This window comes from Capricornis sumatraensis, chromosome 4, assembly GCF_032405125.1.
Source record: "Capricornis sumatraensis isolate serow.1 chromosome 4, serow.2, whole genome shotgun sequence".
NCBI lineage: Eukaryota > Metazoa > Chordata > Mammalia > Artiodactyla > Bovidae > Capricornis > Capricornis sumatraensis.
In genome coordinates, this window is record NC_091072.1 from 12,142,629 (window position 1) to 12,284,384 (window position 141,756).

At 47.7% G+C, this 141,756-nt stretch overlaps 5 protein-coding genes across 7 annotated transcripts in view; 3 read left to right on the top strand and 2 right to left on the bottom strand.

Moving 5' to 3' along the window:
• Positions 1-1,953: 1,953 nt before the first annotated feature.
• Positions 1,954-9,452, top strand: STAR (steroidogenic acute regulatory protein). Of its 2 annotated transcripts, XM_068972140.1 has the most exons (7): positions 1,954-2,126; positions 3,376-3,489; positions 3,758-3,885; positions 5,714-5,872; positions 5,988-6,172; positions 6,898-6,991; positions 7,713-9,452. In XM_068972140.1, exons 1-7 carry the CDS (start codon positions 2,063-2,065, stop codon positions 7,824-7,826), a joined length of 858 nt encoding a protein of 285 aa, XP_068828241.1. In that variant the 5' UTR covers positions 1,954-2,062; the 3' UTR covers positions 7,827-9,452. The 2 variants fall into 2 exon arrangements, with proteins under 2 accessions (XP_068828241.1, XP_068828240.1); XM_068972139.1 differs by lacking the exon at positions 7,713-9,452 and having other exon boundaries at positions 6,898-7,683.
• ASH2L (ASH2 like, histone lysine methyltransferase complex subunit) lies at positions 9,190-39,384 on the bottom strand. Its single transcript, XM_068972138.1, has 16 exons — positions 39,194-39,384; positions 38,491-38,557; positions 37,620-37,765; positions 32,676-32,764; positions 32,318-32,412; positions 28,365-28,460; positions 27,569-27,664; positions 26,816-26,891; positions 24,558-24,651; positions 23,634-23,851; positions 15,276-15,443; positions 14,789-14,982; positions 13,865-13,957; positions 12,528-12,626; positions 11,649-11,708; positions 9,190-11,547 (listed from the first exon to the last, which is right to left on the bottom strand). Exons 1-16 carry the CDS (start codon positions 39,382-39,384, stop codon positions 11,440-11,442), a joined length of 1,890 nt encoding a protein of 629 aa, XP_068828239.1. The 3' UTR covers positions 9,190-11,439.
• Positions 39,385-55,528: 16,144 nt separating this feature from the next.
• Positions 55,529-79,743, bottom strand: EIF4EBP1 (eukaryotic translation initiation factor 4E binding protein 1). Of its 2 annotated transcripts, none has more exons than XM_068970994.1 (3): positions 79,580-79,743; positions 58,513-58,692; positions 55,529-55,980 (listed from the first exon to the last, which is right to left on the bottom strand). In XM_068970994.1, the coding sequence occupies exons 1-3, from the start codon at positions 79,722-79,724 to the stop codon at positions 55,949-55,951; spliced, it is 357 nt and encodes a 118-aa protein (XP_068827095.1). In that variant the 5' UTR covers positions 79,725-79,743; the 3' UTR covers positions 55,529-55,948. The 2 variants fall into 2 exon arrangements, with proteins under 2 accessions (XP_068827095.1, XP_068827094.1); XM_068970993.1 differs by lacking the exon at positions 55,529-55,980 and adding an exon at positions 56,031-57,113.
• A 36,205-nt stretch (positions 79,744-115,948) lies between these two features.
• ADRB3 (adrenoceptor beta 3) lies at positions 115,949-117,891 on the top strand. Its single transcript, XM_068971211.1, has 2 exons — positions 115,949-117,144; positions 117,870-117,891. The coding sequence occupies exons 1-2, from the start codon at positions 115,949-115,951 to the stop codon at positions 117,889-117,891; spliced, it is 1,218 nt and encodes a 405-aa protein (XP_068827312.1).
• A 21,169-nt stretch (positions 117,892-139,060) lies between these two features.
• Positions 139,061-141,756, top strand: part of GOT1L1 (glutamic-oxaloacetic transaminase 1 like 1) — a 5,369-nt gene continuing 2,673 nt past the window's right edge. The window contains exons 1-4 of the mRNA XM_068970521.1: positions 139,061-139,175; positions 140,342-140,523; positions 141,387-141,498; position 141,756. The exon at position 141,756 is cut by the window's right edge and continues 109 nt beyond it. Of these exons, the coding sequence (XP_068826622.1) occupies positions 139,061-139,175; positions 140,342-140,523; positions 141,387-141,498; position 141,756 (410 nt within the window). The remainder of the gene's footprint in view (positions 139,176-140,341; positions 140,524-141,386; positions 141,499-141,755) is intronic.

Genomic DNA, 141,756 nt, shown 5'->3' on the forward strand with positions numbered 1-141,756 from the left:
AAACAAAAACACTAACTCAAAAAATAACATGTGCCTGCATGTTCCTAAGCAGCATTATGTACGACAGCTAAGATATGGAAGCAACTTAAATGCCTATCAACAAATGAATGAAGAAAGATGTGGACTGCTACTCAACCATAAAAAAGAATAAACTTTCACAACCACATGGATGGACCTGGAAGTATTAAGCTAAGTGAAATAATTTAGACAGACAAAGACAAAGATTTATATGTAGAATCTAAATAATAAGATAAATGAATGAATAATAAAAAAAAAAGGAAGAGTTCCGTTTTGACGATTTTCAGGGTGACATTTCCTTCAGTTCCCAATTAAATAAGTACCTAAAAGAGTAAGTTCCTTATGTATTTTACATGAATCTGGCTGGAGTGTTAGAGGTTGGCTTTCTGACACCCTTTGTTTAGCCTAACTGAGAAAAGACATTAGGCCAACCTCATTCACTCCAGACCATTCTTTCAACAGCTGGATATAGTGTCTTTCAACTAAACAGATCCCAGGGTCTTTCTGGGAGGCAGAGTTTGGGGGGAGGAACTCTCCCAGTATCTCTCAACTGGGGACCAGATACCCGTTACACACCACCAGATAAAACTCAGCAGTATCAACCAAAAACCAGAAGATCTAAGAACCAGGAGAAACTTACCCCAGTTTTTCTGGACTGGCTGAGGACAGGCATGTACTTTCAAGGCTCCAGATCCTCACCGAGTTCAGGCCAAGGAGAGAAGCCATCTCTGTGCTCCTTCACGGTCACCAAAGCTTTTGACTGAAAAACCAAAAAAAGCACAACCGGAGACCTGGGAGTTTCCGCTTTATTTGGGGGCTTCCTGAAGACTTGACCCTGGGATACGGCCTCTTAGAAATCGCTGAGGAACCGCTCTGAAGTGGCTGAGGGCCTGGGGAGGTCGGGGTATGTGGGATTTAGGTGAGAGGGGTACCGACACTCAAGCGCACAATTTGGTAGAAGTTTGCTCCTAGTCACCAGCAATGGGTTTCTCTGTTCATGATTTTAGTATGAGAAGATGTAAGAACCCAAACTCGTAAAAAATTTCTCTTGATAATGTTATAATATTGAGGCTTCCCTGGTGGTCCAGGGGCTAAGACTGTGCTCCCAATGAAGGGGGCAGGGGTTCGATCCCTGGATGGTGAACTGATTCCACATGACGCGTGGTGCAGCCAAAAAAAATGATAATATTGTTAACTCTCTAAGGACTCATTTCGCCTGTTTTTTGCACAGTGCAGCCAAAAAACAAAACATGATAATATTGATAATTATCAAAGGACTATTTTTCCCTGTTTCTCAGAACACAAATTGCCTCATCCTTATCTTATTCCTAATTTCTTTTCATGACTGCTATAGGTCAGTGACCACAGGGGCAATGACTTGATTCATGTAGAACTGGGGTGGGATTGCCTCTGCCAGCTCCCCGCAGACGCCCTGAGCACTCTACCAGGGCAGAGTTTCTCAAAGCCTAGAGTACAGTTCATAGAATACGTTCATGGCAATCACTTTGGAATTGTTTCTTAAAATGCGGCTTTCACAGCCTCAATTCTGGACCTGCTAAACCTGGAGTTTCTGAGAAGGGGGTCAGCTGCAGAGCCGCACTCTAAACAGCAGGCTGCTGGCCAACCAATGTCACATGTGCGCACTTTTTTTCTAAATTGCCTTGACCACTGCTTCTGCCTTTTCTCTCCCCTCTCTCCACCCCGGGGTCAGGACCAACCTCCCTTCCCCTTTCTGTGCCCTCCCTCTCCACCCCAGCTCCCCGCAAATGGCCAAAGGCTCCTAGTGAGGCAATCTCTCTATCCTTGGTGCCTTCCTCTCCATGCTGAGTGATTGCTTTTTTATCTCCCGATGATGAAACACAGCCTTCAGCTGGAGGTATTTAAGGCGCAGAAACACACCATCTGGCTGCAGCTGCAGGGCCCGAGGCCACAACCCTGACAGGCTGAGGAAGCACAGGAGCAGCCATCCTCCGGGACCAGAGGCCACGGCAGGCGCCCTCAGCATCCCCGCCGGACTCCACACCTGCCCCTACTGCCAGGAAAGATGCTCCTCGCGACGTTTAAGCTGTGTGCTGGGAGCTCCTATAGACACGTGCGCAGCATGAAGGGTGAGTTCCTGGGACCCCATCTGGGCGGCCAGGGGCTCAGCAGTGTCTAGTGGGGAAAGGGCACACCTCGGGGGCAGGCCTCTCAGGATCTGGCCCCAGCTGTGCCTCTCATTGAGGCAGCCTGGGCAAGCCTCTCACCTTCTGCACCTCAACGGCCCCGCAATACTCCTTCACTGAAGAATTGAGCTGGACACGAAGATGCCTTCCAGGCTCAGTCATCCCTGGCATCCCCTGCAGGGCTCCAAGCCATCTTGGCTTCTACCTGACTTTGCCTTCCTCTAGGGTGGGTACCAGGAGAAGGCAATGGCACCCCACTCCAGTACTCTTGCCTGGGAAATCCCGTGGACAGAGGAGCCTCGTAGGCGGCAGTCCATGAGGTCGCTAAGAGTTGGACATGACTGAGCGACGTCACTTTCACTTTTCACTTTCATGCATTGGAGAAGGAAATGGCAACCCACTCCAGTGTTCTTGCCTGGAGAATCCCAGGGATGGGGGAGCCTGGTGGGCTGCCGTCTCTGGGGTCGCACAGAGTCGGACATGACTGATGCGACTTAGCAGCAGCAGCAGCAGCAGAATGGGTACCAAGGGTGCCAGGGAAATCCTGGCTTACAGTGGCGGGGGGGAGCCCAGACTCCAGGTCCCCATGTTGGCAAACCTGAGAGCGGATGGGTGGGGGAGAGAGAGAAGAAAAATAAAGAGGAGTAGGACGAGAGCACAGGGGGCCTCTTTATCAGCATCATACAGTCGGGAGGTGGAAATCAGTGCCTGCAGGACCCAGGGTCATTTGAGTCAATCCCCTCAAGGGACCACAGAGCAATCTAAATGAGTCCAATTAGATTTTTTTCCAATTACACTTTCCAATTACACTGGGCTCCACTGGCTACTGTTTAGATAGAAGCTGCCCTTGGAAGACCTGCACCGGCATGGGACCGTTCTCCCTAAATCAGCAAGTCCCCTGCAGGCACACGGAGCAGTTATTCTCAGACCTCAGGGGACAGGGTGTCTGTAACAGTGGAATGTTTTGGTTGGGCAACTTCAGCCAGCCTGGGTATGGCCCCCACCTTCAGGTGGGGCCAGTGAGACAGAAGGCAGTTTTCTGGGCCCTGGAGTCATCCCTCTGGGAATCCTTCCTGATCAAATCACTTTCCCTCCAGGCCAGCTTCCTCCTCTGTGATGAGAGGAAGGGTGGAAGGGTCCATCTCTAAGAGGCTTTCCTGCTCCTAAGCAATGATTTCCCTGTTTCTGGCAGGGCTGCGGCAGCAGGCTGTGCTGGCCATCGGCCAGGAGCTGAACCGGAGGGCCCTAGGGGGCCCAGCTCCAGCTGCGTGGATTAACCAGGTTCGGCGTCGCGGCTCTCTCTTAGGTAAGAGCTGAGGTTTCTGGGCATCTGCCAGTGGCAGGGGGCTCCCGGGTGCAAGCATTGCGTGTGTGTCTGTGGTCCCCCAGACCCCATCCCCCCCCCCACCGTCCTCACTCCCTCTATGGGAATGGCATTGTTCACAGCCAGACCTCTGTGTCTAACTCAACCTGACAGCTGGGACCCTGTGACTTTGGTCTGGGCTCTTAGGGGATGCAAAGGGTGAAACTGGCGGGAGGCTAGAAGTTCAGTGTCTCCTTGGCTTTGCATCCAGGTTCTCAGCTGGAAGACTCTCTCTACAGCGACCAAGAGCTTGCCTATATCCAGCAGGGAGAGGAGGCCATGCAGAGGGCCCTGGGCATCCTCAAAGACCAGGAGGGCTGGAAGAAGGAGAGCCGGCAGGTAAGGGGGCCACGGAGGAACCCACAGCTCCTCGCTGTTACCGTGCCATTCTCAAGGCCAGCTGCAGTCTCTGTTCCTCTCAGAAGTCCAGCCTCGAGCAGCAGTCACTGGGCAGCAAGCAGTTTTGTGTTTTTTTCCTTTTTAATTTCGCTGCCCTTGGTCTTCATTGCTGGGAGCAGCTCCTCGTTTTCTCTAGTTGCAATGAGCAGGGGTTGTTCTCTAGTTGCGGTATAAGGGCTTCCCACTGCCGTGGCGTCTCTCACTGCAGAGCACAGACTCTAGGGCGAGCGAGCTTCAGTAGTTGCAGCTACTGGGCTGTAGAGCAGCAGGCTCAATAGTTTTGGTGCATGGGCTTGGTTGCCCCCTAGCATGTGGGATTTTCCCAAACCAGGGATCGAACCCATGTCTCCTGCACTTCCTTTACCAGGGAAGCCCCAGTAAGCAGTGTGAATTCTTGTTTCCCAAGAATATACCCCCAGATACTCCCGTCCCCAATCAAAGATGTTCTAGAGATTTGCGTTTGAGAAAAGCTGTCACCGTGTTCTTAGCTCCCCTCCAGGATGCACTGTACACCCATTCAGACCATGAAGTGGGGACTCTAGGGTCAGGAGAGGCCTCATCCCCTGGTCAGAAGTGCCAGGACTGAAGCACCCTAAGCCCACCTCCTGGTTGACCTTGCATGTGTGACCTGGGTTCACCTGTGACAGGGCTGGTCTGGAATACAGGGGGCCAAGGCCCTCTGGGGAGAAGGCAATGGCACCCCACTCCAGTACTCTTACCTGGTAAATCCCATGGATGGAGGAGCCTGGTAGTCTGCAGTCCATGGGGTCACTAAGAGTCAGACATGACTGAGCGACTTCACTTTGACTTTCACTTTCATGCACTGGAGAAGGAAATGGCAACCCACTCCAGTGTTCTTGCCTGTAGAATCCCAGGGACAGGGGAGCCTGGTGGGCTGTCATCTATGGGGTTGCACAGAGTCGGACACGACTGAAGTGACTTAGCATCAGCAGCAGCAGCAGTAAGGCCCTCTGGTGTGCCCCGCTCCCGAGCACTGCCCTTTCACTGGGAACAAGGTGCAGGTCAAAGGCCGATGGCTCTACCAAGAATTGGCTCTATTTCTGCAGCCAGTTCACAAGCCGCCCACTGGCCAAAGTTCAGGCGAGGTCTTTCCTTCTCCAGGTTCTTTAATAGACTACGAGTTTGGGAGTCAGGAAATCTGGGACCTGGGCCCAGCATTGCTCTTGCTAAGGGTCCTGGGGCATCTCGCCGACCTTCTCTGGCCATGCATCCTTCTGGTGTAAAATGAGGGGAAAAAAAAAACCTGTGTGAAATTAGCTGGTTGCAGACCACTTTCTTCACTCCCAAATGAATCTCTCTCTCAGGATCTTTGAGCTTCTGAAGTCAAGTAACGGCCTTCTCAGGTGGACCTACCCACCCCTGTCAACATTTACCCCTAGATGTGGGGAGACTCTGCAGTGAAACGTTCATTTTTTCCAAGTTAATCTCAATCAAAAACCCAACGCAGGTTTGTTGAAAATTTTACAAAATAATTCTGATTTTTATCTGGATAAATAAATACATGTCAGTGTTTAAGAAAATACATTGATCCTCAAGGAAAAAGGGCCCAGGGGACAGGCAGATTACCTCTCCAGTCCTCAGCACATGTACCAGGCTGGTGGCAGGAAACAGGACCTCCTCTGCCTTTATCAAAGACGGTTCCAGGCTTCCTTGGGTTCAGCCTAGAGTTCCCCTGGCTGTCTGTGTCCTACGCTGGGAATATTTTTCCTCTAACATTTCCCTGGGTCTCCTCTCTCCTCACCGACAGGCCAATGGGGACGAGGTGCTGAGTAAAGTGATCCCTGACGTGGGCAAGGTGTTCCGGTTGGAGGTGGTGGTGGACCAGCCCATGGAGAGGCTTTATGAAGAGCTTGTGGAGCGCATGGAGGCCATGGGCGAGTGGAACCCCAGTGTCAAGGAGATCAAGGTGGGGAGAGCTGGTTGGAAGGGCAGCTGCAGCAGTCGGAAGGGGGCGGCGGCGAGCTGGGAGTTGCGCCTCTCCCCCTACCTGGCTGAGTCCCTGGTTCCCTGTGGCCTGGTAGGTCCTGCAGAAGATTGGAAAAGACACGATCATCACTCACGAGTTGGCTGCAGAGGCGGCAGGAAACCTCGTGGGTCCCCGAGACTTCGTAAGCGTGCGCTGTACCAAGCGCCGGGGCTCCATGTGCATGCTGGCTGGCACGGCCACACTCTATGAGGAGATGCCCCAGCAGAAGGGTGTCATCAGGTAATACTGGCAGCAGCCCCCAAAGCTCCCATTAATTTATTTGGCTGGGCTGGGTCTTAGTTGCAGCACATGGGATCTAATTCCCTGACCAGGGATCGAACCCAGGCCCCCTGGACTGAGAACATAGAGTCTTAGCCACTGGACCGCCAGGGAAGCCCCAAAGCTCCCTTTTCTAACACAGCCTGGGGACACGTGCCTGCCAAGTGTGTGATGAATCCCCGGCTTCAAGGATCCAACCCTTGGTTCCTACCCTCCATCTTATTTTCCATAGCAGGGGAGGAAGGCAGAGATGGGCCACACTTCTATAGCCAGGTCGCCCTGACCCTCCCAGCAAGTTTAAGAACCTTAGTAATTTTCTAAAACTAGAGGTAGGGCTGAGGTTTAGCTGGTATGCTCATGTCCGACTGTAATGTTGATGAAAACAGAGTCCGTACCACTTAGAACACAGTTGCTATCGGAGTTTCCTGGGGCCCCCAGCACCACCCTGGACCCTTTCCCGGCCTCCCCGTTATCCCAACTGAGAGGCTCTGCAGGCCTCCAGCCTCCAACTGGCATTTGTTCTGACGAGCTGGTGACCCTGTCAACTGTTAAATCTCACCCTTGGCAAATAGCACTTCTCCGATGAGACTTAAAAAGATGAGGTCCATGAGGAATGTGGGTAATATAACTAGCCAGCATTCAAGAACTTGGGCTTGTCCTCTTGACCTGATGTCTTCACCTGGCAGAGCTGAGCATGGCCCCACCTGCATGGTGCTCCGCCCCCTGGCTGGAAGTCCCTCAAGGACCAAACTCACCTGGCTGCTCAGCATTGACCTCAAGGTAAGGGGCACAGGAGGAGGCCAAGGGGATGGTGAGAAAAGTAGGCTCTTACCCCTCCCACCAGCTTCCCTGGTGGCTCAGATGTTACAGAATCCACCTGCAATGTGGGAGACCTGGATTCAGTCCCTGGGTGGGGAAGATCCCCTGGAGAAGGGAATGTCAACCCACTCCAGTATTCTTGCCTGGAGAATCCCATGGACAGAGGAGTCTGGTGGGCTCCAGTCCATGAGTCTGCAAAGAGTAGGACACCACTGTGCAACTAACACAGCCCTCCCATAACAGCCCACAATATGAAGAACCCTCCTCCATTCTGAGAGAAGTGGACCGCTGCAGTGGGAACAAACGAGTGATGGCCTGCTATTCCATCATCTCAGAAGCCTGCCAGGGCTTCCTCTTACTTTTCATATCCAATTTCAACTCGGTAGTTATTTTCCAAAGAAGGAAACTTAGGCCCCCAAAGGTTATGGTAGCTAGCTCAGGGTCACACTGTAGGGAAGACAGGGCTGAAACCTGTCTGGACAATCCCGTGCTTCTGACTTGGTCCTGACAGCAGGGCAGTAATCCAGTCTCTCAGCCCCTGACCCCGAACAACCAGGAGGGTGTGCCTCCCAACTGGGCTGCAGGACCGAGTCCAGGCACCGCATCAGGTGTGTGACAGGGATTGGTGGTGTCTAGGAAGGGATGCCAGTCACAAGACGGCCAAATTCTTCTTTGACTCTAGGGATGGCTGCCGAAGACCATCATCAATCAGGTCCTCTCGCAGACCCAAGTGGATTTTGCCAATCACCTGCGCAAGCGCCTGGAGTCCTGCCCGGCTCTTGAAGCCAGGTGTTGAAGGCCAGCCTGCGGCTCCACCGGCTCCCAGCTGAATGGGTTTGAGGGCTCACGAGGAGGTCCCTTGCTGGAAGCCTCCAAGTCTGTTAAAGATCTCAGCTGAGGATGGTGGGACAGGGTGGTGGTGCATTTTCATCAAGATACTACAGCTCAGCTACTACAGTAGCATTTTAGTACCAAGAGAATGGGGACAACGCTCTTCGAACTTCACTCACTGATTTGTGAAACTTTTTTCTTGGGTCCTGACAGCGTCTAGCTAAAAATATCTTGAAAATGCTACCAGTTAAGGAATGCAGGGTGCAGAGGGTGCAAACACAAGGATCAGGTTGTCAAGCTTGAGAAGGTCAAGAGGTCTGCGGGCAATGTGTGCAGACAGTGGTCTTACACAGGGCCTCCCGCAACCCTCTGCTCCTCTACCAAGTGGGTGGGTAGCTGTACCAAAGAGGAAGCAACTCCCACAGCAGATGGCTTCTAGAATGGAAAAAATACAGAACTATCAGATTGATTCCCGCACTTCTTCCATGACAGGAGTCAGAATAAAGAATTGTAACTAACATAAAAACTTTGTTAGTCTGTACCCAATTTAAAATTCTACTCTTTAAAAATCCATGATAGTAAATGGCAAGCTCATACTAAAGGAGCTGTGGATAAAGATTTTAATTAAACTAAATCTCTTCATTCAAAGGAAAAACTCCAGGGGACTTAAGTCTTTCAATTATGTAGGATCTGTTACCAGAATCTTTCATAAAAATTTAATTTGGACAATACACACAAGACTAAATCAGTTCTTAAAAGAACTCTATAGCTGATAGCTGATTAATGGGCATTGGAAGATGATTTTGACTGAAGATTTTTATTTACCTAAGGACAGAATCAAAAGCGAATGACTGAATGGTATCACTGAGAAAATCAAAAAGCAAATTTTACTACTTTCCCATTAGTTGCTTGTTTAGATCTGAAACAGCAACTGAATCTTTAGTCTGGAGTCTATTCTGTCCTCTTAGCTTGACTCGGGGCTGCAATTTCTCTGCTTCAACGTCTTACTATCTTGGAGGAGACGGCTAGAAGAAGGTGTGATAGCATGAGAGCAAAATCCCTTTCCAAGGTCTGAGAATTGCACTAAACATCTAAGCTGAGATGGGGTTATCTGGCTAAAATACACATACAGGATGAAAACCCAACCATTACCACTTGTAGTGTTTCCATTCCAGTGATAACAGCATTGATGATTTATTCCATGTGGAATGTCATGCTAGCTAATTAAACAAATTACCAGTAACAGAAATGCTGGTATTTATTGAGGCATTGAGACTGTACAACTGATACAGGTATTTATTAATATTTATTCTGTTTCTTAGTAGTCTATTTTTGGCATAGATGAAATTATGTTTCTCCAGCCTGGAAGCTTCAGAGAAGGAATAACAGTGAAGTATTTCAAGAACAGAATTCTCCACTCCCAGCTAAGAGAAAGGGTTGCTTGTTGAAAGGTGTGTACAGCAACACATGCTCTGGTTTCGAGAGAACAGACTGACAGTGAAGAAATGGGCTTTCAACACACACCATGTTTGCCTTTTTCAAACTATGCTACTGTGTCTTTAAGGGGCCTGGGGAGATCTTTTCTCACTTGTTTTTCATTGGAATAAAATGAGTTGTCAGTGACGACCTGCTTACAGAGACCGTTTTATACAGAACAGTATGAAAAGTGGGTATTCCTGGAGCCCTTCAAATGAACCCTGTCACACATGCACACAATACGATGCATAAACAGGTAAAGCCATTATTTCCATAACCTCCAATTTATGAAAGTGCAATGTACAAAACCCTGACTTCATCATTTAAATAGAAGAGAGGTGCACAACTTCTTTTCATGTCATTTAAGTGGTCACTTACATTACAAAAAATGTACCCCCAGCTTCCTCTAAACACCACCACCCTCATTTACTCAGAGTTCTTCACCCTCCGTTGCTCCAGAAGCTTTAAAACCACTTCTGCTCTGTAAGACCCACCATCAATGAACAGAACTCAGCCTGATTCTGTTGGGTTTCCTGTTAGGAGGTAGAATGACAAAAACAAAGAACCTCAGTGATTCATTAAGAGACAAATAATCAAAGCTTCTGCGTTGATACAAATAGTCGCTTGAAATTTGGTTAATTTCTTAAACAGCCATAATATATGGTGATCCTTGGCAACGTATTACTGGCCTTTTGGTGAACCACCCTACCTACTAACCTAGGTAGGAAGTTACATGCAGGGGAGTCTGCAGCAATCCTGGGAGGACTGCCCTGCCACTGATTAAAAGAGAGAGGGGGCGTCCCTGGCGCTCCAGTGGTCAGGACTCCGCGCTGCCACTGCAGGGGCACAGGTCCAATCCCTGGTCGGGGAAGTTCTGCAAGCTGTGGTGTGGCCCCCAACAAAAACGACGGGGGGTGGGTGCAGTGAAGATAAGGAAACACACGCGGGCCCCAGGGGAAAGGCTCATCCTTACATTTCAATTTTTAGTCTTCTGAAAACTCCCCCCTCCCCCCCGCTCTCTTTTAAACATTTACTTGGCTGTGCCAGGTCTTCACTGCGGCACATAGGATCTTAAGGCAGACAGAATCTTATAGTTGGGGTAGGTGAGCTCTAGTTCCCTAACCAGGGATCGAACCTGGGCCCCCTGCCTTGGGAGCTTGGAGTCGTGGCCACCAGGCCACCAGAGGAGTCCTTGAAACCTGCCCTTTAATCATCAGCTATTACAAAGGAAGGGAAGCAAGGCAAGAAGACAATCCACACAGATCAACAGCCAAGTTCAAAGGGAAGAGCTGGAGGGAGACCATGCACCCTGTGAAGTTCCGTCTGCTTTCGAGGGTCTGGTTTCACAGGGCAGACTGGGCTGAGCTGGCGGGGCGGAGACAGAAACCTGCCTCTTCGCCAATGCTGGCTCCTTAAGGCGCCCACTTTTCCAACAGTCAGCACGTGGACCCCAACCTGAAAGGGAAGCAAAGTGCTACACACATTTGAAGACAAGTTTTATTTGGGAAGAGCTTCTCACTGTTAAAGCTGCAAGCAAGTGCCTTTCACAATGACAGTCCTACGGACCTAGTAGTTTCAGAGATCCCAGTGTTCAAAAGTTCATCTCAAAATTAAAAGCACACCCACACCAAAAGGAAAGCATTTTTAGACTGCTTTGGAATGTAGTCGTGGATTCCAGCTCTTCTCAGAAATGGGCCCACTGCTTCCTGGGAACCAGGTGGGAGGCAGGCAATGCCCACAGAAGGAAATGTCTCTAAATAAGTTAGCTACTGGACGAGACGACCCCTGTCCTCTGAAAACACAGGAAGCAGCACGTCTCAGCTGGTGGGTGGAGTGTGTGGTACAGCCCTTTGCACGGGGCGCTTCTGGGATCCCAGGGCGGCAGCTGTTGCAGTCTGGTGTGCACAGGGAAAGCCATCCTGGAAGGGCGAGTAATGAAGGGCAGGGATCTCTCCCAGTCCCACTCGACCTTCAACTTACTACAGCAGAGGCCCTGTTCTGTGGGATCTTCGGGAAAACTTGCAACAGTTAGAAAACAAAAACAACACCCCCCTCATACAATTCCCCAGAAAGTCTGTGTCTGCAAAGAGAAAAGGACTTGGTCAGGGCTCCCACGGGGGGCTCCGCCTCCCATCCACTTCCGTCTCCACGTGATACAAGACATCGGCCAGAGTGTGCTCCACCACGGCGCCCCAGCCCATGTCACTCATCTGCGGGGGAACAAGGGACAGACAGTGAGGTGAGACGAGAGCAGCGGTGGCAGGAAGTAACAGAGACGAGGATGCTCGCAGGCGGGTTCAGTGGTACTCACAGGGCGGTACGTGAGATCCTTTGGAGGGTACTTGAAGCATGGTCCAAAGTTTATGGAGACCTGGGACAAATTCAATCCAGGCAGACATGAAGAAAGAGAAGAAACTAGTGAAAACCTCAGCATGACAAGGGAGGCTTTTAAATGTAGCTGTGATATTCAGGGTACAACTGGAACAAAGGGTGAAGTGAGTGAGTGAGTGAAGTTGCTCAGTCATGTCCGACTCTTTGCGACCCCATGGACTGTAGCCTACCAGGCTCCTCTGTCCATGGGATTCTCCAGGCAATAGTACTGGAGTGGATTGCCATTCCTTTCTCCAGTATACATTAATAATTGCTCGAAGTGGTCAAGGCATCAAGAATTAGGTAAATAGACTTTGCTGACTTCTGTTTATAACCTAAAGATTCCCTTATATGACTTCAGCAGTGGTTACCGACAGGTAAAAGGACATGGAAACTTCCAGGCATTGCCTTTACAAAATTTTTTCAAACTGGCTCTAATGACAGTCTCCTTCATGCTGGATCATATTAAAAAAAAATCAATATAAGCAATAGGTACTAATGATGGTAGGTTATCATGACACATAACAGCAAATTGATTTATGCATGTACACACCTTATATCCTTTACACTGAACAACACAGACCATGCAGCAACGTCCAGAGGAAAGGTGTGGAGCACAGTAGCCAAGTGATCTTTATCTATCCAAGCAAACACTTCCTAAAGCGCCCAACTGTTTCTGGAACAAACAGGAGGGATACGCTGCCTGCTCACTCCTAGGCCTTTCACATGTCCTTCTAGAACCCAACTCATGGCTCTCTGACCACAAAGGCTCACCCATCTCTCTCGAGCTGTGTTCGCAGGATGAACAGAGGGTACGTACCGTGCAGCTCTTGTACAGGGAGATGGCTGGAAAGTAAACCCCTTCAAAAATGTCTTTGTAAGCCACACCTTGATTGACACCATTTTTATAAAAAATTATCTGAAACAAAAACCATGGTTTTACTTCAGAATTTCAAAAAAGAACACACTAAAATGAACTCTGCTGGAGGGCACTTTACTAGTGGTTTGCAGGCAACACGTCTAAGGAATTCAAGGAGTAGCATAGCTCATCTAACAGCAATAGCTGACACTTACTATGCAGTATCTTAGGTTTTCTCACTGCCTATCTACACACATTGTTGTAGCAAGTGCTCACACTTATCTGTTTCTGAATTCCTATGCTACTTACACCAAATAGTTCCACTTTCTGTTACTCATTATATTTATAAAAAGTAGCTGGTCTTCCACTGGCCCTTTGGAGTGACACCCTTTTAAGCTTATTTATTTGTCCCCTTTCCTTGCCTCAGGTCCTCCCTTCTGCACTTGCGAGATCTTCTGTCAAGGTCCTGGAATTCTCCTTTCTTTGTCCGTTCTTTCTTGAAACTATCCTGAATTTTCTCTCTTAACCACCTGAGAGGGACTTCAGACAAAGCTGCTTTTTCTGAAGTACCTTTCTCTCTCTCTTCTTCCCAGGAACAGCTATGTTCCACCTGGCTGTATTTTCTGGCTCAATTAACTGCGTGCCTTCACTACTTTCCCCTAAAACAACCAGAATCCTAAGTGTATTCTCCCACACTTGCTTCTATTGCTGTTAATCACAGGTGGCTTCACAGCATTTTTATGAAGGAATGTCCCCAGCTCAGGACTTTTCTTCCACCCCTTCCCCTTCTATTTATGGTCCTTGTGGTTGGTCCAGATCCACCAGCCCTTCTTTGATCGTGCTGTAACTTGGGAAAAACATATTCCCAACAACCCTGGAGAAGGGACGTGGGGAAAGTTCTGGAAGACACTGAACAAGCCATCAGAGCTCCTGTTGCCCCGGGTCACATACCGAGGCCAGCATGTCCTACTCCAGGGTCCGCCCCTCTGCCCTTGCTCCCTGCTTTGATAAAGGACCACTATCTCTGGCTTGCTTCCTTGACTGCCTGCAGATGTTCCTTATTCAGCTGCTGTTTTATATCCTTTTCTCCGAGAACCTAGGTCAGCCTTCTCGCAGCAGCAGGCACCCCAGGAAGAACCAAACACAGCAGGCAGGAGAGAGTGTCGGCCCTGCTGTTGTGGTAGCAGCAGCAATCACTCCACTGCGCCGTGGGCCTCAGTTCCCTCACTTTCATAACAAGGGGCTTGGGCCCAGGGAACAAACTCTTCTACTTCTGACATTTAATGACCACGACTCACCTCACTGTGAGGAGTCTGCTTTAGGCTCTTCTCTGCTTTATCCACAAAGTCTTTTTCTTCAAAATACAAATAACTCTTGAACTTTATTAAAGCCTTGGAAACCGAGAGAGAGAAAAGGAACAGTGAAGCAGCAGCTACAGCATGAAAAAAAAAAGGGGGCCAGATTCACATAAATAGCATGAGTCTTTGTGTTTTGAACAAAATTTACTATCTCTGCAGAGTCAGCTTTGTTATACTTTGAAACATGTGCATCTTAAGAATTACCAGATGGCACACACTTTTTAAACATCTTCATAAAAAGCCCTTACTAAGACTCCTCTGTCCAAGGGATTCTCCAGGCAAGAATACTGGAGTGGGTAGCCTTTCCCTTCTCCAGGGGATCTTCCCAACCCATGAATCGAACCCAGGTCTCCCACATTGCAGGTGGATTCTTTACCAGCTGAACCACAAGTGAAGCTCCCTGAAGTACTTGGCAGAGGTTACTTGGTGGGGGTTAAAAAAACATGGATTAATGGGTGACCAGGCTGGCAGAGGAATGAACAGATAACACGGTTTTTATATATTTATTTGGCTGCATCAGTTCTTAGTTGTGGCACATGGGATCTTTGTGGCAGAGCACGGGCTGGGTTGCTCTGCAGCATGTGGGATCCCAGTTCCCCAACCAGGGATCAAACCCCGTAACCCGTACTTCAAAGTGGATTCTTACCCATGGGACCACCAGGGAAAGTCCTTGGATAATACAGGATAACGGCAGAATCTACGCATTGGGTATTTGGACGCCTTTTAAATTCTTTGAAATGTGTTATGTCTTAAAATTTCAAAAATGAAATATTGGGAAAGATAAGCATCAAGAGAACATGCAGCTGCAGGTATTGGCTGCCACTGGTCTTCAAACCCAGGAATCTCTCAGGAGGACAGACTCACCTTATCTTTGTAGGTATCGGGCAGTGACTTGGCTGTCTCTGTATCTTCGGGAAGATTGATATAAAACCCCAGGACGTCTCCCTGTCCGTAGCCAGAAGAGTAGTGTTTGCCAATGGACTGGTGGAATTTGGTTCCCTTTTTGCTCCGCCAAGAATAACTAAATTTATCATAACCTAAGGGAGCCTGAAGGTTACCTGTTCCAATAAAAACATACACAGCAAGTCAGGACTGCAAGTCAACTCTGGCCTGCTAAAAGAAAAGATTCTACTCCTTTTTAATTTTTTTTTACCAATTTTGTCAAACTGCTAACAAACTATTTCTCACAAGCAGTGAATTATAAAAATATTCCTAGGAACTTCAACCTACCTAAACCCTCAGGAATTGAACATTATGCCCACAATCCAATAAGCCCCAAAGTCATGAAGACCAGCCAGACGGTGGACACCTCTCCACCTGTCGCTGTGTCCATATCACAGCCCCGGCTTACCTAACGGCTGGGACCAGCCCAGTCTGGCGGCAGTGTCTGGTGGCATCTCATCCACTGTGATTTCAAAGTACCAGGCACCTTTCCGAACCCCATGAGAAGCCCGAACCATAGAGTAGCCCTTCTCGCCGACCACAGTCAGCCGGTCATCGGAGATCTTTAACTGGGGAGCTACAGTGATAGAGATGGAAAGAAAGCCGGCAACTTACTCGAAATACCTGGAGAAAATAGCCGCAAAAACACAAAGTCTCTTACCCTCCAGTCAAGCAAAACTAAAAATCACAAATATCAAGTCAGGAATTTGAAATATTCGTTTAGGAATTAAAAACTTCAAGATACAGATGAAGGCACAGAAAGAAAGAAAAAGGAAAAAAGCTGTCAAGCAGCCACTTGTTATTATATATGATTATTTAAGATGGCAGGTGAAAGTGATTATACTGTCTATTCCCTAAAATACAACTGTGTTTAGATCCTGATGTGTGACTAAATCATCAGGATTTAGAAGACATTTTATTTGAAACAATTTCAAGCTTTCAAAAATAGTAGAATCCTCCCATGTCCTGCACTCAGCTCCCTCAAGTGTGAACACCATCTATGACCACATTACAAGGACCATACTGACAGGACGCAGTATGCGCGATCATTTCTGTGATACTCTTGTCGAGAATGCAGAACTTGGATCACGAGGAACCAGATGAAACTAAACTGAGGGATACTCTGTAGAACAACTGGTCTCTTCATTTTCAGAAGTGTCAAAGTCTAGGAGAGGTGAAGAAACTGTTCCAGGCTGAAGCAGAATTAAGAATCACAACAACTCAATGCAGCAAATTGTTTTCTACTGGATGCTTTTGCTATGATGGACACACTAGATCATCTGGAGAAACCTGCCCAGAGTCTGAGGATCGGATGGCAGCGATCAGATGCTAGCTTTCTGCCTTTGGTGGCTGTGTACTGGTTCTGTAGGAATGTAAGTTTAAAAAATAACTATTAGCTCTTTGATATTCTTGCTGTCAAGGGATGGAGTCTAATTTCTCTCCCCTTGAGTGTGGAATGAATTTAGTGGCGATTTCCAAATAAAATGAAGTTGGAGTTGACTGTCCGACTTTAAGATGGGTCAAACGCATTATGGATCCCTGATCACCTGCTCTGGGAGAAGTTAGCTTCCAGTGAAAGGGAAAGTCGATCAGTTGTGTCCAACTCTTTGTGACCCCACAGACGATACCGTCCATGGAATTCTCCATAGCTTCCAAGGATGAGGACAAATTAGTACTCTATGGAAAGGACCACAAGTGAGGATCTGAGGGCGTCCCGTCAAAGCTGGGTGTTTGAGCCGTCTTGGAAAGAGACTTGTCAGCCCCAGCTAGGAGCCTGATGACAACCTCCTGAGTTTCCCTGAGCCAGGCCACACAGCTAAGCTGCTCCCAGATTCCTGAACCTCAGAAACTGTGGGCTGATGGACACTGGTAGTTTTAGACTGCTAGGTTTTATGGTGATTCACTGTGCAGCACTAGATAACACAAAGAGAACGTCCTGTCTGTAAGAAACACAAAATAAACTTCTCAGTGGTTGAAAGGACATCATGGCAACTTACTCTCATGCAGTTTAGGAAAACAAAAAAAACAAGTTTCCTACAGTTCTTACAACTTTCTTAAGAAATAAATCCGAGGGGACTTGCTTGGTAGTCCAGGGGTTGGGAATCTGCCTTGCGATGCAGGGGATGCAGGTGCCATCCCTGGTCAGGGAACTAAGATCCCACTCGCCACGAAGCAACTAAGCCCACGGGCGCTGCAGTGAGGACCCAGCACACCACAGCTAAGACCTGACACAGCCAAATAAATACATAGATAATTTTTTTTAAAAAGTAATAATTTGGCTCTCCTGGTGGCTCAGATCATAAAGAATCTGCTTGCAATGCAAAAGATCCAGGTTTGACCCCTGGGTCGGGAAGATCCCCTGGAGAAGGCAATGGCAACCCACTCCAGTATTCTTGCCTGGAGAATTCCATGGAGAGAGAAGCCTGGTGGGCTACAGTCCATGGGGTTGCAAGAGTTGGACACGACTGAGTGACTAACACTTTTACTTTCTTTAAAAAATAATAAACAAATCTGAGATAACTTCAAAATAAAGTTTAAAAGATACTATACAGATGGTTAAGTTTTAAAAGGCTCAGTACAAGCAGCAGGAGCCACTACTCTCCTATGCACTAAGTTCTAACAAGTCACTGCTAAGGGCCAATGGTCTCCCCTCTTCTCCCCTCCAGAATTACAGCTAAGAGTGAAACAAGACAAGGATCACTGCTTAAACCCGGACGTCACTTATCTGGCCCTTCCCTACTCTCAAAGTATGCTTGTCATTCAGTTCAGTTCAGTTCAGTCGCTCAGTCGTGTCCGACTCTTTGCGACCCCATGAATCGCAGCACGCCAGGCCTCCCTGTCCATCACCATCTCCCAGAGTTCACTCAGACTCATGTCCATCGAGTCCGTGATGCCATCCAGCCATCTCATCCTGTCATCCCCTTCTCCTACTGCCCCCAATCCCTCCCAGCATCAGAGTCTTTTCCAATGAGTCAACTCTTTGCATGAGGTGGCCAAAGTACTGGAGTTTCAGCTTTAGCATCATTCCCTCCAAAGAAATCCCAGGGTTGATCTCCTTCAGAATGGACTGGTTGGATCTCCTTGCAGTTCAAGGGACTCTCAAGAGTCTTCTCCAACACCACAGTTCAAAAGCATCAATTCTTCGGCGCTCAGCCTTCTTCACAGTCCAACTCTCACATCCATACATGACTACTGGAAAAACCATAGCCTTGACTAGATGGAACTTAGTCGGCAAAGTAATGTCTCTGCTTTTGAATATGCTATCTAGATTGGTCTTAACTTTTCTTCCAAGGAGTAAGCGTCTTTTAATTTCATGGCTGCAGTCACCATCTGCGGTGATTTTGGAGCCCAAAAAAATAAAGTCTGACACTATTTCCCCATCTATTTCCCATGAAGTGATGGGACTGGATGCCATGATCTTCGTTTTCTGAATGTTGAGCTTTAAGCCAACTTTTTCACTCTCCTCTTTCACTTTCATCAAGAGCCTTTTTAGCTCCTCTTCACTTTCTGCCATACGGGTGGTGTCATCTGCGTATCTGAGGTTATTGATATTTCTCCCGGCCATCTTGATTCCAGCTTGTGTTTCTTCCAGTCCAGCGTTTCTTATGATGTACTCTGCATAGAAGTTAAATAAGCAGTGTGACAATATACAGCCCTGACATACACCTTTTCCTATTTGGAACCAGTCTGTTGTTCCATATTCAGTTCTAACTGTTGCTTCCTGACCTGCATACAGATTTCTCAGGAGGCAGGTTAGGTGGTCTGGTATCCCCATTTCTTTCAGAATTTTCCACAGTTTATCGTGATCCAGGAGTCAATCCTACAACGGTTCATTACACCAAGGGATTATGTCCAAGTGATTTCACTACGTCTCCTTCACTTTTGATTGACAACCATCAGTATAAGAGTTACAGCTTTTAGCATCAATTCAAGAAATAATGGGAGAAGGCAATGGCAACCCACTCCAGTACTCTTGCCTGGAAAATCCCATGGACAGAGGAGCCTGGTAGGCTACAGTCCACGGGGTCGCTAGGAGTCGGACACGACTGAGCAACTTCACTTTCACTTTTCACTTTCATGCATTGGAGAAGGAAATGGCAACCCACTCCAGTACTCTTGCCTGGAGAATCCCAGGGACGGGGAAGTCTGGTGGGCTGCCGTCTCTGGAGTCGCACAGAGTCAGACATGACTGAAGCGACTTAGCAGCAGCAGCAAAAAATAATGAAGAGGACTTCCCTGATGGTCCATGGGTTAAGAATCTGCCTGCAAATGCCAAGGACAGGGATTCGATCCCTGGTCCAGGCGGATCCCACATGCTCGGAGCAGCTAAGCCTGTGCACCACAACTACCGAAGCCTGCGTGCTCGGCAGCCCAGGCTTCAGGACGAGAGGCCACTGTAATGAGGAGCCTTCGCACAACAACAAAGACCCAGCACGGCCAACAAATAAATAAATTTTGAAAAAATTAGAAAATTTAAAAAGAAAGAAAGAAAGAATGAATGGCTTCCTAACGAAATAACTATACGGATGTGTTCAGATTTAATTAAAAGAAACAACTGAAAGAGGCATATTTTAAACAACCATGGAAATGTGAACTGAGTATGGAATAATTAAGAAATTATTATTCACCTTCATTAGGTAACATAATGTCATAGTGGTTATGTTTTTAAAAAATCCTTGTTGGAGATAAATACTGAGATATTTATGGGTGAAATAATATGCTATCTGGAATTTGCATTAATACTCCAGAAACACAGCAAAAAAAAATTCATGAAGTGCACCTGTCTAAAAGTAGTTTCTTTAAACTCACTTTCACATTCTAAAGGATAAGAATGCTATTCTAGTAAGTGAATAAATTATGCCATTAAAAGAACTATTATACGTTAAAAAAGTTTCACATTTCAAAAAAGCCATATACAAAGTCAAAAGACAACTGACAAATAGGGAGAAAATGTTTATAACATATACCACAGACAAAGGGCTAGCTAACATCCCTAACATGTGAAGGGACAAAATATCAAACTCCCAACAGAAACAGGGGAAATAAAACAACACAACCCTAATTCACAAGGTAACCACTCAAACAAGCAAATAATGTTCAAAGAAACACAAAATCCTGAGACTCCACTTCTCACCTCTCAGATGGGCCAAAATTAATACCCAGGAAACCTTCTGTTTGTGAGGTTACATGGAAACAAACATTCTCTACATTGCTGGTGGAAATGCAAACGAGCAAGACCTTTTGAAGGGAAACTTGGCAATATTTTACAAAACCACATATATATGTATTTTGGTTCAGCAATTCCACTTCTAGAATTCTACCTTGGAAAATACACCACCAATAATACACACACACACACACACCCCCCAAAGCTATCCACTGCTTTTCTGTCAATCCAAAATCCTAGCAACAACCTAAGTGCCCATATTCAGAGTGGCTGAATACACCATGTACATCCACGTAATGGCATATCATAAAGCTTAAAAAAAAAAAAAAGTGGACGAGCTCTTTGAAATAGTCTGGAGTAACTGCATGAAGCAAAATGCAAGACTCCCTACAGTATGCTGCCTTTCATGTACAAAAAAACAAGGAGCAAAGGAAATACATGTGTGTGCTCACCTGAGCAGAAAAAACAGCCAGGATGAACTAGAAACTTAAGAGCCTGGCTAAGTGCAGAGGGTGGGTGGGAAAGCAGTGGGGGAAAAGGAAGAAATGAGAACGGGGAGCAGGGCTGAGGAGGGAGTGACACTGAGCAAACCTCAGTGAACAGCAGTAACTCTCAGAGCCCCAGTAGTGTTACATGTACCCTGCACACACACCCCCCCCCAACATGTAAGAGAACCCCACATGGCATACCAACACTAACGAATAAGCCTACCTGTATCACAAACGAAAGTCGTGACCACGATGAAGGAGGCGGGGAAGAAAAGAACTAATCTAAGTTAACGCTATCCACGTGGGATACTGCAAGGCCAAGACCAAAAGAGCTGTCCATACACACTGTAATCTCGTTAGTGAATGCTTCCTACAGTGGTCTGTAATTCTCAAACCACCTTGTGTGCACATTCGACATGAATAAGTAGGAAAATGTGCTGTAGATAATTAGAGTCAGGTTTCTCACTGCTCCACAAAGAAGTTACACACACAGAAAGGTGGGAGGCTGGAACGACTCTATGGTGGTTGTTTAATCTCTCAGTCATGTCTGACTCTGCGACCCCAGAGACTGCAGCACACCAGGCTTCCCTGTCCTTCACTATCTCCAGGAGTTTGCTCAGACTCATGTCCATTGAGTCGATGATGCCATCCAACCATCTGGTCTTCTGTCATTCCTTTCTCCTCAATTTTTCCCAGCATCAGGATCTTTTCCAATGAGTTAGCTCTTCACATCACATGGCTAAAGTACTGGAGCTTCAGCTTTAGCATGAGTGCTTCCAATGAATACTCAGGACTGATTTCCTTTAGGATTGACTGGTTTTGATCTCCTTGCAGTCCAAGGAACTCGCAAAGTCTCCTCCAGTACCACAGTTCAAAAGCATCAATTCTTCAGTGCTCAGCTTTCTTTATAGTCTAACGCTCAGATCCATACATGACTACTAGAAAAACCATAGTTTTGACTATACGGAGCTTTGTCAGCAAAGGGATGCCTCTGATTTTTAATACACTGTTTAGGTTTGTCACAGCTTTCCTTCCAAAGAGCAAGCGTCTTTTAATTTTATGGCTGCAGACCCTACAGTGTTTGATTAAAATCCAAAGTGGCAGAGTAAACTCGGTACAGGCATGTATGTGTGTGTTGGTTAAGACGCAGACACGTATTTTCCACCTGGGTCCACTGAGGGAGCCCGGAATACCACCCAGTAATGGCGAGCATACTGAACGCTCACATCTTCACTTCTGAGGCTGCTTCCCCAAGCAAAGGAATCTGAGCTCCCTGGAGAAGAAGCTGATACTTGGCCTGCAGCATGGAAAATGTGACATGAACCAGAACCAACTTGTGACGCCAGTAAGTAAGGGAAAATAAATGATGGGGGCTTATCAACAGGACACAAGAGATTCCATTGGCAACAATGTTAAATGGACCCGGAGGGCATTTTGCTCAGCGAAATAAGTCAGAGAAAGACAAGTATTCTGTTATCACTTATATGTGGAATCTAAAACACCTAATGAATGTGTGAAACAAGAAAAAGATTCACAGATAGAACATACTAGTGGTTTCAAGAGGTGCATGCAGGAAGCGGGGACGGGCAAGATACAGGCAGAGGACCAACGGGCACAAATCACCATGTGTAACCCAACAGGCTATGAGAATATACTGCACAGCATCAGGCAACATGGCCATTGCTTTGTAATAACTGTGAGCATCATCTATAAGAATACTGAAACACTATGTTATAAACCTGAAACTAATATTCTAAGTCAATTACACTTCCAAAAAAAACACAAAACCCCCACAGGAACCAACCTAAAGAAGCTTCTAATGACCAAAGCTGGAATAATTTGAATGACAAAATAAAATATAGCCTACAAAATAAATAAATATGTGTTAAGTCCACACTGATACAAATAACCAATTAAATAATTAAATAGAGAAAGGAAGAAATAGCAAACAGTTAGGCAAACACCACATTAACAACAAGATCCACAAATGGATGCTAAAATTAGTGGGCAAAACTTTAGAGAAACAGGGTATTTGTATAACCCCGAAGGATCTTTCCCTAAGATATCTATTAACTACCAAGGGAAAGAGAGTAGAGAGAGCCAGCAGAAACCACCTTAACCAAATGACTGTGTCCACACAACCGATAACAAGACACACTGACCTCACGAGCCTACAGAGAGGATGTAGTGGGAAGGATCTGTGTGTGCACTGTTCTTACACGAGTGTACAACCACAGTCTAATCACGAAAAAAGAGTCAGACAGACCCTCAGTGAGGAACACTCAAAAAGCAGTTGGTTAACACTGCAAGGGACTATGAAGAAATCATTAAACGCAATGCAGATCCTAGAAAGAGGCATTAGCAGAACACTGGTGAAATTTATAAAGTCTTTAGCTTCATTCATAGTATTTACTAATGTTAATCTCCTGGGTTTGTTGTTTTTCTGGCTGCACTGAGCAGCCAAGGATGGAAGCTTCGCCCCCTGCAGTGGAAACTCAGATTCGTAACCACTGGACCTCCAAGGAAGTCCCATCTCCTGGTTTTGATAACTGTACTGTGGCTGTGTGAGATCTCACCATTAGGAGAACTTTGATGACAGATATATGAAAGTTCTAGTACTTTGTGTCCTGCAGCCTGGTGGTTCAGACAGTAAAGAATCTGTCTGCAACGCGGGAGAAGCAGGTTCAATCCCTGGGTCAGGGAGACCCCCTGGAGAAGGAAACGGCAACCTGCTCCAGTATTCCTGACTGGAAAATTCCATTGACAGAGGAGCCTGGCAGGCTATATGGTCCATGGGGTCACAAAAAGTTGGACACGACTGAGCGACGAACACTTTCACTTTCAATATGGAAATTCTATTATTTTTGCAACTTTACTGTAAGTTAAATTTAGTTCAAAATAGAAAATTTTAAAAAACATATTCTGTATATAAATGGCTAGAGCTTATAAGGACAGACAAAGAAGGAAATGACTTCTTGCATTCTGGCTGAGTCTAGTTAGAGATGGGGTGAGGATTAGATTGGCATGTCTGTCTAATTCTAGACAGGACAGAGCTGACGATAGTAGTTCTGAGCAACACAGGGCCCAGCACAAACATTAACAGCTTACCCACCTCGATCATGGAGGGCTAACAAAACCCGTTCATATAAGCAGGCTCTGTAGAGGTCTCCCGGAATCGGTTTTCCTGCCCAGCAGTCGAGTTCGAGCTTCTCAGGGTCAGGGGCGTGGGGATCGGGCTCAGCTAGAATATAGCGATAGCCATCTTTGTTAAACGGGTGTTCCAAGGGGTAGCCGTGAGGGGGAAGACGCTGAGCAGAAAACAAAGGGTCACTGCAGAAAGGAAAAAATAAAATCAAGAAACTACAACCCCCTCCTCTGGCTCACGTGCCTTCAATTCTGTTAGACAGGCCTCTGCTGTATTCGGTTTCAACTGGAACACCGGCAACTTCAAATGTTTTTCCTTATTCAAATAGATCATTCTGCCCTCTGCAGGCAAGATGGGGAAATGAAAACTACTTTATCTTGGTATGCAACTAAGCCAGGGGAGACAGGGCGCAGAGGAACAAGGGCGGTTTCCTTCAGCATGTTTATTACTGTGACTAATGAACAGAAACTCAGAGATATGAACACCCACTACCTGTTTCCAGTCTGAATAAGAAATGACCTGGATTTCGTCACCCCAGTACTGAACAAAGTGAAGGGAAGAGCTATCAGGGGACAGGCAGAAAGTTTACTGTAAAAGAGCTGACATTCAATATTGGTTTCTTTCACTGCCTCTGGTCCATCTATCCCTTCTCAAGATGCCTTAGCGGAACTTCACACCCAGGTCAATCATCACAGGGTGCTTCCCTGGGGTTGTTTCGTTTAGAAACAAGTTCCCCAAACAGGGCGCCTAGTCTGGGGCTATTTGACCCCTCAAACTGTTTAAGATTTGAGAACAAGGGGCAGGCTTGTGCCTGCAGACAGCTGATCTCTTGCCTCGCTGAGGGGCTCTGCAGCCCTCTGACGTGGTAAGGGGCGGGCAGGGGGTGTTCACCTCCGGGCCTTCTTGGTGGTCCCCGCGGTGCTGCCGTCCTGCTGTTTGCGCTTGGCTCCTCTGCCTTTCCCACTGCTTCCTGCTGCAATGCCGCCTTTGAAGAGAAGGCAGATCACCTTCAGTGAGCTGTGACAGGGGACAGCTCCCCAGGGACGAACACTCCCAGCGTGCATTTGTGTGACACCACAGGATTTCCTGCCCGGAAGCATATGGGACTTCACCCTGGTTCGCCTGAGTCTGCTGGGTGGCTCCCAGCCCAGAACGCTGCGTTCTGGCAGCAGCTCCAGTGAACCCAGCACTAATGACTCCTGGGTTACAGCTGTGCCCCTCGCTTCCTAAATGAACTGCAGCTCCGGGAACATTTTCCAAGGATGAGACACAAATGCATTTTCACTCACTCAGACGGCAGACACCCACAGCTAGAAGTAACTGCGTGGGTAGTTTTTTCCCACTCAAATCAATACAAACATCCATAAGGAGAACATCCTCACTGAAGGGATGCTCGCTTGCATGAACTACACACAGCATAGTCCATAAACATGAGAGAGGCACAGGATCTGCTAAAGCGCTGAACTTGAACTTCCAGCAAAACAGAAGTACATCAAACATGGAAACAAAAACCAGAAATACTAAAAAGGTGTTTCTCTTCAGTGCTTCTAGGCATCTGGTGTGGTTGTTCATGACACAAGCAGGAAAGGCAGCTTTAAATTTAGTCAGCAATCTTTACAATTATTAAAATTGTGCCAACGCATCAAATTTAGGTTTGACGAATCTGGCTTGTGGAATTAAGAGAAAATACAGATAGAGAATTTGTAAATAAAAAAAGAAACGAGCTACATACTAAAAGCCACAAGGAATACTACCTTGGGCACTTCTGAAATAGGTGCTTTGAAATTTTTGTCCAGTTGTCATTCCTCTCAATTAGTTTATTTGTCCAACTCCCAGGAAACATCCCTGAACTGTAGGAAAACACCTTTATGTAACAACTGCATGAAGTACTATATCTTAATTTGGGGCAAGCTTGGAAATTATCAGCAGTTCTGCTGCAATAAAAAGAGGATCAAGACTTTGAAGGCAGGTCATATTCTGCACAGACAGGACCAGATTTATGCTGAACTTCCTTTTATGAACATATCTGGTGTCGTCCTGTCCTCATAAAAGGCTTAATGTTGAACTGTTAAAATATCAACATCTCTATAGTTTGTTACCTTATTCAAAAAAACTGTTAAGGTTTTATTGGCACTGCATTTCAATTATTTTGAGACAAGTTTTAGATCCACGTTGAAAAAATCAAGCAACACTAAAGAGGACTGCTGGCCATGTCAGGCAGAATATGACAACGTACAAGCTTCCAATTACTAACATTAAACCGGAACTACTGTTTCATATCAAGTGCTACTGCCACCAACTCCACAAGGCTTTACAATCTTAACTCAGTTTCAGCTTCTATCACAACTCAGCAAAAAGCATTTTCCAAACCACAAAATACTTAAGTCTGAGAGGCTGAAAGAAGACAGAGGAGGAATTCACCTCCCAAAGAGGCTCCACCTGTAAGAACAGAAGTGGCACCGTGTATTTGTCAAATTTTAACAGAAGGGAGAAAAATAATGTAAAGAGATGAACAGCACACTTAGTTATATTAGTAACAGTGGAAATGGTTACATATTTAAGACCCTATCACTCCAGAAGAGAAGGTAGGGACACCATATGTCAGATGAAGAGCTGGCTACCTCCCCATTATATCTGCTTTCAATTTGTTGCCATTAGTAGCAAAGGGCTGTCCTGCTCTTAGACGGGTTAGACAGAAAAACATGCTACAGTGGGTGGTCAACACAGAAATGGTGTCATGTGCATATGCTGAAGATTTAGGGCAAGAAAAATTAGAAGATGGGTAGGAAGTTAAAAAACAGTAGAATTAAGGAAAATTTGAGTGCAAAGCACGTGAACCTAAATTAAGTGTTAGTTATGAAGATACAGATGGGGAGTCGAATATAAACTCAGTAAATCTGACCTTAAAATTGTACCTCGTTTTATGTTAAATGTTTCACTTAAGACCAAACTGTGGTGTAATGTAACAAAAATTTCTCCTCTACTATCATTGCTCAAATCCACAGTTAGCCCCTAAAAATTGAGATTTGGACTTTAAAGCATCTTAGTAAATATCTAGTCAAGAATCAGTCCAGAGACTGCCCAATTCTAGGCACATGTGGATTGAATAGCGTACAGACATTTCACCCATGAGATATTTAAACACTTACCATTTAGATTCCCGCTGGTAGACACGGCACTACTCTGCTTTTGGTTGTCATAAGCAGGACCGATGTTACTAAGATCCTAGAGGGAAAATATTCAATTATAGAGGGTGGCTACCTAATCAAACCAGCCTGGCAATGCTCAAAAAAAAAAAAAAAAGGAGAAAAAACAGAAGAAATTCTAATAGAATGGCAACCTAGACTCTGAAGCCTGCAGAGGTCCCAAACTTAGATGCTTCAGGGATCAGCAAGTCACATGTGTGAGGCAGCCAAGGATGAGGATGGAAGTGCTTTCAGAATCAGGCTGAGCCAGGCTGGGGGTGGTGGAGGGGGAATGGGGAGGGGTGGTAGAAGACCAAGGGCAGACCTCCCTATGGGAATCCAGGCCCAATGTGGCCAGAGCTCCACGTTTTACAAGAAAAGACAGAAATCTGAATCTCTGAAATCTGAGGTGGAAAGAAAATCAGAAATGACTTGGAATGGCGTATTTGTGTTACAAGAGAGGAAACGGAAGTTTAAAAAGATAAAAATGGTATGTGTCAAGTCATAACATTTTAAGGAAGAGCTGCAACTAACACACTGGTCTCCCAGTTTAAGGTGAATGCTCTTTCTTTCACATGGAATAAGAACCATTTATTTGGAGCCCACCGGGTCATGGGCATTTGTAAGTGGTAAATACACAAATGTAAACACAGCCTGATTCTCTCTGTCCCCATGGCTTAAAAATCAAACGGGGGCCTGTGAAGCCGATTAACGTACCTGATCCAGAAGGCCAAACTTGGGGTAATCTTCTTCTGGGTCCTTACTCCCTGGATCAGGGTGTTCCTTTACTAAGAACACATCTCTTTCTTTACTCTAAAAGGAAATGGTATTTTAGTGTTACTGGAAATTTTATACTTAAACTGAATGGATGCTTAACCCCTAACTCCCAAATCGTAGGTGTAATCTCCAAATCTCAACACAAACAGCCTGCCCCCTGAAAAAAAATAAAAAACACACACCAGTACTGTTTTTCTTTGATTAGAAAACTAATGCATGACCACCAAAAAATACAAACAGTAGAGAAAGTTGACAAAATGAGAGCCACCATCCTTCACAACCCTCACTCATCCCCACACCTCACAGAGATACATAGTGGTAACAGCTTGTGCTGATGTCTCCCCAGGTGCTCTAAGTCTAATGACAATAATGTTCAGAACAGAGTTTGTTTCTTTTAATCAAAGAAAACAACTGTCTCCAATTTAGGCATAACACTATACTTGCCAAAGTACAACGGACAAAGGATTCAGTAGTGTACATAAAACTACCATATCTTCACTTAAGTCTATGTGCAACTTACTGATTTTGTGTGAAAACTATTAAAATTTACAATTACTAAGATTTAATACTGTTCTCATTTTCTTAGTCATCACATTACTTCAGTGAGACCACAATAAAAAAAAAAAAACCAACAAAACCCATTTACTTATATACATATATATAATTTCTTGTATAAATTCTTACAAGGAACACTGGTTTTCTAAACATTGAGTCTAGTCAATTTTAGTTGACTTACCATAGTTTTCACAATGTTATTTGGCCAGGTCATTTTCCCAGGTCTTTGTCTGGTCGTCATGCATTCCCAGTATTTATCAATAAACGGTATGATATCCTGATTTTTAAAACAAAATATATTAAAGCCTTTATAGCTGCTTTCGAAATTATGCTCACACACACAAAAAAACACTGCTACATTTTCAAAGATCTCATCAGAATCAAAAGACAAACACATGTTTTTCATCTTTTAATAACTTATAACGTGAACTACATGTAGGTTGCGGGGTTTTCAAACAAGCATATACAACTCTTAGCCACACAGGGCTTATGAGCTGGTTAAGGGAAAAGACGTGCCCTTGTCTCCTGGTATCCTCTCCCCCGAGCTCCTGCTCCTCCGCGCTGGGGACACCTCTACCTGGACATCCTGCACGCACCTCAGACTCCTTGTGACTAGGACTGACCTCGAACCGCACCTCATGAATCTGCTCTGCAGGTTTCTATTCTTGCTCTTCGCACTCAGGATCACCCAGAATCACAGGGTTCACACACGGAGTCACCCTCATCCTTCTCACACAACCTGCACATCTCAGCAGTCACCAACTGAACTTTAAAATTCCAGAAAATGTTCACCAATCAGGCCTCCTTCCTGCTCCAACTGTGGTCCTCGCCAGCCTCTGCTTACACGACTAACACAGTGTCTGAACTTCATCCTCTGTCACCAACGTCCTCCCACCCTGGGCCACCTGCCCCAGCCTACCACTAATGTCCTTCACCAGAGTCAGTTCCGTGAACATGGAACCTTTACTGAAAGGAGCCAGGCTGAATTAGGGGAAGTATAAGGGAAGACTGGAACGTCTTCTTGTTCGAGAAGGTAAGGAAGAGTTCAGACTTATAGGGACATATCAAAAAGTGTCTGAAGTCAGCCAGGATGGGGCTACGCTGGTCAGATCTGAGCATCAGAAATCCAGAAATCCCATGATGGACTATAAAAATCAGTGAGTCTTAAAACTAAAGACAAACAACAGCAACAACAATGACCGGGGGGAGGGCTCTTCTTTACAAAAGAACTATAACCGATAAATATATTCTGTTGTACAAGGACCACTCTATTAACTGACTGAGGTTAGGATAATCAATGGTTACAATTACCACTGCTTGAAAGGGTTGTAAGAACAAGATATTCACATGAACTCCACGTATTACCCATGAATTACTTAACGATTACAAAGAAAAAGGGTCTCTTTACAGTAGAGAAATCAAGTGGTCACATTTAGGATCACTAATAATAAAACAAGGCAATGTCTTATGCCTCCTAATGGAATACACAGAAAAACACATACTACCTACGTAATATTCTTGCCAAAAATGTTTAAGCTGAACCTAGTCATAAGGAAATAAGTTGATAAATCCAAATTGAGGAACATCATGGCAAACAACTGTCTAGGCTCTTCAAAATTTCAAATGTCATAGCAAACCAAAAAGTAAAAAGGAATTGCTCTAGAGATAAAAGGGACATTACAACCAAATTCAATGTGTGATCCTTGATCAGGTCCTGGCTGGAAGAAAAAATTATGAGGGACATTATTTAGACAAAAATGTTGAGAAAATATACACTGTATACACAAAATACACAACCTATATATATAAGAACACTGCACTAACATTAACTCTTTGAGTGTGGTCATTGTACTGATGAGAGAATACTGGATAAAGTATTATATCTACAATTTTATAGATATTATACTTACATGTAAGCCTTAAGTCTCACATAAGCTTATGGGGAAAATATACATAAAGCAAACAGCAAAATATTAACAGCAGGCAAATCTAGATAAGGAATAAACAGGCATCTATTGTAGTATCTGAACTTTTCTGTGTATTTGAAAAATTCAAAATAACAATTTGGAAGGAAAAAACCAAAAGACAAATATAATCATAGCATACTTGTGTTTAAACACGTTCTTTTTAATGTAGGAAAAAAAGCTGGGCAGGGGCAAGGGGGGCCCTCTGCTGACTCCCTCAGCTTTCAGGATTAAGCCCTAACTTGTTTGTTTAGCAGAAAAGGCCTTACTCAGTCTGATCCTGAATATACTAGTCTCACTAAACAATGGAACAACAGATTGGTTCCAAATAGGAAAAAGAGTATGTCAAGGCTGTATATTGTCACCCTGCTTATTTAACTTCTATGCAGAGTACATCATGAGAAATGCTGGGCTGGAAGAAGCACAAGCTGGAATCAAGATTGCTGGGAGAAATATCAATAACCTCAGATATGCAGATGACACCACCCTTATGGCAGAAAGTGAAGAAGAATTAAAGAGCCTCTTGACGAAAGTGAAAGAGGAAAGTGAAAAAGTTGGCTTAAAGCTTAACATTCAGAAAACTAAGATCATGGCATCCAGTCCCATCACTTCATGGCAAACAGATGTGGAAACAGTGGCAGACTATTTTTTGGGCTCCAAAATCATTGCAGATGGTTACTGCAGCCATGAAATTAAAAGACGCTTACTCTTTGGAAGGAAAGTTATGACCAACCTAGATAGCATATTAAAAAGCAGAGACATCACTTTGCCAACAAAGGTCAAGGCTATGGTTTTTCCTGTGGTCATGTATGGATGTGAGAGTTGGACTATAAAGAAAGCTGAGTGCCGAAGAATTGATGCTTTTGAACTGTGGTGTTGGAGAAGACTCTTGAGAGTCCCTTGGACTGCAAGGAGATCTAACCAGTCCATCCAAAAGGAAATCAGTCCTGGGAGTTCATTGGAAGGACTGGTGTTGAAGCTGAAACTCCAATACTTTGGCCACCTGATGCGAAGAGCTGACTTATTGGAAAAGACCCTGATGCTGGGAAAGACTGAAGGCAGGAGGAGAAGGGGACGACAGAGGGTGAGATGGTTGGATGGCATCACCGACTCAATGAACATGGGTTTGGGTCGGCTCCAGGAGTTGGTGATGGACAGGGAGGCCTGGCGAGCTGCGGTTCAGGGGCTCGCAAGGCATCAGACACGACTGAGCGACTGAACTGAACTAAACACCCTATACCAATCAATGCTGTTCTTTTTCTTTTGGTCAAGTCATGCGGCTTGTGGGATTTTAGTTCCTCGATCAGGGACTGAACCCGTGCCCCGGGCGGTGGAAGCTGAGTCCTAACCACTAGACCATCAGGGAAGAGAGGAGTCCCCAGCCAGTGTCTTCTAAACTGTAGGTTGCAGTCAATTAGTGGGGTATACAATCAATCTTGTAGGTCAAAGCTAGCATTGACTAGAATAGAAAATATCAGCATATGGAGAGAGAAGGTGACAGGGTGCTTCAGTCTTTAAAGACTCACAGATGGGCTGACCATCTAATTTTGAATACTGACTTTAGTCATGTAGTTTAACAATAAAGCATAAATTTTTTTTAATAAGTCAACCTTTTCCCTAACAAAATCCGTGATAGGCATCCATAAAAACAGCACAAACTAAGCTAAAAAGGTTCACCTCAAAATATGATTATTAATTGTGGAACAGACAATTGTTTGCTTCTGTAAAGCCAATCAAAACTATTTAAAGATTCACCCTTCTAAGAGCTAAGCCAATGACATAATGAACACACACCAAGAAGTTAGTAAATCACATGAAATGAGAAAAACGGAATCACTGAATCTACAGTCATATATTCATAAAAACTGGGAGAAAAGAACTTGTCGGGCTGTACAGTTGACCCTTGAAAAATCATGGGGTTAGGGGGACTGGACTGTCCACAGTCAAAAATCCTCCTATAGTTTTACAGTCGGCCCTCTGTATTCGTGGTTCTACACCCAAGGATTCAACCAGCCTTGAATTATGCAGAACTGTGGTATGTATTTACTGAACAAATCCGCATGCAAGTGAACCACTGACGTTCACAGCTGTGTTGTTCAAGGGCCCACTGTATTCAGAAGTCCCTCCTGGTTCTCTGGCATGATCGCAATGACAGTAATTCCATCTCTACCTTATCTTTGGAGAACATGGTTTTTGGATGCTCATCTTGTGTTCGGGACTGCCACGTTAGGTTGGCCAAAGCACTAAGGCACATTTCTTTCAAGTCTATAAAAGCAAAAAGGAAGAAAGAGTTACTGTAGTAATATATTCCTGCTACCACAGGAATATTCAACCAGACGGTCCACAGATTAACAACTACAGCTTCATCTGATCTAAAACGGACAAGAGCAGGCATCCAGAGCTAAGCCCCAAGGTCAATTCTACCAGCTTCGTGGCAGAGGTTCCCTGATTTGGCTGAGCCCAGATCCCTTTTCTCTGCCAGCTAACCAGACGAGGTCACTGTGCAGGCCTCCAAGGCCTGTCCTTACTTGCTTGCTTCCGGAGGAAATAGGTGTTCCCGCTGTGGTGGCACACGTTGCAGTGGAAACTGTAGTTGGTCATGAATGGTAGACAGGATCTGGAGAACACCAAATGGAGCAAATTAGTGAGCTTCTGAACACACACTTAAAAGAAGCAGATCAACAGGGATCTTTTCCCTCAGTGAAAGTTAGACAATGATACTAACATAGTAATACACTCTCAAAACTGAGAAGGGCACCAAAACAGGGGCCTTTGTAGTTTTACAAATAGCTGAACTTTTCCATCACAAAAATTTAGCAGGACATTATCCACCACAGTTGATGATTCAACATCTGGCAGGTTCTGACTGGAGCCCCTATCCAGGCTAGTTTATTACGGTTTTTAAACACCTAAAAAGAGTATACTAGGCCACTTGTGGAAGAAGACAAAGCAATCTCTTTGAATATCTTTGTACTGAAATATCTATATTTAAATTATATTTAAGTCTCTTTGTAAAGTGTCAATAAAATTGTTGGAAAGGGCAAACAGAGGTATAAAAAGATGAACTTCAAAATGTAAATAATTATTCAAGAACAACACATAAGTCCAAAAACATTACCTGCTTCATTACCAAATGAATCCTACAGATGACAGCCTTGAAGAATTTATTTTTTATTTACTTATTTTTTAACATTCACTCTTCTTCTCTGAAACACATTATTATTATCTTAAATATTTATTCATTTGGCTGCTCTGGGCCTTGGTTGTGGCACACAGGATCTTTGTTGAGGCATGCAGGATCTAGTTCCCTGACCAGGGATTGAACCTGGGCCCCCTGCACTGGGAGTGTGGAGTCTTAGCCACTGGGCCACCAGGAAAGTCCTGTTTTTAAGAATTTGAAAGACTGAAACAGTAACTTCAGATTTAAGAGTTAAGGAAGATTTTTCGAAGACACAAATTATGAACTTGATTTGGAAAAACAAGTTGCTTTTCTTTTCTATAGGTGAACTATTTTACGTAGAGATAAGAAACTGCAAATTTGGAGGCAAAGCGGCAATCTGGTGCACACCAGTTTGGCCAGGGGAGGGGAGTTGTCAGAGATATGCGGAAAGGCTTGCAAGGTAGGAAGTAGCAGAGGCCTTACGTGCCTGGGGAAGTGAATTTTCTCTGTGGGTAACAGGAACACCTTGAAGGGGAAGCCACGTGGTGAAAGTGGCAAGTTTGGTAAAAGAACAGGTCTGAAGGGAGGAAGAGATAAAGAAAAGGGAATATGTGAGAAGCTTCTTCAGCAGTTACAGAAGGTGTAAAAAAAAAAAAAAAAAGGCCTCACATAGAGTGAAATAACAAAACTGGGCAAGCAAGTGTACAAGAAGAAAAGAAACTGGTTAAGCTTAGGGGCTGATTTTATGTGAGGGGGCAGCAAGTGAAAGGAATCCTAACCACTGAGACTCCTTGTAGGTGTCAGCTCACTTCCTAAGAGATGAGCTCAGGGGCAAAAGCAGGCCTGACTGTCTGAAGGCAGAGAAGAAGCCGGTGGAAGGAACTGGGGGCTAACAGGACCCGTGCATTAGTGCAGCGTGGTGCTGTGCCGGTGACTGGAACAGCATGGGAAAAGCTTGGTCCTGAAAAGGAGAAAGCAACAGAGAAACAGAAGACTGGTTTAAGTTGGAAAAGAAGAAATCAAAATAAAGACAGGTTTATCGTGGACTCTGCTCAAACTTAGCTGGTAAAGAATCTGCCAGCAATGCAGGAGACCCGGGTTCGATCCCTGGGTCAGGAAGATCCCCTAGAGAAGGAAATGGCAACCCAGTCCAGTACTCTTGCCTGGAGTCTGGTGGGCTACAGTCCATGGGGTCACAAAGAGTCAGACATGACTGTGCGACTATGTTCAGTTCAGTTCTGCTGAAACTAATTTCACATATCCTTAAAGAGATGTTTCCAGGTGTGTGTCTACCACCGCCATTCAAGGAAGAAACATCCTTATGAATGTTAAGATCAGGTTCCCTCACCTTTACCTCTCCCTACAGCCCCTTCTGCAAACAGCCTGTTGTGGTAAGCTCATTTATAGAAGAGACAGGCAGGTGTACAATAATTAATAAACACTATCAGGTGGTTAGAGCAGTTTTTTTCATATCCTGCTAGCTCACTCACTTCCTCCATCCGCCATAAAAGATAATCTGTCCAACCCATTGGGTTTTAGGTGTAACTTCTCAAATTCAGGTACACACTGGTCACCACCAAACCTCTGAACTGTGGTTTGATTCGTTTCTGCATCACTCCGACTTATCTCTCTGGTAAATTTCCTTTCCTAGGCCCTGTTTATCCAAACAAATTCTCCTTGTGAAAGTGGCCCAATTTGAGGTCTTTCCTAACTGACGAGCTTGTATATTTTCTCTTAGGTCTTTCTACCAAGATCAATTCTTCTGACCACTCAATATTTTTCTTTCTGTTTAAAACATTCAATCCTTCAATGTCAACAGTCACATGTTAATTAGTATATTAACACTATTTTAACTTTTTAACTAGAAGACATTCAACAGATTATAAAGGAAGGTATTTCTTCACAAACCAACCCAAGGGAGGTTAATTTCAGAACTAACAATGCAGCCCTCTTTTGATATAGTCTTGAAGCAGATGATGTTAAGAAGAGGTGGCAAGAATACACGGAAGAACTGTACAAAAAAGATCTTCACGACGCAGATAATCACGATGGTGTGATCACTCACCTAGAGCCAGACATCCTGGAATGTGAAGTCAAGTGGGCCTTAGAAAGCATCACTACGAACAAAGCTAGTGGAGGTGATGGCATTCCAGTTGAGCTATTTCAAATCCTGAAGGATGATGCTGTGAAAGTGCTGCACTCAATATGCCAGCACATTTGGAAAACTAGCAGTGGCCACAGGACTGGAAAAGGTCAGTTTTCATTCCAATGCCAAAGAATGCTCAAACTACCGCACAATTGCACTCATCTCACATGCTAGTAAAGTAATGCCCAAAATTCTCCAAGCCAGGCCTCAGCAGTACATGAACCGTGAACTTCCTGATGTTCAGGCTGGTTTTAGAAAAGGCAGACGAACCAGAGATCAAATTGCCAACATCCGCTGGATCATCGAAAAAGCAAGAGAGTTCCAGAAAAACATCTATTTCTGCTTTATTGACTATGCCAAAGCCTTTGACTGTGTGGATCACAATAAAGTGTGGAAAATTCTGGGAGCGATGGAATACCAGACCACCTGACCTGCCTCTTGAGAAATCTGTATGCAGGTCAGGAAGCAACAGTTAGAACTGGACATGGAACAATGGACTGGTTCCAAATAGGAAAAGGAGTACATCAAGGCTGTATATTGTCACCCTGCTTATTTAACTTCTATGCAGAGTACATCATGAGAAACGCTAGACTGGAAGAAACACAAACTGGAATCAAGATTGCCGGGAGAAATATCAATAACCTCAGATACGCAGATGACACCACCCTTATGGCAGAAAGTAAAGAAGAACTAAAGAGCCTCTTGACGAAAGTGAAAGAGGAGAGTGAAAAAGTTGGCTTAAAGCTCAACATTCAGAAAACGAAGATCATGGCATCCGGTCCCATCACTTCATGGGAAATAGATGGGGAAACAGTGGAAACAGTGTCAGACTTCATTTTTTTGGGCTCCAAAACCACTGCAGATGGTGACTGCAGCCATGAAATTAAAAGACACTTACTCCTTGGAAGAAAAGTTATGACCAACCTAGATAGCATATTCAAAAGCAGAGACATTACTTTGCCGACTAAGGTCCGTTTAGTCAAGGCTATGGTTTTTCCACTAGTCATGTATGGATGTGAGAGTTGGACTGTGAAGAAGGCTGAGTACCGAAGAATTGATGCTTTTGAACTGTGGTGTTGGAGAAGACTCTTGAGAGTCCCTTGGACTGCAAGCAGATCCAACCAGTCCATTCTGAAGGAGATCAGCCCTGGGATTTCTTTGGAAGGAATGATGCTAAAGCTGAAGCTCCAGTACTTTGGCTACCTCATGTGAAGAGTTGACTCACTGGAAATGACTTTGATGCTGGGAGGGATTGAGGGCAGGAGGAGAAGGGGATGACAGAGGATGAGATGGCTGGATGGCATCACGGACTCGATGGACGTGAATCTGAGTGAACTCTGGGAGTTGGTGATGGATATGGAGGCCTGGTGTGCTGTGATTCATGGGGTTGCAAAGAGTCAGACACGACTGAGTGACTGAACTGAACTGAACTATCTAAATTTATTTGAATATGAAAAGAACACCCCAGGGAGCCAGCAGTATAGTCAATTCGATAGAGTCAGTAATGCTCTCTTGCTAGCTGTTGACTGAATCTCCTAAATAAGAAGGCTTTCATTCTCAAATTCTTAATATGATTTTAATTCACTAGAAGAGAGGCAAAGACTGGAAATTGGTTTTGCTGAGCAGAGAATTCAGGACACCTAAAGGAAGTGAGTTAGAAACCAAAAGGATAAAAGGATGTCAGGCATGAAGAGGCACCTGCCAGCTCAGATTTTTGACATCAGGCTTTATCCACCATGTACACCAATCCTTTCCCCAAATCCACAATATCCAATACGAGGTTTAAATGGTACTGTCTCAAATTTGTTTAGGTAATGCTTTGTAACTGCACAGTTTTGTCTCCTAAGCACAAAGACAAGGATAATACCTACCATTCTACCTATTAAGGGCAATGCCCTTAGTAGACTAAAAACATGCTCAGACTATTAAAACAATTACTGATTCAAATCCTACTACTCATTGAACCAGAGTCAGGAGTCACGGGAAATCCTATGCATTTACATCCGCCCACACACCTAACTGGGCTTCCCCGGTGGCTCAGATGGTATCTTTACCTGTAGTGAGGGAGACCTGGGTTCGATCCCTGGAGTGGGGCCATCTGTTAGACATGTTGAGATCTACTATTTAACACAGCAATTATCACAAAAGACTTTGAAAAATACTCACGAGGTATCTATGCCGAAGGTGTCTGCTGTGAACCATTTGGTACATATTCCACACTGCAGCTCCACCTCTCCCAACTGACGGCCATTTTCTTCATCCACGGAGCCTGCCTGAGTATCCATCACCTCTGAAGTATCCCCAGCACCTTCCTGTGTCCACAGAACCATCAGAGAATTGTGTCAGTTGATCTGATTGTATTTTTGATTCATTTAAAAAACTAAAAAAAACCCAAAAACCAAAAAACCCTTTTGCCTGGACTTGCTATTTTCCAGTACTTTGCCAAAATGACCAGTGGAAAGGGGGAGAAGAGGGGTACCCCTACATGTTCTCTAGGCCTTTTAGAAAACATAAGAGCTGCTCTTTTGGCCACATACATGCAAATCTACAAGAAAGGTAATCTTGTAGATATCAAAGAAATGGGCACTGTTCAAAAATGAATACCCTGCAGAACAAAACTGGAAGAGTCTACAATGTTACCCAGCATGTTGGCATCATTGTAAACAATCAAGTTAAGGGCAAGATTCTTGCCAAGAGAATTTCTGTGTGTATTGAGCATATTAAGCACGCTAACAGCTGAGACACCTTCCTGAAATGTATGAAGGAAAAGGATCAGAAAAAGAAGGATGTCAAAGAGAAAAGTACTTGAAATGTACTTGGGCTCAACTGAAGCGCCAGCCTGCTTCACCCAGAGAAGCACACTGCGTGAGAACCAAAGCAAAGGAATCTGAACTGTTGGAGCCCATTCCCTATGAATTCACAGCATCATGGATGTAAAGAAAACAAAAGAACTGAAGGGGCGGGGTGGGGGGGGGAACCCTTTAAAAAACCAACCCTATCGACTGTGCAGTAGAAACACTCAAAAAGAAATACTTACAAGTGTCTCTTTTCCATTAGAGGATTCTGTCTCCAAGCCACCACTTACATCAACCGAATTTGCATCACTGTAAAGTAAGGAGAGCACTCATGGAAGAAATTTCAGAAGAAAACCTGAAAACGCCTATTCCCAAAGACGATGATCCAAGTACAGCTGAACTTCACATCCCTACTCTTTTTCAGCCAAGCCAATGCTCAGAGAGGATGCTCAGCATTAGGAAGAAGGCGCCCAAGATGAACTCAAGCCTGTGGGGCACAAGGAAACCTTACCGGCCCTTGCAGACAAGTCTACAGAGGACAAAACTGGCCCCTGGGGAGGTTCGCAGAGATGCACCTCTCCCACTCTGTTTTCAGAGGGACACACTCCTTCCAGCCTGGCAATACAAAGTGGTTTCCCTCTCTGGGAATTTTGAAGGGTTCCTGCTAAAAAAGGGGTGGGGGTAGCTACCAGCCCCCTGCCGGAGGAGTTAGGGCTGGGAGGGAGGCCGAGAAACCGGGAAAGGTGTGCAAAGGGGCGTAGCCTGAGATACGATTCAGAGGGGACGGGTCTAGCAGCGGGCGGGAAAAGGCAGGGCGAGCCGTTGGCCGCCAGGCCTAGGTTCGGAGCAGGGCGGGTGGGAGTGCTCACAGGAGCCGCGGGATTCCGAGAGGGACCGGCCTCCCGCCCCCCACCCCCGTCTTCCTCGGGCCGCAGGGTGCCTTACCCGCTTTCGGCCTCTCCGGAGCCGGGCTCCGCGGAGGCTGGAGCAGCAGACGTCCCCTCTCCGGCAGGAGCAGCCACTACGGCTGCTGCCGGCTTCGTCTCCCCTTCTTCTGCTGGTGTTGCATTGGCAGCCGCTGCCGGCCCGGGTCCTGCGCTCACTCCCGGTCCTGGTCCGCTTCCCGCCGCCGCCATCACTGCCGCCTTCTAGACTTCTCGCGAGAATACTACCTCCTTCTCGCGCGAGATGCTCGCCGGCTTGCTCACCTTCAAACAGTAAAGGACTCACGGTGGGTCCGCCGTCTGTGTGGGGAAGGCTCTCTCCAAGTCCGCTTTAAGGGCAGGCGGGCTGGCGGAGGTGGGCGGGACCTGGAGGCTGCAGAGCTACAAACGCAGCCCGCGGAAGGCGGTCGGGGCTTGTTAGGTTTTTTCTAGGACGCAGTTCGTATGGAAGTGGACGCAGCGCATTTTCGTGGCCAAGCCTGCAAGTCACCGCGCAGATAAGGCACCCTGAGAGCGCTGGCGGCCTAAAGGCCCTGGACGCTCTGTTGTGTTCTGCAGACGCCTCTCACCGTTAGAGGTGGAACATGCCTTCCCGCCCCAGGAATTTGTTGTTGTATATTGTCTTCCTGATCTGCCACTTTGAGCAGGTTTCCTAGTGACATCTACAGGTGGGCGCCTGGACTGAATCCCAGAGCCCCATCTACGCCTGGGGACGTGGATGGAGTCTCCAGGCGGAAAAAGTCGAAAGCACTGTGTTCCTGAAACTGCAAGCAGCTTAATACCGTTAAGAGGAGGAAAATGAAGCCTGAGTGTTAAGGTGCTGGAGGACTTACGAATATAGAGAAATTTGGTCCTTAGAGAAAGGGACAGGTAATGGGCCAAAGGTAAGAATTTGAGGAATCAACGACAGTGCAAGTAGGTGAGGTCGTTGGAATGAGCGGAGTCATTCGGAGCCATGGTATCCAAACTCCTGGAAGTATTAGAGCCAGGACATCTTTCAGGAAATCAGTGTTTACATCGTAATTTCTAGAAAGCAGCCTAAAGATACACCTTTCCCCCTATTTTTAACACTTTCACCTCCACTTTTCTACCCCTTTACAAAAGAAAGTCATATGGGGAATCCAGTCTGACTACGCAATGTATTGTCCCAGGCTGTGAAACCTCTGGGACACCACACACAAGAACAGTTGGAAATAATAGATATTTTGATTTCTAATTTCTTCCCAATTTCTTGCTTTTAACAAAATTGAAGGAATAACTAATTGATAGATACTACTAGCTGATACAGATTATTTTTCAAATTGTTGGTGATACATGCTTCAAATAGGTGAAACTTTAAGAAGAAACAATAATTGCACAAAGTATCTCCCCCTAATATTTATTATAGTGGCAATTTTAACATATAGCCACAAAAATCTTTGATACCTCCTTCCTCCAGCAAGTAGAATTTGAATTATCCAGTCCTTCGAGTGTGTGCAAGGGACTTGGTGCCTTGCTTCTAAAACAGAACGTGGAAAAGGAGAATAGTAGTTTTTACAGTGGGGAAACTGGCAGACACCTCTTTAACCAAGTGGTCAAGGTTAACACCAGTGGGTGAAGTCATGTTATCAGTTATCCCCTGATGTGAGGCAGTGGAGAACTCTACTTCATCTCTGGAAGTCTTTGCAAAAATTCACAACCCCAGACTAATCAAGAGAAAACATCAGCCCAATACAAATTGAGACCTTCTTGAAAATACGTAACCAGTACACCTCAAAACTGTGAACATCATGAAAGACAAGGAAAGACTGAGAAACTCACAGATTGGAGAAGACCAAGGAGACATGACGATTATATGCAAGTGGGATCCTGGATTGTATTCTGGAACTGAAAAGGGACATGAGTGGGAAAATTGGTGAAATCTGAATAATAAAGTCTGTAGCTAAATGATAAGTATTATAACAACTTTATTTTGTTCCCTGTACCGTGCTTTAAGATACTGACTGTAGGGGAAGCTGGATTATATGGGGGACCTCTTTGAACTATCTTTGCAACTCTAAAATTAATTGAAAATTTAAAAGGTAATTGGTGGGGGCAGAATGTACATTGCAGTGGATTGAGAAATGAGTAGAGGGCTAGAAGTAGACATATGTGTGCAGATGCATCTTTCCGCTTTTTTCCTGATGCATTTTATTTTTATAAAGAAAAGACCTCAGTTAATACAGCAAAATGTCCACATCTGTCAGATTTGTTCGTGTGTTACACGATTCCCTGCACTGTCTCAGTGGGTTTGAAATAGTCCCTAAATACATGTTTGGCTCTGAAGGAGAGAGAACAGTTGGACGGAGAGAACAATTTCTGAAGGAAATTCAGAGTTCGGGCAGAGGATAGACTGATGAAACAGCTTTACTCATCAATAGGAAGGGAGAGGTTGAAAATACAGGAGGCTTGGTGGTTGATGGAGCAGCTTTGTGAAGAAAGTGGGTGCAGAGTTAAGTGAACTGACAGAGATGGAGAGGTTATTCTTGATGGCAAGGAGGGACTCCATCTCGTGAGACTGGAGGAAAGAAGGGGCAGTGGAATAAGAATGCCATTTCTAATAAGGGGAACAGGAGACCAAGGGAAAATATTGTTGGCTGAGCTCTGAGCCTATACATCTTCTGTGGCTTCCATTTCTGTCTTCCATGCTGTCTTCCAACATACAGCAGCAAAGATGAATGGAAACATTTGGAGTTTTCAGTTTTGCCATGTAGATAAAACAGAGCCAGTTTGGGGAACAATCAAAGACGATAGAAAGCAGTTCAGATGATTTAACCATGGCACCTGAGAAAGCAGAGGAACTGGAAAAACGAAGAATTCCATGTCAAAGTTTGGAGAAGGCAGGAACTGGAATGGTGAGAAGTTGAAATAAGAGAAGAGCGTACTTGAACATCACTTGAGCATCAAAACTTTAGGAGAATTCCATGGCCAGCTCACCTGTGAGTAAAAGTAGGTGATGCAAGGAGGAACCAGACCTCACTTCTGGGCTTCGAGAGCAAGGCATCCACCAAACTGGGCACCTCCTCAAGGTTAATTAAAATTAAAATCACTAACAGCACCAGGTTGGAGGTTTAGGATGCACACACAGAAACACGGTTTTGGAAGCTCTCAACTGAATCTCCCCAATTTCAGGCTTTCCCACTCCAGTATATCTTGGCCAATCCTTCCACACACCACTGAATCACTTCTTGCCTGAGGAAGGTACTTACTGCCTTTCAGAGAGAAGTCACTCAGCTCCCTGCTCAAGAGCGCCCAGCAAGTGGTCTCCCTGTCCTGTGGGAACCCACCACGCTCAGCAGGAGTTGCCCCATCCGCAGCTTCCTGGTTTGGTCCTGCTTCCCTGCATTTGCTCTGCTTTCCTGCATCCTGTTTGCCCTTTGCTCCATCTCATATCCACGTGCATTACATCAAGACCCACATCAAAGTTGTCTCCTCTGCAAACCTTTCTTCCTGCAGTTTTTAAGTGGGTGCATATGATTCAGTAGTCCTGGATTAAAAAGAAGCATATTCTGGTGGGCCCACAGTCTAGAATCCCACTTGGCTCATCTGTATGAGGTCTAGTGCAGAATTCTTTCCCTCTTAACAAACCATGATATCTTAATATACTTTTCTAAAATGTTCAAAAGGATCAGCTCCCCAACCCACATTCAGTTCGTTCTTGCCTCCTCTTCTTTGCTTGGGGTGTTGTCTCTGACTTGAATGGCAAATGTTAAAGAACATGTTTTAAAATAGTATTGTGACCATTGTTTCACCAAGTGCATGCACATGCATGTGTGTGTGTGTGTGTGAGTTGCTCAGTTTTGTCCAACTGTTTGTGACTCCATGAACTGTAGCCCATCAGGTTACTCTGTCCATGGAATTCTCCAGGCAAGAATACAGGAGTGGGTAGCCATTCCCTTCTCCAGGGGATCTTCCTGACTCAAGTATCAAACCCAGGTCTCCCGTGTTGCAGGCAGACTCTTTACTGTTTGAGCCACCCAGGAAGCCCATTGTTTCACTGTATAAAATAATTATTATTTTAGATGAAATTAATAAGTTTAAGAAGCAATTATTTTGACTGATGTCATTTCTGGACTTGTTTTTGTTTTTGGCAGTGCTGCATGCCTTACAGGATCTTAGTTCCCCAACCAGGGGTGAACCTTTGACCACTGGAGGATTCCCCAAATTTCTGGACTTAAGAATGAAAAAGGAGATAAAAATAAAAAAGCAGTATTACATTGTGATCCTACTTTTGTACGTATTCGTTGGTATGCATATGCACGCTCAGTGGTGTTCAGCCCTACCGCCATCACTCCAAATGTTGCCTTTAAAAACTTCTTCCTGAAAAGCATCTGGGAGTTTGGGTCTTTTGAGCCCAAACCACCTTTTCTCCTTGCTGGGTCCTGCAATAGACATTTTCTGCTCCACACTCTGATGTCTTGGTTTGTGTGGCCTCACTATGTGTCAGGCACATGAACTTGGGTTCGATGACAGTACTTCTGTCATCTTTAGAGCAGAAAAAAAGATGTTTCAGACCCTTATGGAACCAAAGTTTACTCATTTTTAAAAAAAACTGGGAATTCCCTGGTGGTCCGGTGATTGGGACTCCATGCTTCCACTAAAGGGCACACAGGTTTGATCCCTGGTCAGGGAACTGAGATCCGGCAAACTGCATGGTCCAAAAAAGAAGAGATATGGATTCTAATTCTGCAGAAACGGACCCAAATCTGTGTCCATTTTATGTCTGTCTCTCAGCACCCATGAGCTTGTAGTAAAGAACCTGCCTACCAATGCAGGAGATGTAAGAGACACGGGTTTGATTCCTGGGTCGGGACAATCCCCTGCAGGAAGGCATGGCAACCCACTTCAGTGTTCTTGCCTGGAGAATCCCATGGACAGAGGAGCCTGGTGGGCTATAGTCCATGGGGTTGCAAAGAGTCAGATACAACTGAAGCAGCTTTAGTGTGAGCATACATGCGTACACACACACACACACACGCACCAGCACCCATACTCAGCCCTTGCATGAATGAAGGTTTCCAGAAAGTCCTACAACTTAACAACCTGCTTTTTGACCTTCTTCCTCCTCCCAGGAGCCTGCCCTTAGCAAAATAGAGTCATCCTTTGGAATCTGAGGTGGGGATGGTTCCAGGACCCCTGAGAAAACCAGAGTCTTCAGATGCTCAAGTTCCCTTAAATAAAATATGTAATATTTGTATATAACCTACACAGATCCTCCCATATACTCTAAGTCATCTCTAGATTACTCATACCTAATACAACATCAATGCTATGTTAATAGTTGCTGGTGCACAACAAATTCAAATTTTGCTCTTTGGAAGTGATGAGTTTCAGGAAAACATTTTTAAAGGGCAAGGTGAGGGACGGGAAGTCCCAGGATATATGGTCAGCATGTGCACAATTCTCTAATTGGTTGGTGATGTAATAGGGCAATGTCAGGGCTTAACAGTTCTTAGGCTCCCGTAGATCTGGGCACTGTGTATTCATGGTCATCAGTTCATTTCTTCCCCTGGGTGGTGGATATAGCATCTGCAAAAGAACTCAGGAAATGTGCATCAGATACTGTGATCTAGGTGCCTCAGAGAGGAGCTAAAGCAGAGGATATGGGGGAAGGCCTGTTCATCCTCACACCGCCCCCCAAACCCCTGGAAGGCCCCATGGGCTCCTGCTTGGTTACCACGGGGCTTTGTATAAAGCTCACAATATGGCAGATGTAGTGGAAGAGTTTCTGAAATAGTAAATTTCCCCTCTTCTCCCTGTTTAGTCTTCTACCAGTTTCCCTCCCTCTCTCCCTCCCCACAAAGTGCTTAACCCTGGCTTTGCATTAAAATCATCTTGGGAGCTTAAAAAAAGACACTGCCCTTTAAAAAAAGACAGTATAATTGAACCCTGTAAAAGAGGGGTCCCGGAACTGATAGAGTTAAGAAAGCTTCCCACGTGGTTCTACTGTGCCTCGCTGCCTCCAGGAGACAGGGCAGAGGGAAAAAGAAATGGCCTATTATATCTGTTCCTTAGAAGCCCAGAAAGGGCTCAGAACATAAGTAGAATATTTGGGATAAATGCTTTTCCTTCCCCACGAAGAGACTATCCAGGAGATGAGAAGGGGTGGGCCATGATTGTGTAAAGTCTAGGTGGAGGTAGCCTGGGACTCAGGCTTGCAGACACCTTGGTGCCTTGGTGTGGCTCAGGCGAGGCAGGAAGACTCCTGTGTCCTCTAACCTGGTCCGTATGTAGCAGAGGGAGCAGCAGGAGCTCAAGGATCAAGGCTCCGAGGACGCACAAGGGCCCATAACGGGACAGCAGGTGGGGCAAGGGAAGGCTCGGTGGATGCCCAAGTGTGTAGGTAGCATCAAACACCAGCTGCCCCTGCCCTAAACACCGGAATTCCTGTCCCTAGAGACTTAAACTCCTAGGAAGAGAGAGGAGCCTCAAATTAAACGAATATATAGCCCCCAACACAATACAGTTCAAAAGAAATCCTGTGTGGGATTACATGAAGAAATGTAAAGAGAAGGTAAAGAGGGAATTATGTTCGATCATGCAGAAGAAAAGATGTCACCTGCCATATCAGTAAACAAAGGACGTTGCAGCCACCACCATCGCTACTAGAGTCACCCTGAAGGTGCACCCTGAGGGGACTCAGGATGAGAAAGCAGGATGCTAACCTAGATAGTTAAGATGCATATGGAAGGGATGAATTCAATGAGCCTGTGCTAAATTGCTTCAATCTTATCCAACTCTTTGTGAGCCTAAGGGCTGTGACCTGTCAGGCTCCTCTGTCCAGGGGATTCTCCAGGCGCGAATACTGGAGTGGAGGCCATTTCCTCCTCCAGGGGATCTTCCCCACCCAGGGATAGAACCTTCGTCTCTTATGTCTCCCGCATTGGCAAGCAGGATCTTTACCATTAGCGCCACCTGGGAAGCCCTTTCGATGAGCCCAGAGTCTTATACTTTCCGTGCACAGAAAAGTGTGCTAAATTCCTTAACTTGAGGTGTCTGTTTTCCTTTCATTAATAGTAATCTTTTCATGCTCCAACTACCTGGTTTTCATTGCAAAAACTATATATCCTGGCTCTTCCCTTACTTTTTTCAGAGCAGCCTTTCAGAGCTGAGAGACCGTCTTTTGAGCTTAAGTTTTGTCCATGAAATAGAACATAATTCTCAGCTTTTAGGTTGTGCTCTTTTTTTTTTTTTAGTTGAGAATTATAAAAAGAAAGATAAATTCCTTGCCAACTTGAGCTGTGGCCCAAGAATCTCATCTGTGACACTGGTCAAGATGAAAGTGTTAGCCTCCGGAAGAACTGTGTTTGTAATTTATAGATCCTTCCTGGGCTCCCAGAAGCTTCAGCATCTGAGAGAGAGAGAGATTGTATGGACTCAAGCATGTCCCATCCCTGAACCAGCCTTGGCCAAGAGTCTCTGGACCCTTTCCTAAAAAAGAGCATCTGGTTAGATGCCCAGAACTCTACAGATTCCTAGGGTTTCCCCTGCTTACCCCATCCCCACACCAGCCCATGCCGCAGTGTTTGTATCATCTATAAAGCAAAACAAAGCATTTTGTGTTCATTATAATTGCCACAAAGATGGAGATAATTATTGTGGTGCTTCATCTCACTGGGGCATTCCTTTAGTCTCTGCTTGGTCCTTAATCTCTAGTGTGTATAAACTGTGTTGACTAAAGACTTGTGATTACTTCCAGTAACCAGGTACCTGGGTCCTTCTCAACTCATTTAAAAAGAGTTCTACTCTTCCTTTTATTAGAAAGAGGTAAATCTCCATGTGGGCAGGGATTTTATATATATATAATATTAATAAATTATTAATATGTGACTATATATTAAATATACAATATATTATATAATTATATACTATTTAATATAATAATATTATATACAAATAAAATATTTAATATATAATATTAATTATATAGAGATAATTATATAGTTCTATGTAATTAATATGTATTAATTATATATTATACTGTATATTATTTAAATTAAAAATATAATTATCCTATAGTATTATATAATTCTATAGAATTAATATATAAGAATGATGTTATTTATGTGTAAATATATAATATATAAATTAATATGTATTAATAAATTATCTAATAAATTTATATATAATATATAAATTATATAAATAAATATATACAGGCTGCATCGGGTCTTGGTTGCAGCACAGGATCTTCGCTGCATTATATGGGCTCTTTCATTTCGGCACACAGACTCTCTAGTTGTGTCGCAGACTCAGTTTTTCCATGACATGTGGGATCTTAGTTCCCTGACCAGGGATGGAATCTGCGTTCCCTGCATTGCAAGGCAGATTCTCAACCACTAGACCACCAGGGAATTCTAGGGATTATCTGCTTTGTTCACTGATGTATCCTAGACACCTAGCCTTGGGGCTGGCACATAGAAAGCATTCTAAGAAACAGTTCTTGATGAACAGTATGGCTTTTCTCTCTTGGGAATGAGGCTTGTCCCACTGTGAGGCCAAAGTTGTCACCAGTCCCTAAGGAAAGCAGCCCAGAGGGCTTGGTAAGGGGTTCCTGTGCATCCGACGAGTTTGGAAGCAAGCGGTGCTTGTCTATCCCAGGACTCAAGGGTGCTGACTAGCCAGCTCGCCACTCTGGCCCTTGTAGCGGATGTAGGCTTGCTGTGGTAGACTTGGATGAACAGAGCTGCTGTCAAATTATGTGGCTCAGCAGTTCTCAGAGTGTGGTCCCAGGATTGGCAGCAGCAGGCTCACCTGGGGACTTGTTAGAAATGAAGTCTCAGGCTCCCTACCAGACCTAGAATCAAAGACTCAGGGAGTCCCACCCAGCAATCTGTGCCTCAACGAGTCCTTCAGGTCATTCTGATGCCCAGTAAAGTTGAGAAGCGCTGATGTAGCCGGGTGAGGAGCTAGAGGAGCAGTCCACAACATTTTTGGCACCAGAGACGGGTTTCCTGGAAGACGATTTTGCCATGGACCCGGGGAAGGGAGTGGGGAATGGTTTCAGGATGATTTGGGCACATTACATTTACTGTGCACTTCATTATTATTACATCAGCTCCACCTCAGAGCATCAGGCATTAGATCCTGGAGGTAGGGAACCCCTGAGCTAGAGGATGAACAGCGTTGGAAGCTCAGGGCCCATCCTGAGTGCTAAGAGGGCATGGATTACTGATGAGTGCACGCTCAGTCATGTCTGACTCTGTGACCCTATGGGCTGTAGCCCGCCAACCTCCTCTGTCCATGGGATTTCCCAGGAAAAAATACTGGAGTGGGTTGCCATTTCCTCCTCCAGGGAAGGTTCCATTGATTTGCTAGAGAAGCTCATAGAATCAGAGAAACACTTTACTTCTGGATGGAACGGATGCACAGGGCAGGGTGTGAGGGAAAGGACACAGCTTCCAGGCTCTCTCAAAGCACCCCACTCTCCCCAGATTTCCATGTGCTCGCTGACATGGAAACTCTCTGAACCCTCTCATTTGGGTTTTTAACGGAGCCTTCATTACATAGGGGTGACTGATTAATCATTGACTATTGATGATGGATGAGCTTCCCTAGCAGCTCAGCTAGTAAAGTATCCACCTGTAATGCAGGAGACCCCAGTTCTATTCCCGGGTTGGAAGATCCACTGGAGAAGGGATAGGCTACCCACTCCAGTATTCTTGGTCTTCCATTGTGTCTCAGCTGGTAAAGAATCCGCCTGCAATACAGGAGACCTGGGTTTGATCTCTGGGTTGGGAAGATTCCCTGGAGAAGGGAGAGAACAGCTACCCACTCCAGGATTCTGGCCTGGAGAATTCTATAGTCCATGGGGTCGCAAAGAGTTGGACACGACTGAGCAACTTTCGCTGATGATGGAGTTCCAGCTCTTCTCCACTCCCAGCTTGGGGGTGGGGGGTGGGGGTGAGACTGAAAGTTCTAACCTTCTAATGTGATTGGCTCCCCTGATGACCTGGGCCTGGCATCTTTAAGTTTCCCAAAGTCTCCCAGAAGACACCTTTATTACTCTTATCACAGGAAATTCCAAGGTTATCAAGAGCTGTGTCAAAACTGGGGCAAAGACCAAATATTTGTTCATTTATGCCGCACCGCACAGCTTGCAGGATCTTAGTTCCCCGACCAGGAATGGAACATGGGCCATGACAGTGAAAGCAGTGAGTGAGACCTAACCACTGGACCGCCAGGGAAGCCCCTATATTTATTGAAATCACAGCATCCAAGCAAGATGCATCCTTCCTCCTACAGCTCCCTTGGGAGTCGTGATAGAGCCTGTTGAGAATGCCTGGGTCAGGCCCTGGGGAGTCCTCATGGAGAGCTTTCTGCAGGAGACCAGGAAGGTGGGCCGGGGGAGTGAGGGTAAACTACGTTCCCCTCGCTCTAGCCCTACCAAGTTCTGCCAGGATGTGGCAGACGCTCCTTCTGTTGGAACTGTGGGGGATGCACTGCAGTGAGGAGCTGAGTGTGAAGGAAGCTGCGTGGTGCAGGGCCCCCGTCTATCTGGGGAAGGACAGCAGTTGTCAGAGACTCCAGTAGGGGATACCTGACAGCAAGCTGGCCTCATCCTGGGGTAAGAAGAGACCTAAGGTTTTTGTTTTGTTTTGCTTTGTTTTAGCCATGCTGTGTGGTTTGTGGGTTTTTATTTCTCAGACCAGGGATCGAATCCAGGCCACAGCACTGAAAGCTCAGAATCCGAACCACTGGACTACCAAGGAATTCCCTTTTTTTAAGTCTTTTTTTTTTTTTTTGACCTGGCTTTTAGAATCTCAGTTCCTCAACCAGGGATGGAACCAGTGCTCCCTGCAGTGGAAATTTAGAGTCCTAACCACTGGACTGCCAGGGATTACTTTTTTAAACATTTTTTGGCCGTGTTGCATGGCAAGTGGGATTTTAGTTTGCCAGCCAGGGATTGATCCCATGCCTTCTGCCTTGGAAGCAGTCTTAACCACTGAACTGCCAGGGAAGTCCAAAGAGATGAAATCTTGACCTGTTTCCTTTCCCCTCCTCGACAAAAGGAAGTTTCTGAATGAACCATCAACTTGCATGCAGTTACTCCAGGATTTAAATATTCATGGTGCAGGCCCAAGAGCCAGGGTCCTCTGCTACCCACCCCACACCAGACCCAAATACCCCTCTGGTCACTACAGAGTGTAGCATCCATGTGTAGTTCCACACATGCAGGTTGGCCATCTCACGGGTCAGGATCAACATTGTCCCTCCTGTTCTCAATAACCCATGCTCAACCCTGCAGGAAGGCAGTTGTAAGCCCAGGGACGGAGTTAAAGTCTCCAGGAAGCATTGGCTGAAGGTTCTGGGTGGAGGTGCTAAACAGGACATCTTGTCAAGGGAGGGACTGTCCATTCACTATTGAGTAGTATTTCCAATTACATTCTTTTTTTTTTTTTTTTTAAGCTGCACAAGGCAGCATGCAGGATCTCAGTCCCATGGCCCGGGATCAAACCCATACACCCTGCGGTGGAAGCAAAGAGTCTTAACCACAACACCACCAGGGAAGTCCTCAGTTAAATCTTGCAGAAAGCGAAGAACTAAACAGCTTCTTGATGAAAGTGAAAGAGGAGAGTGAAAAAGTTGGCTTAAAACTCAACATTCAGAAAACTAAGATCGTGGCATCCGGTCCCATCACTTCATGGCAAATAGATGTGGAAACAGTGGCAACAGAGACAGACTTCATTTTCTTGGGCTCCAAAATCACTGCAGATGGTGACTGCAGCCATGAAATTAAGACGCTTGCTCCTTGGAAAAGTTATGATCAACCTAGACAGCATATTAAAAAGCAGAGACATCACTTTGCTGACAAAGGTCCATCTAGTCAAAGCTATGGTTTTTCCAGTAGTCATGTATGGATGTGAGAGTTGGACTATAAAGAAAGCTGAGCTCCAAAGAATTGATGCTTTTGAACTGTGGTGTTGGAGAAGACTCTTGAGAGTCCCTTGGACAGCAAGGAGATCCAACCAGTCCATCCTGAAGGAAATCAGTCCTGAATATTCATTGGAAGGACTGATGCTGAAAGCTGAAACTCCAGTACTTTGGCCACTTGATTCGAAGAACCGACTCATTGGAAAAGACCCTGATGCTGGGAAAGATTGAAGGCAGGAGAAGGGGACGATAGAGGATGAGATGGTTGGATGGCATCACCGACTCAATAGAGGTGAATTTGAGTAAGCTCCAGGAGTTGCTGATGGACAGGGAGGCCTGGAATGCTGCAGTCCATGGGGTTGCAAAGAGCTGGACACGACTGAGCAACTGAACTGAACCGAACCGAACCGAACTGATAGCGAAGAGTGGTGGTGCCGTCTTGTTCCTGTAGGGGGCGCACTTCCATACACACGGCTGAACAGAGGGAGGGGTGAAACCCAGGACGCTCACTCTACAAAGTGCCCACCCACTAAGATCTCTTTTTCCTCTGTGCAGAGGGATGGCTCCTCGCCCGGAGAAGGCTGATCTGCCATCTATGGAGCTAACCGAGAGAGGAAGTCATACTACTCTCTCTCCAACTCAGATCAGCTCCACACTGGCACAATCGGTCAGTGAACTGAGTAAAGAAAGGTGTGGCAAGTTCATCGGGGTGCAGAATATTTGGGTGTCAGTGTCCCTCTGTTGGGCACGGCGCTTTCTAACACGCTGTCAAGGTTCCTCATCTGAGTTAGAGGCTCAGCTCGGGAGCTGTTGGGGGCTCCCGGGTGGTTCTCACAGGTCTCAGAAGTAGAAACTGTCCCAGGAGCTGGGAGATTACCTGAAACAATCACACTTGTATCCACGGTTCCAATGCAAAACAGAACCGCTGTTGTAGAGACTAAGAAGTTTCAACAGTTCCAAGCCCTGACTGTCCTTTGGAGGACAGTCTTGCTTCGCTGGTAGTTCAGATGGTAAAGAATCTGGCTGCAATGTAGGAGACCTGGGTTTGATTCCTGGGTCAGGAAGATCCCCTGGAGGAGGGCATGGCAACCCACTCCAGTACTCGTGCCTGGAGAATTCCGTGGACAGAGGAATCTGGCGGGCTACAGTCCATGGGGTCACAACTGAGCGACTAACGCTTCTCCCAGGTTAGGGCAGAGGGACCAGGAGTTTGAACACAGGCACCACTCTCGGTATCGACTCAATGGACATGAGTTTGAGTAAGCTCTGGGAGTTGGTGATGGACAGGGAGGCCTGGCATGCTGCAGTCCATGGGGTCGCAAAGAGTTGGACACGACTGAGCGACTGGACTGAACTGAACTGAACCACTCTTGGCTTTTCATCTAAGGGAATGTAATGGAGTCACTTGGAGAGGAATGGTCCCTTGTTTTAACAAAGCCTTCCAGCAGGAGGCAGCACTGAGCCAAACACAGCAAGTGGAAACTAAAACATGCCTCTTCAGAACCTTAAGAGCAAGAAACAAAAATAGCAGCTCCAAGTCTTCCTTTTAGAACAGGCTCCCTGCACATAATAACTTTTAACTCACAATTACTAGTCAAGAAATTTAACACGCATACTTCTGGAGGATTTGGATTTTTTCTTTTGTCCTGTTTTTCAGTTTCCTGGTCTTTCCTAGACTTTTTTTTTCCTGGAGAAATGAACTGTGTTATTTAAAATATGAAAACTTTCAAGATGAAGATTTTTAGTTTATATTTGTTATTAAAAGCATACTTTAATAAATTACTTAGATTTATCTCATCCAAAAAAAAAAAAATCTGTCTCCCTGTCCTCTGACTTCCGAACAGTTAGAGGGAAGACTGCTGCACCTCCACTTTGACCAGGGGGCTTCCTCTCTGCAGGACACATTTAAGTCCTACTCTTTGGAATGTGTGCATCAAGAGAACCTAATCTGTAAGGGCTGTACTTCTCCCCAGTTAATCTGCAGTTTCCTTACCTTTTCATATGCATTTAATTGGCTGCAGAGAGAAGGGAGGCTTTATTCTAGTTAATTCCAGAAACTGAGGTGTCTATTGCCCGTCATTGGGGTGCTGTCTCTTCCACTCGAGATGAATTGCCCTGAGGCAAGGGGCACAGTCCTCTGCTTAGGGGAGTCAGGGAGGGCTGTACGTGCCAAGTTCTGAAACTCAAAGCACTGATTTTGTCGTTATTTACAGGATTGGCCGATGCGTGGAAGCTGTGTCAATGCCGTGAGTTAGGAACTAAACTTCAGGGAGAAGGGACTTGGTTGGACAGGTAGGGTTTTGATGTAGGGAGGGCCTTCCTGGATGGTGGATGACCTGAGGTACAGGGGGCTCCAAGAGAGCATGTTAGACGGAGGAATGTCAAAACAGTTGGATTTTCTAGATGAATGAAGAGGCTGCCCCAGGGCAGTGGACATGGGAAGAGGTGCTGTCTCTGATCACTTGGTGAGGTGCAGGAAGTCATGGAGGTTTCTGGTCTGACCACACAGAAATCCGGGGCATTGACACAGCTTCCACGTAACAGCCAATCCTGTAAAGAATACTTTAAGACATTTCTGGGTGTCCTTCTCCAGAGTACTGCTTGTCTCCAGATCAAGTCAAAAGATCCTTGGGACACACACACCGTAGCTTAAAACAGTTCCTTGTCCTTTCCTAGCTCATAGTGTGTGGCCTCTGCCCCATAGCTGTCCCTGTGTTTTCCCTGACTACAAAATCAGAGCTTTGGGTGATGCCTGAGGCGGGCAGGCCCAACTGTGAAGGTTTCTCAGAATATTCCTGTGGATGCTAAATTGGACCACAGGAGCTTTATCTCCCCAAGATTTTAAGTTCCCTGAGGACCAGGACTGTGTCACAGACCTTTCCCACTCCACAGCAACACAGCCAGGGTGATGCTCAAGAAATACCTGGGTTTTCCGGAGGAGATACTTCTGTTCAATGGGAAAGGCTCACAACACGTAAACAAATTTCTTATTGTCAGAGAGGCCAACTTTCTACCCTTGGACACTGGGATGTGACCAAGAAGGGGACTGGACTTGTGATCATGGCCTCGGGTTGGACATCGGAAGGGGAGAAAGTAAGAGGTTTTTAGGGGAAAGTTGTGCCAATCTCTAGTTTGATCCTAGTTGGGGCTTTATTTGTTGTTGGGTTGGTTTTATTTTTTTAATTTTTTTTTTTTTTTTTTGGCCATGCCATGCAGCACGTGGGATCTTAGTTCCCTGACCAGGGCTTGAACTCCTGCCCCTGAATTGGCACTGCAGTCTTAACCACTGGACCATGAGGGAAGTCCCCTAGCTGGCGCTTTAGTTGTTGTCTTTGCTCTGGTGGTGGCCCCTCCAGTCTCACTTCCTATCCATAGGAAAAGTACATGCTGCATGCCTGAGTCAACCTGCCCCGGATCCTCCCACACTCTGTCACCAGGCACAAGGCTTCCAGCTGCCGTTGCAATCCAGGGAGAGGAGGAGACTCCAACTCAACTGTAGGGAAAAAGAAAAAAGGAAAAAACAGGCAAGGGACTCAGCCACTAAGGCCTTCTGCTCCCCAAACAGCAGGCTGATGAGTGCGCTGAGTCCAGAACTGGTGAGCTCCGGGTTGGCCATGGCCTCTTGGTCAAGGGCCATCCACCCTTCAGCACACCCTGTATATGAGATGAGAAACACCTGCTGCTTCTCAGTGGGCCCCTCCGCCTGGCATCTGAGGCCCTTAGAAATCTGAACCCCTTTGTTATTTACGAAAGGCATTCCCACCCTCACAAACTGCCTGCTCTGGCCAAAGCAGGCAACTTGATGCCCTGTCCTGGTACAGCCTGTTTCTCCAGGACCACCTGCCCTTGGCCACCCGGGCCCCGGCCTCCTCCCAGCCAGGTATTCTCAGGACCCAGCTGTAGCATCAGCTCCATGAAGCCTCCCCTATGTGGACCACTCGCTGGAAACCAATTCCTATGCAGTCTCTTTCATGCTACCTTTTCTATGGGCAAATCTTACATTTCAATGAAATCCCCAAGGCAGGGAGCTTCTTCAGGGGTCTGTGGCCCGCTAGTAGTCACACAGGGACACTTGACGAACACCGGGGGTCACGCCTTTGATGCTTGCAGTGTGGGGGCTGCAGAGCAAAGGGGCCTGCGCCACTGGACATGTTTGGGGGGTGACCCAGCCCAGAAAAGAGGCAGCCTCTAGCACCAAAAAACAGGAGACGAGAGTAGCATAGTTCAGCCCTTGCCGGGACGACACCTGTGATGGAGTGTGTGGGGTTCACTTCCTGGGCCGGACCGCGAGGGTAACCCGTGTTCTACTCACCCGCCCCTCAACAAGGGTCCCTCGACCATCAACTTGAGAGGCCAACAGGAAGTGCTTGAGAAGCATTAGCCATCCATACAGAGTTGAAAAGAGCTCAGACAGGGGCCAACTCTTGGCCCTAGGGCGAAGGTGGCTTTTATTTCCTTTCTCAGGAAGGGAGGGGGTGGGGAGCTTTCCCCACACACCAATCTAAGTCGGGGAGGGGGGGGGTGTGGGTGCTCCCCCAGAGGAGGGGGCCGGGAGAGCCGGAGGACCATTCAGAAGGCCTCTTCCGTGTCCACTTGCCGACCCTGGGCTGCGGGATGCGCCCGAGGTCACTGCCCTCCGGGTACTAGTTCCTGCAGAGTTGGAGGCACATGGAGGTATGCGCTGGTGTCCACGAAGAAGAAGGGGGAGCAGGGGCCCTGAGTGAGGGAGCAGGGGGCTGGGGTGGCTGGCCCCACGCCCACCGCCTGCCCAAGATGGTCACTTGCATAAGGCCTGGCTGGTGTGGCTTCTCCCAAGAGGGGCCGCTGGGGCCCGGAGGCGTGGCTCGCTCTGATGGCTGGCCCTTTAAATGTCCATCTCAAACTGTGACTCTTCACCTGGGGAGAGAAGGGGCAGAGAACCAGGTGAGCCATGGGCAAATGGCACGGCTGAACCTTCGAGAGGCCGGGAGGGGGTGCTGTTTCCCGTTCTGTCGTTCCAACAGGGAGAGCAGGGGCCAGGGGCATGCTGCCAGCGGACAGAGGGCAGGCCCAGGAATTCCCAAGCCACACGTCCAGCTGTGCTCGCTCCCCCGATCCCAGAGCAGAGACCACATCTCCCCACCGGACAGCTGACAGCCCTGTGTTCTGGATCACTTGTATTTTCTTTAACAAGAGTGAATGGCTCCTTGTGATTTGAAATGAATATAATTTCACAGACACATACTCCTTAAAACATAAAACCTTTCTGAGCACGTGTCCCAACTTCTGGGTTAGGACATGGTACCGTAACCTCCTCTGCCTACACCCGATTCCCCAGAGAAGAGCCTGACCCTGCAATACAGTAGCTATTTGGGGAATTCAGCTGCTCACTGCCGTCGCCCATCTCTCACCATTAGAATTTCCAAGTAATTCACACAGCGGCACGTTGTTTTCCTTTTTAATGAAACTGCCTTGTGCCTGACCTCCTGGCCAAGGCTGCTCCAAGGTTCTGGAGGGCAGAAGGCCTGCTCTGACCCCCCATGGGGGAACAACCGCCCTTGACTTCTGGTTATGTTGACACAAATATGCGTGTCCAAGGGCAGGAGCCTTGGTTTCTTACATCCAGTGAAGCAACATGGAAAACCACGTGCCTCCTCCTTCAGCCCACCCCATCCCAACAACCGTGTGGCCTATGAGGCTGCCACGGTGGGGTCAGAGCCTTTGCTGTGGGCCAGCACAGCTTGAGAGGCTGGGAGGGGCGAGGGTATGCAAGTGAAGGCGGTGGACAGCCTTCAGGTTGTGTTGACAGCCTCCATCCGCAACGGCCAGTCTGGTTTAAGGGGAAAGAGGACTGGAGCACCAACCACACGATTCTGTCCATCCTTCTGTCCTTTTAAAAAATACTGGTCTCTTTATTTTTGGCTGTGCTGGGTCTGGGTTGCTGCTCGCGCTTCCTCTAGTTGCGGCCAGTGGGGGCTCCTCTCTAGCTGCAGGGCTCACGCTTGTCTCTCCAGTGGCTTCTCCTGTTGCGGCTCTGCGCGCACGGGCTTCTGGAGGTGAAGCACGTGGGGGCATTAGCTGCGGTTCCTGGGCTCTAGAGCACAGGCTCCCTAGTTGGGGGTTCATGGGCTTACTTGTTCTGAGGCATGTGGGACCCTCCCAGGCCATGGATCAAGCCGGGTGTCCTGCATTGGCAGGCAGGGTGTCTACCACTGAGCCACCAGGGAAGCCCTGTGCATCACTTATCACAGGGCAGGGAACCTCGCTGCCTGGGCCGTCCTTCCTGCTGGGCTCTGTGGGTCCGTGTCCACCTCTCTTTTGCCCATGGATCTCCAAGTGCGGCCCGCTCTGGGAGGTAGGGCTCCTGACTTCTTGATGAACCACAGCCTGCAGGCCCCAGGGAGCTGGGTTCCATGCTGTCAGCAAGGCCAGCCAAGCTCGAGGGCCCAGCTGCTTCCTGTCTGGGCTTGGTTGCTGCCTTCAGGTGAAGGGTTAGCAGCTTCCAGGCTCTGCCAGTGCTTATGGTCCCTCCTCCCACAGCAAGAGCTCAGATACTCTGGCCAGCCGGTCCCTGATGCTTGAAGATGGTATTCAAGCACCTCTGCGGGGGTGGCTGCTCTCATTGATGGGGGTGGGGGGGTGGGAGGAAGGACCCAGCCTCCCCTTGACCACTACAGAAACAACTGGTTGCACTGTTTCCACGGCCTGATCCACTAGGACACCTGACATCCCTGTCGCCTTTCTGATTCTGCTGCTGCTGCTGCTGCTGCTAAGTCGTGTCCGACTCTGTGCGACCCCATAGATGGCAGCCCAACAGGCTCCTCTGTCCCTGGGATTCTCCAGGCAAGAACACTGGAGTGGGTTGCCATGTCCTTCTCCAATGCATGAAAGTAAAAAGTCAAAGTGAAGTTGCTCAGTCGTGTCCGACTCTTAGCGACCCCATGGACTGTAGCCTATCAGGCTCCTCCATCCACGGGATTCTCCAGGCAAGAGTACTGGAATGGGGTGCCATTGCCTTCTCCTCTGATCCCGCAGACGTGTAATTTCCTAGAGGGCAAGGACACTGTGCTTTTGATAAGCAGCTTCCTGCACAAAAACATCCTGGGTGTGTTCCAAATTGCTGCAGACACACAGAAATGCCTCAGGGACAATTGATATATAAAGGTTATCCAAGGGCTTATGAAAGCAGCCGCCTGGATGCCATCTCCTTTCAAACAAGCTCCCCGCTAATGAGACTATCTGATGAGGCTGAATGGCCTTGCCTGGGCTTCCTGGGCCCCTTTCCTGGGGAAAGTGGGTTCCAATGAAAGTGCTGCACCCCAGACCCTTCCCTCGCCCTCTGGACTGCTCCACGGGGCAGGAGGATCCTCGTGCTCCCTGGACCACCCACCCACCACGCCCGCTCTTCCGCTTCCTGGAGGGAGAGCCCAGCAGTTCCCAGCCACTCACCGCCTGCCGGCTTGTCCTCGGGGCTGCTGCGCAGGTGATTCTGGCTGGCTTCCGTGGGGGGCTCATCGCCTGTAGGGCTAGTGACCCCGGGAATGGTGGGCAGGTCCCGCGGGGGCGTCTTGGTCACAGGTGAGTTCCGACACTCCATCAGGAACTTCCGGTCATAGATGATCCTGGTACCTGCAAGGGGGCGGGGACACGGATAAAGCCACGGAGAGGGCCCTGGCCTGCTTTTTCCCCCGAGGCCCGGCTCCAGCAGAGGTGGCAGGCTTTCCTGCAAAAGCCCGGGCGGAGGTGTGAGGCTCACGCACTGCCTCCTGCAGCCCCGGACTCTGCTGTCGCCAAACCGCCCCATCTCCCCGGGGTCAGCGGGTACTCTACGGAGAAAGTTTTTTTTTTTTTTTTTTTTTTTAATTTTTGGCAGCACCCTACCAGTGGCTTGTGGTTAATTCCCTGCCCCTGCCCCCTGCATTGGAAGGCTGAGTCTTAACCACAGGCTCCCCAGAGAAGTCCCCAAAGTGGGTTTTTTATGCGTTTTTCAATTCTGTCCTTACACTCCCTTGGGGAATATCCAGCATCTTTTAACTCCATTTGGCAAAGAAGCAAAGAGAAAAGTAAGTGATTTCTGCACCCCACCGCCCCGCTAACCACTCCCCACCAGTTAAATATGAGAACTCCTCCTGTCTGGTCTTTGTGGAAAAGAGTAACAGGGAGCACCCCCAGCTTCACCGCGGCTCTCTCAACTCAGTCCACCTCGCCGGAGACGCCCCGCTCCGCCCAGCATCCGGTTACCCATCCTCTGTTCACGTGTCACCGAATTCAGGGTTTCTCCTCAGTCTGCCTTCCATTCCTTTAATTTTCACTCTCCTTTCTCAAGTGTCACCCTAGGGTGAGGGACCACGTCTTACAGAATCATTCACTGACCTTAAGCCTCCCAGGAGCCCTCCTATGAGGGCAGCTGCCTGAGAGATTCCTTAAAAAAAAAGGAGTGTGTTCTCAAGCACAGGAGCCAGGGAGGAGGCCTGCTGATTCACGAATAACGGTGAAGAGTGAGAAGGTGACTCCCGTTGGGGCCCTGTCTAAATCCTGATCATCTCTGCAGCCCCACTGTGGTCCTAGTAACATAACACCTCCAGAACATTCGCTACTGGCTCCCTTCTCCACAAGAAGCAGGCCCCAGGCTCAGCCTTCAACAGGCAGAGGTATCTAGCTAGAATTTAAAACTGTCTTCTTATCATTATGTTCTTTTTATAGCTATTTCTATTTATGGCAAGTGACTGGTTTTCCATATATAGCTGTGATAGCAAACTCCCTTTTAATATATACAACAGGATATAACTGAATATGGTAATGGTACATGTTATATATCACATAAACTATAATCTACATAATAAAAGCTAGGGAATTCCCTGGCAGTCCAGTGGTTAGGTCTTTGAGCTTTCACTGCCCAGGGGGTGTGGGTTCAATCCCCAGTGAAGTGAAGTGAAGTGAAGTCGCTCAGTCATGTCTGACTCTTTGCGACCCCATAGACTGTAGTGTACCAGGCTCCTCTGTCCATGGGGTTTTCCAGGCAACAGTACTGGAGTGGATTGCCATTTCTCGGTAGGGGAACGAAAGATCCCACAAGCTATGGGGCTCGGCCAAAAAAATAAAAAACAATAGATTTTAAAGGAGAGGTGATACAAAGATAAATATTAAATATGTGTACAAGTAGAATGCAAAGTATGATAAAGACTGCAGAAGAGGGGGAGGGATAATGAGGAGTTTGGGATTAACACATACACACTACTATATAGAAAACAGATAACTAACCAGGACCTACTGTACAGGAAGAGCAAAACTCAATGGCTTATAATAACCTACTGCTGTTGTTTAGTCACTAAGTCCTTTCCGACTCTTATGACCCCATGAACTGTAGCAAGAATGATTTTCCAGGCAAGAATACTGGAGTGGGTTGCCATTTCCTCCTCCAGAGGACCGAGAATCTGAAAAACAATAGATTTAGACCTATGTATAATTGAATTACTCTGCAGTATTCCTGAAACTTAATATTCAGTCCTGAATATTAATTGGAAGGACTGATGCTGAAGCTGAAACTCCCAATATTTTGGCTACCTGATGCGAAGAACTGACTCATTGGAAAAGACCCTGATGCTGGGAAAGATTGAAGGTGGGAGGAGAAGGGGATGACAGAGGATGAGATGGTTGGATGGCATCACCGACTCAATGGACATGAGTTTGAGTAAACTCCAGGAGTTGGTGATGGACAGGGAGGCCTGGTGTGCTGCAGTCCATGGGGTCGCAAAGAGTTTGACACGACTGAGCAACTTACCGGGAGCCAGGGTGAGGAATTCCACCCATGACAAGGTCATGCGGCAGAGCTCTGATGGCAACGCTAATCAGACCTCAGGTTTTCCCCCTGGAATTTCCTGAGCATCCACCCCCCAAAAATAAGAATCTGCCTGCTTTTCCACTCTTCTGACATTCTCTGGAAAAAGTCAATTTAGTCTTCTGCATTTGAAAGAGTGTTTCAATCCAAAAACCCCTCTGATGGCTTTCTAGCCTGCCTGCAGGACTCGTACAGGTGCGTGTGTGATTGATTGAGGCCTCCTGACCACAGGAGGCACACGAAGCTTAAAATCATCCTAGGAATGTAGGGGCTTCCAAGGAGTCAAAGTCACTAGAATAGGACTGATTAAAAGTTTCATTTGTTGAGCCAATACTTGCTGCCAAATTTTCATATCCTTTATGTTTAGATATAGTTGGTATATAGAAAAACAAGTAGTAGACCTGGTATTAGCAACATTAGATCTTTGAGTTAAGTACCTTCTTTGTTATAACCCACTGCACCTTTGTTCTATAGAGATGTAACTTTAGCACTTTAAGGAGATGCAGATTAAAGAAAAACACTTCAGGGGAAACAAAATTAACATTCATTAAGGAAGAGAGCCAAAAAGTGTTAACAAGCCTCTTGGCCAGAAGATAATGTAAATCACCTGAGACCTTTTGTATACAAAAAGATATACAGAAAGAGTCTGGGCTGCTAACGCTACATAATTTTGTATTACCCATTGATCTCTATGTATAATCAAAAGTATAAAAGGCCTTGAAGGACAATAGAAGGAGAGCCAGTCGCTGGACTGGTTTCCCCCATGTCTCCTCTTTACTCTAATTTCAGGCTGAATTCCCATCTGGGACGTGGAGGCTCACTATGTCTACTTACTTGTCCCGGCTTTTAAGATCCGTAAGAGAGAGAGCCCAAGGCGGGACACTCTCCAATATTCAAACGGGCGCTGGTGGCCTAATGTAGATGGTGCAAGCTCCTTGTCTGGAACTTTGTTGGTTTTCCACGTAACCCAAGTTAATCAGCCTCTTCTCTACACTTAGTTTTCCTACTACACTATTTCTTCCTAATCTAATCTTATATTAATAAATAAATAAGTTTTCCTCGCCAACTCCGTCCACCCTTCGAATTCCCTGGATCCACTGGGGCTGGACCCCGGCAGCAACTGAACTGAACTACCTGAAACTAACACAATCAACTATACATCAATTAAAAAATGAAGACTATAGGAGGATGGTGAATGGCCTCAGTTTAGAAACCAGGACGCAAGGACTCCAGGAATGTCCATCCTCATCAATAGCTCTGAAATATGTCCCTCATTTAAGGGCTCTGCTGAGCGACATTCCAACAGCTGACATTCGTTTCTCGATGTTGAGCACTGCCTGTCTACTAACCCCGGAGACAGGAGAGGGATGGATGGGCTTGCATCTCTGAGCTCTGATGTGAGTTAAGATTGGGCTCCTGGTGCTGAGGAGGACCCACAATGCTGAAGAGCAGGGGGTGGTGAGAGAGACCCAAGGATGAACTTTGCCTCCTTGCTCGTGTTGGCCTGGTCTAACCTCGGCCTGGGCCAGGTAGCCACCTGGGCTTGCTCTCCTGGTCTGGAGCAAATAATGCTGAGGTTGGCAGCCCTGCCCCTCATCACCAGGAGAACTACAGTTCAGAGCTCATGTTTTTAAGGGGGAGGGGTGGACAGCAAAGGACACAGACCTGGGGCTGTATTTTAGGCCCTACTACCAACCAGCCCTCTCTGGTGGCTCAGATAGAATCCACCTGCAGTGCAGGAGACCCGAGTTCTATCCCTGGGTCGGGAACGTCCCCTGGAGAAGGAAATGGCAACCTACTCCAGCATTCTTGCCTGAAGAATCCCAAGGACAGTGGAGCCTGGTGGGCTACAGTCCATGGGGTGGCAGAGTCCGACACAACTGAGAGACTATCACTTTTACCAACCAGCCGGGCAGCCCTGTGTCCCTTCTACCTTTGGGCCTCACCTGTAAGGGCAGTTTCCTCACCTGTAGCATGAAGGGCTGTGTGCCGACATGCCCAGTGGGCTCCAAATGGACAGCAGCAGTGCCCTCTCTGGAGGAAGGGCATCCTGGCTTCAGAGATGGGCCCATTTTTCTCTGTTTCTTAGTCATCATGGCGTGGGCACCCTACCCCCTTATCTCCTTCCCACCCGCCACCTTGGCATTTAAAAAAAATTTAGTTATTTTTATTGAAGTATAGTTGACTTACCATACTGTGTTAGTTTCTGGTGTCCAGCAGAGTGATTCAGTAATATATGTATTTCTGAATATATATCATATGCCTCATATTTTTTCCCATTATGGTTTATTACAGGTTATTGAAAATAGCTCCTTGTGCTATACAGTAGGACTTTTGTCTGTTTTATGTTGGCTGCACTGTACAGCTTGTGGGATCTAAGTTCTCTAATCAGGGATGGAACACTGGCCCTCGGCAGTGAAAGCAGAGTCCTAACCACTGGACCTGCAGGGAATTCCCTGTTTACCTATTTTAAATATATAAATTTGTATCGACTGATCCCAAACTCCTAATACCACCTTGGGTTTTTTTGTTTCTTTGTTCACCACAGCATAGAGCGACTGACCCTATCAGAGCTGAACCTGAGAGCTAGAGATTTAATCATCTCAAAAAAGAAGTTGGAGATCAGCAGCTTCTGAGGTTCTTTAAAGGTCACGAGCCCCCAGTGGTTTTGTTGTTTGTTTTTTTAACAAGTGTGGTAAAACAGAAATAACATAAAACTTGGCATCTGAAGTAATCTTAAATGTACAGCTGAGTTGTTTAAGTACATCCACATTGTCATACAACTCATCTCCGGGCCTGTTTTCATCCTGCCAAACTAAAACTCCATCCAGGAAACAATCCCCGCTCCCCAGCCGGGGCAACGACCACTCTGCTTCCGTCTGAATTGGACTGCTCTGTTGCGTTAGTCACTGAGTCGTGTCCGACTCTTTGCGACCCCATGGACTGTAGCCCTCCAGGCTCTTCTGTCCATGGAATTCTCTGGGCAAGATATACTGGAATGGGTTGCCATTCCCTTCTCCAGGGTATCCTCTCAACCCAGGGATGGAACCTGGGTCTCCTACATTGCAGGCAGATTCTTTACCATTTGAGCCACCAGGGAAGCCTGGACTGCTCTAGGTATGTCATGTAAGTGGAATCTTATAGTATTTGTCTTCTTGCAATTGGCGTGTTTCACTTAGCATAATGTCCTCAAGGTTCATCTACATGGCTGGACTCTATGTGGGAATTTCCTTCCATTTAAAGCTGAATAATATTCCATCGTGGGCTTCCCTGGTGGCTCAGTAGTAAAGAATCTGCCTGCCAATGCAGGAGACTCAAATCAGTCCCTGGCTAGAGAAGATCCCCTAGAGAAGGAAATGGCAACCCACTACAGTATTCTTGCCTGGGAAATCCCATGGACAGAGGAGCCTGGCGGGTTACAGTCCGTGGGGTTGCAAGAGTCGGACATGACTTAGTGACTAAACAACAATATTCCAGTGTATGGATATACCAATTTTGTTTACCCACAGACATTCAGGTTACATCCACCTTTTCATTATTGTGAATCATGCTACTAGTGTGCAAATATCTTGATAATCTCCTTTCAATTCTTTGGGGTACATACACTGAAGTGGCCTCCAGCATTTTAAAAATCAGTAATTACACTTAAAAGAGAAAAAGAAATAGCCTCTGCCCCCTCTATCCTATGGCTAAGGCACTTATTTAAAAATAAAAATCCTCACTTGAGCTAATACAATCCATAATCTAAATGCCGGTAGGGGTGGCACCTTAAACACCCACCCCTGGACTTCCCTGGTGGTCCAGTGACTAAGGAAGACTGCACTCTGAGCGCAGGGGGCCGGGGTTCAATCCCTGCTCAGGGAACTAGATCCCATATGCTGCATCTGAAAGGTCCTGCATGCCACAATTAAGACCCAGCACAGCCCAATAAATAATATATATTAAAAAAAAAAAAATACCCACCATCAGAGTAATTCAGCCAGAGAGGGAGGGTGTGTGTGGGGGATAGACAAAGGGGTAAACAGTGGTGTCCAGAAAGTCAGCTGACAAGGCACCGAGCCTGGGATAAGACCACAAAGTCACCACTGACTGGCTAATTTGGGGCCTGTGAGGAATAGGAGCTGGAGATGGAACCGCTTTGGCTTTTTAACTCTTTCTTCTTCTAAGCCTTCATGGGGCCCACCTCCGTGGCCAGTGATCTGGAAATTCCCAAAGCCTCCCACAGATGAGGCAAACCTAACCAAACACACACAGGCCCGTATTGTTGAAAATAGGAACCCCTGGCCGACGAGGCTGCAGCGCAGCCCCGGAGCTGGGACTTGGCCTGCACACGGGGACAGGAAGTGGGGACCAGCAGGGATGCTGAGGACCCTATGAGGCTGAACAGTGGCAGCCAGGGGTGCTGGTCTGCTGTGGTCCTCTGGGGCGCGTGGGTGTCACACTAGGCAGCCCCCCATAACACTCTTTAGCTGAGGACCCACTTCTACTCCGTGCAAGGGAAAACAAGCCCCCTCTACAAGGTGTCTATGTGAGCTTTTGAGGATCTGGGCAGCTTCCAGGAGGCAGAAACAAGACGGGTTCTTCCTTCTGCTTCTCTTACAAGTCATACAAAACACCAAGAACTAGAAACAGAAGCACCTGTGCCCACCTGGATGCCAACGGGGCTCCAACTGTTCTCCACATCACGATATATGAAGACAGAAAGTGAATGGAGAAATGGCTCTTTTTTCCCCTTTCCTCTTTTCTTTTTTTGAGGGGGGCCTCCCTCTGTGGCATGTGGGATCTTAGTTCCCCAACCAGGGGATGGAACCCAGGTCCCCTGCAGTGGAAGCACAGAGTCTTAATCACTGGACCACCAGGGAAGTCCCAGGAATGGTTCTAACAGGGAGGAAAAGGGGGACAGCTAACGGTAGGAAGGTGGCGGTCGAGGTTGTAACAGCAAGCAAGCGGGGTCGAACCCAGGAAGTTTTGGGAATTAGAGCCATCAAGGAAAAGGGGGCTGGGGGCTGAGAACAGGGACAGGTGCCACCCGTCTGTCACCCAGGAGGAGGCTAGGCAGGCAAAATAAGCTGACCTCCTGAATGGTGGCCTCAAATCCTTTGTGCTCCTCTGCTTCAAAATAAAGAGCAAAGATAAAGACCTACAGAGACAGATTTTGGGAGGGGGTTATCTCAAATGAAAAAAAAACCCAAATAGCCACTAGATTGAGTGCTTTGGTCTCTGGAACAGACAAGGGGCTTCTGGCCAGGTCTTGAGCAACTCCTCACTCTTAAATAATAAAGGGAGCAGAAGACAAAAAGATAACCAATTAGAGACAGTACCCAAATCCTGGATAAAAGGAAATCAAGAAAAAGAGACAAGAGAACTTGATCAAAAGAATTACTTAAAAGATCAAAAGAATTAATTAAATACAAAAAAAAAAGAAGAAGATACTTTTGCTGAATTGAGAGAGATGAGTCTTGAAAGACTACTTGACTATCCAGTGCAATGAATTAAAAACCACCAGCTTAAGATTCATTGTAAATCATGAAATCTTCCAGATAGGGTTGAAAGACAACAGGTGCCCACTGAGGATTGGGAGTAAGAATGTATCAAAATTTTCAATGGTTACATGGAAAGCCTGAAGACAGTGGGTCAAATGCCTTCACTATCCTGGGGCAAAAGTCATCCTGACCTAGTTTCATACCGAGCCAAAAGAGGAGCAGGGATTGAACCCCGGCCCCCTGCGCTCAGAGTGCAGTCTTAGTCACTGGACCACCAGGGAAGTCCAGGGGTGGGTGTTTAAGCTGCCATCCCTACCGGCATTTAGATTATGGATTGTATTAGCTCAAATGAGGATTTTTATTTTTAAATAAGTGCCGTAGCCATAGGATAGAGGGTGCAGAGCCTGGCAGTCTGCAGTCTATGGGGTCGCTAACCAAATAGAAGGAGAACAGAGCCATCTGCAGAAAGTGCCAGGAAGATGGAGTCTATAAAATCAGAGAAAGAGCAGAGGCTCCTGAGAATCCCATGCCCGCAGCTGTGTGGCAGGTCCCGAGTCACCAAACTGCTCAGAAAAGAGGGAAAATGTATGGAGAAATGCAGAGGTCTGACTGTGAAACCATACTGAGAGGCACTTCAGAGGGGCTGGCGGGTGTGGGAAGGCTCACCTGAATGAAAACTAAGCACATTTTATTTTTTTATAGTTACACTTTTCAAAATTGTTCTTTTAGCTTTAATTAACACATTGTATTAGTTTCAGGTGTACAGCAAAGTGATTCACATGTATCTCTTCTTTTTCAAATTCTTTTCCCATTAAGGTTATTGCAGAATATTGAGACTATTACAGACTGTTGAAGAAAGAGGGCGGCAGAGGATGAAATGGTTGGATAGCATCACTGAGTCAATGGATATGAACTTGGGCAAACTCCACAAAACAACAAGGGACAGGGAGGCCTAGCATACTGCAGCCTATCAGGTCAAAAAGAGTCACACATGACTTACTGATTGAACAAGACTGTTGAGCAGAGTTCCATGATTTCAAGATTTGGGTACTGAGCATATTTTAAACTAAAGAAATTAGTAATGCTACTTAAAAAAAAAAATTGTAAAAAATGGAAATGCTATCACTAAAATCTACATGGCTCATCAAGAATCATAGTATTAAAAACAGTAAATATGTAATTAGAAGCAACCTGTGTCCATCAACAGATGAATGGATAAAGAAAATGTGAAATACATATACACAATGGAATACTACTCAGCCATAAAAAAGAATGAAAATTTTGCCATTTGCAACAATGTGGATAGACCTGGAAGGTATTATGCTTAGTGAAACAAATCAGAGAGAAAGACAAATATTCTGTAATTGCTTATGTGTGGAATCTAAAAACAAACAAATGAATATAACAGCACAGAAACAAACTCACAGATAACAGAACAAACCTGTGGTTACCAATGGGGAGAGGGAAGGGGGCAAGGCAGCGGTAGAGGATTAATAGGTATGAATTACTATGTATAAAATAAGCTACAAGGATATATTGCACAACATTGGGAAACATAGCTATTATTTTGTAATAACTTTATTACTTTTATTATTTTGTAATAACTTTAAATGTATGATCTATAAAAATATTGGGTCAGTATATTTTACACTGTATAATGTTACAAATCTCCATTCATATTTCTTCAGGAATCCTGTCTGATCCCTTGAATCTATTTGTCACCTCCACTGTATAATCATAAGTGATTTGATTTAGGTTATACCTGAATGGCCTAATGGTTTTCCCTGCTTCAATTTAAGCCTGAATTTTGCAATAAGGAGTTCATGATCTGAGCCACAGTCAGTTCCAAGTCTTGTTTTTGTGGACTGTGTAGAGATTCTCCATCTGAAGACTCTTAAGAGTCCCTTGGACTGCAAGGAGATCAAACCAGACTATCCTAAAGGAAATCAATCCTGAATATTCATTGGAAGGACTGATGCTGAAGCTGCAATACTTTGACCACCTGATGCAAAGAACTGACTCATTGGAAAAGACCCTGATGTTGGGAAAGATTGAAGGCAGGTGAAGAAGGGGATGACAAAGGATGAGATAGTTAGATGACATCATTGACTCAAGGGACATGAGTTTGAGCAAGCTCCGCGAGATGGTGAAGGACAGGGAGGCCTGGCAGGCTGCAGTCCATGGGGTCGCAAAGAGTGAGAGACGACTGAGCGCGCATGCGCACACATGCGCATACACACATACACGCACGCGCACACACAACTTTGACTTTAAAAAAAGAAGCACTAAGGGACAGGTTAAATAAACTATGGATCAGACCCACAGTGCAGTGCAGGTACTACTTGGAATAAAGTGTACACTGTCTGGGCTTTCTCTGTGGCTCAGTTGGCAAAGAACCCGCCTGCAATGCAGGAAACCTGGGTTTGATCCCTGGATTGGGAAGAGCTCCTGGAGAAGGAAATAGCAACCCACTCCAGTGTTCTTGCCTGGAAAATTCCACGGACAGAGGAGCCTGGCAGGCTGCAGTCCATGGGGTCACAATGAGTTGGACACAAATGAATGACTAAACCACCACCACACGGGCCACACACACACACACACACACACACACACACACACATCACAGAACTGTATTTTTTGTTTACTTATCTGTGGGGGTGAGATAAGGATTAAAGCAAGGAATACACCTTTTATACTGAATAATTTTAAAATAAAAAAATACAAGGATCTGTGTGTTAGTTGCTCAGTCATGTCTGACTCTTTGACATGTAATAAAGATACAGGGATAGTAAACAAATAAATAAGGATATAGGGTCAGAATCTCCTTTCCTAGTAAGTCAAGTTAAAACTGCCATGGTTGGAACAAGACAGATTTCCCATGTCCTGAAGGCTCTCTGCTGGGCTGGGGAAAGAGTGGTGAGCTCCCCCTTCTAGCATCTCCAGGCCGTGTGCACCAGCCCTGTCCATGCTAGACTCCAGGAACTGTATTCAAGGATCAGGACAAGCATTAACAACCACCCACACAACTGCCAACCTTTGCTCAATCACATGCCCTGAGAGTAGGGGTGATGGGTCATATATTCCCTCACTGAACCCCTCTGGACCACAGCAAGCCAGGTGTGACGGATGCAAGGGACCATTAGATAACAGGAACAGCCCCCTGATCTACACACGCTTTGTCGGAGAAAAACCTGGAAACAAGTGTGTGGAGTCTAGAGACATAGATGGGGACTACAGAGGGGCAGGGAGAGGTCTACCCCGTGTGTACCACTGGCAAAAGGGGATCCAAGCCCCCCGACTCTTAACTCGAGCCGGAAGCATCCTTGTCACCCCAGTTCTGCACTGACCCAGAGTGGGGGGTGGTCCTTGGATGATCCAGACGGGAGGGACTATAGGTGCAGAGCCACGGAATCCAGAACCTGCCTCCCACAGGGTGGGGGCAGAAGAGAGGTGAACCTTGCCCCCAACTCTTCCAAACACTTGTGTAGCTGAGATCCTACTGGGTTCTGAGTTCAAGGGTGTGTCTCGAACTACATGTAGAGAATAGCTGAGGCTGTCTTCCAACTGGAAGCCCATGTAAATGCATCACCCTGAGTCCAGCTGGCTGCCAGAGTTCCCGGCTACGGAGAGAGGTGGGTGGGGACAACATGATGGGGACAGGGTGTGAATGCCTGCTGTTCTTATTACAGCCTAGTGGTTAGAAGCCCAGCTCTCCCGCTTGTTGGTTCTATCCATTCTGGGCATTATTGCTCCATGTTTCTGTGCCCCAATTTCTTCTTTCTCTTTTATTTATTTATTGGCTGTGTCAGGTCTTAGGTGAGGCACGAGGGCTCAGTAGTTGTGCACGTGAGCTTAGCTGCCCCTTGAAGTGTGGGCTCTTAAGTTTCCCAACCGGGGTTCGAATCTGCATCCCTTTCACTGGAAATTCTTGACCACTGGCCCATCAGAGAAGTCCTCGTGCTTCGATCTCTTCCCCTGAAGAATGGGGGTGATGGTGATGATGGCAGGTCAAGCCTCCCGGGGTCACCACGTGGGTCAGCACCATGGCTCACACAAAGTCAGCCCGAAACAAGCAAGTCCTCAGCATTGCCACGACCAGTGTGACTTCAGTTATATGGAGGTAAAAAAAAAAAAAAAAAAAGCTGGGATAAACCAGAGGGGAGGTAAGAACCCTGAAAAGAGACTTGGAGAGAAGGGGGTGGGGTTGTGGGGGGAGGGTAAGGGCATTCTCCCTCCTGTTTTGGTCCACAAAGAAACAGGCTTCAAGTACCACCATGAGCTGTGGCATGTTCGGTAACCAGTGTCATCTGGGATTTTACATTCCAGGTATGCACCAAATGCATGATTTGTATTTTTTCTTCAGGCAGGCTTTAGGGGTGAGAACAGCTTGCTTGAACATATAAAGCAAGGCACACATGCCCCGGGGTCTGGTTTCCTCGCCTGTAAACAAGGACTTGTTCTGGGCTCATTCAAACTATTTTTAAAGCCCCAACCCTAGGCCAGGCTTTAGAGATAATCTCTCCGGTGCGTTCCAGCTCTGATACCAACCATTTATTTTTAGGATCCCCTTGTGGGCAGGTGCTTTTAAATTGAAAGTGGTGCAACTAGCTTGGGGACGGGAGGCAGCAGTTCTGGGCTCAAAATTGGATGCGACATTGCACCAGCCCTCACCTCCGAGTCCCAGTTCTTCACTCGGTGAGCATAAAAGCCTCACAGGAGTGTCAGGCTGTGAAAATCATAGTGCCATGTGAGCCCTGCCTGCCACAGCCTGACTTGCTAGGTCTCCGTGGACCCCCATGAGGGAGACACCTTATTCTGAATTCACAGGCAGGAAACTGAGGTTCAGGAAGGCCAGCCCCTTGCAGCCATCCCAAGATAGACCCAGCCTGTCTCGCCTCCTACCCTGAAGACCAGCCTCTGTTTACAATGAGCCAGGCAGCCTGGGCCCCCATGCCAGCCAGCTCTGGCCAAGGGGAAGCCACCAGGGTCTTCAGATTTCTGCCTCCTCTTCCGCCTGTTTGAGGACAGGATGTTCCCCGGGAGGGAGGCCTCCTACATTCCTCCTCCATCTCCCTGCGGTCCAGCCCCGGGGGCCCAGAGGCGGCTGGATGCGGCTCCTGTAAGTTGAGACGAGACGCTGGTCCTGCTTTCTTCCCAGGCCTCCGCTGGCAGGAACGCACCTCCCAGGGGCCGAGGACGTGAGGCCCAGCAAGAGTACAAGCACGGAATTCCTAGAACTGCTGTTCCCCTTCCAGGGGCGGGAGAGCATTTCATAACAGGGTCAGACAGAGGGCTGAACGCCTGTGCTGGGACGCGGGCCAGTCGCCCGGGAGAAACCCATTGGAACGAGCGTACGCTCAGCTCAGCAGCAGTGCCTGGCTGTTTCTTGCAGGACTGTCTGCCTGGCAAGCCCAGCTGACTGGCCGAGGAGTGGGGGTTGGGGGAGTAACTTGGTAAAGAAGCAGAGCTCCCTCACTCCAAGACTGACCTTCCCCTCCCACCCTGCCAGCTCTCCGGGGAGAACCAAGACCCCTACAATCCTCAGACTTCCCTGATGGTCTAGTTGCTAAGACTCCAGGCTCCTAATGCAGGGGACCCGGATTCCATCCCTGGTCAGAGAACTAGATCTCGCAACTAAGACCTGCCACAACCAGATAAATAAATATTAAAAAATAATAATAATAACCCCCCAACCCCCGAACAAAGACCCTTTAGGGGTCTTATGAAGGCCCTGGAGTAACAAAGGGACCATCAGCCAGTGGCAAATGGCCCTTCCTTCAGGTCCCATGAGGGAACAGGCAGGCTGATTTGAAAATTAAGCAGAAGGGACAAAGTTTCTCCAGAGACAGAACAAAACAGCTGACAGACTTCTAAGGCTGGCCAAGCTCCTCCCCTTTCCCTCTGCACCTGGCATAGCCAAGTAAGGCCGCCCCCTGAAATGCACTACCAACAGTGAGTGCCCTTCTGAAATATACCACCCCCCTTGCTGCTGGAAAGTGAAGGAGTCCTGCTTTTTTGTGTGAATGGCACGCCCCCAAATTCACATGCTGAAGCCCCAACTCCTAGTACCTCAAAGTAACTGTATTTGGAGATAAGGTCTCTTAACCAGGCTATTATGTGAAAATGAGACCGTTAGGGTGGAGCCCTAAAACAATGTGCTGGTGAGCCATTCTACAGAAGGATCACACCTCGGAAAGGGGCAGCAGGAGGCGGCCTCTGCAGGCCACGGAGGGGGCCTCAGCAGAAACCAACCTGTCCACACTTGGATCTTGGGCTTCCAGACCAAGAAGAATATAAATTTCTGTTGTTTAAACTACCTGGTCTATGGATTTGGTTACAGGAGATCTATCAATCCACACAGGCCCATTGTCCCCTTTTGTTTGGGAAAGAGAAGAGGGAAACCCATTCACACTCCTTAAGGCAAGAGAACCAGTTCTGCAGCCGCCACTTCATTGTGCATGTGCTGGTGTGATCCTGCCCACACCAGCGGTAGTCTCCCTCCCACTCACCTGTGGACCCCTGGGCTCAGACACCTGCCTCTTGCCAGTACTCCAGAAAATCAAAGATGTTCAAATGCAAGTGCTGGGCAGAGGAGGCCATACCTGAAGCCTGGCCATTTGAAGGGGAAACAGGAGGTAGGCTGGGTGGCAGTTAGTACGCGTCACACCAACTGAATATACGGCCCAGAGCCCTGGCACCATGTCCACCTGTGTGTTTTGCTTTGTGGAGGTGAATAGAAGGGCTTGAAAGCAGGACATGGGATCCATGACTCAATGTTTTCAGGAAGGTGTCCTCTGTTCTTAAACCAATAGTCAATAAACACACAGGCTCGTGATTCCTGTCTCCTACACCTGGCTGGATAAAGCACAAGCTGGCATCAAGACTGCTGGGAGAAATATCAATAACCTCAGATATGCAGATGACACCACCCTTAATGGCAGAAAGTGAAGAGGAACTAAAGCGCCTCTTGATGAAGGTGAAAGGAGAGTGAAAAAGTTGGCTTAAAGCTCAACATTCAAAAAACAAAGATCATGGCATCCAGTCCCATCACTTCACGGCAAATAGATGGGGAAACAATGGAAACAGTGAGAGACTTTATTTTCTTGGGCTCCAAAATCACTGCAGATGGTGACTGCAGCAATGAAGTTAAAAGACACTTGCTCCTTGTAAGAAAAGCTATGACCAACTGAGATAGCATATTGAAAAGCCGAGATATTACTTTGCTAACAAACGTCCGTCTAGTCAAAGCTATGGTTTTTCCAGTAGTCATGTGAGAGTTGGACTATAAAGAAGGCTGAGCACCAAAGAATGAGTGCTTTTGTATTGTGGTGTTGGAGAAGACTCTTGAAAGTCCCTTGGACAAACCAGTCAATCCTAAAGGAAATCAATCCTGAATGTTCATTGGAAGGAATGATGCTGAAGCTGAAGCTCCAATACTTTGGCCACCTGATGTGAAGCACCGACTCATTGGAAAAGACGCTGATGCTGGGAAAGACTGAAGGCAGGAGGGGCGGGGGACGACAGAGGGCACGATGGCTGGATGGCATCAACGACTCAATGGACTTGAGTTTGAGCAAGCTCCAGGAGATGGTGGAGGATATGGAAGTCCTGGCACACTGCAGTTGCAGAGTCGGACAGGACTGAGTGACTGAACATCAACATCTGGCCCTGGCTCTGTTGGCCACTCAGCAGGACAGGCAGTTAAATCCCCTCAAAGGACTGTCCTTTGAGGCTTGACCCTTGCTGAACATCGTCTCAAAGCATGGCCCGCATAAATCCTCCTACCCCTGTTTATACCCAGCTTCTCTCATCAAAGGAGTCATTTCCCTTCTCCTAGAATCTGGGCTAGCCTTGCGGCTTACTTTGACAGATAGAATACTGTGTAGGTGACATACTGTGACTTCTGAATAAAGGCCTTAAGCGGCCTTGGAAGCTGCCATGTAAATAACTCATATTCTGAATGGTGTGAGGCCATGAGGACAGAGAGAGAGCCCAACCTTCCAGCTGTCCCCAGCAATACCCAGACAGGTAGCTAAGGCCACCTTGAAACTTCCAGCCCAGGACAATCCAATGGCCAACTGTATGCAGCCAGATGGGTGGGCTCAGGCAAGATGATCAAAAAATGCCCAATTTGCCCAAAGAATGAAGAGAAATAACAGATTGTTGTGGTGGTGGTTGAAGTTACTAAGTTTGGGGGTTGCTTGTTACACAGCAGTAGCTAGCTGATACAACCTTGCTCATCAAGACTAGATCTCTGGGTCTAGTATCTGAGCTCTCCCTGTGAACCCTCATGGGCATAGGCAGTGGATTACAAGGCCCATGTCCTAAGCATCCAAATGCCATGGGCAGATGTCACCTATTTCTGCTGAGTCAGCAATACTGGATGCAAACAAGTCAATGAAGACCATGAATCTCCCAGTGTCTGAGACGTAGGCCCCAACACTGACTAGTTCACTATAAAAAGTCACCTCCTTCCACAGTCTGCTTCATAATAACTTGGAATAATACTGGGATAAGTGGGAAAGTTTAGAGAAAGTTAGCTTCTGCTTCTGGGACATTCCAAGATAAATAGCTATACCTGTAACTAAGAGGACAGAAAAGAAAATTTAAACATTCTTATTAAGCCAGCCCAGACCCAGGCCTAGTAGTAGAGACACTAGGTCACCCTGAGAATACTCTCATCACAGGAGTTTTTCACCCCTCACCTTTTAGACATCTGATGTGGCTGGCCACACCACAAAGATGAGTAAGCCATCTCTGAAAGAACTTCCTGTCTAATCTAGGGAACAGATATGTAAACAAAGACATGTGAATCATTGTTGTGAATCACAAAAGAGGAAGAACACTGGCATGGATCTCAGTAAAAGGAGAAAGTAACATGTTTTTCGTACATACATTTGAACACTGAAGAATCAAGAATCTATGTGTACAAATGAACACTTTTCATTCATTTCACCCTGGGAAGCAATCCTTGTTTCAATAATGCTGCCTTTTCCTAACTTGACGTCAAATAAAGTCCCTGACAAGCAAATGCCTCGCTACTTTATACCGATAGTCAATACGGCACCATCCTGCTGGCCCTTTCTCCAAATTTGGTAATGAAGGACTTTTTTTTTGCTCTTTCAGGAAAAGAACAAACAAACCCCTCTATCAATAATGAGGCCTTGCCACCCTTGAGGATATTGGGGAAAAAAAAAGTGAGGTCTGAAGGCAATTCATATCCAACAGCTGTGTTTACATTGTTAGAATGTAAGGCCAACCACGCTGGCTACTTGGAGTGGGCAAGTCTCATTTAATATCATGTAAGGCTTCCTTGGTGCCTCAGAGGTTAAAGCGTCTGCCTGCAATGCGGGAGACGCAGATTCGATCCCTGGGTCGGGAAGATCCTCTGGAGAAGGAAATGGCAACCCACTCCAGTATTCTTGCCTGGAGAATCCCATGGATGGAGGAGCCTGGTGGGCTACAGTCCACGGGTTTGCAAAGAGTCGGACACGACTGAGCGACTTCACTTTCACTTTCAAGTTTTCAGGGGTGGGGTGAGTGTCTGTCTAATTACTTTAGATACAACTCTGATGGTTATAATTCTATTTCAGGTGTGTTCATCTTTCTAGCTTGCAATGGAAGACCTCGAGGTCACACTTTATCTTCCAATGCCATGGCCGTAAGATTAGGAAGGCTATGGGTGCTCTACACCAGGGTCCCTGCCAGTCTTTAACGAAGCACTTAGTATGGAATGTTCTAAATGCTTTAAAAGGAAGCTCGGGTCAGTATAAAGAGACCCATTATAGTTCCTCTTTGCCTTAATGTCAATGTCAAGTTCTCTTGACCTGTAATAAAGAAGCAGTGTAACTGAGGCCTGGGGACACTGGCCACGCTCCGGCTTCAGTGCCCAGCCTACCCTATCCTCTTCCCGGCACTCTCTGTTCCAGCGCCAGACTGGGAGCTGCCCCAAGGTAAGCTTCCTGGGCGCACGCTTTGTTTGTCTAACCAAATAGGATGCCAGTAACACCTGCAGTCCTAGCGGCTTACCTCTGATTAACCTTATCCAGACCCAGGGCTTGGGCACGACTACCACCCAAGCCACAACTCCTGTAGCTTTGGGTCAAACATCCAGTAAGGAACTGGGAATGTAGAGGTTGGTGGGGGAAGGATGGATGAAGGGTTCTGACCCACTCAAAGGTTCTGGTGGTTTAGTGTTACTTAAGACTTTTAAGACTCCACAGATACACAGAATAGACTTGTTGCCAAAGGGAAGGGGTTGGGGTGGGGAAGGTAAGGGTTGGGAGTTTGGGATTAGCAGATTCAAACTATTATATACAGAATGGATAGGCAACAAGGTTCTCCTGTATAGCACAGGGAACTATATTCAATGTGATAAACCCCAACAGAGGGACTTCCTGGTGGTCCAGTGGTAGGACTCCACGCTTCCAAGGAAAGGGGCACAGGCTCAATCACTCATCAGGAAACTAAGATCCTCCAAGAAGCATGGCACTACCAAAAAAAGGGGGAAAAAAAAACCACCAAAAAACCTAATGGAAAAGAATATGAAAAAGAATATATAACTGAATCATTTTGCTGTACAGCACAAATGAACACACTGTCAATCCACTATACTCCAATAAAGTTGGAAAAAACAAAATCATAAGATTCCACAAACTTGAGTGTTCATCAGTGACACTCTCTTAAGTAATTTTCTTATGTAAATCACTCTTCAGTTCTCCAGACATCTAACTTCTTCAGATCAGTGGTTCAGCCTGTGTAGGGTTAATGAGCATGGAAAGCAAACTGGAGTCAGAGGACTGGAGATGGCTCAAGTCATCTGCTCTTATTTTCCCCCAGGACACACACTGCAGAGCTATTCCCAGCAAGAGTGACCAGTGGACAGTTTACTCCAGTAGCTTCTGACACTATCCAACCACGCAGACTCTGCCGAGAGCCTGGCTCTCCAGAGTCTAGTTTAAAGACAGATGCCAAACCCAACCTCAAGAGAAGTTTACCCGGATGGACGCATCACCTTTTTTGTCAGACCACAGAGGAGAGCCTGGTGAGGGCTGTCACATTCCAATTCCTGAGAGCTCGGAGAATAGTCCTTACACCAGTCACTGGGAGCTAGTTAGAAATGCGGCATCTTAGGCCCTACCCCTAACCTACAGAATCAGATGTGGTCCCCAGGTAATTCATGTGCCCCCTAGAAGACTGAGAAACAGCACTCTTGACCGAAGCAGAAGGGGGCCAGGAATGACCTTTACTCATTAGGTCAAGCCCCTCTGCCCAGGCAAAGGGTTGTGTTAAAGTGGGCTTTGGAGGAAGACTCCATGCCTTGGTTGTGCAGAGGCAAGCCTGGATTCTCTGGGTTATGGACTGTGAGCTGCGTCTCCCCCGCTGGTCACTAGGCTGGTCACTCTCTAGGCTCCTGGCACTGCTAGCTTCCTTCCAGTTGGCCTCAGAAACTGTTACACTGATGCAGAAGCCCCTTGTCCCTCTCCCAAATGAACACCTTCAAAAGGAGGGAGACCGGCTGAGGTCTGCCCCAAACCGCAATTTACCAGTACAAAGGGAGAAGTGGAAGAGAGTTTCCCATTAACAGCACCCCGGGCTGTTGCTTCCAAGCTGATCCACCCCATCTAGCAACAAGGGTGCAAAACAGGGCCAGCTAAGCCTTCCGGCCTGAGTCAGTGCCCACCCTGAACACATGAAGCAGTGGCTCACACCTTCACTGGAGGGGACCCCAAAATTGTCCCGAAAGGTCCCAGTAGACACATCATAGCACAGAAAAAACGTAGTAGCATGGACTACATAAGGTCCAGCATGGAAACAGAATCTGAGTCAAAAGAGACAGCAAGAGTCACTGGGAACTTTCCCTTGGATCATTTTTAATAGATGCGGCAGCATTTTTTTCCCCTCTGCGCTTGGCGACTCTTTCTTGTTCAGTTTGGGAAACCGGGTGTTCGATTGGACCGTGGGCACGTGTTTGGGGGCCTCAGTGCCGCGTCTCACAGAAAAAGGCGGCCCCCGCTGTCCAGGAACCACTCAGCTGGCAAACAGCTCGCATGCTGTATGTTTTGAGTGAAACAAAACCAGGGCTTCGGATCTGGCTGTGCTCGCCGGGGGTGGGACAGCTGCCTGAGAAAAGAAGCAAGTGGCCCCCGACGCTGCCAGGCGACAAGGCGGGCAGCCCCGCCCGAGTGCGTGCGTCTCAGCCGGGACGCCAGGATGTGCGGCGCTTTTCTCGAGTAGTTTGGGAAGCGGCAGAGGGCGTAAAGGGAAGGGGAGAAGGGCAGGAGCGGGTGAGGACAGAGCGAGGGAGGGAGCGAAGCGGCGAGCTCGGGGATTTCATCACGCAAACGCGCGGGCAGGTTTCATCAGCACCCAGGCTCAGGAGCTGGGAGCGAATGCCAGGCTCCCGAGGGCAGCGAGAAGCGGGCCCCCACCCGCGCCAGCTCAGCTTCCTCTTCCTCATCCACGCTCCCGGAGGTCACACGGTTCCCTCCCTCCCCTCCCCCCCGGACAGAAAAACGTGTTTTTCTGCATAGCGCGGCTCGCGGCCCCAGGTCCCTGAGCAGAGAACCGCCGCGCGCCTGAAAGAACCATCTGGTCCCCGTGCCGCCGAGGCGCTGCAGGGGCAGGCGAGCACCCTCCGCCCAAAGCTGGGGCTGGGGGTCGGGTGGGGTGGGGGTGGGGGGCCTCGGGAAGGAAGAAGGGTTCTGCAAGGGTCATTGATTCCAACGTCCCATCCCACAAAACCCTTAGCCCGGCCTCTTCGTGGTGCATGGCCCACCCCGACCCCACCCTATCAGCCTCAGAACTGCCCCCAACACCCGCAAGGGGCAGCACACCTCAGCATGTGGTGGTCTTGGAAGCGTGCGTTTGTTTGCGCGTTTGTCGACGATCGGGGGAGTCAAGAGTCTCTCCCAGAAAGAAAACTCCTGGCATTGGCAGACGCTGCACTGGAGTTCGCACCCGATGGCTGGCGATCGCAGGCGACCCCCATGCTCGCTCCCTGCGGCCACCTCCCGGACTCTTACTGCCTCCCTGATACCCCGTTCCGTTCTTCCCTGTCACCGCGCCCCGGAACTCGGTCGCCCCGTCCAGCTGGCGGCTCCCGAGCACTCCCCGCTCCTGTCAAGTCCGAACTCCCACCGCCCGCACCCAGAGCCGGGGTGCAGGGGGCCACCTCCCCGGAGCCCGCGCCTACCTCCGGGGGTGGTGCTGAAAAGCGTGCCGCCGGGGGTGGTGCTGTAGTCCCCGGGGGGCAGCTGCACGCCGTCGGCGAGGACCACCCTCCGAGTGGTGGGGATGGCCCGGCTCGGGGTCTGGCTGCAGCTGCTGCCTCCGGACATGGTCTCCCCGAGCGCTGAGCCCGCAGCCGGGGCGTGGCCCTAGAGCCCCTCGGGCCTCGCTCCGCCCCGCCCGAGACCGCCCCTTCCGCCTCTCTGGCAGACGACCCTTGGGATTTGTAGTTCCCGCCGCGCCGCCGCACCGCCGCGCCTCTTACCTCTCCCCTCGGCTGCGGGCTCGGGCGCTTCTTGCCCCCAGCGCTGGCTCCTCGCCCCCAGCGCAGGCTCCCGCTCCCGGGCGGCCGGAGCCTGCGCCCGGCCCCAGTGCCTTCCAGATCCCTCGCAACCATGCCCCTAGTCCTTTCGGGTGCCCGTTGACACGCCGGCAGGGACTGGTCGAATGGGGGTGGTGGTCGCGAGCTTGCCCCGGTTAATGCCTTGCTGCTGGATCGGGGGCGCATCTCAGGCTGTGCGGGGATCCTAGCCCACCCTGGTTAGTTTCAACACTGGGACCTCAGCGGAAGGCCCCCTTCAGTCCGCCCCTGTTCCGCGTTCTAGTTCCTCAGACCAGAAGGTGGGCGTTGGTCGGTAGGTCATTCATCAACTGGTTAAACATCCGTCATGTGGCAGGGGTGGAAGAAATGGCGAAAAATACACATTCCTTCGCCCGAGGGTGGGACGAAGGACCCGGGAATCAACCACCCAGTTGGTTGACCGAGAGCTAACCTTGGAGCTAGGTGGGGCGAGGTGGGGTTGAACCTCGGTGAGGTGGGTGTTGCGGGGAAGCTGAAGAGTTGGTCAAAGAAGATTCTTTGACACCCTTTGGGTTGGGTCCGTCTCCCACCGCGCTACCTGAAGTTTGGTAGGTGCTCCTTAAATGAATGAACCAACGAATGAATCTTCAAGTGTCCCCAAGTGAGGGACAGAAAAGCCTGCAGTGATCACCTCTTGGAGGGGAGAGAAAAGAAAGAAGTTTAAAAGGCAAATCTGGGTGGATTGTGAAGGTCTTTCACATCATGACGGTGTGTTGCAGACCTTGTCCTCCAAGAGCAGGAGATATCAGAGATCTTTATTATTTATTTATTTATTGGCCACTCCGCATGCCATGTGGGATCTTAGCTCTCTGACTGGGGATCAAACCCATGGCCACTGCATTGGAAGCGTGGAGACTTAATCACTGGACCACCAGGGAAGTCACTCAGAGATCTTTTAAGTTGGGGAGTGACACAATGAGCTTCTTAGAATGGACTACAGGAGAGTGAGGCCTGAGGTAGGAAGACTGGTTGGATGTGGTCACTCCTGAGCTAAACCCTAGGCCTACGCTGTCCAGCATGGTAGCCACTGGCCACGAGTGCAAAATATCTCAATAATTTTTTTATGCTAATTGAATGATGAAATAATATTTTGAATATATTGGGCTAAGTAAAATCTATTATTAAAACTAATTTCACCCATTTCTGTTTTTTTTGATAGGACTAGAAGAAATATATATATATGGATCATAACGTATTTCTATTAGACAACCTTGCTCTAGAATGAGGTGTTATGAAAGCAATAGTTAAGTTCTCAAAACTTCTTCCCCGAAAACTATGGACTCATCAAATGTTAGCTCTGGCCAGGTACGTTATAGCTCATCCAGGACGATACTTACCTCTATCATATTGAAAAACAGAACAAACATAAAACAGAGGCCCAGAGTGTTGCAGGAAAGAAAGTCGGGCCCAAGAGGATGGTCACATCCCCAGGTCACATCCAAGTCCCTGGGATGGTCTGCAAGTGTGGGTTCTTGGCTTCTTACAGGAAAGAATTAAAGAGCAAGTCACAGTAGAGTGACAGAAGAGTTCCTCAGGGACTTCCCTGGTGGCGCAGTGGATGGGAATCACCCGCCAGTGCAGGGGGCATGTGTTCCATGCCCGGTGGGCCACAGCTACAAGCCTGCGAGCCTAGAGGCCACACGCAACAACAGAGTAACCCCCGCTCACTGCCATCAGAGAAAGCCCACACCAAAAAGGAATGAAGACCCAGTGCAACTACAGTTTTTTTTTTTTTTCCGGAAAGGGTTATTTAGGTAGGAAACACACTCCTTAGAGAGAATGTGGGCAAGTGAGGCCCGAGGGCATGGGATTGTCAGTTTTTATTTTTGCTGTTGTTAAGTCACTAAGTCCTGTCCAACTCTTTGCCACCCCATGGACTGCAACACACCAAGCTTCCCTGTCCTTCACTATTTCCCAGAGTTTGCTCAGATTCATGTCCATTGAGTCAGTGATGCTATCTAACCATCTCATCCTCTGCCACCCTCTTCTTTAGCCTTCAATCTTTCCCAGCATCAGGGTCTCTTCCAATGAGTCAGCTCGTCGTATCTGGTGGCCAAAGTATTGAAGCTTCAGCATCGGTCCTTCCAATGAATATTCCGGGTTGATCTCCTTTAGGATTTGACTAGTTTGATCTCCTTGCAGTTCAAGGGACTCTCAAGAGTCTTCTCCAGCATCACAATTTGAAGGCATCAGTTCTTCGGCGCTCAGCCTTTTTCATGGCGGAACTCCCACATCCATACATGACTGCTGGAAAAAACATAGCTTTGACTAGGCGGACCTTTGTAGGCAAAGTAGTGTCTCTGCTTTTTAATATGCTGTCTAGGTTGGTCATAGCTTTTCTTCCAAAGGGCAAGCGTCTTTTAGTTTCATGGCTGCCATCACTGTCTGCAGTGATTTTCGAGCCCAAGAAAATAAAATCTGCCACTGCTTTCACTTTTTCTTCCATCTATTTGCCATGAAGTGATGGGACTGGATGCCATGATCTTAGATTTTTGAATGTTGAGTTTTAAGCCAGCTTTTTCACTCTCCTCTTTCCCCCTCATCAAGAGGCTCTTTAGTTCCTCTTCACTATCTGCCATTAGAGTGATATCATCTGCACATTTGAGCCTGTGGGTATTTCTCATAGCAATATTGATTCTAGCTTGTGATTCATTCAGCCTAGCATTTCACATGATGTCCTCGGCATATAAGTTAAATAAACAGGGAGACAAAATACAGCCTTGTTGTACTCCTTTCCTAATTTGGCACCAGTCAGTTGTTCCATGTAAAGTTCCTATTGTTACTTCTTGACCTGCATACAGTTTTTCAGGAGATAGGTAAGGTGGTCTGATATTCCTGTCTCTTTAAGAATTTTCCACAGTCAAAAGCTTTAGCAGAGTCAGTGAAACAGAGGTAGGTGTTTTTCTGGGATTCCCTTGCTTTCTCTATGATCCAACGAATGTTAGCAATTTGATCTCTGGTTCCTCTGCCTTTCTAAACCCAGCTTGTAATCTGGAATTTCTTCGTTCAGGTACTGCTGAAGCCTAGCTTGAAGGATTTGGAGCATAACCTTGCTAGCATGTGAAATGAGCACAACTGTACATTCTTTGGCATTGCCTTTCTTTGGAATTGGAATGAAAACTGACTTTTTCCAGTCCTGTGGCCACTGCTGAGTTTTCCAAGTTTGATGACATATTGAGTGCAACACTTTAACACCATAATCTTTTAAGATTTGAAATAGCTCAGCTGGAATTCCATCACCTCCGCTGGCCTTGTTTGTAGTGATGCTTCCAAAGACCCACTTGACTTCACACTCCAGGATGTCATGTTGAGTAACCACACCATGGTGTTTATCTGGGTCATTAAGACCTTTTCTGTATAGGTCTTTCTGTGTATTCTTGCCAACTCTTTTTAATCTCTTCTACTTCTGTTAGGTCCTTATCATTTCTGTCCTTTATTGTGTCCATCCTTACACGAAATATTCCCTTGTTATCTCCAATTTTCTTGAATAAATCTCTAGTCTTTCCCATTCTATTGTTTCCTTTACTTATTGGCACTGTTTATTTAAGAAGGCCTTCTTATCTGTCCTTGCCATTCTCTGGAACTCTGCATTCAGTTGGGTGTATCTTTCCCTTTCTCCCTTGCTTTTTGCTTCTCTTCTTTCCTTAGCTATGTGTAAAGCCTCCTCAAACAAACACTTTACCTTCTTGCATTTATTTTTCTTTGGAATGATTTTGATCACTGACTCCTGTACAATGTTATGAACCTTTGTCCACAGTGGTTTTGGTCATTGACTCCTGTATATTGTTACAAACTTCAGTCCATAGTTCTTCAGTCACTCTGTCTACCAGATCTAATCTCTTGAATCTATTCATCACCTCAACTGTATAATTATAAGAGATTTGATTTAGGTCAAACATGAATGGCCTAGTGGTTTTCCCTCCTTTTCCAATTAAAGCCTGAATTTTGCAATAAGAAGCAAAGGGGTGGGTACTGCTCAAAATTTTCCAAGTAAGACTTCAACAGTATGTGAACCAGCAACGTCGAGACATTCAAGCTGGGTTTAACAAAAGCAAAGGAACCAGACATCAAATTGCCAACATCCATTGGATCATAGAAAAAGCAAGTGAGTTCCAGAAAAACATCTACTTCTGCTTTATTGACTATGCCAAAGCCTTTGACTGTGAAGATCACAACAAACTGGAAAATTCTTCAAGAAGTGGGAATACCAGACCACCTTACCTGCCTCCTGAGAAATCTGTATGCAGATTCTCAAGAATCTGCAAGAAGCAACAGTTAGAACAAGACATGGAACAATGGACTGGTTCCAAGTTGGGAAAGGAGTACGTCAAGGCTGTATATTGTCACCCGGCTTATTTAACTTATATGCAGGGTACATCATGAGAAATGCTGGGCTGGATGAATCACAAGCTAGAATCAAGATTGCTGGGAGAAATATCAATAACTTTGGATATGCAGATGACACCACCCTTGTGGCAGAAAGAAAAGAGGAATTAAAGAGTCTCTTATTACTTTGCCGACTAAGGTCCATCTAGTCAAGGCTATGGTTTTTCCATTGGTCATGTATGGATGTGAGAGTTGGACTGTGAAGAAGGCTGAGCGCCAAAGAATTGATGCTTTTGAACTGTGGTGTTGGAGAAGACTCTTGAGAGTCCCTTGGACTGCAAGGAGATCCAACCAGTCCATTCTGAAGGAGATCAACCCTGGGATTTCTTTGGAAGGAATGATGCTAAAGCTGAAGCTTCAGTACTTTGGCCACCTCATGCGAAGAGTTGACTCATTGGAAAAGACTCTGATGCTGGGAGGGATTGGGGGAAGGAGGAGAAGGGGATGACAGAGGATGAGATGGATGGATGGCATCATGGACTCGATGGACGTGAGTCTGAGTGAACTCCGGGAGATGTTGATGGACAGGGAGGCCTGGCATGCTGCGATTCATGGGGTTGCAAAGAGTCGGACACGACTGAGTGACTGGACTGAACTTAACTTGATGAAAGTGAAAGAGGAGAGTGAAAAAACTGGCTTAAAACTCAACATTCAGAAAACGAAGATCATGGCATCTGGTCCCATCACTTCATGGCAAATAGATGAGGAAACAGTGGAAACAGTGACAGACGTCATTTTCTTGGGCTCCAAAATCTCTGCAGATGGTGACTGCAGCCATAAAATTAGAAGATGCCTGCTCCTTGAAAGAAAAGCTATGACAAACCTAGATAGCATATTAAAAGGCAGAGACATTACTTTGCCTACAAAGATCCTTCTAGTCAAAGCTATGGTTTTTCCAGTAGTCATGTATGGATGTGAAAGTTGGACCATAAAAAAAGCTGAGCACCGAAGAACTGATGCTGTTGAACTCGTATTGGAGAAGACTCTTGAGAGATCCTTGGACTGCAAGGAGATCCAACCAGTCCATCCTAAAGGAAATCAGTCCTGAATATTCATCGGAAGGACTGATGTTGAAGCTGAAACTCCAATACTTTGGCCACCTGATACGAAAAGCTGATTCATTGGAAAAGACCCTCATGCTGGGAAAGACTGAAGGCAGGAGGAGAAGGGAATGACAGAGGATGAGATGGTTGGATAGCATCACCAACTCAATGGCCATGAGTTTGAACAAGCTCTTGGAGTTGGTGATGGACAGGGACGTGCTGTAGTCCATGGGGTCGCAAAGAGTCGGACATGACTCAGCAACTGAACTGAACTGAATGAGTGGAAGGAGTATTCCAGCCATTTGGGGGAACGGATGGGAATTTCCAGGATTTGGGCCACTGCCCACTTTTTGACTCTTTGTGGTCATCCTGGGGATGTCCTGGCACCTGTAGGTGTACCATTCAGTTTGCTGCTGTGCTACAATGAGCGTGTGCCGAGGCTCAAGGTCTAGAGGAAGTCAACTGTATGCCATCTTGAACCTACTTGGCTCTTATTGGCTTATGTCTTGTCCTCATGTGTCTGTGTGTGTGTGTATGCGCTCAGTCGTGTCTGACTTTGTGACCCCATAAATAGTAGCCCGCCAGGCTCCTCTGTCTCTGGAATTTTCCAAGGAAGAATACTGGAGTGAGTTACCGTTTCCTCCTCCAGGGGATCGTCTCAACCTGGGGAACAAACTTGCATCTCCTGCATTGGCAGGTGGACTCCTTACCACTGAGCCAACTGGGAAGTCTTGTTCCCAGGCTGTGTCATTCTTTTAGGGGTTGTGCCCTGTCCCCTTCCCATCTCAAGAGAGGAATGGGGGTTTGCTCAAGATCACATAGCTGTGAAATGCTTGAGGCGGGAGCAGGACTTGCCTCCCTTCCTGGCCAGCCCCCTTCTCAGCCCACAAGAAAACACAGGGGCCCATCCCCCTCTCTTGGGGAGGACTGTTTTGGGAAAATCTCTTTGGTTGCCTTATCAGACGGGCAGGTTTGGCTACAGTGGAAGCTTTAGGGAAGGGGCCTGCTTAGAGAACTCCGCACTCACTATGACCTCTCTGCACGAGGGCTGTCAGAGCTGCAGAGGAGGGTCTGAGGACTGCAGCGGAGGCAGAGGGCTGGGGCTGGATAGACCTGGGCCCCTCAAAGATCTAGGAAGAACGCTAGCATAGGCCTGGTGCATGTGTGCACGTGTGTGTGTATGTGCTGTGTGTGAAGTCACTTCAGTTGTGTCTGACTCTGTGACCCCATGGACTGTAGCCCACCAGGCTCCTCTGTCCATGGGGATTCTCCAGGCAGGAATACTGGAGAGGGTTGCCATTCTCCACTCCCCTCCCCCAAGGGGATCTTCCCGACCCAGGGATTGAACCCACATCTCCTGCATGGGCAGGTGGGTTCTTTACCCAGGAAGCTGCCACCTGGGCCTGGTGCCACCAGCAAATAACTCTTTAGTCCCGAACCAGACTGAAGAGCTATTTCCCTCTCTGGGCCTTTTTTTCCCCAGCATCTTTGTTTTCAGCATCTGTCAGATGGCAGGGGATGCGGCCAGTGTTTGAACTTCTCTGAGGACCCTCAGTGTTTTATGATATTTTATGTCTTTGATAAACTCACTGCTGAATTCTGTTTCCTGCCCAGACAGTTCACCTCTGGTGATTTCTGCTTCCTCACAGAGCAGGGACTCGATCAGAGGAAGCTTTGTCACCAGATATAAGCTCCCACAGGCAGGGACCAAGGGTTTACCCTCACTCGTTCTTGTTTTTAATATTTATTTATTTGACTGCACGTGGTCAAATAAATAAGATCCCAGCATGTGGAATCTTCGTTGTGGCATGTGAATTCTTAGTTGAGGCATGTAGGAGCTTGTTTCCTAACCAAGGATTGAACCTGGGCCTCCTGCATTGGAGGAGTCTTAGCCTCCTGCCCCGAGTCTTAGCCACTGGACCACCAGGGAAGTTTCTACTGTCGCTGTTGACAGAGGCCATTGGAATCCTTTTGGGTGCTGCTACCAAAAGCCAGACTTATCTATTTCTGTCTTCCTTTCGAGCAAGGGAAGGTCAAAAGAAAGAAAACAGAGTGAGCCAAGGATTGTTTTCTAGAAGAAAGATAAGGAGGGGATGGAGGGAGGGAGGGAACAGTTTCCCTCCCAATTTGCTCTTCTTGATCTACAGGCAGGAAAGGCCAAGGGTCCCATCTTATCAGTTGAAGGAAGTGGAATTTCTCTGAATAGCAACCAGGCACACAGGCCCAGCCCTTCCAGGATGAAATGCTTTGTGAGGTTAACAAGTAACATCTGGGGTAATCAAGAAAGGCCCTAAGTGGGCACTGGCCCTCCCTAGCATCTATCTCAACACTGGTTGAGTGGAGCTGGACCAGAGTGGGGAAAGAGTGCTGGGAGGGGGTCCTGGGACTGGTTGTCTGGGGAGGACAGAGCAGGGTCCACAAGAGGAAGTGAGGCTTCCAGAATCTGGGGGAAGTCACAGTGGAAGCCAGGGGGTCCTGGAGGGTGGGGGCGTAGTGGGAGAGAAGGGAGCTGGTATGTTTGTCTGTTTGAATCCACTCCTCATGTTATTTGATGCTGTAAATGGTCCCCCTTTGTTAGGGGAAACGCTTGACTGAAACCACACCAGCCTGGCCAGGCACCAGTATAACCATTTGCCTGAGCTGTTTTAAGACCGGAGGCAGGGAATACGCGAAACTCCCAAAGTCACCACCAATGGGAAGAATTTGAGAGAGGTCAAAAGGAGATGCCACTGGTCCTACCAACCTCCCTCGTCACTGGGATCCATCTTGACTGGACAATGTGTGCACCACCAGGAAGGACCCTGACTCATCAGGGTCAGCATGACTCGGCCAGAGACCACCCAGAAACTAATCCCACCCCCGTAAAACCCGAGACTGTGAGCCACATGGCAGAGCTGTTCTCTTGGGTTTCCTTACAACCCCGCCCAGGGCCCCCCTCTCCCACAGAGTCTCTTGCTTTATCAGCACTTGTGTCCCCTGAGACTCTATTAGTGAGCATGTCCTGTCGCCAAGCCCCCAGCTGCCTGTGGAGGCTCCTATCCTTTCTTGTCCAGTTCAGGATTCTTGGCCCCTCTTCTGTATGTCCTGCCCCAGGCGTAGGCACAGCCTTTTTTCCCAGAGCTCTGGTTTCCATTCCAGACACATCTGTGCATGCCTGGCCGGTGGGGCTTCCATGGGTGGCTCCTTGTCCTGGTGGCTGTTCGTCCTGATCCTGGCTGGCCTCTTTCTGTCTCTCGTCCTGCCTGTCTCTTGTTTCATTTTTGGATGGCCCCGCTGCCAAACCTGAGCTGGTGGCGGATGCGTGCCCCCACACCGCGCCTCGAGTCACCCCACGATTTAGCCCCTTTTGGTACTCGTGGTTCTCAGCAATGCTTGGCCTCCGATAAACTCGATGGTGAGAATATTTCTTACACTAAGAGCTCTATCTTTGCAACGGCCCTCTGTTATCCTCTTGTCAGTGGAGAATCTGCCTGTTTTCCTTTGTATACTTTTTTTTTTTTTTTTGGCCACACCATGGGCATGCAGGCTCTTAGTTCCCCAACCAGGGACTGAATGCCCACCTTCTGCAGAGGAGATTTGGCTGGTGGGGTTCCGTGAGCAGCTCCTCATCCTGACGGGTGGGAGGAAGTGTGGAGTCTTAACCATTGGGCCACCAGGGATGTCCTGCCTGTTTTCTTCAACATGTCTTTTTTTTTTTTTGAAATTTTGGTACCTTTGGACCTCCTTCACCCATTTCTCCCACCCCCCAACTCCCTCCCTCTGACAACCACCCATCTGTTCTCAGTAACTCTGAGCTTGTTTGTTTTTAAACATCTCTTTTGTCAATGGTTGTATCTCCATCTGAGGTGGGAAGTATATAGAGCAAAGCAGCGTCTAAAGGACACAGGGCCGTGGGGACAGGACACAGGAGTTGACATGACGGATTCCTAGTGATGAATTTAACGTTTTAATATGACTTCAGGGCTAAAGAGTTTACCAAAAAATTTTTTAAAAAGTCACTCTGCCATCTGCCATCAGAACTTGCTCTGCCATCTTTACCTGGACTTTGAGAGCTTCCCTGGGGAATGCTCTTCTTCTGGGTGTGGGAACAATGCAAGGCGCTGGAGAGGGTGGGGGGTGGCCTCTGTGGATGACCTTCTGTGTGTTTACCTGAGCTGTGCGCATGCAGGCTTAGAAGGTGTTATGTGTTGGCCAGGAGAGCGGGACAGCTGAGAGTCTTTGGTGGCAGCTGAAGGAGCATGGCCTGGAGGCCACCAGGGACCAGTATCAGATCCGTGGTCCTAACCAGCCCTCAGGGACGTATCCGTCAGGGTCACTCACAAGGGGTAATTCAAGGAGAGTTTAATAGCGGGATGATCTGCAAAGGTGTGGGCGGGAGGTTGGCAAACCAGAAGGGAAGTGGTGGGACCTGGGGGCTGGGCCTGAAGGAGTAAGAGAGGTGTGTTTACTGGAATCTAGAGAGAAACACATGGACAGAGGTGGAGAGGAGAGGCTCACAGGAGCTGTCACCTGCTGTCCAGGCTGGAAATAGCTGGAAAATAGACCTGCCCTCTTGCCCTCGCTGGCAACCCACCGGCCCTGTCTAGCTGGAAGACAGAGAACAAGGGAGCCCACTGATGCTGCCCTATGGGCTAGCCTCCTGGAGCACCGAGCAGGGCGGAAGAAGGTGGAGAGTGGATGGAAGGGGCAGCACAAGGCTCTAGGAGGGGTGCGTGAGGGGCAGCCCGGGGCGTAGCAAGTGAGTGTGTGTGTGTGTTGAGCCCCACAACGCACTCTTCTTACTTTGAGGTGAAAGTGGGGACCCCAGAACCCTTATGCTCAATGTTCTCAGTCCTTAAATATTTTCCTCCACTCACAGCTTGATATCTGAAATCTCCTCATTTAAAAAAAAACAAACACAAAACTTTTTGCAGGGAACTGGGAATTCCCTGGTGATCCAGTGGCTAAGACTCCCAGCTTTCACTAATGAGGGCCCTGGGTTCAATCCCTGGGTCGAGGAACTAAGATCCGCAAATGAAAAATATATAAAATAATAAAAGGAAAAGCTCTCTGCTCCGAGCTAAAGGTTCGGCTAACTGTGAAGCGACCTCCAAGACAGCAGCAGCAAGGGGGAAGAGCAGTGGACGCTTCCTGTGTCCTTTCTCTGGGCCTGCACTGAGTGAGAGAGATCTGACTCGATGAGACAGGTACATGGTCCCATGGCCTTGCAGGACAAGTGTTACTAATTCACACATGAGGCGCGTGGGGCTGGGGGGCCTAGCCAGCCTCACACCACGGCCCCCATCTAGATGTTTTTATAACCCGCTTAGTCCAAAGCCCATACAGGTCACCACCACCCCTGTGATCCCCAAACTCCACAGGAGCTGAGGAGCTGGTCTTGAGGTGAGGAGAGGGGAACCATCCCAGAGAACAGGAAAGGCTACAGTGGAGGCAAGGGTGGTGTTTAAGCAGCAAATATTGACTTCTCATTTCTTGGGGCTGGAAGTCCAAGATCAGGGTGCTGGCAGACAGAGCTCCGGGTGAGACCTGGCTTCCCGGTTTGCAGACAGCTGCTGTCTCAGTGTGTTCTTACAACCAGGAAGCGCTAATTTTGAATTTGCACTGGATCTGCTTCCAGGACTTTAACTCCTTTTGTTATTATAAGCATACATAATGGCCTGCCTCAGGGAGATAACCTGACCCCGCCCACCGGTGATGGACTGTGACATTCTTGAATCCTTTGTGTGGCAAATGGCGCTGGGCCTGGTGCCCACTGCTTACCAGCGAGACTCAGAAATTCACATTTGGGGAGGTCAGAATCACAGATAGATGTGACATCTTTGTTTGTGGCTGTGACAGGGAATATTCCATTTCACACCACCCATGAAATGACTGTAAGGAAATGAAACTAACATATCCCCCCTATCTGAGGCTTGTCATTCTAGGAGATACTTGCAGGAATTAAATGGCCTTTTTACTTCATTTCCTCACCTCCCACCATCTCTGATCCATAAAATAATCTGACATCCAGGCGCCAACTAGTTGGTTAATTGGTTATTTTGAGGCGCTAGCCTGCTCCCAAATAAAGTCCATTCCTTGTCCCAATACCTCATCTCCAACTCATTGACTTATCTTGCGGCAAGCCAAGCGAACTTGGACTGAGTAACATTATCACATGGTGTGGGGAAAGAGAACTCTGTCTCTCCTTCCTTCTTATAAGGACACCATTCCCATCACGGTGGGGGTAGGACACCCTTATGACCCCATCTAAACCTAACTATAACCTCCCGAAGGCCTAATCACTAAATACCACTAAATATCTCCCATCACTCCATTGGGGGAGCGACCATCACACATGAATTTGGGACCAGACACATTCAGTCCATATCAGAAAGGAACCTTGAAGACTTTTGCCCAGGGTGAGTTCACCCTGCTTTTCTGGGTGGTGACTGTGCCTCCCTCCAGCCCCCCAAGAAGGGGTCCAACATAACTGCCTCTCTTTCCCTTCCCTGGACTCAACATTCACTCTTCCTAAATGAGTAGACCCCACAGAAAGCAGTGCTTTCAGTAGCAACATCTTTGAACTCAAAGTTGATGGCATAGTGTCAATTCCACAAGTTTTGTAAAGAAAATATCATGGGCTCATGATCCACTTATGATCTATGTGACCTGTGTCAGTCACTCTGAAATGCAATTTTCTGTAGCATCTTTTTATAAATTTTTATTTTATTTTTGGCTGCATTATGCCTTCGTGGCTTTTGTCTGGGCTTTCTCTAGTTGCGGCGAGCAGGGGCCACTCTCTAGTTGCGGCTGGAGGGCTTCTCATTGTGGTGGCCTCTCTTGTTGCGGAGGACCAGCTCTAGGGCATGCTGGCTCAGTAGTAGAGGTGCCTGGACTTAGTTTCTCTGCAGCATGTGGGACCTTCCTGGACCAGGGATCGAACCGGGGTCCCCTGGATAGGCTAGGTGGATTTCTATCCACTGCTCCATCCGGGAAGTCCTAAAGTACAACTTTCTTATATGTAGAATGGCTGTCCTGGTAGATGGCAAAGAACCTGCCCGCAATGCAGGAGATCCCATTTGATCCCTGAATGGGGAAGATCCCTTGGAAAAGGGAATGGCAACCCACTCCAGTATTCTTGCCTGGAGAATTCCACGGACAGAGGAGCCTGGAAGTCTTTACAGCCCATGGGGTCACAAAGAGTCAGGCTTGGTGACCAAACAACAGCAACAAAATGGAAGTAATACTAGCCACCTGGGTTAAAACGGGTAGCACAATCTTTGGGACTTGGTGGACTTCCAGTGAGTGTAAAGAGCTGTCTAGAAGCTAACCTCTTGATTTCCAGGCCTGGGCTCTGCCTTGGCTTTCCATTTCTTTTATTTGAGGGGCAAAATGTGACATTTATTAAGCATCCTGGGGACAGGGGGCCTTACACTGTCCATCAATAGCTGGCCATCCTGATCTTGGAGTCAGTGGGCTGGTTGCACATACGAGAAAACGTGGGGATGAATAAAAAGGAAAGGAAGACCTGTTGTGTGATGGAAGCGGGGTGGCTGAATTGACCCTTTTGAAGCAACTCCGGAGCGTGGAAAGCGCTGAGAAGCCGGAGTCTCCCGCGCGGTGAGCAGTTTACTCGCCGCTGGTCCCCAGCTTCGCGGCTGCTGGGTTGGCGCGCCCTCTAGTGGTCCTCCTGATGTCTTTTTTAATTAGACCAGTTTCTTTGGCAGTCTGTCCTACCTTAAGTTTACTCAATTTTTTACAAGCATATGATTTGTAAAATTACTTGTTTATTTATTATGGTTGCACTGGGTCTTCATTACTGCAGGCAGGCTTTCTCTAGTTGAAGTGATCGGGGCTACTCTCTACTTGCAGTTCATGAGCTTCTCATTGCGGAGGCTTCTCTAGGTGCAGCAAGCAGGCTTTAGAAAGTGTGGGTTCAGTAGCTGAGACTTCCTGGGCTCTAAAACACAGGTTCAGTACTTGTGGCCCATGGGCTGAGTTGCTCCGTGGCACGTGGAATCTTCCTGGACCAGGCATGGAACCCGTGTCCCCTGCCTTGGCAGGTGGATTTTTAACCACTGGACCACCAGGGAGGTTTCCATTCAAGTTTTTACTGAGAGAGTTCTTTGCCAGGGGGGAGATAGTCTAGGCACTGGAGATTTAGCAGAGAACAAAACAAACTCCTACACTAACTCTTCACTTGCTTAGCAACTTGCATCTGGGTCCCTGAAGGCTGTTATTGGCTCCTCCTTTTGTATTGCCAAAGGTGAAATTTTAAGAAACTGCATAGACCTCCAAATAAGATGAAACCAGAGCATTGGGTAATACTGGGGCAAATCTGAGGAGAGGGGTATTTAGCTCAATTTTAAGTGACTTGCTGTCTCTTAGCGCTTCTTTCCTTTATTATAGATTATGATTTTGCTTTCCCCCTGGTTTTTAAGTTTGTTCGTGAGTTCACTTGCAGAGGTTCCACTAGATCTACGCTACCCAATACACTACACTAGCCACTAGTCACCCATGGCTATTTAAATTAAATTAATTTTAAAAATTTAATAAGATTTAAAATGTAGTTCCTTATTTGCATCACATTTCCAGTGTTCACTCCCCACGTGTGACTGGCGGCTATCTCATTGAACAGCACTGATACGTAATATTTCCGTTGCAGAAGGTTCAACTGGACGACCCCTGTAGCCGCGCTGGGGATTTGGCTGTAGGAGTGTTGAGTTAGTGTGAAGGTACGATCTACCCTTTCCTTCCGTCTGGCTTTTTTTCTTTTAAGGATTTCTCTTTTTAATTGTTTGCTTTTCGCCACGCAGGGTCTTTGTTGCAGTGCACCGCACAGGCTTTCTCGAGTTGTGGCGAGCAGGCTTCTCACTGCAGTGGGTTCTCTTGTTATGGAGTATGGGCTCCAAGGTGTATGGGCTTCAGCAGTTACAGTGCACAGGATTAGTTATCCCTCAGCATGTGGGGTCTTAGTTCCTGGACCAGGGATTGAACCTGTGTCTCCTGCATATTGGCAGGCAGATTCTTAGCCAGTGGCCCACCAGGGAAGTCCCCTCCTTCTACCTTCTTATCTGCAGTTTGGACAGTGGCCTCTGGCTGGTAGCAGAGGGGTGTGAGCCAGAAGACCTAACTTTCTCTACTCTTTGCTGAGCCAGTTGGGAGATGTGACCCTACTTCTCTCTTCTTCTTTTTTAAATTTAATTTTACTTATCGATTTATTACAAACATTTCTTTTCGCCTCACTGCACAGCTAGCAGGATCTGAGTTCTCCTACCAGGGATTGAACCCCAGTGCACAGCAGACCAACAGAGAGAGCTGGGTCCCAGGCTGATCAACCCTGTGGTTGCTTTTTTCTTGGGAGACTTCAGTTGCCAAAGGTTTGTCTCTCTGCACCCTTGGTCCTAGGTTGCCAGCTCTGCTCTTGACCTCTGCTCTTTCTGGTTCTAACTGTGGGCTGGAAGGGGCTTGCGGAATCTTCTTACCAAGCTCTTGTTTACAGGGACGTCTCTGATCACCAATGAGAGAGCGAGTGGGCAATGAATGCTGGAGGGTCTGAAAGTTAAAAGTCTCTACTTCCTGAGCCACTACCATTAACTTAGGAGCAGAGGAAGCTGGACAGAGCATCTCGGTACCCAGGCTCTTCTCATTTCTGCTGCTAACTTGCTCTGTGACTCTGGGCAAGTCCTTTCTCTTACCCCAAGTCTCAGTTTCTTCCTAAGTGATGAGGGATGTGGGACTTGATGATTTCCACATTTCCAGAGTCTAACTTGGCCATTGCCTTTGTGACTCCAGGGCACAAACAAGTTATTATCAGGATAGAACAGATTCTCCCCTCCCCACAGAGAAATCTCCTGGCTCAAATGGTTTCACTCCAAAACCTGAAGAAGACTAAACACCAATTTTACACAGATTCTTCCAGAAAATGAATGAGGAGGGAACACCTCCCAACTTATTTTTAGGCCAGTATTATTTTGATATCAAAACCAGATAAAGATGGAGAAGCAAATGGCAACCCACTCCAGTATTCTTGCCTGGAAAATCCCATGGATGGAGGAGCCTGGTAGGCTACTACAGTCCATGGGGTCGCAAAGAGTTGGACACAACTGAGTGAATTCACTCACTCACTCACTCAATTATCTTATAGTTTCAATAAACTAAGCTTTAAAAAGAAACAACCAGATAAAGATGGTACTAAAGAAAGCAACTATGAACCAATATCTTTCATGAACTTAGACCAGTAACTCTCAAAATCCTCAATAAAATGTTAGCAAATTGAATTCATTGTTCTAAAATAATTATAAATATGAGAAGAATTATATACAGGGGCCACATAGGATTTATTCCAGATATGTAGTCTGATTCATTATTCAAAATTCAATGGATATCAAGTGGTTAATAAAGTTGAGTTTTAAAAAGTCCATTATAGCAATAAACTAAATATAATCATCAACCTATAGAGCTGTGTCAGACTCTTTGCAACCACATGGACTGCAGCACACCAGGCCTCCCTGTCCATCACCAACTCCTAGAGCTTGCGCAAACTCATGCCCATTGAGTCGGTGATGCTATCCAACCATCTCATCCACTGTCATCCCCTTCTCCTCCCACCTTCAATCTTTCCCAGCCTCAGGGTCTTTTCTAATGAGTCAGTTCTTCCCATCAGGTGGCCATAGTATTGGAGTTTCAGCTTCAGCATCAGTCCTTCCAATGAACACCCAGGACTGATCTCCTTTAGGATGGACTGGTTGGATCTCCTTGCAGTCCAAGGGACTCTCAAGAGTCTTCTCCAAAACCACAGTTCAACAGCATCAATTCTTTCGACACTCGGCTTTCTTTATGGTCCAACTCTCACATCCATACATAACTACTGGAAAAATTGTAGCTTGACTAGATGGACCTTTGTTGGCAAAGTAATGTCTCTGCTTTTTAAAATGCTGTCTAGGTTGGTCATAACTTTTCTTACAAAGAGCAAGTGTCTTTTAATTTTATGGTTGTAGTCACCATCTGCAGTGATTTTGGAGCCTAAGAAAATAAAGTCTGACACTGTTTCCCCATCTATTTGCCATGAAGTGATGGGACCGGATGCCCTGATTTTAGTTTTCTGAATGTTGAGTTTTAAACCAGCTTTTTCACTCTCCTCTTTCACTTTCATCAAGAGGCTCTTTAGTTCCTCTTTACTTTCTGCCATAAGGGTGGTGTCATCTGTGTATCTGAGGTTAGTGATATTTCTCCCGGCAATCTTGATTCCAGCTTGTGCTTCATCCAGCCCAGTGTTTCTCATGATGTAATCTGGATATAAGTTAAATAAGCAGGGTGACAATATACAGCCTTGACGTACTCTTTCTCCTATTTGGAACCAGTCTATTGTTCCATGTCCAGTTTTAACTGTTGCTTCTTGACCTGCATACAGATTTCTCAGGAGGCAGATAAGGTGGTCTGGTGGTCTGATAAGACCACCATTCTCTTTAAGACTTTTCCACAGTTTGTTGTGATCCACACAGTAAAAGGCTTTGGCATGGTCAATAAAGCAGAAATAGATGTTTTTCTGGAACTCTCTTGCTTTTTCTATGATCCAGCAGATGTTGGCAATTTGATCTCTGGTTCCTCTGCCTTTTCTAAAACCAGCTTGAACATCTGGAAGTTCTTGGTTCATGGTACTGTTGAAACCTCACTTGGAGAATTTTGAGCATTACTTTGCTAGCATGTGAGATGAGTGCAATTTTGTGGTAGTTTGAGCATTCTTTGGCATTGCCTTTCTTTGGGATTGGAATGAAAACTGACCTTTTCCATTCCTGGGGCCACTCCTGAGTTTTCCAAATTTGTTGGCATATTGAGTGCAACATTTTCACAGCATCATCTTTTAGGATTTGAAATAGCTCAGCTAGAATTCCATTGCCTCCTTTAGCTTTGTTTGTAGTGATGCTTCCTAAGGCCCACTTGACTTCACATTCCAGGATGTCCGGCTCTAGATGAGTGATCACACCATCATGGTTATCTGGGTCATGAAGATCTTTTTTGTATAGTTCTTCTGTATATTCTTGCCACCTCTTCTTAGTATCTTCTGGTTCTGTTAAATCCGTACCATTTCTATCCTTATTGTGCCCATCTGTGCATGTTCCCTTGGTATCTCTAATTTTCTTGAAGAGATCTCTAGTCTTTCCCATTCTATTGTTTTCCTCTATTTCTTTGCATTGATCACTGAGGAAGGCTTTCTTATCTCTCCTTGCTGTTCTTTGGTACTCTGCATTCAAATGGGTATATGTTTCCTTTTCTCCTTTGCCTTTCACTTCTCTTCTTTTCTCAGCTATTTGTAAGGCCTCTTCAGACAACCATTTTCCTTTTTGCACTTCTTTTTCTTGGGGATGGTCTTGACCAATGCCTCCTGTACAATGTCACAAACCTCCATCCATAGTTCTTCAGGCACTCTGTCTATGATATCTAATCCCTTGAATCTATTTCTCACTTCCACTGTATAATCCTAAGGGATTTGATTTAAGTCATACCTGAATGGATTTCTCCAGGCCAGAGTACTGGAGTGGGTAACCTTCCCCTTCTCCAGGGGATCGTCCCAACCCTGAGACTGAACCCAGGTCTCCCGCATTGCAGGTGGATTCTTTACCAGCTGAGCCACAAGGGAAGTCCTTCATGAAGATAATCGTAATCATATCAACTAGTACAGAAAAAACATTTGACAAAATCCAACAACTGTTCATGATTTAAGACTCTCAGCAAGCTAGGAAGAAAGGGGAACTAACCTCAGTTTGATAAAGAACATCTGCAAAAAGTCTATTGCTAACTTCATAGTTGATGGTGAAGGACAGAATGCTTTCTCCCTGAGTTTGAGAACAAGGCAGGAATATCTGCTCTCACTGTATGCATGCTCGCTCAGTCGAGTCCGACTCTTTCTGACTCTTTGGGCTGTAAGCTGCCAGGCTTCTCTGTGCGTGGATTTTTTTTTTTTTTTCAGGCAAGAATACTGGAGTGGGTTGCCGTTTCCTCTTCCAGGGGATCGAATTCGATTCTCCTGGGTCTCCTGCATTGTAGGCACTCTTTTCACAGTGAGTCATTGAGGAAGACGTGCTTTCACTTGCTTTCTCTACTCTTATTTATACAGTGCTGGAAGCTCTAGTCACTGCAGTAAAGCAAGAACAAGAAGTAGAAAGGCATACCGAGTGGAAAGGAAGAAGTAAAACTGTCCTTATTTGCAAATGTTACGATTGTTTCTTAAAAAAAAAAATCCCAGAGACTCTACAGCAGAGCTCCCGTAACTGCTATGTAAGTTCTGCAAGGATACAAGATCGATGCATAAAAAACCGCATTTCTATATAGCAACAGCAAGTAGGCAGAAACTGTCTAATTGTTCCAAAGAAAATGAGATACCTAGTTTACATATTTAACAAAACATGTATAGGATCTGTATGCTGAAAATTACTAACACTGATAAAGTCAATCAAAGAAGATGTAAATAAACGGAGACATATACTGCGGTCACCGACTGGAAGACACAGCATAGTAAACATGTCAATTCTTCCCCAATTTATAGGTTTAATGTAATTCCTATCAAAATCCCAACAAGATATTCTGTAGACATAGATAAGCATATTCTAATATTTACATGAAGAAGCACAAGCCCTAGAATGACTAAAGGAATTAAAAAAAAAAATAAACTGTGAGGAATTACTCTACCCCATATAAGATATTGTATGAGACCAGGATGAAATAAAGGAAGGATCAAACCCTGACCAGCTCTTTCCTGAAAGTAGAGATAGCATCTCCTCCAAACAGTCTTCCTGGATTAGCTCCTATACTTCACTGGCCCCTGCGTATGTACTCTACTTGAACTGTATCAAATTATTTTCCCTTCATTAATATGGGAGTTGGTGAGCATTCCTATTTCTCAGCTATGTATTCAATAATCTGCAATACACAGAGCTTGGTGAGGGCATTATTATGGCTTCTGCCTTTTTGCTTTTCTCACCAGACCCAGGAAGGTATTCTGAACCTAGTGGGCGTTCAGCTGTTTCGCAGCCAGAACAGACTGAGATGATTATTCTCATCTTACTCTTCTCAGGGCCTCCTGGCCCCCACCCAGCACCTTGACCCCAGGGGGCATCAGGAATCCAAAATCGCAGCTCACGATCTCAGAGGTTTCATCCCCTCCCAGCACCAGCTGCTGATCCCATTACCCAGAGCAGGGCAGGAAGCGCCCGAGGTCTCCTGAACACTGACGATGTCAGGAGAGCCTTCCTCCGGCCTCCGCCAGGCTCTGCTTTGGAACCCTTGGGGCCACCAGGCTGTCCATTCTATTGGCAGTTCCTCTTCCGGTACTCAGTGGCTCATGGGTGGGGCGGGCGTGGGTGGGTGGTGGAGGGCTTGGGTTGGGGCCAGGGGAAATGGGAACAGTGCAGTGAAAAGCAGGAGCCTGTGACTCTTTGGTTTCCAGGCCGGAAGCACTTGGAAGAGGCAGAATCTCTACTTTTTATTTTTCTGGCCGTGCTGGATCTTCATTGGTCGTCGTTGTAGCGCTTGGGGTTCTCACTGCGGTGGCTTCTCTTGCTGCGGCTCGTGGGCCCTAAAGCACAGGGCCAGTAGTTGTGGTGCATGGGCTTCGTTGCTCCAAGGCACGTGCCATCTTCCTAGATCAGGGATGGAACCCACGTCCCCTGCATTGGCAGACAAATTTTTAATCACTGGATCACCAGGGGAGTCCAGCATTTCATTTTTATATTGAAGAGGTGGCGGAGGGCCTGGCAGGATGACTTTGGAGGGACTGCCCTTCCTGTGGCCTGGAAAGAGGATTCCAGATGCTAGAGGGCTTCCCTGGGGGCTCAGACGATAAAGAATCTGCCTGCAATGCAGGAGACCAGGGTTCGATCCCTGGGTTCAGAAGATACCCTGGAGAAGAGAATGGCAACCCACTCCAGTATTCTTGCCTGAAGAATTCCATGGACAGAGGAGCCTGGAGGGCTATAATCCATGGGGTCACAAAGAGTAGGACACAGACTGAGCGACCCTGAGAGAGAGATGCTAGAGGTGGCTGGAAAGACACCCCTGCTCCGGCCCTGTCGTGTTTCCCTGGTGACCACAGATGGCGTCTGTGTGCGCTTCCTGTTGCCTTCAAGCCCAGGAATTCCTCACTCCTATCAGAGCATCCTGGAATGCCTTGCTGGCTCTTGGGGCTCCTGCCTTTGGTCTTAAATGGTATCATGGCACTGAAATCACTTTCTCATCTGTGGAGGGGAGCCGGCAGGGGGAGGGTGTGGGCAGGGAGATGTGAGTCCAGGCATGTGAGTGGAGAGTAAGCCAAACCAAGCAAAGAAACTCAAGTAAGAAACGAGCCCCAAGTGATGCATAATGGGTCAAGAAGACCTGGGTGGACATGCTTGTACCCAGAGCCCAGCACACCGTGGGGGCTGAGCAGCTGCCTTTATCAGAATTCTTCCCTCTGCGTGTGTTTTTCATGGCTCTTGCCCCTCGTGGCCCTCCTAGATCCCTGGGCTGTGCTTCTGGTCCCTTCCACACTCCCTACAAGTTGGGCCTCTTAGCCAGAGGCCCCCAGAAAAGGCTCCCCATCTGTCCACGTCTGGGCAGTTGCTGGCGTTGCAGGTGGCTCCCTTCCACCTTCCCACTCACACAGGCCTCCAGAGGAGGACCGGCCAGATCCCACCTAGATCCCGTGCTCCCTTTCGGCCCTCAGGCCTCCTCCACCTCTGGGAACCGACAGTGAACCGAGAGGGGAGTGGTCCCTGGGGATGACCTCCCCAGCAGGACAGAGCTTGGACATCATCGTCTGCCGGCGTGAAATTGGGGAAGTGGTGGGGACAGGCTGCGGGGTTGTCACGGGGGAGCTTTCTGTTTCTCACTCTATTTTTACAAAATGTGCTTACGACACTGGGGACATGGTGGGGAAGGGAGCAGACAGGAAAGAGGGGATTTGGAAGCAAGCAAGAAAACAGAACGGTCCATTGGACTTGCATTCCTAAGGCTGGACTCACGCTAGTCTGCTGGGACAGATGTGGGGCAAGGCTGCCTGCCTTGAAGACTCCAGATAGATTGTTCAGACGTGGGCCTCTCGGAGTCCTGGTTCCAAGAAAGAGGATTCATACATAACATTTTTTTTTTTAACTTAAGGATAAGTTTTTTGATGTCCTGGACTGTAAGCCCCTTGAAGGGTAGAAAGCACACTTTTTTTTTTCCTCTCTTTTTTCCACAAAGCACATCTTAACTGTCTTTTAGTTTCCTAAGCACATAGCAAAGTGCCTGGCATACAGAAAATATTAAAAACCCAATGAACTGGAAATCGTCCTGAGCTTTCCATGGTGTGTAAGCCTCCCCACTTAGTTTACAAGGAAGGTGACTGTAGGGTGCAGTAAACAGGTCATCTTTAGAAGTGATAGTGAAACAAACTCTTGCAGCCAGCCCCCAGGGGTAGGGGGAGAGGAGCTGGGTGGGTGTGCCTTCTGTCAAAATTGTAAAGCTGGCAGGAAGTGTAGGGTCCTGGCCCTTTCCCTGTTTCTCCTGGGATCCCACCTTCTATCTCCCCAGCCCAGAGGAGCCAGGCGGCTCTCCTGTACCACCGACATCATAGCCATTCCCGCATAAAGCTGCTGGGCTGGAATTAACAAAAACCTTTTCCTTTTAAGCTCAATTGCAACAACACAATGACTGGGGTCTTTTTACTTTCTGTCTTGTTTCAAACACACACAAAAGTAAAGAGAATAGTGTTTCCCCTCCCGTGTTCCCATCACCCAGCTTCCGGAATGGTCAATGCCCTGCCTTTTTCACCCACTGGATGATTGTAAAGCTCTCTCCTAGCCATCCTACCATTTCCTCTGTAATTATATAGTCTCTGTTACCAAAGGAGAAGGGCTTCTTATCTTAAAAACACAACAATAACATAGGCGTTCTTTAAAAAGTCAACAGTAACTCAGTACTATCAAACATGCTGTCAGTGTTCAAATTTCTTGGATTGTCTTGTATTTCTTACTGAATTTTTAAAGATATCTTTACGGTCGTAAAACATCTATAAATAAAATTTGCCACATTAACCGCTTTTAGATGTGCAATTCAGTGGCACTGATTACATTCTCAATGTTATGCAATCATCGCCACTATTTCTAAAAATTTTTTCATCATCCCCAACAGAAATTCTGTACCCATAAGCGATAACTCTTCCTTTCCCTTCCCCTGGTAATTTCTAATCTAACTTCTGTTTCTATGAATCTACCTATTTTAGAGACTTCACATAAGTGAAATCCTACCATATTTGTCCTTTTGTTTCTGGCTTATTTTGCTTGGATGATGTTTTCAAGTTTCATCCAGGTTTCAGCCTGTATCAGAACGTCATTCGTTTTTAAGGCTGAATAGTATTCCATTGAATGGATACACCAAGTTTTGTTTATCCATTGATGTCCATCTATTGATGGACACTGGAGTTGTTTACACCTTTTGGCTAGTGTGAATAGTGCTGCGATTAACATTGGTGTGCAAATACCTGTTTGAGTCCCTGTTTTCGATTCTTCTGGATGTATATCTAAGAGAGGAATTGCTGGTCATATGGCAGCTCTATGTTTAACTGTCTGAGGACTGCTGCTGGACCATTTTACATCCCTACCAGAAACACAGAAGGATTCCAATTTCTCCATATCTTGTCCGACACTTGTTATTTTCCGCTTTAAAAAGTATAACCATTCTAGTAGGTGTGAAGTCATATCTCATTGCACGTTACTGATGACTTATGCGGAGAAGGCGATGGCACCCCACTCCAGTACTCTTGCCTGGAATATCCCATGGACAGAGGAGTCTGGTGGGCTGCAGTCCATGGGGTCGCTAAGAGTCGGATACGACTGAGCAACTTCACTTTCACTTTTCACTTTCATGCATTGGAGAAGTAAATGGCAACCCACTCCAGTGTTTTTGCCTGGAGAATCTCAGGGACGGGGGAGCCTGGTGGGCTGCCGTCTATGGGGTCACACAGAGTTGGACACAACTGAAGCGACTTGGCAGCAGCAGCAGATGACTTATGATGTTGTCTCTGGCTGTGCTTATTGGCTATTTGTATATCTTCTTCAGACAAACATCTATTCAGGTCCTTTGCCCATTTTAAAACTGGGTTGTTTATCTTTTGTTGTTGAGTTTCGGGAGTTTTAAAAAATATGTTCAGGGTATTAAACTCTTACTAGATATGATTTACAAATGTTTCTCCCATCTTGAAGACTGTCACTTCCTTCTCTCAATAGTGTTTTTTGATGTACAAAATTTTTAATGTTAATGAAGTTCAACTTATCTACTTTTCCATTTGGGGCCTGTGTTTTTGGTGTCATATTTAGGAAATTGTTGCCAAATCTAGGTCACAAAGAGTTTCCCCTATATTTTCTTGCAAATTTTGTAGTTTTATGTCTTAAATTTAGGTCTTCGATCCATTTTTAGTTAATTTTTCTTTATAGTGTGTCCAAAGTTCAGAAATAGCAGAAGTGAAAACAGTGAATCACAAAGGCAATAATTAATAAAAGTTTATTGTGCACACACCAGAAAAAGAGGGTTTTTGAACTGGGAGCATTCAAATATAGCATGGAATGAGGGGCAGAGATATTGTATGCAGTTTATACAGTAGGGAGACAGTGACTGTTAATTCTTCACAGTGCTTGGTTATAGAGTTTCCTTAAATGATAGGGAATGGTTCAGTTCAGCTCAGTTCAGTTCAGTCACTCAGTCGTGTCCGACTCTTTGCGACCCCATGAATCAGCTCACCAGGCCTCCCTGTCCATCGCCAACTCCCGGAGTTCACTCAGACTCACGTCCATCAAGTCAGTGATGCCATCCAACCATCTCATCCTCAGTCGTCCCCTTCTCCTCCTCCCTCCAATCCCTCTCAGCATCAGAGTCTTTTCCAATGAGTCAACTCTTCGCATGAGGTGGCCAAAGTACTGGAGTTTCAGCTTTAGCATCATTCCTTCCAAAGAAATCCCAGGGCTGATCTCCTTCAGAATGGACTGGTTGGATATCCTTGCAGTCCAAGGGACTCTCAAGAGTCTTCTCCAACATCACAGTTCAAAAGCATCAATTCTTCCGCGCTCAGCCTTCTTCACAGTCCAACTCTCACATCCATACATGACCACTGGAAAAACCATAGCCTTGACTAGATGGACCTTTGTTGGCAAAATAATGTCTCTGCTTTTCAATATGCTATCTAGGTTGGTCATAACTTTTCTTCCAAGGAGTAAGTGTCTTTTAATTCATGGCTGCACTTACCATCTGCAGTGATTTTGGAGCCCCCCAAAATAAAGTCTGACACTGTTTCCACTGTTTCCCTATCTATTTCCCATGGAGTGATGGGACCAGATGCCATGATCTTCGTTTTCTGAATGTTGAGCTTTAAGCCAACTTTTTCACTCTACACTTTCACTTTCATCAAGAGGCTTTTTAGTTCCTCTTCACTTTCTGCCATAAGGGTGGTGTCATCTGCATATCTGAGGTTATTGATATTTCTCCCGGCAATCTTGATTCCAGGGAATGGTTACTTCATATGAATTCGGGGAAGACTTTAAGTTTCACTTATGATTTTCAGAGGCATAAGCAAGAAGTGATCCAGGGCAAGTTAGTCTTGCTTGTCTTTCAAAATAAGCTAAAAAACTGGTTTTGTCTGCTTAGGGAATGAACTTTCAAGTCTGGTCTCTGTTTGATTTTAAAGGTGTAAAGTAAGGGTCCAGCTTCATGCTTTTGCACGTGGATATCTAGTTTTCCCAGCACCATTTGTTAAAGAGAATTTTTTCCTATTGAATGACTGTGCTACCTTTTTGACAATCAGTTGACTATGTTAGGGTTTATTTCTGACTTCTCAATTTGATAAATCCTTGATCTATACATTTATCCTTATACCAGGCACCATGCTGTTTTCATTACTGTGGCTTCGTAGTAAGTTTTGAAATCGAAAATGAGTCCTCTAACTTTGTTCTTCTTTCTCAAGGTTGTTTTTTTGCTATTTGCAGCCCGTTGAGACTGCAAAAAAAAATTCATACAAAGGATTTTATTTTAATTTTAAGATGAGGTTTTCTATCTCTGCGAAAAACACCACTGGAATTTTGATACGGATTGCACTGAATTTGCATGTTGTTCGGGGTTGTATCATCAGCTTTTTAAAGTTTCTCTTGTTATTTTTTAATTGGAGTATAGTTGATTTCCAATATTGTGTTAGTTTCCCGTGTGCAGCAAAATGAATCAGTTATACGTATACATATGTACACTCTTTTCTTTTCCCATATAGGTCATTACACAATATTGAGTAGAATTCTCTGTGCTATACAGTTGTATCATCATCTTAATAATATTGTCTTCCAATTCAGTAGCATGGGACATTTTTCCATTTATTTAGGGTTTTCTTTCAGCAATGTTTTATACAAGTCTTTTGTCTCTTTGGTTAAATTTATTCCTAAGTATTTTATTCTTTTTGTTGCTATTAGAGATGGAATTATTTTTTTTCAATTTTTGGGAAGGATTGATCAGTGGTAATATATAGGAATACAACAGATTTTTGTGTATTGATTTTTTTTTTTTTACCTTGCATTGGCTTATGGGATCTTAGTTCCCTGACCAAGGGTTGAACTCAGGCCCTTTGCAGTGAAAGAGCAGAGTCCTAACCACTGGACCGCCAAGGAATTCCGCCAATCACACTTAAATTCACTAAAAAACTCATCTTTATTTGTCTCTGTACTTTCAGACTATACCTTCTATCACCCACCCTCCGCTCACCCACAAATCCTTCCCTCCTAGCAATAAATAATAAATTTAAAGTGAACAGACTATAAATATGTTACAAAGTAAAACTTACAGTGTTTGTTGATGCCTCCTGTGTAGAGTTTAAGAGAGAAAGAGAGAGGTCCAGGATGGGACCAAGAGTTTTGGCTGGAAAACCTGGCAGAAGAAATTTGCCACTTACTAGAATAGGGGGGAAATGATTTCATTGGGGGATGCGGATGTTTTAAAGAACACAGAACACATCAAAGCACCTCACAGTGGACTCTGTAGAGGTCTATTATTTTAATTTAACATGTAATCACTGTTATGACCAGTCAGTAGATTTCAGGTCACCTATCCCTTAGTCCCTCTCCCTTATTTTACCAAAAATGACCCTTGTCTCAAACTTTTATGAAAGAATCCTGATCCAGTCCATAGAATCTTACTGGTTATGCTTAGCACATGAGACATCATCCACACAAGTTGCTCAGAGGGACCATAGCTCTCCCTTATCAAGGGGCTCAGTCCCTCAAACACTGCCCATACTTGGGACTGGGCTGTACAGAGAAAAATTCCTGCCATTTCCCCCAAGAGCATCTAGGGTTCCTAACGTGCTCTACCCATTGGGCAAACTTCTCGGAGTTGGGGGAGCTTATAAAATCAATCGCCCTAAGGTATAATCGACCAAGAGACTTTCTCTTTTGGGGTCCTTTCATTTTAATAAAGAAGTAAGACCATCAGTCAAAAGCATACATTTACAGTGATGGGATTTTCAGGAGAATTTTTTTCCCTTGGAGGAGGGCATCTTTCTATCTCTCTCGAATCTTCATGCCGTACTATCCTTAAAGCAGCAGGCCTGACAATGGTTCTAACAACATTTCTTTCTTCCTTTTTTTCCCTCTTTTTAGTTTTGCCTGCACTGAGTCTTCATTGCCACGTGCAGTGGTTGTGGAGCGTGGGAGCTACTCTCCAGCTGCAGGTTGCAAGCTCCTCATTGCGGCGGCTTCTCCTTTTGCACGGCTCTAGGACACGACTGAACCGACTCAGAAGCAGCAGCAGCAGGGTGCTCGGGCTTCAGTAGTTGTGGTTCCAGGGCTCAGTAGTTACGGTTCGTGGGCTCTAGAGTGTGGACTTAGTTGCTGTGACCCACAGGCTTAGTTGCTGCATGCCAGGGGATGTGGGATCTTATATTCCTCACCAAGTATCGAACCCCAGTTGCCTGCATTGGCAGGCGGATTCTTAATCACTGGACCACCAGGGAATGCCCTCTAACAACATTTCTTGATGCTTTGTTCTTCCCAGGGTGCTACAAGTTCTCAGCAGTTGTGCTAGGGGGAGACTCCTTGGGAATGTCCAGAGCGGGGCTTCTCACCCTCTTCCTGGGCTGGTGAATCAGGTGAGAGAGTTACTCTGGGAGGAGATGATGGTGGACCAGGTTGCTAAGAGCAAGTCAGTTGGGGAAAGAGTGTTCAAGGAACACCTTGGTGGGATTTCTGGCCTTGGGAAAGAGAAACCTTTTCAGTTGGAAGATATTACCTTTTGTCACATTTAAAACAAGAGCCCAAATGTAATGAACATCAATTCTGTGAGTGTAACTAGGAGTGAAGGAATGAAGGCACTTGGGAGTGAGGCTGAGAATGATGAATAAATGCCTGTGGGGCCCTTTTCCAGGGTGCCCGCTGTGTGAAACGAGGCACGCACAGCCGCTCGGAGAAGCCGCCAGTCTGAACCTCTCCTGTCTTGCTTATGTCAGTCCTACATACGGGACACCATTGTCCCTCTTCCATGCCTTTCCAAGTCCTAATCACTTGTTCACACTCAACTCCAATCCCCGTCTTCACCAAGTTCCTTTCTAATCACCGTCATCTGGAAGTGATTTCTTCTCTCAGAATCCAGCAAACCCCAGTGCTCACTGCCCTTCCTCTGTCCTTGTCAAGGACAAGGTATTTTCTGGTATTTAAGCCACGCCTTCTAGAATGGACTCTGAAGGCGGCCACCGTGTCTGATACCTCGCGGGGTCTCCCAGCATCTCTCCTGGGGGCCCAGTCCAGGAGAGATGTATATAGTAGGTGTTGATTGATGAATGAGTAATGGGCGCCATTGCACAGGCATACTTTCTCAGCCATCATCTTCCAAAAAAAGGACAGGCCTGAGCAGTTTCCCTGGGATGAATGACAAGGCAAAGCGGACAGTTGGTCAGTCAGGGACTTGTCCCCTCTGAGCAAGCTGGGCTGGTGCTGGGTTTAATTTAGGCTGCTCTGCGCTTCATGCTTTGGAAAGGCTTTCCCACGACAGACTGGGGACCTGGCGTTCTATGCCATTAGCACCACTCCGGAGAGATGAGTAGGGACAATGCTGTTGGCGTGCCGGCCTCTGACCTGGTTCTGCTTCTGCGTGGGGCTGAAGTTTTTTGCAGCCTTGATGTTTGCCGTTTCATTCCCAGCTAATCAGCTGGAGCGTGCACACGTGGAGCACGGGCTCTGGGCTTCGGTGCACCCATGGGCGGGTGGACCTAGGCTGGACTCACGTGACCAAAAATATGGATGCAGTGACTCACTGCAGGCCAGGAGGGTTTACGTCTGATTGAGTTTCTGTGGATTGTGTGTTCACATCTCCAGCATTGCAGGACTCACAATGAGGCATGCCTATTTGCAGGTGTGTATATGTGTGTGTTACACTTGTGCCTGTCTGTGTGTGTGCCTGTGTGTGCGTGCTCTTCCATCTGAGCTTCTGCTTTGCTGACTGTGTATATCAGCGCCGCCTGCCTTCACGTGTGGATGGCTATGCAAAGAATGTGAGCCTTTCTCTAGCTGGTTCCCAAGAACTGATGGATCCCTCTTGTCCCTAGGCCCCGACCCCGACCTCGGCACAATGAAATAGATCCTGATCGATTCGCTAGCTCCTCCTTCTTTGGGATGAAGAAATGGAGGAAGCCCACAGCGTCCTTAGCAAGGACTCTTTTCCTTGATCATGTCATTTCTTTGGTATTTATTCTGTGGTTCTGATCGGGCTTTGAGAGAGAGCCATGGATGCCCTGAGCCTTGAGTGTCTGTGGCACCATTTGGAACAGGACATGAAAAGGTTCTTCCCCACTACTGGAAAGAGGAAGGCATTTAACTCTCCTCCCAGTCCTGGCCACACTTCCTGCCTCCCTGTGCCTGAGTCTGCCCCGCAAGGGTTCCTGGGGTCCTGTGAAAATGCTGCCTCATGGGAGGCTGGAGTACCTAAGGAAGCTGGGGTGATCCTCTCTCCTTGAGGAGCCCTGAACCTTGGCAGGGGGAAAGGAAGATGCTTTTTAGCCAAAAGGAAAGATGGATGCTCTTTAGAAATCCAGGGCTGTCTTCCACAGCTCCCGCCCCCAGAAGAGAGCTGACATTCCCAGCACTGTTTACATTCTTTTCCTTCTTGCCTCCCTGTCTCCCACCCCTTCTAGGTCCTCTTTCCTTTGGGCTGGCAGAGAGACTGTGCCCCTAGAGACAAAGCTACCTTCCTGCTTGGGGGAGGGAGGGGGGATGCCCAGCCTCACCCCGGTTTGTCAGAATGCCACCAGCTCCCATTTCCACCCTTTCCTCACCCATTCTTCTTCTACACCCTCCAGCACCCTGGATTAACACTTTTGTCTCCTTCCAGGAGCCAGGGAGCAACCCAGATTCCAGGAAGCGGAGGTCAATGCTAACGGCTGGCCCCAGTCTCCAGCCCGCCCTGCACCTCCACTTCCCTGCCCTCAGCTCCCAAACCCTGTCCAGTGGAGAAGGTGGAACAAGCTGCCAGCAAGGCCAGAGGAGATAACCAGGCTGGTCATTTCCTTTGTGACCCCCGGACAGTCTCCTACTAAATCCCAATAGCGCGATTTGTAAAGGAGACAGGATCACCCCAGCCTCCTTCTGCTGCCCACGTCCCGCAGAGCATCCAGGAAGCAGCATTTTCACAGGAGCCCAGGAACGCTGGGGGCGGGGGGTGAGGGTGTGGGGCAGACTTAGGCACTGGGAGGCAGGAGGTGTGGCCAGGATTGGGAGGAAAGAGTTAAATGCCTTTGTCTTTCCAGCAGTGCAGGAAGAACCTGTCTGCTGGGGGGGAGGGGGGAGCTGAGGTACAGCAGGCTGTCCTCAGTGGTATCACCTTGGTTTCCCCAAGGGATGCTCTTCCTTGCTTTCTTTCCCTTCTCCACCACGGGACAAAGCTGCCCTACCTGATATCTGTGTCCAAAACTGCCGGCCAAACACTGGTAGTGCTGTTCCGTTGAATGAAGCGAACCCCAACTTTCTCTATGGGATGGGAGTTCCTGCCAGGAGCTTGGACTCGTCCTGATCACCTCTGTATCAGTTCAGTTGATCAGTCATGTCTGACTCTTTGTGACCCCATGCACTATACCCGCCAGGCTTCTCTTTCCATCACCAACTCCTGGAGCCTACTCAAACTCATGTCCCTCACGTCAGTCATGCCATCCAACCATCTCATCCCCTGTTGTCCCCTTCTCCTCCCGCCTTCAATCTTTCCCAGCATTAGGGTCTTTTCCAATGAGTTGGTTCTTTGCATCAGGTGGCCATGTGGGGACTGGCAGAGAGAAAAGTGCCCAGTGAGCCCCAGGCTGCCGCACCCCCACCAGCAGAGTCCGCATGGCAGCCCCGAGGCAGTCTCCTCTTCCTCCTCTTTCTCCTCCTGTTGCAGCAAAATGCCTTCTCTCCCCTTGGGATTGAGAAAAAAAAGTGGCATTTCCCTATGAAAAACAAGAAACATTTTTCCCTTGCCATAGCCTCTCCGCTGGCAGCTGGACCTTGACCACCCCCAGAAGGGGGTCTTTCCTGATGGGCTTTGGCTACCCCAGAGCCTTTGTGAGGCTCAGCTTCCTTCCTCTTCCCAGATGGGAAAGAAAGCTCCAGGCTCTGTCTTAATTGGAGGGTCTCATACTTGAGGCATGGGTTTCCTGTTTGGGGAAGAAGCCATCCTCTTGTTTTGCTCCCTGTCCTTCCAAGCACGGGCCACCTTTGGGTTGATGTGAGAGAAAGGCCAGAGAATGTGCGGCCCGAGTGCCAGTCAGGCTCTTGCCTTGTTCGAGCTTTCCCTCTCAGGGAGAGGGATGGAAGAAACCACGGATCTAAGCAGCACAGCGGGTCTGCCTTCTTCCTGGTTGCCTCCTTGGCCAGTCGGAGAAGTGGGCTGCACCGAAGTCAGCCAGTCTCCAGGGTGACTGCAGGATCTGGGGGATGGTGGGTGCCCTCACCTGCTCTCTCCCTCCCTCACCCTCCTGACCCTAGGATGCCCGAGTGAACCTTTCCTGTGTGATCTCGATACAGCCTCAGTTTCCCCTTTGGACTTCAGCTTTTTCTTTAGTTTTTGGCCATGCCCCGTGACATGTGGGATCTTAGTTCCCCAACCAGGGAGCAAACCCTCATCCCCTGCAGTGGAAGCGCAGACTCTTAACTGCTGAAGCACCAGGGAAGTCCCCCAGACCTCAACTTTTTCATTCTTTCCAATGTTGGTGTTGGATTGGATCTTTCAGACCCTAACTTTTAGCTCTTCTTCGGTGCCACCATCATCCTACCCTCCCAGACTGATTGTGACTGAAGGAGAAGCAAAGATTAGAAAGTCAGCTGTTCAGAAGTCACACCTACACATGATGTTTGAAGAAAGACAGGACAGAGGGGGAAAGCTTGAACACAGGTAGCCTTGGACAAAGCACAAGGCTCAGCCTCCTGAGCTAGGCTGCTACAAACACGCGCACAGACACACACATACGCGGATCCAGCTGTGGTGCTCAGGGGATCGACCACGAGCTACAATCAAGTGCAGGAGAGCACGTCCTGCTATTAGAACTTCTGCCCACAGAGCAAGGCGGTGGCTGCCTCTTCTGCTTCTGCTGACTGAGTTCTCCAAATCAAAGGCCATCACACAACTGGCCCCTGACACAATAGGATGACCTGTTGCATCCTCGGAGCCCCCAGTACAGAAACAGCAGCGGCCTGAACTTAGTAGCTTCAGAGGCCCACATTCCCAGTCTGCCTCGAAGGGCACAGGACAAAGGTCATCTGGGGGCCCAGGGCCAGGGTAAACTCTCACTGGGCAATGCATACTTTTGTCCACAGTTGGATGACCCCTATAGACTGGGCAGCTTAACTCCCCTGTGGCCAGCAATTAGGATGACTTCCCGGCAGTGGGTCACTTGCCGCCCACCCTTGGCAGGCCATCAGAAACACTGGCATGAGGGTAAATGAGTACATCGCCTGGAGAGAGAAATTTGGCTGTATCTTTTAAATTTGCAAACGTGTATACTGCATGATACAGTGATTCTGCAGGAATTTATTCTGCAAACACACTTACACGTGTGTGAAATGACATGATTACAAGCAATGTGCTGCAACGTCGTCTGTTAGGAACGACTGGAAGTCAGTGAGATGTCTATCGGTAGCTGTTTGGTTTCGTAGACTATGGTATATCCCCACAATGGAATACTGAAAATGGGAGGCTTTTGTGCACTGGTATGGAAGAATCACGGATATATATTGTTAAGGCAAGCAAGGTTCAGGACAGTGGGTATATTTTACTACTATTTGGGTTGAAAAGAAAGGAAAATAAAAGACAACGGCATATATATATTTTTATTGACCTAACGTAAAATATTAGCAGAAAGATAAACAGGAGACTAATGGTGGCTACTATTAGGGAGTTGAAAACTGAGGTGAAGGCAATTTTCTAATAAATGATTTTGTGTATTTTGATGATTGAATAATGTGAATGCATTATGGGTTCAAAACATAAAATGAAGAAACACAGAAGCACAAGAAGAAGAGACCCAAGGGATGAAAGATGGACTCCTCCCTTCCGGGGCCCCAAGGCCAGGGGTGAACGGCGGCCAGGGTGGGGGATGGGCCGGTGGCCGGGGTGGGGGATGGGCCGGCCAGATTGATAACCTTGGGGGGATGGGCCAGAGCAGAGGAAAAGCTCTCCAGGTGCTGGGCACTGCTGTCTGCTGGTGCCTAAAAGCCTTGAAAACAGGGGCCAGAATTCCTCTCCCCACAATCTCCGTTGGTTATAGGCCTAATCATTCCTCAAAGGCAGGCACACGCATGTGGTTTGGGAAATCTTGTCTTTCTTGAAACGTAAACATTGGAACACACTTCCTCAGATTAACAAGGTCACCCCTCAAGCCACAGCAGCCTTTGAAGCGACTTGACTTCCTGTCACCCCTCTCCTTTCCCCCCAACCAACTCAGATGTCCTGAAAACAAAAGACAAAAACCCCAAACCTTGCTGAATGGCTGGGATTTGTTTTAGAGGTTACTCTTTGAGAATCTTCTGACACCCCTTGGAGATTAACTGGCAACACTCGGGTGTTGCAAAACCTGACTTGGGAGGAACTGCCCTGACGGTCACCAAGAGGCCTCGGTCAAGACTCCGGCCAAGTGGGACCTGCACTGCTTGGCAGGATGGTGCGAGGGGTGAAGGGGAGAGGCTGGGCCTGCCTGGGGTACAGCCTGGGCACGGAAGGCATTTGCTTGGGAGCCACTGACCAGCCCTGCTCGTGGGTGAGCACGGGGTCCCTGGGAGATGACACGGTTTCTTTTTCCTTGGGGATAATTTTAGGTCTTCACTTCGCCTCCAGTCTCTCCAACTCCCAGCCCCTGGCTGGGCCTCCCAGAGGGATTACTGAGACCAGTGACTTGACAGGGTACTGTTGAAATATAGAGCTCTTCAAAAGAGACTTGCTAAGGCATGGCCCTGGAGGCTTTTTCCATGATATTTCCCCCCCTTTCTCCCATTGTTTTGGGAGAGGAAGCAAGATGGCTGAGGATCAGGTTCTGGTAGGACTTAATAAGGGTATCAGATCTTCCTGCCCTTCAACTTTAACCTAGGGGTGTGTTTTTCAGCTTCATCTCCCCGCACCCAATTTGAGAGGAACTGGCTTAGAGACAGAGCTTGGTTGAGAACCAGTCTTCGGTCTGGGGTGGGGGTGGGGTGGTGGGGAGGAGGTCCTGGGCTTCTTAGGGGCGGGGAACCTCTGATGTCGTTGTAGAAGAGACTCCAGCAGGCATTCAAGTGCCAGGCCTGCGGTGCCACATACTCTGAGATACAATGTGTGAAGTCCTCACCCCAATGTCTTCTAATTTTTAAAAGTTCATGAATAAAATCTTCAGGGAAGTAGAGAAAACTTTGCCACGGTGACGGAAGATTTGTGGAGAGCTGGGAGTGATGGTGGATAAGCCTCAACCTGGAAGCCATTGGTTCTTTTTATGTCTTCCCTGGGTCTCAGTCATGGCAGGTGGGATCTAGTTCCCTGATCAGGGATCAAACCCGGGCTCCCTTCCATTGGGAGTGTGGAGTCTTAGCCACTGGACCACTGAGGAAGTCACCTTCACTGTTTATTTTTGGCCGTGCTGAGTCTTCATTGCTGCCGGGCTTTCTCTAGTTGTGGTGAGCATGAGCTACTGCTCCTTGTCGGCCACAGGCTTCTCACTGTGGTGGCCTGGTGCAATACTTGGGCTCAGTTGTTGCACCACAGGGGCTCATTAGCTGTCTCTCCTGGACTCCAAAGCGTGGGCTCAAAAGTTGCAGCCCAGGGGCTTAGTTGCCTGCATGCGGAATCTACCCGGACCAGTGATCGAACTTGTGTACCTTGTATTAGTAGGCAGATTCTTATCCACTGTGTGTGTTAGTCGCTCAGTTGTGTCCAACTCTTTGTGACACGATGGACTATAGCCCCCCAGGCTCCTCTGTCCATGGGATTTTCCAGGCAAGAATACTGGAATGGGTTGCCATTTCCTTCTCCAGGGGATCTTCCCCAACCAGATATCGAACCCAGGACTCCCACATTGCAGGCAGATTCTTTACCATCTGAGCTACCAGGGTATCCACTGTACCACCAGAGAAATCCCCATTCATTCATTTTCAGCACAGTCATTACAAGAGAAGCGTTTTAAGAGAAGGGGTCCATCTAGAAGCTTTCTCTGTGGAAAGTGTGGGGAAGGGGCAACATGGAGTGGGGAAAACAGAGAAATGGAAACTCGTAGCATCCTGGGCTCAGTTCAGAGGTCAAATCCAAACTCAAATGAGCAGGCAATCATAAAGACTCCTGGAAAATGGAAGTGTTTTTTTTTTTTTTTTTTTCAGTAGCTGAAAAGGGAAAAAAAAAAGAGAGAGAGAAAGAAAAGTAAGACTAGAATGACAGGGGAGGTAAGTGAATAGAAGGGTAGGGGCCAGATCTCACGGAAGGAGATCTTGGGAGAAGACGGAAGAAGCCGGTGTCCTCTATGACTTACAGAGTCTCAGAGGAGGATGCCTGCGCGGAGGAGGGGCTGCTGTGGGTCCTTTCCTTTACCTCCAGGGGGTTACCTTTCCCTCCAGCGCGGTAAGGGGGCGGGGGCTCTTCCTTTCCCAAGCGATGCTCCCGGACCTTCCCGGGAAATTGGTACAGAGTTCCAGAAAGCCAGTGCCATCAGAGCGGGCAGCTGTCACGGCAGGAGAGGGACACGTCGTAGCAGAAAACATACGGCGTGACTTGACTCTTACGAATCTTACTGGGGGTTTGACTAATAGGAAAGGCGGGCGTCCATCTGGCTTCAGTCCCCACGGCTCGATTCCCCCTCCGGAGACCCAGCGTGGAGACTATTGGCCGCTGCCCCTTTAAGGGCCGCCACTCCCCCACCCCCATCCCCTCCCCAGCGGTGGCACCCAACGGGTGGGGGTGGCGCGGAGACTGTGTGTTCTCGCCGGTCAACTGGGGAAGATGGCTCAGGCCGGGGGAATCGCTCCCACGCCCCGATGCCCCCGCCGCTGAGCAGGGTGAGCTGGGAGACCCTTTCCTCATTCCTTCCCGCCCCACGCGCGACGCGGGGATGGCTCCGTGGCCTCCCGGGAACAGCTCTCTGACCCCGTGGCCAGATATCCCAACCCTGGCACCCAATACTGCCAACGCGAGTGGGCTGCCAGGGGTGCCCTGGGCGGTGGCGCTGGCGGGGGCGCTGTTGGCGCTAGCGGTGCTGGCCACCGTGGGAGGCAACCTGCTGGTAATCGTGGCCATCGCCCGGACGCCGAGACTCCAGACCATGACCAACGTGTTCGTGACTTCGCTGGCCACAGCCGACCTCGTGGTGGGGCTTCTGGTCGTGCCCCCGGGGGCCACGTTGGCGCTGACCGGCCACTGGCCCCTGGGCGTCACCGGTTGCGAGCTGTGGACCTCGGTGGACGTGCTGTGTGTGACCGCCAGCATCGAAACCCTGTGCGCCCTGGCGGTGGACCGCTACCTGGCCGTGACCAACCCGCTGCGCTACGGCGCACTGGTCACCAAACGCCGCGCCCGAGCAGCCGTGGTGCTGGTGTGGGTCGTGTCAGCCGCGGTGTCGTTCGCGCCCATCATGAGCAAATGGTGGCGCGTTGGGGCAGATGCCGAGGCGCAGCGTTGCCACTCCAACCCGCGCTGCTGCACCTTCGCCTCCAACATGCCCTACGCGCTGCTCTCCTCCTCGGTCTCCTTCTATCTTCCGCTTCTGGTGATGCTCTTCGTCTACGCACGAGTTTTCGTGGTGGCTACGCGCCAGCTGCGCTTGCTGCGCCGGGAGCTGGGTCGCTTCCCGCCAGAGGAGTCTCCGCCGGCTCCTTCTCGCTCCGGCTCCCCTGGCCCGGCGGGGCCGTACGCCTCGCCTGCGGGGGTGCCCTCCTACGGCCGGCGGCCGGCGCGCCTTCTGCCTCTGCGGGAGCACCGCGCCCTGCGCACTTTGGGGCTCATCATGGGAACTTTCACTCTCTGCTGGTTGCCTTTCTTTGTGGTCAACGTGGTGCGCGCCCTCGGGGGCCCCTCTCTGGTGTCCGGCCCCACTTTCCTCGCCCTTAACTGGCTGGGCTATGCCAACTCTGCCTTCAACCCGCTCATCTACTGCCGCAGCCCGGACTTTCGGAGCGCCTTCCGCCGCCTGCTGTGTCGTTGCCGGCCGGAGGAGCACCTCGCCGCTGCCTCCCAGCCCCGAGCCCCCTCCGGCGCCCCCACGGTCCTGACCAGCCCCGCTGGCCCCAGGCAGCCCTCACCGCTCGACGGGTAGGTAATCGAGGCGAAGGGATCAGGAAGCTTTCTGTATCTCCGCTGGTCAATTTTTTTTTTTTTTTTTTGAGTTCGGGGTTCGGGAGGAGAAGATGGGGCTGGGGAGGGTCTTTGCAATCAAGACAAGGGGGGCACAGAGTAGGGAATCAAAGTGGAACCCAGAGCCCTTTCCTTTCCCGTTTCCCACCCACCCTGCCCGGGCGGAGGTGGGGGGTGGGGAAGGTGGAAGCAAAGGAGGCGGCCGGGTGGTTCTCCAGCCCAGGAGCAACAGTGCGCCCGGAGGTGCCGCGGTGCGGAGGGCCCCCGGCTCGACCGGTCAGCTCCAGCTTTGGTTTGCTAGCTCAGTTCTTTCTCTGCCCAAAATTCTTACCATCACGCGAGCTGGCTTTGACTTGCCGAGACTAGAGGGCAACCCCCCATCCCCTACCCCACCCATCCCCGCACCCGTCCCCAAGCCTTCGGGCTCAGTTCTGGTTTCTTTGAAAAGTCTGATAGCCCCGAAGGTGAGGATTCGCTTCCGGAATGAAGGCTAGCCGGGCTGAGGAAGCTGTGAGTGCGAATTCCTCCCCAGTAGGAAGCGGGTCGGGTTGGAGTTGGGGGTGGGCTTTTTGGCTCGGTGGGTCCCAGGGGAGCTTCCAAGGTCTCTGACCAACCCCCCACCTCCGCCCTGTTCCCACCCTTTGCCCCCTCACCCCAAGGTACTGTTATCTCCATTTTTTCAGGGCTTCCTGCGGACTTTCTTAGGCCTTGAAGAAACAGCTCCATTGATCCGGAACCTTTGGAAAGCCTCTGGCCGGCATCGGCTCAGAATGAGCCCCGTGGAGTTTCCCAGCTGGAAAACTCTGCCCTTCCCCAGCCTGCCGACTGGGTCCTGGGAGGAGGCGGGGGGACTGACTCGGGAGGGGAAATCCTTACCAAGTGGGTTTTCGCCGGCTCTCTGCCTTTCTGAGAGAAGTCTTCTAAACCCCAGCCCTGAACTTCACCGGTACCTCAGCAGCTCGCGCGTTCGCTTCCCGTTCCCAGGTGCACCGGCAGGAGCTGGGCTGCGTTTAGTCCCGCACCCGCCCCTGTCTCACTCGGGTGCTGTGTGCGCGGGGGCAAGGCGGGCACCTTCATTCTGTTCCTGCAGCCTCCCAGACCCTGAGGAACCCACCGGGGTGCTGGAGGCCCAGGCTGAGAAGAGGAAGGGGGAAGGTCACGGTTTTGGGCCTCTGTCCGTGGCTTCCTCACTGTAGACACACCTACCTCACAGCAGTTTCAGGACTTTAGAGTTTGGGGTGGGGAGGGGGCGCTCCTGATTTCGTGGGAAGGCGAACCATTCGAATGGGTCCCTTTTCCTTTTGAAATCAAATGAATAAATGTTACTGAATGCAGTGTATCCGTCGCCGTCTTTCTCTCCCTTTGTTTTCTCTGCATAATCCACTTACTCCTTTCATAGAGCTGACTCTGTGACAGAGGCAATAAATTAGGCCTAATCCTTGTCCTTTTCTTCTTGATCCTCATGAAACAAACAATGAAAAGTCTTTTGGGGTGAAGGAGACAGAGTTTGAGCCTTTGATACTCCGATCTCCCCACCCTGGAGGCCATTCTGCCCACGGGATTCACTGAAGTGTCCGCAGGAGGGTGGGGTTTGCTGTGCCAGGGATCAGGGCACATGGAGCCTTGCGCTACAAACCAGAGGTGGATTCATAACATCCCGTTGCCACCAGGAACCAGTTTTGTCCGGTGCTGTACGTGTGTGGGGCGGCACAGACCATTGTTTGTGTTGGGCAGATGTTCTTGGGTTATAAATATATTGTGACATTTCTTATCCTTTCCATAACCTCTATTAACCTCTACCTTCCCACTCCCTTTCCTGGGCAGCAGAAATCTGTATTATCTTCTTGAACTAAAACTGGAGTTATAAGTTTGAGCTCCTTGATAATTTTTTCTCCCCTTATTCCAATTTTATGAATCTTATCAGGCAGTTTCCTAGGGAAAGAAAATTTCTATGGTAACCCCTGGGTCATTTTGTGAGTTTTTATTTAGACTCCATGAGCAGAGACCATTGTCCAGGCTGATTTACTGGAGAGCCAGTAAATCACTAAAAGTTGAACGAGCTGAGTGACGGCAGCTTACAATGGATTGGCTACCTTCAGGGGCTCCAGGGTTATAAAACTTTGATCCACCCTGAGGATAAGCTCAGTGGATTTCCACATATGGGTGTTCCCTGTGAACTGGACCTGGCGTTAGCTGCTTTCTTCTGTCTAGAAGTCCAGGTTTTATTTCTTAGGATGTTTGCATACCATAGATGACTTTCTCCTTCTTCACTCAGAGCAGTACGAGATCTCTGGTGTCTGAGGTGTGGAAGGTTTCTTGGCAAGGACTCAACTGTTGAACCTTTAGCAGAGAAGGAAGTCTCGCTTTAGCCTGAGCATAAGTAAGAGGGCCTCCTCTCTCTTCCCACCTCTGGATATTTTCCCGACATCGCTGAGGGAAGTTGTCCAGTTGGTGCCAGGGTGCTAGGAGGGGGAGAAGAATGATTAGGGGGAGGGAGGGCGCTCTGGTTTGTAGAATTGTCCTTGAACGCCACCCAGGGGCTCACAGGGCTCGAGTCTTACTCGATACGCACCCGTGTGCCAGCTATCAGCCTCCTCTGGAGTGTTTAGACTTGCGCTGGAGCTGTGGACTCCGTCTGCTAATTGTCACCACTGTGTCTGACAGGTGGAGAGGCAGCCAGCCGCTCCGGTCATTTCTCCAGCAACTTGCGGTCAGGTGTCAGGCCGAGGGAGATTTATACCCTTGGATGTCGAGTGGGTTGCTCTCTGTAGCACGGGCCTGGAGCACTTGAACTGGGGAAGACAAACAACCATCCTCTGAGCCGAGAGATGTGAAGACTTGCAGACGGTGCTAGTGGTGGTGTGTGCTCAGTTGCACCTGACTCTTTGCCACCCCATGAACTGTATATAGCCCTCCAGGCTCCTCTGGAATTTTCTAGGCAGGAATACTGGAGTGGTTTGCTCTTTCCTCCTCCAGGTGATCTTTCCAACTCAGGGATTGGACCTGCATCTCTTGCATCTCTTGCAATGGCAGGTGGATGCTTTACCACAGCACCACCTGGAACCAATGAGGGAAAAAGGGTCCATGGAACCACTGGCTCTGCCTTAGCAGGAATAACAAGGTGGAAGGGGCTGTGCTGGAGGATGCGGGATGAGGAGTGACTGGCTTTTTCAGAGGGAACCTGCCTTCTGCAACCTCTGAGACCGCTGAGGGGCAGGCAGAGTTGTGGGGGGGAGGGTGTTGTTGAAAACAGGCTTTCCTAGGACTCTCCCGTGTTAGGTTCTGGGGTGTGCATGTGTGCTAAGTTGCTTTAGTCGTGTCTGACTCTTTGCGACCCCATGGACTGTAGCCCACCACGTTCCTCTGTCCAAGGGATTCTCTAGGCAAGAATACTGGAGTGGGTTGCCATGCTTTCCTCTGGCGGATCTTCCCGACCCAAGGATCAAACCCACATCTCTTATGTCTCCTGAATTGGCAGGCGCATTCCCTACCACTAGCGGCGGCAGTCCCTAACCTTTTTGGCACCAGGGACTGGTTTCATGGAAGACCACTTTTTCAGAAAGCACGGAGTGTGTGTGTGGGAGTGTGTGTGGTTATTTCGGGATGATTCAGGTACATTACATGTACATCAGCTCCACCTCAGGTCGTCAGACCTTAGATGCCAGAGGCTGGGGAGCCCTGTTCTGGGGAACAGTGGTAAGTGCAGTCTATGGTCCTCGTGGGCAGTCATGGGGCGAACATTCCACCCCAGCTTCATTCCTCAGCCTTTAGGGCGTCTAGCAGTTTCTTTCTCTCGGCCTGCGGGCACAGGTAAAGGCCATGGAAATGGTGCCCTTTACGGTTCCATCCTAAAAGCCAGAGGTCTAGGCTCTCTTCTCAGACCGCTGGGCAGGGGCAATATGTCTGTGTTTGTGTGTCTGTCCAGCGGAGAAGGGGGAGGTGGCAGAGGGTGTACAGACCTGCCAATGGCCTCCCTAGCCCCCTGCCAAACTCCGTGGGGATAGTCTGCCTTAGGCCAGCTAGTGAGCAGTTGAGGTGTGATGTAAAACTGTTTGATTAGCAGCAACTCCAGAAAGCCATCAGCTTTTTCATAGTTCATCCTATTATGGGATGAAAGAAAATCAAAACACATTCCTCAGTTTCCCCATCTATAAAGTAAACGGAGGATAAATTTTTCTCTTCTCTCTTGCCTTTAGAAGCGGAATGAAGGTGACCGGGATGGCTGGCTCTCATCAACCTCTGGGAAGCCCCTAGGCAGAGCTTTGCCTTTTCAGCGTTTCTGCGAGCGTCTGTGCTCCGTTCAAGGCATAAACGGTGCGAGGCGCCCCCTGATGGCTGTGTGAAGTACAACAGGTGTAGACCGAGTTTACAAGCCGGCCTGAGCTGGAGAAACTTGAAGTGACCCTAGAAGCGGTTTGGTCAGGGGAATTCCCGGGCGGTCTGGTGGTTAAGACTGCGCACTTCCAACTGCAGGGGCACGGGTTGGTCAGGGAAGTAAGATCTTGCATGCCTGTGGTGTGGCCCAAAACAAATAGGTGTCAGTAAATGGATATGGTCAGTTCACTTGAGCTGCTCAGTCGTGTCCGGCTCTTTGCAACGCTATGAACTTCAGCACACCAGGCTTCCCTGTCCATCACCAACTCCCGGAGCCTACCCAAACTCATTTCAGTGGAGTTGGTGATGTCATCCAACCATCTCATCCTCTGTCATCCCCTTCTCCTCCCACCTTCAATCTTTCCCAGCATCAGGGTCTTTTCCAATGAGTCCGTTCTTCACATCAGGTGGCCAAAGTATTGGAGCTTCAGCTTCAGCATCAGTCCTTCCAATGAATATTCAGGACTGCTTTCCTTTAGGATTGACTGGTTTGAACTCCTTACAGTCCAAGGGACTCTCAAGAGTCTTCTCCAACACCACAGTTCAAAAGCATCAATTCTTCTGCGCTCAGCTTTCTTTATAGTCCAACTTCCACATCTGTACATGATTACTGGAAAAACCATAGCTTCGACTAGAGGGACCTTTGTCGGCAAAGTAATGTCTCTGTTTTTTAATATGCTGTCTAGGTTGGTCATAGCTTTTCTTCCAAGGAGCAAGCGCCTTTTAATTTCATGGCTGCAGTCACCATCTGCAGTGATTTTGGAGCCCAGGAAAATAAAGTCTGTCACTGTTTCCATTGTTTCCCTGTCTATTTGCCATGAAGTGATGGGACCAGATCCCATGATCTTTGTTTTTTGAATTTTGAGTTTTAAGCCAGCTTTTTCACTCTCCTCTTTCACTTTCATCAAGAAGCTCTTTAGTTCTTCTTCACTTTCTGCCATAAGGGTGGTGTCATCTGCGTATCTGAGGTTATTGATATTTCTTCTGGCAATCTTGATTCCAGCTTGTGCTTCATCCAGCCCAGCAATTTGCATGGTGTACTCTGCGTGTAAGTTAAATAAGCAAGGTGACAATATACAGCCTTGATGCACTCCTTTCACAATTTGGAACCAGTCTGTTGTTCCATGTCCATTTTTAACTGTTGCTTCCTGACCTGCATACAGATTTCTCAGGAGGCAAGTAAGGTGGTCTGGTATTCCCATCTCTTTAAGACTTTTCCACAGTTTGTTGTAGTCCGCACAGTCAAAGGCTTTGGTCTAGTCAATAAAGCAGAAGCAGATGTTTTTCTGGAACTCTCTTGCTTTTCTGTGATCCAACAGATGTTGGCAATTTGATCTCTGGTTCCTCTGCCTTTTCTAAATCCAACTTGAACATCTGGAAGTTCTTGGGTCGTGTACTGTTGAAACCTCACTTGGAGAATTTTGAGCATAACTTTGCTAGCAAGTGAGATGAGTGCAGTTGTGTGGTAGTTTGAGCATTCTTTGGCATTGCCTTTCTTTGAGATTGAAATGAAAATGGCCCTTTCCAGTCCTGTGGCCACTGCTGAGTTTTCCAAATTTGCTGGCATATTGAGTGCAGCATTTTCACAGCATCATCTCTTAGGATTTGAAATAGCTCAACTGGAAATGGTTTCGATCAGTCCTTTGATAAAATGAGACTTCCCTGGTGATTCAGACGGTCAAGTGTCTGCCTACAATGCGGGAGACCCGGGTTCGATCCCTGGGTTGGGAAGATCCCTTGGAGAAGGAAATGGCAACCCACTGCAGTATTCTTGCCTGGAAAATTCCATGGATGGAAGAGCTTGGTAGGCTACAGTCCATGGTGTCACAAAGAGTCGGATACGACCGAGCAACTTCACTTTCTTGATAAAATGAAGAAAGTGACCTTTAGCAAGATGAATTGTAAGTAGCCAAGATTACTTGGCAAAACTGTGTTTTCAGTATAAATTGCATGGCATTTAGAGCTGGAAAAAACAAATAAGGATGGAAGTGACCTTTTTTAGGAGTACCAATAAATATACCAACCTTGTAAGAGGTGCTCTCCAAATGTTACTTTGCAGGGCCAACAAAGGAAAAAATACAGCTGTGTAGCAATCAAAGAGCTTGCTGTGCTGATTTTAACCCAGTCTACCAGAATCCCAAGTTCACTTTCTTTGCACTGACTGCTCACCATCAGTCACACAGAACAAGTGACTTAGCCCCTCTCTTGGCCTGTGAATCAAATGGAGATGATATAATTGCTGTACTCAATTCTTGCAGACTGGTTTTGAAGCTCAGATGAGAGACTGTATGTGAAAAGATTTGGAAACTGAAAGGGTCCTTCCAGTTGTAAGAGGTGTCATTTGAGTGTGGGGCTCCAACTAGTCCCAGGGCTCCTGGCTTCAGCCCTCTTTTGGTCCTGCTTCCATCGACAGCCCAGATCCTGGACTCACTTACATTTGGTCATTGTGGGTGTGTCCTGCCTGGTCTTCCTTCTGCAGGTTCATCCCCACCTCAGGTGTCAGTGATCCCGCTTATGTCACACCCATGTCACTATATACCTCCCCCTCTGGCCCTCTTGTCACTTTCAGACCCTGGTCTAGCCTGTGCCTGACCGTTCGGTCAAGGTTTGGCTCACCCTATCTTTGGGTTGCAGCATTTATGATGATCTAATTTTTTTTTCAAAAATAGTTTTATTTATTTATTTGGCTGCACTGAGTCTTAGTTGTGGCATATGGGATCTAGTTCCCTAACCAGGGATCAAGCCCAGGCCCCCTTCATTGGGAGTGCAAAGTCTTAGCCCCTGGACCACCAGGGAAGTCTCTATAATGAGCTAATTTTCAGGACAGACAGGCATTTCCCTGGCTGTCCAGTGGTTAGGGCTCTGAGCTTTCACTGCAGGGGGCCTGGGCTTGATCCCTGGTTGAGGAATGACAGAGGATGAGATGGTTGGATGGCATTGCCAACTCGATGGACATGAGTTTGAGCAAGCTCCAGGAGTCGGTGATGGACAGGGAAGCCTAGTGTGCTGTAGTCCAGGGGGTCGCAAAGAGTCAGACACGACTGAGCTACTGAACTGAACTGAACGAGGAACTAAGATCTCACATGCTGTGTGGCATGGCCAAAAAGAAAAAAACAACGATGGATGGAAGGTTTAAGAGCGAGGGCACTTCTAGGTGTCAGTGCTTTGTGGTATCTTCAAGGAGGGAGATGGTATTTTAGTTGGTTAAACCTTCCATAATGAATTATCCCAAACAGAAAAGTATCATCACAGTTCTAGAGGCTAGAGATCCAAGACTAAGGTAAGGCCCTGGGGGAAGGCCCTTTTTGCCTCCAGCTTCCTGGTTGTTGTCTGGCTTGTAGCTGCCGCAGGGCGACATCTGCCTCCGTCTTCACCTGGCCTTCTCCCACTGTGAGTGTCTGTGACCAAAGTTCCCTCCTCTTGTAAGGACACCAGCCATTGGATCAGGGTCTAGCTTGATTCTGTGTGACTTCATTTTAACTTGACTACACGTGCAAAGACCCTACCTCCAAATAAGGTCACATTCCCAGGTTCTGGGGGTTAGGACTTCAGCATATCTTTTCGGGGGGCACAATTCAACCCACAGCTGAGGGTGTGATGGGGAAGGAGGAACACTCTTACTCCAGCCTCGGCATGCTCATCTTATTCCTGCTGTTTCGAACCCACATTTCCCAGGCTATTTCATCTATAATGAAGGGTGGTGGGGTGCTTCTAAGCCTTTTCTCTGGGTCCCAGATTTGAGAGGTGATTCATCAAGTCAGGAGATTCCCAGGTGGCGCAAAGGTAAAGAATCTCCCTGCCAGTGCAGGAGATGCAAGAGACAGGGGTTCAATCCCTGGGTTGGGAAGATCCCCTAGAGGAGGAAATGGCAATCCACTCCAGTATTCTTGCCTGGAGAATCCCATGGACAGAGGAGCCTGGCGGGCTACAGGCCACGGGGCTGCAAAGACTTGGACATGACTGATCACAGGCCTCATCAAGTCAGACCTTGTGTTTGTTTTCTCCTGTTGGCAGAATTTGCTGTCCATTCTCTCATCTTTCCTTCCTTGAGTAACAGAACGCCTAAGTTTTACCAGGCACATGGCCTGCCTAAAAACACGTTGGAGTTTCCCCTGCAGCCCACTATGACTAAGTGACAAAATTCTAGTTGAATGAAGTGTGAAGCTTCTGGGTCTTAAAGGGAAAAGGTATATCCTCCACATTTGATTGCCCCTTTCCAACTGGCTGGAATGCAGGTGTGATGGTAAGGACTGAAGTAGCTGTGTTGGGTCATGAGATGGAACCATATATTGCTGATGACAGAAGAACCAGTCAGGGGGTTTATTTTCTTACAGTTCTGGAGGCCAGAAATCTGAAATCAAGTAGACAGGGCTAGTTCCTTCTAGAGAACCCGCTAGGAGACTTTGTTCTAGGCCCCGGGCTGCAGCAGTTCTTGGCTTTTGTTGATTTACAGACACATCGTTTTGATGTCTACCTCTGATATCACTTTCCCCTTGTGTCCCTGTGTGGCCTCTCCTTCTCTCTTTTAAAGACACAGATCTGTCTTTGTAAGAGATAGATAGGACTTGGATTTGGGGCCTGTTCTAAACCAGGATGATCTCATCTCAAGATCTTTGCCTTAATTATATCAGCAAAGACCCTTCTTCCAAATAAGGTTGCATTCTGAGGTTCTGGATGGTGTATCTTTCGTTGGTGGGGGGAGGGGGTCACTGTTCAACCCATTACAGTGAGAGATCCTTGTAAACTCTACAGAGTTCTGATCTTGCGAAATTATCATCCAACCCAATCACCTCTCATGGAAGGACTGTTCTCTCCAGAAGCTTCTGATGACCTCCAAAGACCCATGTCCTTGCATAATCCCTCCCCCGTGAATGTGGGTGGGGGCATAATTTGCTTCTAACAAACAGAAAATGGCAAAGGTGATGGGATGTGATTGTTGTGATTATGTCATATTATATGGCAGATGGGAAGGAATTTTGAAGATGTAATTAAGGTCCTTAATCAATTGAATTCACAGAAAGGGAGATGATCTTGGGTGGGCCTGACTTAATCAGGTAAGCCCTTTAAGAGAAGGTCAGAGATAGAAGAGAGACACTCCTGCTGGCTTCGAGGAAGCCCACCACCGTGAGTTCTACAGCTACAAGGAAATGGGTTCCCTGTGAGCCTGGAAGAGGACCCTGTGTCTTAGATGAGACTGCAGCCCTGGCCAACACCATCACTGTAGCCTGCTGAGACCCTGAGCAGGAGACCCAGATTCCTGACCCATGGAAACTGAGATAATAAATGTGTGCTGGGACTTCCTTAGCAGTCCAGTTGTTGAGACTTCATGCTTCCACTGCAAGGGGCATGGTTTTGATCCATAGTCTGGGGGAACTAAGATCCTGCATGTGGTAAGTTGTAGCCCCCCTCAAAAAAAAAGAAAAAAAAAGAAGTGTGTTGTTCTGAGCTGCTTTGTGGTAATTTGTGACACACACACAAAAAAAACGAATCCATCTCTGGTCCTGTTTTTAAAGATTTCCTATCAGAGACCAGAATACAATGGGACTCTGAGCTCTGGAAGGTCCTAAGATCTGTTGTGCTCTGCTCTTCTCCAAAGGCCCTTGGGAGCCTCTTGTCAGCTTGGTCCAGGAAGAGCATCCCAGCCTCCGTCCTTCACACCTAAGAGAATGACCAGTCATTCTGTGACTCCTCCCCTATCTTTTAAGAAAATTAGGAACTAAAGAACCCATTTCGCTACAGTTTTCATTTCTGAGTTGCTAGGGAGGGGCCAGTGACTAGGCTTCCCTGGTGGCTCAGATGGTAAAGCATCTGCCTACAATGAGGAAGACCTGGGTTTGATCCCTGGGTTGGGAAGATCCCCTGGAGAAGGAAATGGCAACCCACTCCAGTATTCTTGCCTGGAAAATCCTATGGACAGAGGAGGCTGGTGGGCTACAGTCCACGGGGTCGAAACGAGTCGGACACGACTAAGTGACTTCACTAGGCAGGAGCCACACTTTGTAATGCTGTGAACACTGTTCTCAAAGCCTCTTCAGCAAGAAACTAGATGAAATCTTCCAGCTTACACTGTTGGTATTCCCAGGAGGGAGAGCGGATGGGCCACTTCTTCCCAGAGAAGACATTGCTGGGAATGGGAGAGCTTTGCATCAGCTGGGCACCACCCGCGGTGTCTCTGTTTTTCTCTCTCGGTCAGTGGATCACGTGCTCGAGCCCTTCCCCTGAGGGCTCCCCTTGGGTCCAGGGGAGCCTGGATCTAATTGATGTTGGAATGCTGTCCCAGAACCACAGGCAACTGCTTTCCCAATGGAGACATTCTGACCATCTTGGGGGAAAGAGAAACATACGGGGCTGATAGCAAACATCACTGCGGTTGTCAAGATGTTGCTGGCCAAAATCTTGGCCTACTCTGCCCACCGAAGCCAAAAGAAAAATACAGAGACAGAGACTGGAGGAAATAGAAAGGTAGCTTTTATTCTCAGCGGGTGGAGAGGGGAACACAGTACGGTCAAGCCTCAAGAACTGTGTCCCTAGCTCCATGAGAAGTCTAGGGGCTTTTATAAGGTAAGGGCTGGCCGTCAGGAGTCAGTGATGAGGACCGAAGCTGATAGGATCTTGATTCCTTCCTCTTGCATTGTTTCAAAGACAGTCATAAACTGGCGTCAGTAACCCAGTAATTGAGTCTGGCAGTTGGACGGCTCTGTGCCCTTCTTTGTGATACGTGTAACTCCAAGGGGAAGGGTGTTGTAAGGGTAGACACCAGAGAGGGGATGTATTTAGCACAGAGTCAAAGGAAAAGAAGTGTGAAGTGTAGCTCCTGCAGAGTTAGGGGGTAGAAATGCAAACTTAGTCACAGACATTCAGTTAGGATCAGTTAAAGGAAAAAGAAAAAAAGGAATGTTCAGGCCTGCCCACTATTCTCCTTATATTCTTTGTTCTCAGGAAAAGGAAAGAAAAAAACTTATTCCTCCTTTTTCCTTTTTACTGCAACAAAGACCCAGAGGGAAGAACTCATTAAGAGCAAATTAGTTCTTCCTTCCCAACCCACCCTCATGCCCATCCCTTCAGTAGGCTTGCTGGCTAGTTGGTTTCACCTGCTCTGGCGTTGCCCATCTGACCTCAGAGAGTGAAATGTTTTTAAAAATCTTTGCCTTTGCTTTCCTTTACCATTTCTTGCAAGTCGTTGTAATGAAAAAGATCTGTCTCTTAATAATAAAAGAAGGTAGAAAAGTTAGACACAAAGCAGACATTAGCACTGATACATAAGATATTGTTTACATTAAGCAGATATTTTGCAGAACTGACATCTCCCTCCAGGCTTGGTGTGGTGCCTGGTATTTTTATGGAGGACATCTGGCAAGTTTACCCAGTACCCACAGCCATATCTCAGGCCTTCATCACTTCTTAACCGAATTAACTAAAATAGTCTTCATGTGGCCTTCTTGCCTAGTTCTGGCTCCTCTCCAGTTCATCCTCCGCAGCCCCCAGGGAGATTTTTCTAAAACATAAATCTGACAGTGTCATTCCCTTTCTTAAAATCATTCAATGATCTTCAAGTGCTTGGGGTAGAATTCAGACCCCTTAACGCAAGGGCTTAGCATTAGATGGACAAGTGCCTACCTTTCCAATCTGATTTCGTACCACTCCCCTCTCCTATACATTTTTATTCCAAACAGATTTAATTTTTTTTGAACTTAAAAAAAATTTTTTTTTTGGGGGGGTGCAGCTTCTGGGATCTTAGTTCCCCAATCAGAGACTGAACCCAGGCTCTTGGCAGAGAAAATGTAGAGTCAGAACCACACTAACTGCCATGGAAGTCCCCCACCCACACTTAAATTGACTGAAGAACTCAGCGTTGTCAGTGTGCCTTCACACAGACTGCGCCCTCTGCTCATTCACACACCCATCCCTCCCAGAAACAAATTAAATAATAAATTTAAAGTGAACGGGCTCTAAATATGTTACAAAGTAAAACTTGCAGGGTTTGCAGATGACTTGGGTGTAGAGTGTAAGAGAAAAAGAGAGAAGTCTGGGATGGATGTTTTGGCCTGAGAATCTGGCAGAAGGGACTTGCCACTTACTAAAACGGGGGGAAATAATGGAGGATGTGAAACTACCAGTTAGCTTTTGAACACCGTAAATTTGAAAAGTCTGTTCAAGATTTATTGGAATATTAAGTAGGTATTTGGATTCCCGAGTCTACAGTTTAGGAAAGAAGCTGAGTTGGATGTATAGGTGTATTGTCAGGCCACCCAAGATGGCTGTTCTTTTGCTCTCTGTACTTCCCCTCCTTGACCAGTATCTGCTTCACCTGTAGACTTCACCCCTGACTGACCTTCCCTCTTAATCATGGAGCCTCATCAGTTAATGCCTATGTGTCTGCCTCAGCCCCAGATAGTGTTAGTTCTAATCTCTAGATCAGAACTATTTAAGCTATGATAGTGCATCAAAGGGGGCAGTGGCGGGGCAGGGGGGGGCGGGTGGGCACGCTGTTCTGCTGGTTTCTGCAATAACTGATAAGCCAAGCTGACGTCAGCTCCCCCTGGAACTGCAATCTCTTTATCACCCTGGGAGCAAAGACTGTTACCTTGGCTTACCCGCTGTCTGCCCCACACCGTGGGGTGTCGCTCTAGGACCTCTCTTCAGACATGTAAGGTCCCTCATCCGTTGCGCTGCTGATGTCTCTTTTGCCAACTCTGGGCTCTTTCTTTGGTTTTGAGGCTGGGCAAGTACAGGGTTTGCAGGCCTTCAGGTGCAGCCCAACAGTAAGTTTGATAGATGGATTTTGGCAGTGAAAGCCTGGAAGAAAAAAAAAAAATCTTGATTCTTGTCTTCTTTGAAGAAAGAATTCAGCAAGAGACCAAAACTGTGAAAAAGATAACAGTATTTATTAGAGGCAGCATAGGTGTGGAAGAACAGATGGGCAGACTCGGAGCGAGTCACCTCCCACAGGAGTGGCTTAGGTTGCTTATATGGGGACAATTTTCTGGGTTGTCTCTGGCCAATCGTCTCCAAATTTGGTCCTGGTGTGGGTGAGCATCTCTCAGTCAAGAGGGATTCCAACTGGCATCTCTCTTTCCTTTGGTCCTTCCCTCACATGGACGGCCTTCTCTGTGCATGTGCTGAGAACGCACTCTTAGATTAGACAGTACAGAGATCTGTCATTTGTGACCTTGATAAGAGTGGCTTTTTAAAAATAATTTTGATTGATTGATTGATTTTCTGCTGTGCTGGGTCTTGGGTGCTGGGCGGGCTTTCCTCTAGCTGTGATGAGTGTGGCTTATCCATATTGCTTCTCTTTTCAGTGGCTTCTCCTGTTGTGGTGCAGGGGCTGCAGGGCAGAAGGGCTTCAGTAGCTGAGGTTTCTGGGCTCCAGAGCACAGGCTCAGCAGTTATAGCGTACAGACTTAGTTGCTCCGAGGCAGGTGGGATCTTCCCGGATCAGGGATGGAACCTGTGTCCTCTGCATTGGCAGGTGGATTCTTTACCCCGAGCCACCAGAGAAGCCCCCAAAGTCAGCTTTGGTGGAGGTGATGAAGCGCTGATCAGAGTGGGTTCAGCAGACCTTGGAAAGTGAAGAGGAGATAGACTACACATGTTGCTTCAATACGCTGAAGATCAGAGAACATGGTGTGGTCGATGACCCTGTTGTCACCTTGGCTAAATCTGGGACCCCTGTTTCCCAGAATCCTTGTTAGATTCTGGGCAAGCATTGGCCAAAAGAGGAACCTGCCTCAGATCTGAGAGCTGGAAATGAAGCAGTGCTCACTAATACCTGAAGGATTTCAGGGTGAGATACAGAAGCAGAGGCGCCAGATGGGATCTGACTTGTCTTCAGACTCTCCTCTGCTCATGTCCAGCTCTGCTCACAGACTGATGCCCTGCTGAGTGACGCAGCACTCAACCCCATGACAAGACACTTGGCTGTCGCCCCACACAGGGTTAGCTGCGCATCTTCCCGTAGACCCCTCCATGCACCTTCCCTTCTAGCCCCCCACAGAGCTGGATGTGTCTGGTTTCTCGAATTTCCCTGTACACTCTAAGATGTTCACATACAGGGTCTTCAGGCAGCCTGATGCATAATTCTTCTCATTCTCCAGCTCCCTCTAGACCTTCCCTCTCCCAGATTCTCCTCCACTCCTGCAAGCTCTGGTTCCTGTAACACCCATATCACTCCCAGGAGTCCTGTTTCCTTGGATGAGCTCTGCAGGACACATGGGGAGAGGGGATGTGAAGTCATGGGAGTGTTTGTGTTCAAGATTCGAATTTCACGCCTGTTTGTATGCTCCAGAGGATGTTCTAGTAGAGAGGGGAGATGGAGGAAAGGGCAGAGAAAGCCCAACAGCAGGGGCCGCGGAGCCGGGACCCAGGGCAGGAAGGGAAGTCTTGGAGGCAACAGGGGCTCGGGAGAGGTGAGCTCAAGCATGGTGCTAAGTTGTGGGTGGGTACCCATGGAAGGAGATTGGTAGCTATGATGGGAACATGTGAGAGTCTCTTCCAATCACTTTTGTTGTCTTTGTGAACAGAAGTAAGATCACTAGTTGAGACTACCAGGGGGTAGGGTGGGATATTTAAAGAGAAAGGAGAAAGTGTGATATAATTGTGACACTCTGTCTTTTTTTGACCACCTTTTTCTCTTCTTGGGGCTGCTCTTGTGGCTCAGCTGGTAAAGAATCAGCCTGCAATGCAGGAGACTTGGATTCCATCCCTAGGCTGGGGAGATCCCCTGGAGAAGGGAAAGGCTACTCACAACAGTAATCTGGCCTGGAGAATTCTATGGTCTGTACAGTATATGAGGCCACAAAGACTTGGACACGACTGAGCGACTTCACTTCACTTCAATTCTAAGGTTTGGAGAAGTCTCCACTTTCACAGTCTTGGCAGGAGGCAGAGCCCGCCTCTCAGGAATGAAGCTGAAACCAACAGACTTTCAATTCTCCCACAGAGGATGAGATGGTTGAATGGCACCATCAACTCGTCGGACATGAGTTTGAGCAAGCTCCGGGAGTTGGTGATGGACAGGGAAGCCTGGCTGCTGCGGTCCATGGGGTGGCAGACTTTGTTTGACACGACTCAGCGACTGAACTGAACTGAACCCCTTGGCTGGAAAATAGGGTGGGGTCAGTGGGTCACGTGAGTGGGCTCAGCCAATCAGAACAGGTTCCTGGGTCTGTGCTTCCGGAACACTGTGAAGTTAGGATGAAAGGATGGTAGCGGCCAAGACCTGGTCCTGGGACCTGCAGGGGCAGCGGGGCCAACAGAGGGACGTGAGGGTGGAATTAGTCAGAGCACTGTCTGTTGTTCATCTGTTGTTTAGCAATTCACCTCCTTCCTTCTGTGGTCTGATCGTGGTCGTGTTCCTGGCCCCAGATCTCCAACCTCCCCATCCAGCATGTGAGTTACCAGATATCCTTTCAATAAACCCCCCTTTTATGCTTCCGTCAAGAGTCAATTTCTGTCCTTTGCAACTGCAAATCCAGATTGATATTGAGAGGAAGGAGAGGCTGGAGGCCAGTAACATGCTTCTTTTCTCATTCAATTGGCAGCGTTTGTCAGTGTTTCCTACATGTCAGGGGCCAGTAGGTTCAAACTTTGAGGCCATTTTCTGAGAACTCCGTGACTAGAGGGGTAACAAAAGGCTCTTCTCTGCCAGTTCTAATGGGACTCCAATAGGTCAGGCTCAGTCACATACCTCTTCTCAGAGCAGTCCCCAGGATTTGGGAACCAAGGCTGGGGAGCTTAGTGGGGTTCCTTACCAGAAGGAGTAGGAAGAGGGTTTCTGGGTGAACTTTGTGAAAAACCACTACCTTCCACCTTTTGGCAGCTCATCAGTCAGTGTTCTTTTCCTCCAACATGTAATTCCAGGAATGGTCTCACCTCACATGATGCAGTTTTTCCACAACAAAGAAACTCATGGTCTCCTCCTCAAAGGGAACAACTCAGGTCACATCCAACATCCAACGTGGAGTTTAGGATCTCCGGGTGAGCTGCCTTTTCTTCATCTAAAAGTAGCTACATATGACACTGTAGCTTACATACCCAAAATGAATTTACCCGCTCCTCAGTACACCCAGTGTTCCATGCTGAGAGGAAAACTGCTATAAGGTCCCCATTTAGAAAAGCAAGGAAGGGAAGTGATGTACAGCAGTCCCTGGTCCCAGAGCAGCACGCCTCACAACTGTGTGGACACAGACATAAAGTGTCCTGGCACTAGAGTGAGAGTTTGAGGTCAATTAATGAGGACGTCCTTTTACCCCAGCTTCCCATCAGGAATTTCCTTTATCCTTTGGTCTCCCTAGCTGAGCCTGAGAGTGGCTAAGTAAAGATTGCTTGGGGAGTGGCTTGGTAAAGGGGGCTGTTCTGCTTTAGCAGCTAGCTTCTGTGAGTGTGGTTACCGGAACCTGCAATTTTCTGGGGGGAAATGTCAAAGCCCTAGTTTGTTCAAATGTCCATTTTATTTCAAGAGACCTCCCAAGAATTCTACAGTATAAACTCGATAATCAGAAATTCTTGCATTTAGGTCTTACATTTATAAGTTCTTCTCTCCTTGTGATGGCCCAGGGGACACATCCTTTTCCATAATAAATGTCACACAGTTCTATAATGTTTGTTTTCCCAATTTAAAAATAAATACACTGGGACTTCCCTAGTGGTCCAGGGGCTGAGACTCCCAATACAGGAGACCTAGATTTGATCCCAGGTCAGTGAACTGGATCCCACGTGCCACAACGGAAAGATCTGGCATGCCCCAACAAAGATTGAAGATCCCGCGTTCTGCAACTAAGATTCAGTGCAGCCAAATTAAAAAAAAAATGCATGCACTGAGACGGAGAGATTTTCAATTACTTACCTAAGGCCCTGTAGGTACTAGGGAAGAAGTAAGATGGAAAGCCAGGCTTCCTAGGACCAAAGACCCTCCTCTGTTCAAACACCACGAGGCTCTAGTTAGGGTCTCGGTTCTGTGGCCATGAGGGCAGGCAGGTAAAAACGGAAAGAAGGATTTTCAGTGGACGCTCAGGGTGGCAGGCATGTGCCGGCTGCCTTGGTAGGTGGGCACTGTGGCTTGAGAGGCTTCAGGAGAATGAACCCTTGGCATCCACACTGATACTGTGTGATGGTCAGCGTGTTGCCAGTCCCTGTGCGGTGTGGAAGTGCTGGAGCCCATGACAGGCTAAGAAACAAGTGTCAGTGAGGGGGCAGGACTGGGTGAATGTGACAGTGTTAGCCCCAGCATCACTTGAGAACACCCCAGGAATGGCCAGAAACAGCTGGTAAAGGCTAAGACAGGCCTGTGGTCCTGTGCTCTGTGGAAAAGACAGGATATTCTAGTTTATATAACCACGTCTGTACCTGAGCTGGTGAAGGATGGAACCTGGGGCCACGAGCACTCCGTCCCCAGTTATTGGCTGATCAGCTTCAGGGTAGAGCCTCAAGGTACAAGCCGGCCACCGCCTCCGTTACTCCCTGCCTGCTGTCACTCTCTGTAGCCTGGGAGAGTCCAGAGAGGAGACTTCCCCACTGCCCCTGCTGGGATACGGATGTTGACAGGTTTGGAAGCACAAGGCCAATGAACATAAAAGTAGCCGTTAAAGATGGCAGCTCTTCTTGGGACTTCCCTTGTGGTCTAGTGGCTAAGACTCCAAGCTCCCAACACAGGAGTCTAGGGTTCAGCGCCCAGGATCCCACATGCTGCAACTAAGACTCAATGCAGCCAAAAAATAAGTAAATAGTCTTTAAAAATGGTGTTTCTTCTTGGGACTTCCATCATAGTCCAGTTGGCTAAGACCCTATGCTCCCAAATGCTGGGGTCCCAGGTTCCATCCCTGGTCAGGGAACTAGATCCCACATGTAGCAACTAAAGATCCTGTGTGCTGCAACCAAAACTTGATGTGGCCAAATAAATAAATCATTTCAAAAAAAGAAAAAGAGAGAGTGGCTGGCTCTTTTTTTTTTTTTTTTTTTTTGCCACACCTCATGGCTTATGGGATCTTAGTTCCCTGACCAGGGATGGAACCCAGCCCCTTAGCAGGGAAAGCTTGGAGCCCTAACCACTGGACTGCCAGGGAATTTCCAATATGGTGATTCTTAAGACTTGGAAATGGATAATTCTGCGAACACTCTCTGACTTCCTTCCCACCACCCCTTCTCCCCTCTCTCATTTCTGACAATTTGTCAGAGCCGACAATTTGTCAGCTCCTTTTAGGGAACTCTTCTAGGCATGGGTTTGATCTCTGAGTCAGGAAGATCCCCTGGAGAAAGAAAATGGCAATCCACTCTAGTATTCTTGCCTGGAGAATCCCATGGACAGAGGAGTCTGGTGGGCTACAGTCCATGGGGTCGCAAAGGGTCGGACACGACTGAGCATGCTCGCCTGGTTCTGTCCGTTCTTAGCTGTGCAGTTTGGGAGGGATGAACACACCCCTCAGCTCTAGGTGGTTGGGTTACACTACCAGAGTGTCCCATCCTCAGCCATGATAAGGTCAGGGATGGGACAGTGACTGATTCGCTGCAGTCGAGAGAAAGGAGGTAGGGGTTCCGGGAGGGAAACTTGCTGGTTCTTGCAAGGATCCAAGAGGAGAGATGCTCTCTCTTCCTCTGGATAGTGCTGCAGCTATTGTTTGAAAACACAAACACTTTCTAAATGAACAGTCATCTGCATGTGGTCTAACATTTCCAAGGGAAGAAGTCGGGTGCAGTGGAAAGCAAGTCAGTGTTAGTTCCCGTCCTTGTCCACTGGCCAGCCTGTTCCACTTTCCAGAGGTGATCACAGTTACCTGCTTCTTCATGCACCCCTCCAGAGCTTCTCTGTGCATATACATGCAAATGATCTTTCATTTCTCCCAAAGTGTTCTCTACTTTGCTCTCCATTTGTACCTCCATTGTTCCTAATGATGTATCTTGGATATTTTTATATATTTGTATCTGTAGGGCTGCCTTTAACTGCTGCACAGAATTCTATTATATGGATATTCTGGTGTAAACATTCCTTCAGTAATCAGCATTTAGCTTATTTGCAAATAGAGCTGCAGTGGAAATTGTTCAAATGCGTATCCTTTGCGTCAGTGCTACGTTCGCTTTTGCTCCCATGCCGAGTCAGCCCAAGAACAAAGTGGAAGCCTCCAGAAAAGGACAGCCAAGGGAACCACAGGAAATGAAGCTGGAACCCTGACAAGTCGTTATGCTCTGGTCTGGACGATGCTCGAAGTCACATGTACCCGAGCCTGCCCTCTTATAGAGGCAATGAATTCCTTCTCCTGTTCATGCTAGTTTGGGTTGGTTTTTTGTTTGTTTGTTTGTTTCTTGTCACATAAAAAAATTCTCATTGGCACAGATATTAAATCCTCACAACCAAGATGTGAAGTGAAAAAAGTATAATAAAAAATGACATGGTGCTTTTGATATCCATCATCTTAAAATATAAACATCTTAGAGAAGAAACCAGAAAGGGTACACCAAAGGTTAACTGTGGCTGTGGGTTGCTTGTAGAACATCTGTGTTCTATGTGTATTTGAGTTTTAAAGGTGGTCCAGTGGTTAAGAACCTGCCCAGTGCAGGGGACACGGGTTCAATCCCTGTCCAGAAAGATTCCTCATGCCAAGAGGCCACTCAGCCCGTGTGCCACAACTACTGAGCCCGTGCTCTAGAGCCCTGGAGCCACAACTGCTAAGCCCGTGTGATGCAAATAATGAAGCCCGCACGCTCTAGAGCCTGTGGGTTGCAACAGGAGAAGCCACAGCAATGAGAAATTCACACACCACGACTCGAGGGTGGCCCGGCTCACCACACGAGAAAGCCCAAGCAGAGCAACGAAGACCCAGCACAGCCAAAAATAAATGCTTCCAAAGGTTCCTTCAGTAACAGGGATAACTTGCACAATCATTTGTCTCAAGGCAGGTTCCTGGAAACACAGGCTGAGACAGGGATTTGGGGCATGTGGTTTGCAGAGGGAGTGCTCTGTAGGAGGAACCCACAAGGAAGTGAAGGAAGCAGGACTGTAAAGAGGAGGGGGCCACACAAGGGGCCCTGGGTCAAGTCTAGCCATGGCCTGATTGGGGGATGCGCCCTGAAGTGCAAAATGAGCCACGTGCATCCCCCAAGTCAAGAGCAATGACTTTTTAAATTAAATTATTATTATTTTTAAATCTTTTTTGCCACACCGAGGCATGTGGGAATCTTAATTCCCCCACCAGGGATCTAACCCGTGCTCTCTGCAGTGGAAACTTAGAGTTTTAACCACTGGACTACCAGGGAAGTCCCACGGCTGGCTTTTTGTACGTAAGATCAGGCAGTCATTGGCTGCTGCTGCCGGTGGGAGTGTAACCTGCCAGGTGGGAACCTTGGCAACCTCCTGTTGCCAAGCACAATCTGGAAGGTCGATGAGAAAGAAAATCCTTATCCACCAGCAGGGCTGGTAAAGGTATCTGGGTGAGACACCAACTACATCTGTAACAATCAGAGAGTCATTTGAAAAAAAAAAAATATATATATATATATATAGGACATCCTACAGAGGCCAGTGCTTTCTGCCCTTGATCTCTGCCTTCTACACTTGCTGCTGGGACACCACTGAAAGAGTTAGCAAATGGAGAAGTCTTCATTGTAAATAACAGAGAAATAGGATGGTCTTAATGGGCATCCCTGGTGACTCAGTGGTAAAGAATCCACCTGCAAAGCAGCCTCAGATTCAATCCCTGGGTGGGGAAGATCCCTGGAGGAGAAAATGGCAACCCACTCCAGTAGTCTTCCCTGGAGAATCCCATGGACGGAGGAGCCTGGTGGGGTATAGTCTGTTGGGTCGCAAAGAGTCGGACACGACTGAGTGACTAAGACAACAACAGAAGTGGCAGATTACACTCTTTCTAGAAATAGAACTCTTGAAAATAATTGTGGAAGAAAGCAGTGCTGTTTTTCTTTTCTTTTAAACACCTGGACCCCTGAGTAAAATGAAAGTAGAAGCTTTTTAAATGTATCCCTCGACTCACATTACTGCTGGGTCTGAGGTTTCACGTCTGCAGAAGCAGCCCTGTCTGGGCTCGTTGGCTGCCTGTGTTGCCGCATCTTCTAAGGGGCTGATCTGTTATTTTAGATGGGCGGTCCAGTGGTTAAGATTCCACTTCAGGGGTCACTGGTTCGATCCCTGGTCAGGAAACTAAGATCCCACATGCTGTGCAGCCAAAAAAAAAAAATTGGTCGATTAGGTGACTAGAGGAGGCAGTGAGTTAGGGAGAAGTGCCTGGGAATTCTATGTCCTCACTGTGACCTCCTCCAGCCCCATCCCTCAGATGGTCCTCTCCAAGCATCTTGGAATACTCCCATAGCCCTTGAGGAGGGCCACCACAGACACAGTGAGTGATGGGGTTCTGTTGCTCTGGTGACCAGTTGCCGTCAAGATTCTGGAAAGAGGCAGATCTGGGTGGCCCAGACTTGGAGGCTGGCTGCAGGCAGAAGCCTTCAAGAGAACGCAGGAGCAGGAGCGCAGTCCTGGTTCTATTTTCCCTCAGCGATGCCCACTCTGTCTGTGTTCACAGATGTGCCCATGGCCCAGAAGCTAGAGGGCAGCTTGCTCAAGACATACAAGCAAGATGACAACCCTAACAAGATGTTCCTGGCCTATAAAGGTAGAAGCCTCGTCATTTGGGGGTGTGAGACGCAGGGTACCATGACCTTCTCTAGGAGGGCAGTGTTCCCACTGCCACAGAGGGGTCAAGAGAGCACAAACCTCCCTAGACAGGGAGGTCTGTTCCTGTGAACAGAATTGCCCAGTGTGGAAAGAAGCAGAAAACCTCGTGGGTGGGTCTGGGCCCTCTGCCCTTCTCTGCGGGTTCCTGGCATTTGATAAGGGCTTGTATCCTCTCCCAGGCTTCCCAGGTGGCACCAAAGTACCCACCTGCCAATGCAGGAGACGTAAGTGACTGGGGTTCGATCGCTGGGTTGGGAAGATCTCCTGGAGAAGGGCATGGCAAGCCGCTCCAGTATTCTTGCTTGGAGCATCCCATGGACAAAGGAACCTGGCGGGCTACTGTCCACAGGGTCTCAAAAAGTTGGACACTACTGAAGCAACTTAGCACACATGTATCCTTGCCCCCAGCTCTGTGCTGGAGCCTGTGAGGACACTGTGTTTCCTCCAGCCTCTTCATTCTCCCCTTCTCCCTCCTCTGCTCCTGAACCAAGAGTGGCTCCTAAACTGTTCTGGGATGCAGCCAGCCCTCGCCACGGTGAAAGTCAGTGTCACCTTTGTCCAGTCCCACATGAAAAGTGAAAGTGTCAGTCACTCAGTTATGTCTGACTCTTTGCGACCCCATGGACTATAGCCCACCAGGCTCCTCTGTCCATGGGATTCTCCAGGCAAGAATACTGAAGCGAGTTGCCATTTCTTTTTTTCTTTTTTTTTTTTGTGTGTGTATGAGTTGCCATTTCTTTCTCCAGGGGATCTTCCCCACCCAGGGATCGAACCTGGGTCTCCTGCATTGCAGGCAGATTCTTTACCGTCTGAACCACCAGGGAAGCCCAACCTATAACTCTCCCATTGTCTATCATCTTTGCCCTTTAAAATGGCATACGTTTCTCTTGTCTTTTTCAAAAAGATGAAAATTAGACATACCCAGTAACAACACATCGTTTTTTTATAAAGGGGTAGGGGGGAGAAAAGGAAAGTTGTCTTTTCCTAGACAATTCCCCAAAGCCCCAAGAGAACCAGGACAGATTCGTGGGCTGTCTGCAGAGCCCACAAGCTTGCAGGCACCGCAGTGGGCCTCCAGAGACCTCTCTGCCCTACCCGTCACAGTCTGCATGACCAGTGAAGGCAGACCCTGGGTATCCTCCGTGGTGCGCAAGACTCGAAAGCAGATTGCCCAAGATCCCTCCCTGAACTATGAGTACACACCGGTGATGGGCATGAAATCATTCGTCCAGGCTTCCCTGAACCTCCTCTTTGGAAAGAACAGCCAAGTCATTGTGGAGAACAGGGTGAGAAGCAGGGCCCTTCCCTCGCTCACTGAGACACGAGGAGTAGAGACTGGGGGTCTGGGATTGTACAATTGCAAACATGAAAAGAGTTTAGAGGGGCCCCGCAAGATTCAGAGTGTCCCAAGCCCTTGCATTGGAGGACAGAGCCGGGATCAAGACCCAAAGCCAGGGGTCTCCACACCAGCCCCCACTGCCGCGGTGCCAGCTCTTTCAAGAAGGGAATGATCCGAACCTGAAATGGTGCTGATATCACCATCATGCTTTTTTTTTTTTAATGGTTTTATGATTTTTAATGGTTGAAAAATCAAAGAGGGATAATATTTGGGGACACATGAAAATGACATGAAATTCAAATTTCAGTGTCCAGAAAAATGTTACTGGAAAATGGTCACAATCATTTACTTGTCAAGAGTGGCCTCCTGCTCTAAAGGCAGCGTTGAGTAGTTATACGACCTGAGTGAGCAAGCGATCAAGTGATCGTTGCTCAGTCGTGTCCAACTCTTTGGGACTCCATGGACTGTAGCCCGCCAGGCTCCTTTGTCCATGGAATTCTCCAGGCAAGAATACTGGAGTGTGGGGTTGCCATTTCAGCATAAAATATTGCTTGTTTGGTCCTTTGCTGACAAAGGCTGCCCCTGCCTGGTATGAACGTGAGCACCATGAGGGGTGGAGGGGGTTCATTCTATTCCCTTATGTATCCCAAGAGCCCACCACAGTGTCTGGCACCTAGTAGGGGCTCAGTAAACCCGGTTGGATGAGTCAGTGGAGGTGCACATGTGGGAGCACGTGGCCTTGACCTCCTAGAGCAAGGTCCTCTTTCCCCAATGTTGGGAGACACCGGCACCTTCTTTTTTTGCTGGCAGGCAGGGGGTGTGCAAACCGTGGGGGACAGCGGTGCTTTCCAACTCGGGGCTCAGTTCCTCAAAACTTGGTGTCAGAATTCTCAGATTGTTTACATCATTTCTTCTCAAAAAGGTGAGTGGCAGGCCCTGGCCCCGCCCCGTTCTTGATTCCCACCCCATCACCTGCGGTCTTCACTGCTCTCCCTCTTCACTCTGTCCTGAGAAAAACGGTCGCTGGGCCGCAGTATTCTTGTCCTTTTCCTGTTCCTGTCCTCCCCTCGGCGACTCATCCTCCTCCCCTGCCCCCGGACCCATTCTCTGGTGTGTGTGCCTCCCATCTCTCCACTTCTCGCGTGCCAGCTGGTGGCGGGGGGTGCTGTGTTCCCACAGA

Coding starts and splice junctions, on each gene's coding strand:
- EIF4EBP1 (XM_068970993.1), bottom strand. CDS start 79,724: ATGTCCGGAGGCAGCAGCTGCAGCCAGACCCCGAGCCGGGCCATCCCC. Junction 58,693..79,579: donor TTTCAGCACCACCCCCGGAG/GTAGGCGCGGGC, acceptor GCCCCCTTGCAG/GTACCAGGATCATCTATGAC. Junction 57,114..58,512: donor CGAGGACAAGCCGGCAGGCG/GTGAGTGGCTGG, acceptor CTTCACCTCCAG/AAGCCCGTGCGCGCAGAGCC.
- STAR (XM_068972139.1), top strand. CDS start 2,063: ATGCTCCTCGCGACGTTTAAGCTGTGTGCTGGGAGCTCCTATAGACAC. Junction 2,127..3,375: donor ACACGTGCGCAGCATGAAGG/GTGAGTTCCTGG, acceptor TGTTTCTGGCAG/GGCTGCGGCAGCAGGCTGTG. Junction 6,173..6,897: donor CAGCAGAAGGGTGTCATCAG/GTAATACTGGCA, acceptor TTCACCTGGCAG/AGCTGAGCATGGCCCCACCT.
- ADRB3 (XM_068971211.1), top strand. CDS start 115,949: ATGGCTCCGTGGCCTCCCGGGAACAGCTCTCTGACCCCGTGGCCAGAT. Junction 117,145..117,869: donor CAGCCCTCACCGCTCGACGG/GTAGGTAATCGA, acceptor CCATTTTTTCAG/GGCTTCCTGCGGACTTTCTT.
- ASH2L (XM_068972138.1), bottom strand. CDS start 39,384: ATGGCGGCGGCGGGAAGCGGACCAGGACCGGGAGTGAGCGCAGGACCC. Junction 12,627..13,864: donor AGCAGACTCCTCACAGTGAG/GTGAGTCGTGGT, acceptor TTTTTGTTTCAG/ATAATTTTTTATAAAAATGG. Junction 11,548..11,648: donor AGGATCTCACGTACCGCCCT/GTGAGTACCACT, acceptor GTTCCCCCGCAG/ATGAGTGACATGGGCTGGGG.